The 144,179-nt window shown below is 44.5% G+C and overlaps 1 protein-coding gene across 1 annotated transcript; it reads left to right on the forward strand.

The window, feature by feature from the left end:
* Positions 1-43,881: 43,881 nt before the first annotated feature.
* MB21D2 (Mab-21 domain containing 2) lies at positions 43,882-103,710 on the forward strand. Its single transcript, XM_059822851.1, has 2 exons — positions 43,882-44,092; positions 102,435-103,710. Exons 1-2 carry the CDS (start codon positions 43,882-43,884, stop codon positions 103,697-103,699), a joined length of 1,476 nt encoding a protein of 491 aa, XP_059678834.1. The 3' UTR covers positions 103,700-103,710.
* Positions 103,711-144,179: the final 40,469 nt, after the last annotated feature.

Genomic DNA, 144,179 nt, shown 5'->3' on the forward strand with positions numbered 1-144,179 from the left:
CTTCTGCAAACAATTTAGGGATTCCTCATGAATCTGATACTGCTCTGAATGATTCTGACAAGAAAATGTGAGTCTATCTTGCAAAGAAAGCAACCCTCTGGTAAATCTGTCCATCCAGATGATGCACTGTCTTTGACCCCTCCTCACCCACAGCAAATATGTGGCACTGCAGCACCATGAACACTCCTGTCAATAGAACTTGGCATGCTCTCCAGCCATGCTGTGTGACCTTTTCTGTCATTTTGTCAATCCTGTTTAATGCCAGCTCAGGTGGTCTGTGAAAGAACTGGAGTACTGATGATGGCTTTTCAGCAAGGGACAAATGTTAATAACCTTTTTTACATATGGGAAGGATGACAAGGAAATGATTTGCCATTTGATTCCAGTGGGATGTGACAGTATCCTGCATTCCTGACAGTCAAACTGATCACCTTGCATGCCCACTATTTCTTTTCTCCATCTGCATGCTTTGTGTCTCTGAAAGGCACCTGGGAGACACTGCCATTTGTATAAAAATATTGGTCTGAACTGCACAGCAACCTGAGGAAGAAGAACAGCAGTTCTTAAATTCTAATACAATGAAGCTAAAATTCTTTCCAAGGAAGGGCATTGCCCCATCTGCAGCCAGCATTAGAAATTCTCCTCACCTGCTGCCTGTTGACAAGGCATGCTGGGGCTACTCATGGGAACTAATTGCCTTTAGGTGGCACAAACGGATTTCCCACATAAAATCTGCAGAAGATGCCAATAGTAGGGCTTGTCAATGAACAATGTGACATGCAACATCCTCAAAAGGACAGCGATAATACTGCATACAACTTCATTTCTGGCTGATGGTCAGAAAGGGGCTCTTAAAGAGACTATTAATATTTGCAGGATGAAGTTACATTTCCCAGGAGACAGCATCAGCCTGATACCCCTGCAAAGGGTCAGCACAATGAAGACACAACCAAAAAAACATTGACCTGAGCAAGAAAAATCAAACAGTAAAAGAACCAAACTCAGCAGTTCATCCATTCTAGTGAGTGCTGTCTAGTGCAACTTTTGCTGCCGTAATTCTAGCATACGTAATTGTCCTTAAGTATCTAAATCTGGTTACTCCGTTTTCTTGAATCCAGCTGTTCTCTGATGAATAGCAATTGCACTTCACTGTGTTGCTAATGCTCAGTCTGGGGTGTTGTAATCAGTAGAAAGCCAGGGAGCTTAGCAAGCTTAAAGAATGGGGAAAATTACACAAAACCTCTTTCTCCTAAGCCATAGGTTTGGGGCTAGTTGAGCATCATAGTGACACTACAGGAGACTGCTGCACTGCTGTCTAGCACAAAGCAGAGAGGTCACTGGCTGGTATGAAATGCTGATGTCTTGTTGGGATGCACTTGCAGCACATGTATATCCCAGAGGTTATCCTGTCTGAGGCTATACCTAGAAGAAATTTTAATTGGATTAACTAAATGGCTGTTCTTAAATGGCAGAATTCTGTGCAGATTGTCTTAATTTGGAATGCATCAGGTTCAGTAAATTTGCACATAAAAACTAAACCTCTTTATCTGATTTTCAGACAATATGAATGTATCTCATTGGGCTTTGCACAGATTTAACTGCATTGGGTTTTTGCATCTATTTTAGTTAAATTGATACAATTTGCATGAGTAGAAGGATCCCTCTGTTGTTTTTATTCAGGTAATAATTAAGTTCTTCCTCTGTCCTGACAAATGACTGAGTCAGCTTTTGCAGCATGTAATGCCTCTGTCACTGTTTCTGGAACTCCCATTGCCCTCTGGGCTCCACTCTGCCTTTACTGACGTTGCGTGTGAAAAGGCACTGCCAGATCTCTGGTTCCTTCCAAAATCTGTCTATGCTGGACTCTTGTTGGAGCTACTACCAAGTCACTGCTCTGGTAAACCTTCTCTAAGGCGTTATGAAACAAACAATCAGCACCCATAAATCCATAATCAGATAAATTTAGATTATACAGAAGTGCAACTAATCCCACCTTTGCTCTGTTGAGTAATATGCTTTGATAGGCTGAGGAGAAAGTACACAAAAAAAATTCCGTTGCTAGAAAATAAATAGATGTTTCTTTGATGAGTAAAGTGTACTTGTGTTCTGCTGAGCACAAGCTGAGGTTGTTTTTCTAACCGCTAGCTCTCCAAACTGAAGCTTAGATTTGAAATTCAAGCTGTCTTTTTCCTGGTCTGAGAGCTGTAATGATTTTGAAAACAGTGTGCAGGTGCCAGATTAAAATTTCTTTCTCTTTTTTATGCTTTGAACAGTGCAGAGGTAACAGAAATAGAAAGATAGCAGCTTTTTGGTCAGTATTCTCAGCTGTCAATTGCCTATGGACAAAATTCCTGCGTGCAAATAGTACTCATACTGTGACCTAAAAGAAATGCATTTTCAAGGTAATGTTCATGAGTTTATTAAGTGCTTACAAAGGTGTACTATATGGATAATGTATTACTAAAATTGTAACTATTAAGGCCTTTCTTATCTTGGAGTTGAAATACACTCACAACGTGTTTCATTTCCAGCATACCAAGGTAACGAACATAACATTCCTCCTGATTAATGCAATAAAGATTTTTTGCTGGCATTCCAATGGATATTTGAATAAAGAAAAGACTGTCATAGGTAAAACTACTTTATTCTTAATTTTGGGGTGCTAGACTTGCAGTCATGAGATTAGTCAACCAGTTCATAAAAGCCCAGAAATTTTTCCAAGTCTGTCTATTAATAACAGATGAGATATAAAAGACAGCTTTGAATATGTATTTCGGGAGCAGATCTCTGGCAGGACGAAACTGCAGATATTTATCTCTTTAACTGCCTTCTTTTTGTAGGGTTGTTTTTTTTATTCAGTGATAATCTAATGACCTGCTTCTGGCTCACTGGAGTTCAGCAATTTCATATCTGCACCTTGATGTATTTTACATTTATTGTCTTGGATCTACGATACACAACAAACCTGTGGTGTGCAAAGACCAGTAGTTTCTTTCAGAAGCAGTGTGGTGCTTTCTATTTCCGTCAATTGATTTGTAAAACCAAGCTACCTACAGACATAAAGGATTTAGACTACTGCAAAAGTCTGATTCTGCTCTTGCACTGTTTCAATTCCAATATTCTACTGTAAAAGTTGGTGGTGCTGGTCATAGTTCATTCTAGTGTCAATGAAAGGGAGTCCTGGCTCATTCTCTATAACATAACTGGTATTACAGGCGTAGCTGTGTCTAAAATTAGAAATCTCAGACATGGCTTATTGAATACTGAAGTTTGTTTGAGTTTTCAGCTCACCATTGTGTGCTCCTTTGACGCTGACGAAGCCTGCATTGTCTCTCTCATCCTCAGCCCTCTGACATTAGCAAGCCTTTTCACTTACTTGAACCTCATTTTAAACAGCTGTTTGTGCCTGGTTGATTTTTTCTACAGATCCCAAGTGAATTAGTGCAGTTCTTTGCCTTCCAACCTGATTCCTCATCCTGCAAACCTCTTACCTCTTCCTGGTCATTCAGGAAGGGTGACTTCTCCCAGGTAAGGATGCTTCCTCTCAAGGTATAGTTCTAAGGTATGGTCACTTCTTACAGCAAGAGAGCCCTCTGGATATCCAATGGCTCCTGCAATTAAGCTATTAAACCTTGTTATTACAGTTGCTTCACAAAAATTCCTAGTACAATTCCCTTTTTATGTAAATACATAGAGATGTACAATTATAAATTACCTAAAAATGGAGAAACTTGTCAACATCTATTCATATGGCCTTTTCTGATCTAAATCCTACACTTCACGTGACTACTGGAGCAATGTACTGCTCCTGTTACCTAGATCACAGACACCTACCTGCCCAGTCTACAGGAAAACCCACTGAAAAGTGACTGAGTTGAGCTAAAAAAAGTCTCAGTCTGGCAGCTTCTGCCGCTTTTACAAGCAGAGAGAGACAGAAAAGTTAACCTGTCACTCTGTCTGTCCCCAGATCACAAAGTAAACCCACTCTGGACCCTAACAAGGTATGAAGCTTGTGAAATGCATTGCTATTTGTACTTTGTTCTAAAGCTCTATCTTTGAAATGAACTAAATTGAAATGGAGATCACTTGTGTCATTGAGGGGTTCAGAGTGAGTCATCAGCATTCTGCTGTTTGCTTTGGAGTGAACTGTATTTATAAAAGAGTGCTTGAGTTTTGAGCTATGCAGGAAAACAAGGCTTATGTCTCAGGAGGTAAAGAGGGTTCCTTATCAGCAAAGCATTTTGGACTCTAGATAATATCTGGGCCTGTTTGCCTACTTATATATACAAAAAAATTTGTGTGAACAAAGTTTAGGAAATACAGCGGACCACAGAAGGTGATATTTTTTTTTTTACTGTATGACTGTGATTTCCTTTTCCAGAAACCAAAGTCAGTTGGATAGCATTTTTTACCAGATTGAGTCCACTCAGAGTGTGATGTTCTAGAAATCATATTTGTATTTTGATCAGGCTAAAATCCTTCAGTTTGGGTTTTGCTCATTAGAATTCAAACTTGATACATTTCAGACCTCCAAGCTTCCCTGTTTGCCACTGAATCTTAAAATCATGGATAATCAAGCACATACAAATAAAAGATGAAGACTACCAACTACCATGCTGCTATAAAGTGAAATGTTGATTATCAAACAGAACACACGCATATAAATTGCTTTTATGATCTAAATTAAGAAATGATCTTTCAACCTTTAAATATGACATAATCTGTTCAGAAAGAGTGCCCACAGCTGTGGATACAGACCCAAGAGGAAAGCCTCTGGATATGTTGTTTTAGAGTTTAGTAGGTAGAAGGGGGTGGCAACGTAGACTCTCACTGCTGAAAGAAAGAGCCTGAGTGGAGGATGTGATCTGGGAAATGAACACCAAACCTAGGAAGCAAATAGTTCTCGGAAACAGGGATGCCAAAACCGTTGCCAGCCAAGTCACTGATTTATTAGACATCCAGTTCTTGCTGAGCATCACTGATTTGTGTTATACTAATAAGAGTAAGGAGATTAGTGGCTATTAACATGATTCAGAAAGATAAAATATATTGCCGTTATACTAAAATCATGTATGACCCCAGAAATCTAGAAGCTTCTACAGAAATAAGCAACCTTTGCATACTTAACAATGCAGAACTGGACAACGCTTTCACTAGACCCCTGCAGTGATGCCTCATTGAGAACAGATATATCTGCCACATACAGTCTTCCTTCTTCCCTCTTTTCTTGTGCACAGGGAAATTGAACAATAATACTATAGTTTCCAAAGTAGATCAATAATATCAGGGTATTCTACCCTTATTTCAGGATAGTATGCCCACATGTGTAATTGTATGAGTAAAACTATAGCAATGTTTTGATTCATCTGGAATTACATCAGCCAAAATTCTGCAGCTGGACAGGCCCATGGCAATGCATACACATTGCAGAATCATACAATAATTAAAGGAGGAAAGGAACTCTGAAAGTCACCTGTTTCACACCTTGCTTAAAGCCTAAGTAACTTCAAAATTATATTAAGTTGGTCTGGGCATTGTCCAGTCACTATGGAAATACCATGACCTGCCTAGGTCCCTCTCTGATTTCTGTGTTTGTCTTCCTTCACTGTGAAGACTTTTTAATATAATTAGTAACATTTATCCATCATGGAACAAGCTTCTCTTCGCACCTGCATTCAGGAATGCACACAGAAGTGCCTGTAAATGTGCTCTAACCAGGAAGAACACAATACAGAGCAGACAGACCTTTCTTTGATAGCCAAACCGGACAAGAAAGAACATACGCTATGTACTATCCAGGTAAAGCATATCTATGCCATGAGCAGGACTTAAAACTGTAAGTGTTGAAAATTCATGTTAGGCTTCAGAAATAATCTTGCGATGGCTTAATAACCACAAAGCTCACATCTCTGTTTTTTAATTCACTGCCCTAAGAGCTCCAAGCCTCCAGGTCACCATCAGGTTATGTTTTCAGGTTTTCAAGGAAGTGGAATGCTTCTCTCCCTTGTTTGTTTTGAAGCAAAACACCATCTGTGAGTCAAAAATATCACTTAACTCCACAAGTTTAAGTTTACGAAAACAGTTTCTTAAGACTAGGATCAAAATGGGAGAATTAGCAATGATAGAGAAACGTCTGAGTAAAACTGGGAAAAAGAAGCAGAGGCAATTCCTTTCACACTGTTAATGTTGTAAGTAGAGGGCTTCCAAGAGAGGCAAACCCGTAAATCTTCCCTGTAGTTTTGAATAAACCTTTTAGAGATGGAGTGTGTGACACCCCAAGTCCTGAAAAATTCTCTTTCATGTAGGCCTGCTATACAAGGAGTAAAGAGGAGGATAATCTGTGAGAAAAGCTTTATTAAAAAAACCCTAAATAAAATTAAGTATACTAATCAGTTAAGATTTTACTATTGAAAATAGCTTTTGTTTTATCCCACAGTTCTTCTATTGCCTTGTGTTAACATATAAATCCAGAAGAGGAATAAAATGAAGAAAATAATACAATAATATACTTAGAAAAACCTTCGAAGCAATCATAGGCTGTAAAGCACTGCTCTAGGCTCTCTTTGCATGCACACAGCTAGGAACAGGTTTCCAGGCTGCTGTGTTCAAAGGACCAGGTGCAATAAATTACTCGAGTTGCATTCACTCTGAAGCCACATGGGTTTGCTCCTTATTTCTGAAAATTTTTCCACAGGCTTAGGTTTCAGAGCTGCTGGTTTGTTCCCATTTCCCAGGTGGAACAGTATGAGATGACAGCACTTGCCAGAGGTCACAGAATGAAAAGGAAACCCGGCCTTTCCTTTATCTCAAACACCTGTTCTGCAGAGTGAACTCTTTTATCTTGGTCTCCCACATCCCACATGAGTCAGCCTGTCTTTCTGGCCCAGGGGGTATTTATTTTTTCACAGAAAATGAGCAGGTCCAAAGAAGAAATGTGAGTGAAATTACCTGGTTAGCTCAGGGACTAGAGCACTCACCTGATTTGTAAAACACCAAAGTTTCACCAAAGTGAAGCAGTGGCAGTGATGGAGGCTACGGGTACACAAGCAGATGAGCAACCCTCAGGACATGAAGGTAGTCAAATTGCATTTTGTCGGCCATCTAGGAAAGAAAAAACTGCGCATTGGGAAGTGCAGTGAAGGGTGAGGCTTCTCCCTGGAAGGCAAGTAGCTGAGACACTGCCAAGCTTCCCCTAGCTTTTGCAAATGTGAAAGTGCTTTTGGTCAGATGATGGTATATCACTTTTGGGAGTTGCCATGGTAAACCCCTGGGACAGCTGGCCTTGTTAAGGACACTCCCCTGTGCCTGTCAGTGGGCTGAGATGTGTGCCAGAGATGTGTCACAGAAGCTGGTGGTGAGTAGGGAGTTAAGTTTTGGTAGTTAAAACCTGAACTAAAAAGCAAGACAATCTGTGTTGAGCATAACCGCAGGACACTGACTGCACGAAGAGTTCTTGCTGGCTCTGATCAGCCTCACCTGGGGCCTCCACCCGCAAACCCTGCCCATGGGCCCAGCAAGCCCCACTTCAGCCCAGCCTGGGGCAGCTCTCTGGCCTTGCCACAGCCCTGCCCTTGCCTTGCCGGGCTGTGGGCCCTGTGGGCTGATGTCCTGGCTTGCCCCCAGAGCCGCAGCCATCCCAGGCTGTGTCTGACCCTGGTTCCCCTCACCGGGCCTCATCCTGACCCCCACATGTAGGCTCATGCCTCAGCCTGGGGGTCAGGAACCGCCCTGGGCTGGTCAGAGCCAGTTCCAGCTGGCTCAGGAGCTGGTGCGTGAGGGGCCCGTGCTGCAGCCAGTCAGGGGCTGGTGGTGTGGTGTCCCCGCTGACAGGGAAGAGGAAGAGACTGGTACGTGGATGGAAGCCGCAGCGGGCAGCACCCCGATGTCTCACACTGCCTGTCTCCTCACAGGAGGAGATTCTCCAGGTTGAGATTGTTTTACCTGTCACACAGTCCCCTATGCTGTCAGGGCATCGTGCAGTAATGCCATACCAATTTCTCATTTGTGCTGGAGTTGCTCTTTAGTCTTGTTTCTGATTTTGATCTGCGGGGAAGTCAGCTGTTGAGCAAGCACCATGGCAGTGATTTCTTCCTTAAGTCCAAACTCCATCTTCACCACACCTGGTGCTTAAAGGAGGGAGTTTTGATATGCACCGTGACAGCACGGCCTGGCATGTCGCTGGCTGGAGTCCAGCGTCTGCTCCTGTTGGTGGACCTGCTGAATTCGCTCTTCATCACAAGCCGCTTTGTCTTGACGTTTGTGCAAAGTTGTCAATTGCTTTGACATCTGCAGCTAAAACGAGTAAAACGAGAAAAGAATTATCATTTCAGTTATCCGTCTAGATTTTAATGTCAGTATTAGATTTGGGTAGGCGTGAAAAGCAAGGGTAGTTTTCAAAGGTTAAGCCAAACAGCCAGCTTTCATGACCTTTCCCTTTTGATTAATTTCCTGAGATTGGATAAGATCACATCCAACCCTTTGCCTTTCAGACCCAGTTCAATGAGACATTTAAGAACACCTGGCAGCCCTGCTTTTTGCCCTATAGACCTCAGTGAGCCTAGCCAAGGCCTCAAGTGCTTTTGAGCTTTCTTGGACATTTTGCAGACTCCAGCCCTGGGATGCTATGAAACTGAGGATAAACCTCCTTAATGTTTGGCAAACATTTTTTGTTTCCGCACTCCTGCATACCTTCAGGCACAGTCCTCTCTTCTTTTCCCTCCAAACTTCAGGGCTGAATTTCACAAATAACTTTCTCTCTTTAATAGACTGAAGCAAAATCCACGGAGTCAAACACCCTGCATCATAACTATGGATGGTAATGGAGGAAAGACAATAATTTCTCTAGTCTACTTGTTTGATGCCATTCCTGCTCATTTTTGTTCATCTCTGCTATGTCCGGAGACCACCAGACACTGACGAGTCTGCCTAAAACGAAACAAGGGTAAGACCATGGGGAGAGGGCGTCCATTAGGTCCAGTCTGCACTAATGCCTGGATAATCTCAGCACTGCAGATGACGGCCACTGTTGAACTGTCCCATGGTCCTTTAATTAAAGGCTTGCTGATGCCTTAGGCTGTAGAAGAGATGTCTAAGGATGCCTCCAAAGAGATGCCCTGACATCTAATATTTCTTTGCATGATCATTCACACGCCGTGAATACCTGAATAAACATTGGAAGTAGAGATACTTTTACATGGTCCCTGCCTGGCAGTCAGTAGAGTTTGAAGCTAATGCAATCCTCTAGCAAAGCCGCAGTCTATGCGCTATACAAAATGTTTTTGTGAGAACAAGTTTTAATTTTTGAGGAGTTCCTTTTCCAGCTCTACTATTTGCTAAACCCCGAAGAGAGCTATGAACAAGGGATTGTCACAGTCTGGGTGTGTTTCCCTACAGAATCTGGGTGTGTAGCTTAGGCTCAGTTCTTGGGCGTGTGCTGTTTAATATTCTGACCAATGATGTGGAAGACACCATAAAATCATGACTGGTGAGGTGTGCAGGTAACACAGATTTATGGATATATTAGATGAGGAAGCCTATAGAACAGTGATACAGAGATCTGTAGTGCTTGTAATATGCACACACATTCACTTAAGGCAAATATACAGTTGTACTTCTGTTACCAAAATACAGGCTATACTTAAAGGAAGGTGACAGGGCAAAAGAAGTTTTCCAAAAGACTGGGTGTTCACAGCATACAATGAGCAGAATTCAATATCATAAACAGAAGGCCTGATCTGATTTGGGGGGAATGCCGAGTCAGCTATGGGAGCTATGGTCAGCTAAGCATTTTTACTCATTTGGAGTATGTTATTTTAGTCTGGAGTCAAAGGTCCAGAAACCTGCTGAAAATACCAATTGATAATGGAAGAGAGCGGGTAGAAGAAGCTTAGAATATTGAAAAACATTACATTGTTAGATAAATAATATGTGAAGATGCACTTAAATGTCATAATGTCTACAGAGAATGAGGCCAAAGTGAAGGAAGTAGAAAAGGTAGTTTTAAATTCTGTCACTGTGAAACTACTGAGTCTTGGATTGTATAAATTGTATAAAGTTGTGAGGTTTCTTTGGTTTGTTTGTTTTTTTTTTTTAACACAGTTCTGCATGTGGTGGAACAATTTGCTTGTGTGTCATAATTTCCTCTCTTGTTAGAGCATGCTAAAAAGAGAAGTACTTCCTCAGGTTTGTAATGATACCTTAAAGTTACCAGTGAGGTGGGGCTGCCTCATGGCATTACCAGTGGCTTTTGTTAGTTCGTCACACTTTGGCTATTTCAGTACTTACAGATGATCTATTCACTCTGCCATTGCTTTTGCTGCTCTGCCTTTGCTTTTGCTGCTGCTTTCTAGGAGCAAAGCACAGAAGAGCACAGCACTTTCTTCCACCTTCTGTGTGCCTGAGCCCTCCTGCCCTTCCTTCACTCTGCCCCAGGCTGCTCCTTCCTGTCATCTTACCGGTTCCAGACTCCTCTCCCAGAATCTGTCCTCACTTCTTGGACTTCTACCCCCACATGCATTCTTCTTGCTCTCCCCCCAGGATCTGTCTACCTCACCTGGTTCTGTCTTTGCAGTTTCTCCACAATCATCTTTCCAAATCCTGCTGCTCGCAACTTGGTTTCCTTTCCTACTGCCACACTGGTCTCTGTTCCAATATGCCTTTCACGTGGCTCTATGTCCAGATCTGAACTGGACGCTGTCATTCTCCCTACCTGTCTGTGCCCAGTGGTATTGGGGCAGCAGCTTGACAGTAAAGAGGAAGCAGGATGACAGATCTGGTTCCTCACATTTTACCTGTTTAATCCCTAGCAACACTTTGGTGCTGGGTAAACGAGGCTTTGCTCACATACAGTTGGTCTGGAGCTTGCTGCATGCACTTAATGCAGCCAGAGTAGGAAACTCAGTTACAGAGATCTGGCCAAACTGTATTCTGGCCAGAAGTCTGATTCTTCGTGAAGTTGGACAGATATGGTGTCAAAAAGCATGGTTTTGATAAATGCATTTCCCCCAAGCAAATGATAAGCCCCTTTTTTTAAAGGGAGAGAGTACTAACTTCTAATGAGGAAGAGGTCACTAGAATTTTAAAATACAAACCAAATAGAATTTTTGTCTCATTTTGGGGGAGTTTCTCTTAAATGACCAGTGTTCTGGTTGAAGTGCACCAGGAAAACCAAACCTGAGGCTCATAATCATATGGAAAAAGTTGCTCCAAACTGTTCGGTTTGGCTATATCTTTAGTAACTGAAGACAGCAGCAGAGTTCTACTTTTAATTGCTCAAATTCTCAAAAGTAAGTAGTTATTCTGACTGCCTCCACTTCAAGACATTCAAGTGGTGAGCTCCTGATGGCCTCTGAAAACCAAGCTTCTTCAGGGCAGTTTTAATCTTGGTAGGAGAAGTAAAGTGTCCTGATCACCTGACACTTTAAAATGGAAGGCTTTCAATTTCTATCAGTTATCTGTCGGTCTTTTACGCAGCCTTTAACTATAAACTACAAAAGGGTGCCTTTTAAATGTTTCTCCATGCATAAAAATAGTTCAACTCTTCTCAGTTAGCTAACATAATCTGTGGTACTTTGAAGGCACTGAAAGATCCAAACTATTGTAACAGAAGTCTCAGCTCTGGAAGCTGTTCATAATTTCATTTTTTTGTAATGACTCCCGTGAGTCAAGGCAACTTCCACTATGGGATGAATCAGTGGTAGACTGAAAATATCTGCATTGCGCTGCATTGTGTAGACATGTCCTGAGTTATGTTCTTTAATTGCCTCAGATTGCAGCTGTAGAAAATACAAATATGAAAGGAATCCTCCACAGTAGCATGACTATCTTAAATGGTGACCTTTGACATTGCATGACTGAGAGCACAGTGTACATGAAAGCTTAGGAGTTGTCTGTTCTCAGGTTAATGTAGCAGAGTAGGGGCTGAACAGGGGTCCTGTAGTCATTCAAATTTGAAAGTGATGGATGGTGCAGTTTAAGTACCTTAAATATTTTTCAACATTTCCAAGTAGGTCAAGGTAGGGTCCTTAGCATGGGAGCATCCCAAATCACTAGCCCTTCCTGAAACCTGTGGGTAAAAACCTAGTCTCAATATGGAAGAGACATACTCTGAGGTACATGTGGATGAAAGATGGTGTAGAAAATATTTTTAGGAAAATGAAAGGAATCTGTAAAAGACCATCTAGGAAATTCCCACAAATTCCTGAAAGGGTTTTAAACTTCAAGGAAAATTAACTTTTTATCTGAAGTTGTTTCTTTGTCTCTTTATATTAAGATCCTTTGAGTGTCTTATGTGTTGATGATGCTGAAAAATGAAATCTATTTACCTAATATTATTGCAATGATTGCTAAAGAAGCATCACAGTTTTATCGCCCAGCTCTTCCCAGCAGGTAACTTTAATCTCCCTCAGACTAAAACAAGTTGATGGTGAAATGATTGCAACTAGGTATTCCCCTCTTGTCAACTCTTCAACTTTGAAATATGTGCCCCTTTACTGGAGGCCAACTTGAAAGTTTACCTTCGGTTAGATACCGGACAGAAGAACCAGGGTTAAATCCTGGTTCTTACAGCCTATTCACATAGTGATGGGTGGATGTTCTAGTGTACATCCAGATGTTCACTTGGCCACGCTGACCCTGATGCAAAGAAATTCAAAGAAACTGAGGGTGAAGAGCCAGACTGGCTTTGTAATCACCAGTCTTATTCTGGAAGCAATCTGGCCATACTCACAGAGCATAGATCTGGTAAGTCAGGATGAGAGGTGTGCTAGATCAACGCAATGTTGTAGGGTGCTGCCCTTGCCTATTCAAATGGTGATTCTTAGCAACACCAAGCATTATCAGCTCATTCAGGGCCCTGCACGGCAGTGCACAGTTTGGAGGTACACCTGCTCCATTGTCTGTCTATAGCATAGAGACAAAAATCCTTTCTTTCTCTCATCTTCATCTGTTAGGACTGCAAGGTCTTTCAGGCACTGCCCATCTGTCAAAGTACTTTTGTGCTACACCTTTTCCTGACGTAAAGCCTGATCTCAGCAGAGACACACAGTCTGTGGGTGGCAATAAAGCCTTGTCTGACAAATGCAATTTTGCTGCAGCCTGTCATGACTCAATAAAATGCACTGGTTTCCAGTTTGCTAGTGGTTTACTCACTGATTTTGACCCAAGATACCTTTGGGACCTGACCCATTCTGCCTTACAGAGCCCCTCTCTGCCAATGTGTCATCACAGTAGAGATAAGCAGAGTGTCTCCACTAGGCCTCCCCTTTGGGAAACGAAAAGAATTACTGAGAGCCCTGCCTTTGAGCATCAAATCTTCCCTCATTCCAACAGGACTGTCTAGATTGGCAGGACAATGAACTTGAATTATATTTTGGGTGAGGCTTCTGTCCGAGGGTGGGGAAGAGCACAGGTCATTAGGTGTGAAGAGCTTATTTTTGCAGCCAAATGGATGTTAATATATAAGTTGCGTTCATCTTGTTCCATGAACATGAAAATGTTCAACCCACAAGACAACTCAATAAACAAAGTTTCACTGCCTATCAAGAAATGATGCCAACAGGGAAGGAGGAAATGACAAAACTCATCACCTAAAGATGAGGAAGGTACTCAGTACTTGCAGCTGAAGGTGTTGCCAGCTTTCACAAATTCCTCTCTGCCCTGGAGATAACCCAAACCAGAGAGCAGGAATGCACAGCACAAAGAGCAGCTCTTTCCTAAAGGAAGCAATGCCAGATGAGGCAGGGAGGAACTGTTTGCTACAGTGGGGCAGAGAGCTGCAGCTCTGGTATGGGTGTATTTCCAATCTGACAGCAGTATGTGTGGTGGGGTAGCTCTTGGCCACCTATCTCTTTGCTGTAAGGATTTCTCATGGATTTCCTGTGAGGCAACTTCTGAGAGAATTCTGCTATCTATTCAGAAACTACAAACCTTGCCATATGGCTGCTATACAATAAATCAAGGCACATATCAATGTTATTTCTGTTGTCTGATGCTCACCACCCCACAGCAGTTTTGCTTTTGCTTCATCCACGACATAACAAAACTATCTAAAACCCTTACATCTTTGGGCTTCATTAAGTTGGTCTCTGTTCAGACAGACTGGACAGAAGATGCATGTTAAACAAATTAGAAGGAATGTCTGAGTGCACCCAGCTGAAACAGATTTGTTTTCCAAGTATAAAAGAGGTTTTTTATCACTCCTGGCACATACATTTCAAGTATTATATTGCAGGAACTCTTATTCTAAGGCTTCTTTGTAGCAGTAGTTGAAGGATTAAAGGCTGCTTGTTAGAATATATTTTTCTCACAAAGAAAGTTGTAATCATAAGAAAGTGCTGGCTGTATAAGCCTTTGGCAGAGGATGCACATGTGTAGTCAGGAAATCTTCTATCTCTTGGATTCCAAGTGGGAGACGTCAGCTCTCTCAAATAATCTCTGTTCTATAGCCTTCCAATTAATGTCTCTTACGTGACAATGAGATAGCAAAAGCAAGCCATTATTTAAATATGGCATGTGACCATCCCAACCTCAACTGGGCCTGCTGATGCTGCAGTACAGATGTATGGTGGTGGATAGCTTCCTCTGTATCCCTGTGGAGGATAAAAGGCCAGAGGGATTAATTCACCACAGCAGAGAAATGGGGATGCACTGAACCAGCGATCTCCTCTGCATCAGTAGGTGAAGTCTCATAGTAACAATGATGTGAAAGAGATTCATGAACTCAGCCCACTCCCAACTAGGCTGTGGTCTCCCCACATCCCCTGACTGACCCAGTGGGAATCTCTCTTAAAAATGCTGTCGGAGGGACGGTAAAAGAAACAAGTCCAAACTGTTGGCAGTCTGTAGCAGGCTAGCATGTTTTCCAACAGCTCAAACCTACATGAATGCTCAGGGACCATTTGTGGGGGACCATTCACCAGATAGATATAGCCATCATTTCTGTTAGCTTCAGACTGCAACAAAGGACATTCATTAAGCCTGAAAAGCCTGTTGCTATTTCTCCTTCTGACTGCAGTTTTAGACAAAAGATGTTTCCTTTCCACTGGAGCTCATTTAGCTCCATTGCTTTTAATGTTCTAGTGCAGACTTGTTTGCCTTCGCTATTTATGATTTTAATTTAAGAAGGACTAGTGAAGTCTTTCCCCGGGGACTCGCAGTAGCAATCAAATGGCTGATCTTGCTCAGTTGCACCGGGAGGTGGCGGTGTGTAATCCCTGCTAACCGGCCTGGGACTATCCGGATGGCAACCAGCAGGGGCTATGGGACTGCTATGAGAAATAGCCAGCCCTGGAGTTCATATCCTCTGAAAGGCCACTCCCAGAACAACAACAACAACAACAACAGCAACAATAAACCCACGAACAATCTTTTTGGATTTTAACATATCTCCATACTTTCTGGTCCATAGGATGCAGAGGGCAACAGTGGTGGAGTCACCATCACTGGAGGTGTTCAAGGAACGTGTGGACGTGGCATTGCGGGACATGGTTTAGTTGGCATGGTGGTGTTGGGTTAGTGGTTGGACTTATGATCTTACAGGTCTTTTCCAACCTTAGTGATTCTGTGATTCTGTGTGAATATTTTTCTCCTTCAGACAGAAACCTTTGCTGTGTCTCTGGATGTTGCTACTTATCAGCCAGTAGCTCTTTTATCAGTTAGTGCCCTTGCTGGCAGTGGTGCTGGTGGTATTTGTTAGGCAGGTTTTTGGGTTGGTGTCTCCCCAGAGCGCTGCATGTTTCCATCTAGACTAAGACCCTACATGTAGGGATTACTTCTGCCTTCACACATTTCCAGATTTGTGATCCTACTGGTCTGATCAGTTCTTAGTTCCTCCACACATTTCCAGATTCATTATTTTACGTGTCTGATCAGTTCTTAGTACCATAGTCCCATAGTAAAATAACACCTGCTTTGTCTGAAGTGTTATCATTACTTTTTCCTGCCACGTTTCAGCATTTAAGTTGTAAAAGGAACTTGCCTTTGATGTGGCTTGTGATCATTTGGGACCTATTTGCAAATGCCAGGGTCAGACTAACGGCTGGAGATAAGGTGAAGAGACTCAGTGGGGCAGGCTTTCTGCTTCTTGCGCTCCTTCAGTGGCCCTTGCCTCTAAGATTTCACAGTTAGGTTGTTATGTTAAGAACTTTCAAGCTTTACAAACTTGTAAATCACAATTGTGTTTATTTAGAAGCATAGAGTTATTACTAAGCTACTATATAGCTTCATCTTTGCACCTGCAATAAGGGAGAGTGACATTTCTACCAGCTATAAAGTTAGTCTATTCAACCACAGCTAAATTTAATTTTTAATAAAAAATGAAAATGCACAAAAAATGAAGGACCCTTTATTAGAGAAAAACACATCTATGGTGAGTGATCAAAAGGTATTTTACTGCCTTTTTCTAAATCACAGGCTCCAGGATATAGCTTCCAGTACACCACCTTGGGATGCACACGGGCTACTCTCGTGCATTCACAAGAAATAAACAGAGCACAGAAAATCTGAATGCATGTCAGACATAGCAGAGCAGATTGAATGGTGTCTCAGTCAAGACTTGTGGTTTGTGCAAGGTAGAGTATTTGTAGAATGCTGTCAAGAATTCAGGAGTAGGTTTCAGATACCCACTGCTACAATTCTGGAAGTCTGGGCTTAATTTCCCAAATCCCATTATTTCTCAGCAACAGAAGAAGAAACACAGACCTGGAGGGAGCCCCAAAGTGACCAAATCCAGTCCTTCTGCAATCACAGCAACTAGGCAACCATTGAGATACACAGTCTCTGAGTCTGTCGCTGTTAGGAAACAGAGAAGACAAGGAATCACTCTTTCATCAAAGAGAAACCTCACTCGACCAAGTCTGTCTCCTCCGACTTGGACACCAGCTGGCCTGTTAAGAGAATGCTATGGTTCTTTGTTGCTAATTTTTGCCGTTGGTATGTACTAATGGGGTGGGGGGAGGGAGAAGCAACAGGGAAGGGCTTGTTCCTTGGCAGGGGTAAGGTACACGCTCCCACAAGTATCTTCAGTGTATGGAAGTGCTTATCTTCTGGTGAAAAATACTCCTTTTTTTCATCAAAGTCCACAAGCGAAGTCCAACATTTTGTACTTTGGTAATGGCCAGCTTCCCTTTCTTAAGGGTAAGGGGAGAGCTGATCACAATTTTTCAGAGGAAAGGAAGAACCTTATTCATGGGAAATTCTGAAAGGAATTTCTGCAGGGAAGTGGAGAGAAGTGGTCTTATTCCTCAGTTCTAACAAATCACAGTGAGGTGTTTTCTTCCAGCATTGTATAAGAAATAGGGAAATTCATACCAGGCCTTCAGTAGATTCGTGCCTGTCTGTTCCCAACAGTTTCTACACAGAATCTCCTGTCACAAGGCATAACATCATGCAGTATACATTTATTTCTTCCCAGCAATATCCTACAGGAATTTGAGGTGCAAATGGCTAATGATTCTAGTCACTGCTCTGGGAAATAAGCGTGCTCATCCCAGAAGGGCTTATGCTCATTTTTCTTCCTCATGCTGGAATTTTCTAGAGAAGTAAATGACTTTACATCTCTTACTTGGCATCTGCTTGACAAACTGGAAGAGAGTCTGCTTGTCCTCGTGTGGCTAAGGCAGGAACTGCCACATACCGGACAAGGAACATAGTCTTGCCATGTGGAGGAGAGCACTAGTGCCTCCCAAAGTCATTGGTGCAAATGGCACTGGGAGAGGGCCCAGCACAAACTCCTTCACAGCAGTCCTGGTGCTGGTTGTTACCACAGCAAACACTGCAGGAAGCTGAATGTTGAGCTCCATGGGTGGTGATCTGGCTGTTTAATCAGAAGCCACCCTGAACTTTGAACACTGGTGAGGTAGCCCCGAACAGTAGAAATTAAAGATTGAAAATACATTTGTCAGCATCAGTATAACTAAATAATAGGGAAGAATACAGTTCTACAGGAGATGGCTTTGGCATGCTGCCTCTCTCCTTGCTCCGAACCCCCTGCCAGCAGGCTGGCTGGGTTACTTGAAGTGGGATTTGATTATGGCCTGCCAGCCAGAGCCTCTGCAGCTCTGCTTGACTGCACGAAGTGAGTATGTCAGGACAAGTTCACTGCAAGGGAAACTCCACTGAAGTCAAGAGAGTTGTACTAAGAACAAATCCAGCCCATCATTAGGCTTTTTTTCAGGGTGAATTAAGTGCTGACACAAGCAGACACAGGTTCCCACTGTGGTTGGCAGGAGTCTTGTAAGAGTCTCAGTCCTGCCTATTCTGCGCTGCCCTGCTCTAGGACCAGCCAAATCGTTTGGTGCTTCTTGCCATATGACATTCCTCTGCAGGGGGAGATATCGTTAAGGACAAGTATCACAAGTGGTTATAGCTATGCAGAAAACTTCAGAAATCTAAGAGGAATATATGTCACTGATAAAACACTATTTTCCTGGTACTGCAAACAGTGTGGGAAACTAGTTTTGAGACATCCACATGCAGTTATCACAACCACATTACTGCTGTTACTACCATAGCAGTGCATTTGTCAGTTCTGTTTTGCCGCTGATCATATTACAGAAGCATCCAGCTAATTTATTATGTCATCATCCCAAACTACCTTCTGTGGCAGTCTGGCTAGCAGTCATTGCCTTCCCTTCCCACTGTTCCCACTGTCTCCAACTGGGACAGCTTCTGCAGCCCCATGTTGAGCTATCAGCATGGAGATCAGAACACGTGAAGCTGAACATGTGGGGTAGAGGTTAGTGAAATCTGATTTTAAATAAATAATTAAAAAAAATAGCACAGACACTTCTCTGAACATTGCATCATTTGTGGTAACCATTTATAGAGGAGAAACCTCCAGTTTTCAAAGATACCTGCTACGAAGTTTTCAGGCTGCTGCATTGATCAGATATAGAAATCAGAGGGCCTGGCTGCAAAATAGATGCTCAAAGTACTCCATGAGGCCCTCAGCATTATCCCAGGTTTTTGGAGATTGTCTTCCAGGATTATTTTCTAATATTTTTCCCTGATTTTCTTCTCTTTTGCAAAACACTTGTTGAGGTCAAATGTTCAGAAGAACCAACCTCACTGCAGGATCTCTGTCACCTAAGGTACACCAGCACAACTGCACTGCTTCCACTGAGGCAGCAGAAACCAACTCCAGGAAAATGTCTGGACAGGCGTGGCAGAAATGGAGATACCACTGCAATGGCATTTTTCCAGACTCCAGCAATAAATATGGTATTAGTGTTTTTAGTGGTGGTGGCCATGACATTTTTCCAAAGATTGGTAATGCAAGGGGAGGTTTCTTCTCTTTGTTGACAATAAACCTGAAATATGGGTCACAAAACACACAAAAAAACCCTTCCATTACCTGCTTTACAAAACTTAAGGGACTTCTCATGCAAACACTGACTTGAAGCCATGTCCATGGACTGTACAAGCCTCTTGTTTATAAGCAAGCTCACCCCTTGGCAATAGTATCTTTCAAATACAACTGCTGCAATTATGCAGGGCTGTCACTGCAGTCACACTATGCGACATTTTTTAAAGGGGAGAAATACATGTAAGTATTAATTTGTAAACAGCATTGACATATCAGAGATGGGAAAAATCACTGATGTGTGTGTGTGAATGGCTGAGATTGTACATGCTGATGTGCAGTCTCTGGCATTTGGGATTTCCGAGAGAATGTTGTTGAAAAGGGATCTTATTCAAACTAACTGTTCCTTCAGAGAGCAGGGCAGGAGGGGGTGGGAGAGTTCTCTGAATGCAGGGGAATTCAGATGGTAAGTAACATGTGATGGAGAGACTGCAAGTGGAACCCAGCCAGGTTTTGATTATGCCAGTTCAGATCAACACAAAAGAATCAGTGACCTGCTGGATTTAAATGGTCAGCATTTGTGGCCTGATTCTACCTTTTATTTTAAATCCCATCAATGCTTCTTCTAGGCCACTTTACAAGCCCTTTGCCTGATTGAGGCCATAGGGGGTGAGCCAAGCACGCACTGTGCCTCAGGAGACACAACACAGCTGATGTCAGGGAAATCCTGTCCACTTCTCCCAGTGCAGAATTTGGCCCTGGTTATCCACATCTGTAAGACAATCCTGGGAGGTGGCAGCTTCCACAGTTATACTGATTCATGTGTAAGCATCTCTCTTACCCATCTGCAGCCCTGGTCAGCTGTTATGCTAGGAGACCTGTGGAGGTGGACAGCAGAGCAAATAAACAACAGAAATACATTTACTTATACATGTGAATATACCACACCCAGCAGAGGTGGAGTGCATGCAGCTTCACCTGCAGGGACTGATAGGACAGGCTTGAGAGCCACTGAGACCTGTTCTGCATTGTCACAGACATGTTGTATGACCACAGACAGATTGCTTCGCTTTGCTTTTTTTTGTATTTTTACCCACACATAAAATGGGATGTCTGTGATCCAGTTTCAGGAAATTAGGGCTAGGACCATGCCCTGAGTCACTGAGTACAAGTCCCCGGTAGAGCAGGCAGGATCAGCTTCATACTGACTTTAACTCAACTTCTAGTTCAGACAAGTAAGAAGGCCTTCAGCTTCCAGTAACCTCGCCATCGCTCCATACACTTCTCTTGCCCTGAGCTGTGCATGGATAGGGGATTTGGAGTTTGTGTTATACCCTGGCTTCTCTTTTATTTTATTAACTTACATGAAACTCTTTTCCATGTTTGTACATATGTTGATGTAAGTGAAGAACAAGAAATCTAGTAGGATAAAATAGACATTTAAAAGGACTGTGCATTTAAATAAAGAAAAAACAGCTGGTCTCAGTGCCAGAGAAACAAGACAGACTCAAGAGGTTTAGGCTGAGTTCCTAACTCTGCTGGGTTCTATATAGAGGCTCTGTTTTAACAATTTTCCTCTTACTGTCTGGCCTTGAACAAAACAGCATTTCTGAGGCTGCTTTTATAAAACGAGATAAATGTATTAATTCACCTACTTTACTAAGTCCAGACTAATTAATGCCCAACAAGACCAACGAAACAAGTTAGGTGTAAGTTGTTTTACTAGTTAAGAGGGTTAGAGTAGCATGAATTTACATGCAGATTTCTATATATGCATAAATATACACATATACAGCTTCTGCTCACAGCACAGAAGGGAAGGATGTGGCATATGTGTATTTCCACAAATAAGGATGAAGACATTTTTTTTAAGCTTTCCATAAATAAACTACAACTGGGAGCAAAGAAAAAAGCAGAATTTCATTATACAAGGGATTAATTTTCTAAATCTCTGAGGAGAATAAATGGAGTTGTTCTAGACATGGGAATGAATTTTTTTGCTATTGTACTTGCTATATTAAGTGTAGCTGGATCAATATGATAGGCTGCCTTGTAAATATATGCCGTTCTTGAGCATGCTTTTCTACATTTAGTTATTTTGTGCTGTGTGGTGTTTTGAATGCAAATATATGGCCAGATGTGTAGCTAATGGTGTTTAGTGATTGGTCTAAAAAGCACTAAGAAACTGTCTTTTCTGTATCTGAGTTATGGCTGAGTAGTATAGAAGGATCCCCAGCTTATGAATGTCCTCTAAGTCCAGCAGGTCTCCCAGCAGCCTTGCTGTTCATGAAATCTGTCTTAGTCACAAATCGCAAATCTTGGGCTATGGAATATCAGAATCTCATTATGGGATGTCATCCCACAGCACACATACATTATTCTCAGTGGATTTATGAACAGCGTAGCCAACATTGCCACCCAGACATGACAGATGTACTGGGTTCAGATTTACACCGAAACATGATTTACACTTGTCAGGACAGTGGCAAGAACAGGCTGCAGAGAAGACTAGAAATACTGTTGAGAGAGTTTCTCCTTCATGGTTCCTTAGACACCATAATCCCTGTCCTGAAGCATGGGGAGGAGGAGGGAGCAGATCTCCCTTGCTCTTTCAATTACAGCTGGATGTAGGGAATAATATTCTGCTCAGTATTTCTGTCTGCAGGGCCTGAGCTGTGCCTTCCACCTGTGGGAGCAAAGCGTGTTAGCCCCCACCAGTAAATAAGCCTTGTAATGTCCTTGTCAGCCCAGTCCATGGATCCTAGAGATGTATCTTAGAGGATGAGGGATAATGTGTGTCTGTCCATTGACTTCAATGCAAATGGAGTAAGGATTAAAGATGCACCCTCCGATGGCTCTGTAGCAGCCCTAGAAGCACGTTCATGTCTCCCATTTGATCTACCATTCCTTGCACCCACATCCAGTGAACTTCTGTTCAAAGAGCTCAGGTCATGCATGGAGGGGAGGGAGAGAAAGTTGTACTGGTCTGTGCTGACTGCCTACCCTGAGACAGTTACACCCTCACAAGCATATGCCCTTCTCCAAGGGGGAGGAGGGCAGCAGTATGCAGTTCCCATTACCCGATTGCTACCAGCAGCAAAGCACTTCCAGTGCCATGTAGGGAATGACAGGCCTTTAGGGAAAAGTCCAGAAGCTGAGCTCTGCAAAGGACAAACCCTATGGGTTTCTGCTGCTGTGGGGCTATGGGAGTGGTCTGGAAATTCACTAAACTAGTTGCTATGTTGGGTTGTCAGAGGAGCCAGGTTAGGCAGGAGGCAGAGAGGGGTTTTTTCACCCAGGAGGCCTCAAATTGTACTCTGTGTGAAGTGTGTATCAGTACCACCCTGAACTCCCAGGGGAACCACCCTCAGTGTCTTTTCAGGTGCTTCTTGCATGCCAGGGCAAACACCTCTCGGCCGCACTGTCTGCTCCCTGCTTGAAGGCAGAGATGTTGGCTTTGCAGATGCTTGAAATCCATCCTCCAGCTCAAGATCTGTAGGAGCCTACAACCCAGACCTGAGCTGCACAGGGAGCTATCCTCACAGCATATGTATGTCTGTAGAGTCAGGGTACCCTTTCAGTCGGTTGCCTGATGGAGGCAGGCTATTCAGCATCCCAGTGAATGAGAGGCAAAATGCTAATAACAAAAATGATACCAGTAAGTACAGGTTGGTTTTGTTTAATTCAATAACTGGCCTCCCTAAGAAGGGGAAACATAATTGTCTGGGAATGAAGGTAAATCAAACTGAAACAGGGAAATCGGCTCCACCAGAGCCTATAATAAATGCGAGCAGACCTCCAGGGTTCTGTGAGATGACACAAAAGAGAGAGGAAATGATACACTTAGAACTAGAGCAGTCCAGATATCATATCAGCATAGAGGGGACAGCAGGAAAGGCCGTAGGGGATGTCTGCAGAGCTCTGTCACCCACAGAGCCAGCAGCACTGATGGTACTCAATATCATGGCAGCCTGTAAGACCAGCAGGAACTCACGGTTTCTAGGGCAGAAGGAGGAGACTTTCACTGTTTCTTAATGAAAGAGGCAATCAGAACATACTTGCACATGCATATGGGGCAGGAGTGTGGGATGCTGCTGGGAAGAGAATGTACTCTGCTTTCTGGAGGTAGGAGAAGCAGTGAGGCTGCCTTGAGGGAGTAAGGAAGGAAAGGATCTTGGCTGGGATGTAAGCAGAATTTGGAGAGAGGAGTGCGAGGCTGGAGCTCACCCTGCCATCTTGAATGAGACCTGGTCCCTGAAAAGGGGGTACTCTTCAACCTTTGCCTAAGGTTCAGACTACTACACATCCCTAAAACACAGTAGCCTTTCACATGAGCAGCAGGCCACAGTGAAGCGCTGAAGTGAGCTCTCGATCCAAATTCAAGGCCACCTTGGGTCAATGATCCTCTAGCCCAGCAAAATGGAAGCAAAGCAGAACAGAGCTGGCATATCTCTAACCAGCAACTTACAACCTAATTTCCATTTCTCAGCTATGGGTATTATAAGCCCAAAGCCTTGCTGAGTAAAATGTCTGTGAAAATCAGGGCCTTTCCAATTAGAGAGTTTGTTTATAGCTCAGGTCTGCATGAGTCTAGTGCTTGAATTTCCCATCTGTGAAATTTTAATGGGTGAGCCGTAGAAAGAAGAGAGTTCTGCATGGTTTTACAGTAAAATCATGAATATATGTTTTAAATATGAGATATCCACTGTGCAAAATCACAGTCAAGTACAAGATGAGTAAATGAAAAAGTGAAAAGAAAATGAAAATTAGATGAAAAAAATACCTGCATGAAAGTCAAACTCTGTTGACAGATTACAGTTATGTTCCTGTGGTCACCAGTGCAATTAGTCTGTCTCCTTAGATGGAAGTTAGTAAGCTAGATGATCACTTATCTCTTCATTTCTACTGGGGATACCTTTTTTTTTTTGCAAAGTTTGTGCTAGCACTGATTCATTCTGGGCTTAAAGTATAAAAAAATGGAAATGATTTGAAATGCTGAAGAAAAAATTCATACAGAGGAGAAATTGATAGTGTTGCCTATGCAATGGCAATGTGATGTCCATTTACAAGTTATGCGTATCAAACACTGCCTCTACCTACAACAGAGCAGGTTTGAATTCAATGTATAATTATATTCTTTTTCTAACCCAGGGAAATGGGAAATCGCATGCCCACCTGGGAAATGAGCACCTCTAATGATGAGGCAGCTGCAGAAGCAGCACGCAGACATTGCTATATCTCATTAGGTCAGACTTGTGGGGGAAATTCCCAAAATTAAATCTCTACAGCCTGTGTTGCAGCATGATTGATATGGGTCCTGGTGCAGGGAACAAAGTGGGGCTTTTGTCCAGCCAGTCCCCAGTACTCAACTCCCCATTTGCCGTCTTCTTAGGCCAGCACCCAGGCTGCTGTGCTGGGGGTCTTGTTGCTGTGTGCTTCATGGCTGCATCATCCCACACAGCTTTGAAATTTATCTGGACCTGTTTCTCTTGACAGATGAATAAAATTGCTTCTGAATGCAAAGATAAATAAGATATAGCTGTGAATAACAGCTACCCTTGAGCCCAGTATTTCACCCCATTGCCTAATCAGTTGGAAAGAAAAGCAGAAGCCTTCTTGATGGTTGAGGGACTGAAATATCGATGCTTCTGTGCTGAATTCACGCTTCACCATAGCCTGTCTCTGAGCCTAGGTATTTCTGCTTGCCCAAGATGTACTGACATTTACCTTCTTAGTCTTTGGCTGTCCATGGGACCACCAGCTCTTAAAATTCAGATGATTTAAGTAGGTATCCAATTATGAATTTCCTTTGATTTGGCTTCATAAAAAGGTTCAGGGTTGCCCAGAGGGAGACACTCTGCTTTTGGGTTACCAGCACTTCCACCTGGAGTGAATCAAGAATGGCTTTTCCACTTTCACTCTGCAACTTACCATCTTGCAGACTGCTTTTCAAAATCTCACTGACTAGCAGTCCCTGAGGTCATACGCTACATCATTACCAGAACAAGGGCAAAGATCCAGAGCAGGGGAAGAGTCCTGTGAAAATGCTTGGCCACAAGGCTGTAGGAAATGGCTGCTGCGTTGCTCAAGGCTGTTGGTTAGGGCCCAATTTTCGTCTCCAAGCAACTCCAGTTTCATCTACATCCTGCCTGCAGTGCTTTGCCAGGAACCCCATGTATCCCCTTCTGTTATGCTCTCTCGATCATAACAACACTCTGTTACTTCATCCCGGGTTCTGCCTCATCCATGGCAGAGTGCGGTCAATAAATGGATTTACCTCAAGGTCTTCAGTGGGTGTTAGATCAGCTTCAAAGTGTGCTGGTGGCTCTTCCTAAACAACATGTTTCTTAACTTTGCCAGGCAAGCTTTCCAAGTGTCTCTGCTTAAAGTTAATCTTCTAAACCCTCCTTTCAGCATCTGGCTGAAGTGCCAGAGCCTTCTGAGAGCTTTAGCTGACTGACATTAGTGACACTTCAGCCATGTCTCCAAGATGTCAAAATACACATTTTGTCTGGAGCAGGAAACTGTTGGGCTGAATTTGTTTGCAGCAGGAACAGAGTTTTGCTATGAAGTTTGTTGTCTGTAGTACAAGGAGAGTTTATATTTTATTTATGGGTGATAGACCTGTGAATAAATGCATCATTAGTGCCCATAATCCCAGCACTTACTTCTGCTCTACAATAAAAGTGAAGCATTTCATGACAGTTAGAAATATCGCAAGGCAAATATTGGGCTTTTGAGACTCTGGAAAACTTCCTAGGTCTTTCATTCCATGTGTATGTGTGTGTTTTCACTGTCTGTGGCCAAAGCCTGGCTCTGTTTCTGTAGTTTTCAGTATTTGGCTTTGAGAAGAGATGAGAGTTATCCAGCTTAGTCAAGGGTAATCAGACTCAAATATGGTGAGACTGTAGGACAATGCCTACCATGTCCCTGATGCCTTGAGTCTCACAACAAAAGGTTTAGATAGGTTGAAGGCTCCGCTGAAACCATGCCAATCAGCCTGTGACAGATGATACAAATCTGAGATTTCTATAGGCCTTCCATATGAAGGGAGAAAAATAAAATAAACTTGTGAGCTTTACTTCTTTGAAAGTCTCCTTTCCTGTAACAACAACAGGAATGTGATGCTGGGTGAATGTGGGTGCAGGACTCTCCATCTGTCATGCTGGCCAATATTGCCTTGTTTCTGTGTTTCTTCACAGACTTATGCTTGTGTGAGAGCTCTCTGAGGCAGAGATCCTTCTTTTTTTTTTTTTTTTTGGCATAGCATCTGACACAGTAAGGTTTGAATTCATAACTAGCTCTTGTGTGCTAGCATAAAACATTTCTGACATAAGCACTATTTAAGAACAAATCAGACTTCTAAAACTGCATGTTGCTCTTGCACTAGGCTTCTCTGTGCAGGTGAGCTCCATCCTTTGAGATCTCATTACGGGGCACTATTTCATGCTCTGAAGATGTGGCAAAGGCAAGGATTTAGGGAATTCTCATGCCCTACATCTCACCCCACCTCCCCACTTGATTTTATCAGTGCAATTGTTTCTGAGGCACGTGCTAAGAACCAGAATAGGGAACTGATCTGGCTTTCTGAAGAAGAAAATGGCTAAAGAGTGAAACTGTGTATTCACTGCTGGCCCACTAAGCAAAGTCTCAGACCCTTGTACAAACAAGGGAGTTCATTGCAGCAAGTGAATGGGAACCAGCAGTAGTACTGGGCTGAGAGTGGGAACCAGTACGGTTGCTAAACGCTTGATATGCTGAGACACAGTCTGGAAGTGATGCTCTGAATTCTTGTCTTCCTTCCAGTTTCTCTTTCACCCCATTAAAGTAATAAAACCTCTTACCCATTTATTAAAAGCCAGCCATCTCTGCTCTTAGCAGAGATGTTGGTTAGGAGACAGTAGGATGCACAGTACCTGAATTGGCAGAGGTGCAAATCTGGGTCAACAGGGACTGGTCAGGTCAGGCCAGGCCAGGGGTGTTGCAAGACTCTATTTCTGTGCTACATTTAGCTGCTTTGCTTCACAAGCACTGATCTACTTGCTTTTTCTTTCATCTTATGCAGAGCACAGAGTGCAAGGTGACAGGTGCTCTGATTCCTGTGGGGAGCTGAAGTTGATGACTCCTAGTTTGCTCATCTGTGCAGCAAAGAAATCAGTCAGTTGAGGTAACACGCTGACATGCATTTTGCCCCAAAGCCCCTCCAGCTAGAGCTGTGGGAATGGCTTTTGTCCTGCCACAATGGAGAGGAGAATTCTCATGTATATTTTAAACAGCATGCTGAAAGCAAGGACTGATCTTCCTTGCTAAATCCAGAGAAATTCTATTGAACTCAGTGAAAATTGCCTCTGAAATCTCTTAGAGTAATAACAGGATCAGGTCTTGCAAGCTCCCTGTTATGCCTATAGGGTTAATTGCCATTAGCAAATTAATTTTCATTTGCTTTTGTCTAAATGAGCCATGAGAATCCAGCCATCATTACAAATAAGTGTACTAACACTGGTAGCACTGTCCTTTCCTGTCTATTGCTTCTCTCCTGTCCTGAGTTGATTTGGACACAAGTGAGATCAGTCACTTCCAGAGCGGTTACAGTCAGGGTAAGTGGATGTGGCAGAGAAAGGAAATTGCAGGAGGACCTGACCCAGCAGAGAAGCAGGGAGACATTGCCACGGATCAGTCCAGGAGAGGACTGTGCACATCTGCAAATCTAATGGAAGAAAGGATGTGATTTTATGGCGTCACTTGTAATGCAAGAGACTGTAAATTCATCTGTAATCCAAAGTGGACTAAAAATTTCAGCAGGCTGTTGACAGAGGATGTTTCCACCTGCCTCATGCTCTTACTTCACATATAACTGCAGAACATCTGATGGCTGCTGGGTATGAATAAAATTGGCAGGTGTTCTTGTGTTGTCAGTTGGCTGCCTTATCATTATAGCTACAGTTCTATCCCATCCTTAATTTTGGTAACTGAGCAGGTACAAATTCTTGCATCTGCAAACACACAAAATTGTATTTTAAATTTGGAGGCCTCTTTTGACACTCTGCTTTCACTGGAGAGTGCATAGTTGCTGACTATGTTCCCTGCTGGTGTGGGGGACTCTCAAGTAGACAGATAAACAACTTTGAAACTTCTTTACTCTGGCAGGCTCACACAGACCTGCTTGAGGAAGCCACACTGCAGTGGAATGTCCCAACACAATGTAGGTTGGTTAGAAAAGGCAAGCTGATGTAGTTAGAGAAACCCGCCAGCAAGAAAATGAGATTTAACTTACCCCTGACATCTTCATTGTAGGGGGCTAAATGGGGAGAACTGGTGACAGCTACCCAAATTTTACAGTAAATCATGCTTGTGTTATGGAGATGGACAGACAACTGACTGGCTGACCAACCTTTTGGCTTTAATACACAGTCATCAATGTGAACTCCCCAACATGCTGCGAGGCACAGTTTCTGTTACAGCTTTCCTTCTGGAAATTGAGTAAATATACTTAAACCAAAGCAAACTAAAAAGTCACAGTCCATTAACAACAACTGAGCAGAACTGAGAAAGGAAGAACAGGGCAGCTCAAGGAGTCAGGAGCTAAATTACCTGCAGAGAGCATAGATAGATGGGGATACACAGATCAGACAGTACCGTAGTCACCAGCCACTGTGTATTACAGCCAAAATGTTGGTCAGCCATCTATCTATCCATCTCCATAACACCTCTGCATTATGGATCTGCCCATCACTGCTTGCCTGTTACACACAATGCAGTGGGTGTCAATGGCTCAACAACTTTTGCTTATAATGTACCTGGGCTGGCCTGGCTGAAGGCATGATTTATTGTAGTTTTATCCATAACATTTTGCAAACTGTTCTTGTGTCTCTGTTTTGCTCTTCCGTGAGCAGCAGTTAGAGTCTTTCTTCTGCATACTTAAAGTCTTCATTTTCTTCTCCTCTAGCAGCATGTTGTTTACATGCCCTGATTGGAGTAATCAAAGGAACTTGAGAGATGACCAGTTCATTCAGTTCGATTTACTGCATAAAGGTAGGCTCTTTCTTTAAACCTTGGAGTAACATTATACAGGCTTCCTCAAATCTCCCTGTTCCCACAAAATGAAGAAGCCAGTTTTGCCCAGCTCAAGACACTGTTTGAAGTCAGATTGTAGCTGTCTATGCATCAGTGGAAAACGTAAACATCTGCACTGAATTGCTATCACACTGGGCTCACAGCCACAGTCTAGTTTCATCCACCTGCTTCATCTACTTCAGTTCAGAGCTCTGTGGATGAGGAACTCCTTTTATTTCCTGCATACATAGGGTCTAGCTACCATACATTAATCTAATACAAACCATAAAAACACAGTACAATTTGCAGCTAAGTTGCTGAGGTATCTAAACATTTTTCAGTGGATTTCCTGATGTTGAAGCTGATGTTTTAGCAGAGCTTTCTTTACAGCTGTATAAAAGCATCTCTGCACTACGACAAAGACAGTTCTAAGTCTGAGACAGTTTCCTTGCCATTCCCTTGTTTCAGGGTACAACCACTTGAAAAGTACATGGTGGAAGGAGGGAATATGTTGGTGACATCTGGTCACACAACATAATGCCCACATTTAGGATGTGCCATTGTGCACATCTAGTTCATAATGGAGATAGGCAAGTAAGCCTATCACGTTTAATCAAACATGCATGCGTACTATTGTTTTAGTCACAAGTGGGCCAAGATGAAACCATGGGGACCTTCCAAGGTCCTTTGTAAGCAATAGCATTCCTCCTTGGAAAATAGATTGGGAAGCAGTCCTGTGGACATCTTTCCTCATCAATTTCTCAGGTGAAAGGAGGCAATTTCTTGGCTCTGGGATGCCTTCTGGAATATATCAGCCAGCCATTGCTATGTAGTTACTCCTGATGCACTTTCAGGACTCCTCTCCCACTTTGGATTTTCTCTAAGCTGCATATAGAGAAACAATGCAGGAGAATGAATGAATGCTGTAGGAAGGTCCCATGGGTCCTGAAATTTATGAAATTCAGGCTGGTGAGTGGGCTGGGATGCTGACCTGGATCAGGATTGAAATTGTGGCACTTTTAGCTACATCTCTCGGAGCTAGCAGCTGGGACTGACAGACTAAATTATTTGCTATTTCTCAGGCAACAGCTCCCATCCTCCAGTGTGCATTCTCCTGTACCAGAGAGTTTTGTGGTGTTCTGTATCCATTTATTCATGTTTATTTTCTGTCATTTGGTCTGTGTGCAGAACACAGACAGCACAGTGGACCTGTTTCTCATGGCCTTCTCCTACTCTGACCATGTATGCCAAAACAAGTCTTTGGAAATACCTCCTTCATTGGCACCTCCACCCCTCCCCATATGCAACATAAATACCTACCTGGGCTTCTCAGCTCTAGAGCAGAGCACAAAGGGGAAAAGGGCACAAAGACGTATTGTTAGATACCTCATTCCTCCCCGCACTGCTGGCCTTAATACCTGCTAAAGCAACAGAGAACCAGACTATGAGAGGGACAAAACCACACTGGAGAGGAGGCATGTACAACCATATGCAGGCAAGGCACGTGGACAAGGTATTAGGCTTGGTGTCTTGCATGAACGGGATAGGAAATTTCCTTTTTAGTTTGCAACTTCTCTCCTACCCTTACTGCTAGCATTGCCTGCTGCCTTATTGTGTTTCACTGGTGAACAGAGTTATCCCTTCCCCTCCAAACCGCATCGTATGACTTGAGCTGCCACTGAAGGAGAACAAACACGGGCCGACCCACTGCAGATCTGCATGGGGTCTGTGCCAGGCAGTGGAAGGCTTTCCCGTGCTAATGCCCCATGTCATCATCTGAGGACTTCATCTAACAAGGGATTCTTTATGTTCTAGTGCCAGGAAGTAATGTGGAAAGGCACAATTAAAACAAATACTTCTCTGAGATATGTTGTGTAAGCCAACCTGGAAAGGACAACACTGTAATCTTTTTGATGTTATTGTAACATATTGCACATAAGGAATAACAAATGTCAACTTCAAATTAACTGTGATGAGACACACACTGAAAGCTAAGTGGAGGGAATGAGGAGAGACCAGAGATAAAACAGGCTGCTCTCCAGATATTATTCTGAAAATTAAAGTGAGTGGATGGAAGATACACATCACAAAAATAATCTATTATGCTCAGTGTACTAGAGCAGAACTTTCACCCTTTTAAACTCTCATTAAAATGCAGCCATTTTTGTTTCAAAGGATTAATATGTTGGCTCTAAAGAGAGAAGAAAAATGTCATTCATGGTGTGCTTGGAATTAGATATTGTTAATTGAAAATAACCCTAGGCACTTACACAGTGCTTTTCAGCTCAAAATCTTGAAACTAGGATTTTTTTGTAGATGAAATTCATTCATGTAAAGGGGCTGCTGAAAGACTTGTGTGCAGCAAAAATCTCACCAAGAAGTACTGTGGGAGCTCGTGTATGTTTACACTGTGCACTAAGGCAAACATCACCTTTGGGAAGAAGGCTTTCGAAAATGTTGGGACTCACTGTCACATAGGAACAAAATACCTGTCTGTAAAAATAGCAGGAAATGATTTATGATGGTTTGGCTACAGCTGAACGGATATTTGTATAGCTAACTAAAACAAGCCCCCTAGAAACTCTGGAAGAAACACCCTGGTGTAGTCTGACTTCTGTCAGTCTGAACTTGGAAAAATATTAATTGTGAAATGAGGAATTTGTAGCCATACACAAACTCCTAATCAAAATGAACATAGAGAAGAAATTACCACTGGTGGTGTTTGTTGGCCACAGTGGACTTTCTGATGCCTTGAATCCTCTAGTTTACCAGGGCGGTTCAGAGCACCATAAAGTCCACTGTGGTCAACAACCACAGCAAGGTTCCCCAAAGGACTTCCACAAGAGCTCAAAGGTAGGCAGACTGTAAAGGGACTTGATGAATTAGGGTCAGCAGCACTCAACTCACCTGCACAGCAAACAACGTTTCTGCTTGGCAAGTGGGGAAACAGGCACACACAGTGTCGTGGCTTGCCTAAGGTCACAGAACAATTTAGTCTGGAGTAAAAAACTCTTGAGTCATGTCCTTTCTCCCATCCTCCCACTGTCAAATGAAAAAGAAGCACCATTCATGAGTTATGGTAATTTCATAAAGCATCAGGCAAAAGCCATTAAAATTAATAAAAGCAAAACCAGCTAATTCAGAGAGTGCTATGTTCTTCTTTGGTCTCTGGAGTATTACAATGACATTCTGTAGTGGTGCTGTGAGGATTTACAGTTTACTTGCTTGTACAGTACTGGCATTGACATGATGGAGTGAAGATTTAGCTTTGTAAGCCATTTTTTTCTGAACTCATTGTGACCTACTTTAAGTTTGCTGCTAAATGGCCGGGATTTAGAGTGGCTGGGACAATGATGTAATCAAAGTCACATTTTGGTACATGCAGGCAAAATAGGTCATTGGTATCAAAGCTAGGCCAGGAAATTTTGCAATGTGCCACCAGATGAAATAAATCACTCTGGAATAAAGATGAAGAGGGCACCACGCTCTGAGAGGAAGGATCTGTTTGAAGTGGAGAGAGCAGGACGACATTTTTCATGTGGCTAATTGATGCAGTAATTCCAGCAGGAAGTCTTGTTACTGATGAGTGTATCCAACACCTCTGAAACTCCCCTGGGAAGCAGAGGTGATGAACATCTTTGATAAGCCATTTTCTGCTGGCTTCCATTCTTCGCCAAGGCAAGGGATGGCTTCTCACAACCCTCCTAGCCCCTAATAACCTTCTTGTACCATCAGCTGGGGTCTGCCATCTACAGCTCCTGGAAATAGGAACAGCTTCCTTTCACATTGTGTCTGAGAGGCAGATAAAGTGATAGGGAAAGATACAGATACAAGAATCAGTGAAGACAAATCCAAAGACAAATCCAATATTCTGTACCCAGCTTTGGCTCTGGCTTCTCCAAGGAAGAGCTAGCTAGAAGAAGCTGCATGTAAAAGGCCAGTGATATTAAAACACTTGGCTCTGAAGAGATATGGGAATGAGAAATTCCACACTAGAAGCTGTTACTGTTGTCATTTTACTGTGGGCAGTTCGCTGTCAGCCTCAAAGAGTCGTGGAGGAAAAGGGTGGAGTGAAGGAGGCTGGAAGAAAAACCATTAGGATGGTCAGAGAGGGCACTACCTGGAATGGGCTTATGATAGGGCTATGGACAAATCTCTTATACCAGAAACCCAGGGAAGTCAGTGAAAAAGCTCTTACTGGTGTCAGCAAGGTCAGGATTTTACAGAGACCTGACCCTCAGCTTTATGTGTCCAAAGTATAGGTCACAGCCTCACAAATGTAGTTTCAACAAAGCATGGCACAGGAGTGATTTTTGCCTTTAAGCTCTTCAATATGTTCACCATGGCTTTTATGACTCATTCTTTTCCCACATGTGTGACCTCTTCTCAAGGCTCTGCAGTGAGTTCCCTGCAGAGGTCATTAGTGCCTCTCCTGGGGCAGCAAACATGGAGACAAAGGGCAAAGAAACACTTGGGTTTTACAGGAGCTCAACACAACATTCTAGAAACATTGTCTCTGCTTCCTGGACAAGATATAGGTAGGCACAGAGCTGAGTTGGTCCTCTGATGGCTTTCCAAGCACGTGATGGGAAAAACACTAGCAGTGTTTCAATTAGCACTCTGCAGCTCTCCAGACATACCACAGTTCTCAGAGCTCTGAGTTCACTGCAACGCTGAGCCTCCATGTGTTAATGGAGTGGGATCTGCTGCTGTGTGCAATGCCTCCACAAAGCACGCATTCCCTGCCAGTCCAGAGGGAAGAAGCAGCAAAATCACTGAAATAATTGTTTGGCTCCAGCAGAAGGTGGACTTTGGTGTCCTGTTATAAAAATCACAAAAAGGGAGCCTAATCCTTGGCCCTCACTGTCTCCCAAAATTTACCTAATTTCCCACAGAAATGAAGGAAAATTTTGTCTGAATAAATGTCCAGAATTTACTGGCTTTACTTTGCTTAAGTAACCAAGGAGAATTTAAACTGATCATTTCTTTTCCTGTGGAAAAATCCCATGAACTGTAATAGAGGAGACCCTGAAAGGCTTTTATCTTAATTACTGCAGAAAATTACAGAGAATTAGATCCTTTGTAATGGTTTTCTGAATCATCCTTTGGGATTTGATTGCAGGAATATAATTCGTTATTGAATTGTATAGACTAGTGGAAAAACAATGCCTATAGAAAAGTGTTCACTATCTATTAATGTCTATAGGGCTTCCCTAGAAAAGGTTTCTAAAAGCCTTTTATTTACAAATACTTCCAGGGGGTTCTGTTATGCTGTAAACCTCTGTTTATAACACACACTTATTAGCGTAAGAAAAGCAAAAATAGACAGCAGAGACCAGTGATCTGGTTTCTGGGGAAAAGGACAGCATGAAATCACAGGAGATCATCCTCATAACCCCATGAAAATGCATCACATGGCCAAGAAAGGCAGAAAAAAGCTAAGATTTTGATCGTGCATAGAGTTACTGCTGGCAGACCCTTGTTCCCGTCTAAACTCTGCAGCTCTAGGGAGGTGCAAAGAGCTTTAGTTTGGATTACAGCTTCATAGACTAACACTGTAAATTTGTAATGGAGTTTGATCATACCCTGGAAGCTTGCATGCAGGAAACCATGACTGCATGTGTAATGCAGCAATAACTGATCAGTTCCTTGTTTACTTTCTTTAGCTGAGCAGCCTGGTCTTTCAACTGCAGTTACAGATCCCTCCTGAGCAGACTGTGCTGTACACAGCCTGTTTCTTTCTCCCCTAGTACTTGTCATGCTAACAGAATAGGACTCCCCGAACCCTGCTCTGCACCCTCACTCCCACCTCACAGACATCAATACTGTCACATAATTATAAGGAGAACTGGGTCTTAGTTGTGCAGTCATTTGCTACAGATCCAGCCTCACAGTTAACATCCTTAAGCTTCTGAGGAATTCTTGCATTCAGAGCATGGTGGGGTGCTGTCATGTACTTCGTGTATTTAGGGGTGATGTTAAGCTCCCCTTCCAAAGTGCCTGGTCAATAGGCTTTAAGTAATGGCCACGCAACATCTGCTTTGGGACTTTTCCATTTCTGATGGGCATTTCTGTTCCTTTTTCTGCTTATGCTAACTCCTTTTGCTCTGTTGCTATAGAACCTTGAAGGAAAATACCTTGCTGAGTGTAGTTGTATGCTTTTCAACAGATTTGTTATTCCACTACCTGATGGGGGACATGCTGAACAGTGCCTGACACTAACGCTCTCTACCAGAGTTCCCCTGAGTTTAAGCAGTACAGCTGAGGCTGCCAGATGCAACTGTTTGCAGAGCTGAGAACAACAGAAGTCATAGCAAATGTCTAGGCATCTCTCCTCATTCACCTCTTGCAAGTTCACAGCAGAGAAAATGGAAGCAAGATGACAGCAGCGACGTCAGGATTTGCCTGTGTCTGCAAAAGAGCTGAGGAGGGAAAAGGAAGCACAGTGACTTTATGTGACTTTCTTCCCAAGTGACAACAGAACAGGAGTCACAGAGGGATTCTAGCATCAAAGGCTATTGTAGTTTTTTTTGAGAAAAATTGAATTAGGAAAACATTACAAAGGTCATTCTGTGGCAGCTATCCCAACATTGCATATGCATGCATTGAAACTCCACATGACAAAAGGTGTTTGATAATCTCAGACTAAAGGATATTTTTCATTTCCCAGGGACCCATTTATATTTCAGGTATTTGTATGCCAACTGCTAGCACAGAACACTTAACAGTAAATACAGATCATTCCAGCAAGCAGAAAACAGCATGCTCAATACTGGAAGTATAAAATAAATTATTTTAGTTATTAGATTTATAAGTTGAATGAAAGCTAGAAAAACACATTCATGTATGTTGCAGTTCTGTCCAAGTCCTGGCTCACTAATATCTTTCTTTTGAGAAAAGCACAATTCCCTTGATTTTCTATAACTTTCCTTCCCCCCTCCTGCATCCTGTTTTTCATTATTTTTCATTTGCAATTGTCTGTCTTGGCAGACAAACAAATCCTGTGTTCAGGACACAAACTCCTACTCCTTACTATAGACCACTAAGATATTTTATCTGACATATTTGCAGTCTGTCACAAGATTTACAGGAGATTTTTTTCATTATAGATTGTTGCTGCCTTTTGTTTATCCACCTCAGGTCTTCCCTTCCTCAGATATGAACCTATCTACCGCCAGAGCTGTGCTGAATGCTGCTTCTCAGCAAGACAAAAACCAAGCTCTTAAAAATCTGTCTTCAGTGGCCAGGGACATCCCTTTTGCTATCAGATGCGGAAAGGGTTTTAGTGAAGTAGGGCAGTTAAATAAAGTACAGAGCTCAGGCTTCCTGGATTTCATTTTATGTTAATGTATTTTTATATAAAGACACTCAGAAAGCTCTTAGATCTTCGTGCTCATAAAAGGGAAATTGATATAGAAGTCAGTGGTTTGACAATCAGTTACAGATTGGGATATTCTAACAGGAAGCACAATGTGGGGAAAGGCAGAGGAAAGGGACTATTGGCTTTCAACGCATTACCAAGGGACTGTGTTTTTTCTCTTTGTGTGGATGCTGCTACAGGGAATTGTAGCATTTCCTGCAATCCTCCTTTTTCCCACTGCTTTACGACAACTTGTAAGTGCTTTCTTCAGGGACACATGAAAGAGTCTGGGGGCTAGAGCCTTTCTTGTTTTCAAACTTGGAAAAATATCCATCTTTTACAGCTACAACCACTACCCAACGGTCTGGAGAACTGAGTCATCTGTGAACTCAATGTGAGATTTGAAATAACAAATTATGCTGGGATTGGTACATTATGAGGCTCCAAAGCAGTAGCAGGTATGTCTAAATCACAAGGACAGTTGCTATTTAACAGAGTCTACATGAAAAGCGTCATGTTGAAACCTTCTTAGGACCTGCAGAATGCAATGTGGGGGTTAAACCTGCTGGTAGCCACCTTGTGAGCAGAGGGTTGCCACAGGAGAAATAGGGTAATTCGTTCTTCTCACCCTAAGTCTATACATCACTGCAGGCACAGACCTGCTGGTAACTTTTATAAGCTCCTGGGTAGGAGGAGAGCTGCTGAGTGAGGTCTCTGAATTCACAGTGAAACGAAACAGAAGTGCTAATGACCAGTTTTTCATTATGTTTATATCTGGTTTCTGATACAATAGGGCCCTGATTGTCATTTTTGGCTTTTGATATTACTGTAATACAAGTAATTAGCTACAAATGAACAACAGCAATGAGTGTAGTCAAGCCATACAGAATACATGTAGACGTGTAAAGGAGCGTGTCTTGCTGTTTGTATTCTTCAATCTGCCTCACCAAAATTTATTTATTATATATGGAACCAAACCCAAACACCAAAGCTGTATCCTCTCCATGTAGGGGGAATTTGCACGTAGATCAGGGATTTCATGTTCTGGCCATATCCCTGTACCAGAGCATTAGCTCCAGTGCAGCACTGCAACACTCAACACTGCTCAGATCTGAATCCAAATTTTACTACTTGAGATAATCCCAATTTAAAAATAAAACTAATGACAGAAAATTGACATAAGCCTGGGAAATGAGCAGCAGAAATATTTCCAAACGTTGCTTATAGAGGCCCTGAGCCAACCCACTTACAGATTGTGAAGTTTATTAGATCAACTTCAAAGGTGTCTGTATACAATCTAGTTGTGCTTAACAACAACAAGATAAACAGATCACCAGTATATTTTCACAAAAAAAAAAAAAAATGACACTGAGGTAAGAATAGTAAATGATCTGGCTGGGGTCTTTCAATAGTTAGTGTCTGAAGCTGGTTGAGAATCCCGAGTCTCCTTCTTAGACCTTTACTTCAAAAAGCCTTGCTGGATATAGGAGCTAGATGTATTTCCAGCTTGGGATATGCACTAAGCATCTGCTATTCTTTTAGAAAACGTTTTAAGCATCCTGAGTATGGGTTCTTTGAGGCTGGCTACAACAGATGCAATGCCATTGTTTCAAAAGATTTTAATGAGCACAGCTCCACTGCCATGTGGACAGCTCGATGCTGTGTTCTGCTGACAGGATGTAGGAGATCCCAGCTCTTCACAGGGGGAGGATTTTTTTTGTTTTAATCTGGAGGAAAAGTTTAAGTCTGTCAAGGAGGCAATATACGCCTTTTTAAAACTGTCTCAAGATTGTGGTGTGTGCTGGGTGCTATTGATCTGTCATAATCCTTTGCATACAGAAATTGTGCCCGTAAATCAGCCAGATTTTTATTTACAGACACTAACTTAGTCTCCGGTGACTGAAGAGGAAACAAGGGCAAGCAGAGCTTCTCATGGTCTCTGGGAAACATCGGGGACACACTAGGTGTTTGGAGAGGGACAGGCATGCTGCTTTGGCTGGCAAATTTCGCAGCTGGTACTACACGTGTCCCCATGTGGAGACAGCTCCAGGTGGTGAAATTAATGGGGTCCATGGGCCAGAATGGGACTGGCTTTCCTCTATAAATGGGGGAAGCCAAGGGGGAGCCCTGGGTACAGAGCAGGAGCCCAGTTCCTTGCCAGCTCCAGATCTCCAGAGTCTGGGAGTGCTCTGGTGGCGCTGTGTGACTTTATGTTCTCTACAGTTCCTTCAAGTCTTGCCCCTTTAAAGCACACAACTTGAATAGCAGAGCGAGGGAGAGATCATGAGTCTAAACTTAATCTGAAAGACTCTCTTTGCCCTGAGTCTGCACTAAACTCGGTCTTTGTTGATCCCAGCCTTCTGGAGCCTGAAGACTGCTACCTGTAACTGCTGTTTTGAAGACATTTTTGGGGTGTGTGAAATAGAGGCAAAGTTTCTGGCACCAGAATGAGGGAAAGTCCTGATGCTGAGAAGTACAGGGAGTGCTCTGGTGAGGTCATGGCATGCTGTGATATTCCAATCCTGTCCAGGAGTCCCAAAATGCCTCGCTCCAGAACCAGACTAGGGACTGCTAGTGGAGGGAAAGACCTGAAGAACAGCGAAGCAGCTGAGGTACGTAAGGATATCACCAGGGCAGCCTAATGAAAGTGAGCTCCTGATAAGTGTGAAACTAGGTTTGGTGCTAGTCTGGGCTCCTTCCTCCTGGGACTGTCACAGATCTGGGAATTAAGGCCATACAGAGAGAAAGTGTGTAGGGAGGAGAAAAGGGAAAGGAGGGAAATCTCAGCCAGGGTTTAGCTATCAGTGGGAAGAGCAGAGTTGGGTGCAGAACCAGTGAAAGAGAGGGAGGGGGATGGCACAGTGGGATCCTTGGTCTGCTGCTGAGTGACTCCCTCCCTGCGCACGGCTCACTTCCCTGCTCTGTGTCACTCTTCTTATCTGTTCTATAGGCCAGGACCAGGTTTCTGCAACACAAGGCACAAAGGACACTTGAACAGCTTAGAAGGTACTGCAATTATATGGAGCAGAAATTGCAGCCACCAGACTGGAAAAATAGAACACTTCCAGTCAGTAATTTTGTTCCTGGTGAAGCCCCTTGCCACATGAAGCTTTGAGCTACAGCTGCTTCAGTGCTAAGTACAGAAAGGGAAGATGTTTCTTGAGCCTACTTTTAGCCTCAGAAAATCTGGGTACAATTTCTATGAAATGAGGGATGAATCTAGCTCATTCTGCATCATACTCTAATTACCAGCTGCAGTTGAAATATCCTAAGATGATGTATCTGAGGCTCCATCTTGTTTCTGGATCCTGTTCCAATTAATTCCCCTACTAGTCTGGAGCACCTAAATGAGATGCACTGAGCGTCAGACCCTGGGTTGCCTGGTCGTTCTCCCTTGGTATCCCGGGCCAATTGCTCTTCATAGCTACTGCACAACTGTTTTGCCAGTCTTAGGATGGTGGTTTTAATACTCACTTACTATCCAGCAGTTTTTTTGAGACAGCCTATTCAAGTGTGAAAAGCATTTTGAGGTCTCAGGTCATGCTACAGAAGTGAGAACAGTTATTTCTTCTCTTTCGCTTCATTTGTCTGTGGTGTGTTCTATTTCTAAATGCTGGAAGTGGTGCTGAGCAGAAAAGAGGGTATCTATTCTGCAGGAGAAAAAAGAAGAGGAAGTCTGTTTTGCAGGAGAAAAAGAGGAAGATGCTTTGAAGGAAAGGGAAAACACGTGGGAGAAAGGAAGAGCGCATGTGAGAAGGAGGGCATAGATTCCAGTGCAGGCGAGAAACAGTTTAGTAGTCAGGGTGTTCAACCCCTACCCCGAATGAGGTGAATGTCCTCATTGGTAAGCCTTGGGCCCAGTATGGCAGAGGCCACAGATTCCTCCTAGGCCCCAAATAATGCTCACAGGAGGAGCTCTGAGGATGCTACAGTGTTTCCACAGAGTTCCATTTCAGAAAGAAAAAAGATTTGGTAGAAAAACTCCTGGCCAACTGTACTTGCAATCTCATTCTCATTTATTTGCTCAAGTAATCCCCAGTGCTTGATTTACGTAAGACTCGAATTAACTGTGTATTTATTCAGAGATCTGAAATTGCACTGATGTGATGAGGTAAAATTGCAAGCTGATGCAGTTTCAAGCGTATTAACGAGCATATGACAGTGCAGCAGATCCCACTTGCCACTGAGGAACCAAAGCTCATTCAAAGTTTTCCAGAAAAGGTGGTAAAAAGGTTCCTTATTTTGCAAGTACAACTGCTTTTCGTGAAGGAGAATTTCTTCTAGTGCTGAGGTGGGGCAGAGAGGTACGGTACCTGTCAGAGACTCTTGAAGAAAATTAAAACTGCTTGCTCAATGTTGCTCTTGGTGAAGTGTTGGTTTGAGCTCAGACGCTATGCAAAGCACATTCTTTGGTTCTGAGCAATTTCTGAATAATGCATGGTACCAGAAATAAAACGAATGCCAGATGAGCAAGAAGCATGGAGCAGATAAAACCCTGATCTAAAGGAAACTTTCTGCAAATATGAAGGTGACTATAACTTCAAGCAGAGGTGCCATTAAAAAAGGCAATTGAACTGCAATCTCCATTGCTTCTGCCATTAGCTGTTTCTGAAGCACTTTATGTTTCCAATAGGTGTTTAGTGAATTCAGGCAATCAAAGCTAGCTATGAAGCTGTTACTGAATGAGATTTAAACATTTTAAATGAAGAGGGGGAAAAATGATAATGTAAGTCTGTGATTGATGTGGGTGGAGAGTCAGTGTGACTATTTGGAGACCCACTGAAAGACAGAATCTGAGACAAAATGCTCATGAAGAAACTACTGGAAGTCTCAGTATTGAAATAGGATTCAGCAAATAAGATACGGTTAGGAAAGAAAGCTACCCAGTTCATGAAGCCTATGGAGAACATCAGCTTGAAAAAGATGAGGCAAGAGGGTTGGGGATGGAAAGTGTAGCTGATATCAAAAGGTCCAGCTACTTCGCAAAGTGGTGCCAGTGATGCACACGTCACAGCTACTAGCAGTTTGCATCACATGAAAGTGAAACAAGGATATCCACACAGCTAGAAACACATGGGACTCACAGATGTTCAGGGATGGACAGGGCAAAACAGAAGGTCTTGAAGTGGTTTGGGGTTCAGGAGCTACTGTGACTTCTGTGGGAGCAGTGTTATCACAAGAGGGAGCTGTCCGCCTGTTTGAGATTGTCACCCCAGACAAAAACACACTGCAGAGAAATAGCAACGGAGCTCTGAAACCCTGAGAGGGGCGGGAGGCAAGAGGTCCCGAGTGCTCGGACAGGCAGTGACCAGAGCAGGCTAGCATGGGAGGGCATGGGCTGAGCCGGCTTAGCAGAACTAATCCTGCAGGGCAGGGCAGGCCACCAACACTGAACACCGCTAATTGCTCTTCTGCAAGTCAGATCCTGCACTATGCTAATGCTATCAGTTAATTGTTTTTATTTGTAGGCTTTGCTGGGGAGGGAGATGAAGAAAAGGTGCTTGGTCAAAGTCAAACATGGTGCCAGTCAGAGGTTCATGTCACAATGCAGCTGATCGCCAAGGCTCAGACGGTGAATGAAGTCGATGTGTGTCAGAGTCGGCTGTGAGCAGTATCTGAGCACAATGGGGCCTGTGTACCCAGCAGAGGGCATGTGCACGCACACACACGCACTCCTACCTTTACCTTTGGGACATCATTTCTTGGATAATGAGCATATCAGTGCCCTCAGAAGCTGATAGGACAAAGCCAGAGGCATCACCCGTTCTCCTCTGAATAGGCTGTGGTTTCTCTTACAGGGTCCAAATCTACCTTTGATTGTCATTCTTGTTTCAGATAAGGTCCCACTGCAAGGTGCTGAACTCCTATTTCTGCTCAAGATGAGTGGTCCAGAGGAACCAAGCCACATGCCTGAGCTCAGGTCTAAACACTAGCATCCGTGTTTACTATGCATCAGGGAAAACAGCCTGTAACCTCTTCACACTGAGCTTAGTTTCACCTTCCTGTTTTTATTCTGAATGCCTCATGCCTAGTTTTGTAGACACATTTTACCATAGTCTGGGACTGAGCTGAAAGCTTTGTTTCCTGACAAGAATCTTGAGGGGATAATACATATCCGAGCAGTTTGCATCAGTGCCATAGCATCTGAAATGCTCTGTAGAAGGCTAACGCAATATATTTGTACGCTCCCTGGGCAGGAAGACAGACAGTTCTTCCAGTGGATGCACTAAGGTAAATAAGGGATCGTGCTATATATATTCAATGATGGGACAAGACACAGAAGATCAGGATAAAGGGAGAAAACCACTCCAGGTTGAAAAGTTAGAAGGCATTAAAAATACATACAGAAGAAAAGCATGTAGTTTTGATGATGGGGGAATGGATGGAGATCAGAGGTCTGGGCTCCTTGCCACCGGCTGCTTGACCTCAGGCAAGTCTTCTGAGATCCCATTTCTACCCTTTGTCTATGTAGCTCCCAGGAGCTTCTAGGCAAGGTTGGTCTCAAGTGCAGCAGTGAGGATACTTTATCTCGGTCATTGCTTCTAAGACATACAATAAAATTACTTCATTCATATATGTATATATAAAAACAATCTTCAGGATGCCTTATGGAGCAAAAAAGGAATAAACACAGAATGCCTCGGGAACATGTGGGAGGAGCAGAGTTCACAGCCGGTTATTAATCCACTTGCAGGACAAGGCTTTTGCTGAAGTTTAAAATTAAATATAAATTTAAAAAACCCCAGGATTTTTATCCCGAGCCAGAGATCTGGCTCCAGCCTCAGCACCCGCCCGCCGTGACGCCGGCAGAGGAGCAAGCCCCCCCGCGGCCCCCGGCCCCGGCAGCAGGCGGCCCCCGCTCCGCTCCGCTCCGCTCCGGCCCGGCCCCCCCAGCGGCGGCGGGCGGGCGGCTCCGCGGTGCCGCGGGCGGGCGGGCGCGGCGCGGGCGGGGGCTCAGCCAGCGCGGCCGCTTGTTGATCGCGGCGCCCGGCGCCGCTCCGCGCCTCCCGGGCCCCGCTCCGCGCCGCGCCGCGCAGGCAGCCCCCGCGCCCGGGCTTGCCGCTGCGCTGCGGCGCCGCTTGCATTCTTCCATTGCAACATCGCTAACCCCTCCTTTTTTTTTCCCTCTCTCTCCCTTTCTTTCCTTTTTTTTTTTTTTTTTTTTTGCATGAAGATGGCGGCGCCTCTCGCCAGCAAGGCAGGGTCCGCCGGCACCAACAGCAAGCCTCCCTTCCCGGAGCTGGATTTCCGATCGGGAGCCAGGGTGGAGGAATTGAATAAACTCATCCAGGAATTCACCAAACACGACCAGAGGGAGTACGACGACCAGCGAGCCCTGGAGATCCACACGGCGAAGGACTTCATCTTCTCCATGCTGGGTAGGGCAGGGACCGTGCGGGGCGGGGGCAGCGGCGATGCCGGCCGGGGACCCCGGGGCAGGGCTCCCTCCCGACGGTGCGGCACCGGCGGACCCTTTCCCCGCGCAGCGGGCGCGCTGGGCTGGGGGGTTCCCAGCCGCAGGGCGGGTCTCACACCCATGAAACTATTTTTTTCCTGTCCTATCCACCTAGCCTTTAGCAGCGATGTATTTGTAAGCAGAGAGGAAACGCTGGGTCGCAGAGCTGGCCGGTGCCCGAGAAACACACCGAGCCAGCAGGGCTGGAGGCGAGGCGAGGCGAGCCCAACCCTTTATTCTTTTGCCCCCCAGCTATCAAGGCTGTAGGAAACACAGATAATTTTTTCTGAACCGCTTATTTTGATTATTAGACCGGCTGGTGCTTGTACAGGAGCATCCTCTGAACTGCGTTTCTTGCTTAGATTGCAAAACTTGCTGCGAGTGGAGCAAGTCAGATTGTGGCGGGGGAGTCCTCATCTGCGTGAAACTTTGAATCACGGGCAGGGATCTTTAAACCAGGGTGAAACATGTGTTGGCTCTTGCAGAAATCACCTGGGCTCTGGCATGACTAAGGCTTCTTAAGATTAAAAGTGGAATGACTAACAACTCTGATTCTCTATATAGTCAGTTTCTGATAAATATTTACCTCGTTTTGACTAAGAAATCACTCACACAAATGAGAGCCTGCAGGATACGAAAGGATGCTCTTTAACATGCAGGTTGGACCTTGAAATCAGTCATTCAAGTTTGAATCAATATCTCAAACATTTTTGTATGTAAAATAAGAACATGGGTAAACAGCAGGTGTGGCCAGTGAGTGGTTCTTTGTGGCTCAGAGGTGCACATAGACCCTTGAAGCGTATTTAGCACAAACCAAGTGTATGGTCTACATGTACACTGTGAATAACCTACATCACTTTCCTCATTCAGAACACAGAGCTATCCTATTGCTATAATAATTATCTTCTGTATCGGGGGGTAATCACTATAATAGAGCACTTCCTCTATAGCCATGAACATACCTATACTCACTAAATGAGAATCTACCTGTCCAGCTGGTTATCTTGTAAGGTACCTGGATAAGTATAATTACCTGCTGTGGGATTTGCAGAATTCTCTGTGTGTATTGCTTTTTCACCAAGGGCTGGACAGGATATAGCAGACTAAATTTAGCCTGAGAACAAGGACAACAAGTTGAAAAGTCAGTAGCATGTATATTTATAGTTGCTGTTATAAATATTTTTCCCTTCCTGTTTAAAAAAATGATGTGGTGAAGCCATGGTTGCATCAAAGCCTGTAGGATTTTTATTATTGAAAACCTGATCCTGTAGAAGTCACCCATTATTATGACCTGATACATTTTTCAATCAGGGCTTTAAATAACTGGCCGAGGAAGCAGGGCTGGGTGGGATGAAGCAAAGAAGAGTGGAGAGAAAACAGCCAGAGCAGCAGTTCTGGGTGTGTGGCTAGCAAGTAGAGAAAGCTTTATGTGATCCTGGTTAAGCATTACTAGTCTTTGCAGGGGACAAGGACCACACCATTTCTTCCTGCCTCATGCGGGAGAAGGCAATAGAAGAAAGACAGAAGAACAGGCTGGAGCATGCCTTGTATTTCTCTAAATGCACCCTAATGCCTTGCTGTTCATGAAAACAGGGAGCCTTAGGCTGTTTAGAAATAACGTAGATTATTGTGGCTGTCTTTCTTAATATAATGTCTGGGAGATGAGTGTTCTTCAGTTTTAAATGTACAGACTAAAAATGTGGTTTGAACAAAAGCTGTATTTCTGTTTAAGTTATGCCTGGCAATTTTCAATGAGATTTGTTTCTGAATAACAAAAGAGACTTGAGGACCAAGCCCAGGACAGAAATGGAGATGGGGTATCTGATTTGGCTACATTAGACCCAGAAGTTGTGTTTGTGGATCAGACTCTGCTTAGCCAGAGAGGCTCTTAAATCTAAAAGGATTTAACTTATTAATAAATAGCTCTTTCCCCTGTGCCTGATCCCTCCCATACATACTGCTCTTATCTCGTCGCATGATGATAGGAAAATTAAACGTAGCTTTCCTGATTTAATTACATTGGTGTGTAATTGGTGGATGAATGATAGGCAAGGAGACTTTGTGCAGATTCTCAGATGTTTGTACTCTGCGTGGCTTGCCCTCTAGGTCAGATCTTTGCTTTCTAGTTATATTAACTCTTTTTCATCTGTGTTGTCTTGTGCTGGCTATTAGCCACTGAACTCTGGGAGTTCTCAAGAGTTGTGCTATGATAAAATTAGGGAGAGGTACTGCTTGTCATGCCTTTGTCCAAAATCTTGTGCCCCAAGCATTAGAATAGGACTGCAAATGACCTGCCTATCTGGTGGGGGAAGTAAGTATTTTCTGCATGTGGGCAATTCCTAGGCATCCCATTCATAGTCACCAAGACCATATGGTCTTGCTACCACCCTACACTGAAACAACAGGTCTCTTTTGGTGCCTTTGCTGGGTGACTTCCTGTACTCACACTGAGCTTGCTCTGATCATTACTTCTCTCTGACACAGGTATAACTGAGCCTCAAAGGAGGGGAAGGCTGTATTAATCAAGAAAAATAGCGCAGAAAAGACAAGTCTTGTGTTCTGGGCAGTGGGCTGGCTGGGAGTGACTGAGAGACCAAGTCTCTGCCTGCCAGTTGTGAAGAGCTAATTACTCACTCTCCCTGTGACTCAGTTTTGGGGTTTTTTGTGCTTAAAGAGTGATAAAGGAGTATTTTTATGGAGTGATGGTATTACAGTCAATGATATTTTGATTTTTAAAGCACTTGCTGCTATTGTGATGAGAGGTGCATAGCACTCATATTACAAACCCTTTTAGGGGTACCTGGCCTAGAGAGTATTGTTCCTGCAGTGCAAGTACTTCCAGGAAACTTCTTTAATAAGCACTACCTGTCTCTTTCAGTTCAGCACCTAAATAAAAAAGTGGTTTAATGCACAGATGTGCGAGGCTTAAAAAAACCCATATATTACGCTCTTGGGAACTAGAACATTGCATATTAAAGAGCCCCTTGAAATTTCTAGTGCTATTGCTGCCTCAAACCAGATCATGTTATTAGGGATACTGACTCTTGTGTTTTACTTCTTAACAAGGGGAGAAGAGAAGAAAAGAGCACGGAGGTATGAATAAATACAGACGATTCAGAGCTATTTCTTCCACTCCAGCCACATGCTGGCGTTCAGTCATCTAGAACAGTTTGCAAGCTCTTCAGATTGGTATTTTGTTTCCCTTTCCTATTGTGAGACCTTTTTTTCTCTGTAGAGTCAGAAGAGGGATGCTGAGGACATTTCATGCCATTCTCTTTCCTCTCATTGCCCTCTCCCCCACAAATCACGGGAAGGACTGGTTTAAATTGGTGCTCAGGTGGCCTTTTTTTTTAAGGCCTCTCGTGTATCTTTCTGTCACTTCAGTGGTTGCACCTCACTTCTGCAGGAGAGAATTGGAGCTGCCCACCAGGACAGGACACACTTTGAGGATTTGCAGCCAGCTGCAACTTAGAGCTGTTGACAAGACCTCTGGAGAGCTTGTATCAGCACCTCAGGAGAGGTGGTGAGCCTGTTCTGAGAGCATTTCCCTTTTCTCTGCTGTTGGCCCGGTGCTGAGCTGGGCGTGCTAACAAGTGTTTGTGATAGAGGCGAGTCTTGTACTGGAAGCAGAGCTGGCATCAGCAAAAGATTTCTGCTGCCAATACCAACTTCCCAAACGGAGTGAGTTACCTGCTGGGCCCCTGCATCTGTAGCAGTGCTTCTAGCTGTTTCTTGAACTGATGGGCCCCTAAAATATGTGCAGTGGAGGTGCAGATTGCTGTGCTGAGAACACAGGTGTCCTGACAACAGCTTGCTTTTATTGGCATCTTCTACAAGAGAAGGATTTTGCGGTCCTCCCCTGTACCTGAGGCCTGTATAGCAGAACAACATTGGTAGTGTGACTCTGTTGAGTGGATTTGTGTGGCATTTTTTCTCCCTTTCCCTACCTGTCATTACTTGGTGATGAAACCTTCTATTGTAGACTAGATTTCAGGCATTGTTGGAAGTGTTACCTGTTTGTCTAGGATACATCACGGAAATTCTGTGGTTTCTGTTATGGTGTTGAGCTGATGAAATAGCAACAGGATTGGAGTGATCTCTCTAGGGTTAAGTCTTTTGTGTGTGTGCGCCTTTTCTCAAGAGAGGCCAATCATGATAGGAGCACACTGTACTCTGAGGCCTATGTTAATAAAGGCTCCCTGCTGGCATTCCCTGTGCTGCTGAATGCATAATGCACAGCTGTTAGAAACAACCTTACTGTATTGCAGATCTCATTTCTGGCTTCTGTTGGGTCTCCTCTCCCTGCAGGCCACATGTTTCTGCATTTGAGGTTGTGGGGGTTTTGTGGTGTTTTTCTTTGAAGGGACAGGGTACTATGCTGGTAAAGTAACCCTAGCAAGGCATTGGTAGCTTCTATTTGGTTGTAGCTACCAGAAGTCAACCAATTTCATCTAACTGGGGATTCTTTCTGTGTAACTAGTTAAAAAGGATGGGTAGCCTCCTCTGTCTCCTTGTTCAAAGCGATTGCTGCTCCATGTGTGCAGTGAAAATAGCTTGAAAATCTTTCTCTCAATTGGTTTTAAGATGCTGGTACTTTACTTGCTCAACTACTGTTTTGAAACATTACACTGTGATGCAAAGTATTTAGTGTAATAGCTAGGAACATGTCCTAAGGGCACAAATTCTTATGGCAGGCTTGTCAGACTGCCCACTGCCTGTTCCTTCAGTCTATGGAAATATTTGTAAAAGATTTGGGTGAATACTTGCCAAGCCCAATTACGCAATTATGTTTTAAGGGCAATTTTATAATTATAGTGGAGGATGGTAACCAGGATACGTGAGTTGTTGGGTTTTTGACTTTTCCTTTTTTCTTCTACATGACTTTGCATGAATGCTAAAACGTTCGGAGCAATTCTAGTCAGAAACCAGTTGTTCAACTTTCTTTTAGGCAGCTGGCTATTTTTATAGGTGAAGCTAAATTAAAGGCAAACCAACATTGCTCGGGAAGGCTGGAGGACATGTTTTATTATAGCTTTTGTAATTTATAAGATGGATGTGTACTCAGAGACCCAGAGCAGCCCATGGGCAGAGTCCAGTCTAGAGGAGACTCAGGATGTAATAGTCCTGCCTGGACTTCTCACAGGGAATCTCCAAGCTGTGCAAGTTTTTTGTATAGTTGGGATTGTCTTCCTTAATTTTTATTTGACAAATACCAGGTTCCTGCTGGCTTTAACCATCTCCTGTACAGCTAAAATTTTGCATCTTTTCTTGGGCCTTGACATGTACACTCTTGCCCCTGTGCATGTCCTGGTCCTTTTGCTGCAAAGATGGTTTTCCCAGGCACATCTCTGAAACCCTTCCCTGTCTTCCCTTCTCTGTCCAGGTCAGACCCCAGCTGTTTGTACTCTGCAAGATCGGTTAGGTGAGAAAGTGACAGGAAGAAATATGGTTAAGGCCAAGCAAGAGATTAGCTCTCACCTCCAGTCAAGGGGGCTTCAGTTGCTAGGGCTGCTTCAGCATGACGCTGTGAACAGTGATTGAGAGGACAACTGCACCTCCAGGCATGTCTGTGTGAGACCCTATGGTGACAGCTGCAGGTAGAGGCTCTGGCATAGACCTCTCAACTCTCTTTGTGTCTAAGAAAAATGACCTGCCGTTGAGTCCGTTACCTATGGCTGGGTGATGCTAGTGTGTGAAACTAACTTGAGAAGCAAGAGTTATAGCTCATTTTCTATGAAAAGAGAGGCTTAAGAATTGAATGCATTATGTGGGGTGACATACCTCCTGAGCCAGGTTTTTCTTTAGCAACTTACAGTTGGGATGGGTTAAGTTTCATATCCTAGAAGAAAACCATTAATTCTCTCATCGGTAGCTTTCCCTGCTATCCTCTGAACAAGGAGATAAAATTCCCTGAGAGTAACAGTCCATTCATCTGCACAACATACTGTATTACATTTAGACTTTCTTTAATTTGCCTGTCTTTGGGGTATGAAACAAGCAGTAGAGTAGATAGAGTTCTGGGGAAGCAAAGAAGAGTATCTGCCCTGCTTTTTTCCTTGGAAAAGCAGAAGACCTATCATGGAGCTAAAGCAGAAGACAGCTTTGGATGTTGTACTTGCAGAACTTTCCCTTACTGAGAAAAGAGGAGTGTGCCTGCATGGGAACAAGGGTGAGAACTGAAAAATGACCTTTAGGTGGATGTCTCAAGGTATTTGCCCAAGTCTTGTTCTGATCACTAGTAGTGCGATGTGAGTTCTGAAGACTGAACTGTAGCTTTATTGGAACTTGCAACCGTAATTCCTAGGTTCCCCATCCTAACTATGGATTTTATATCCAGTGAAGGTTTATGACTTCTGTTAGCACAAACCTGTCTTACAAATATATGAGGGTTGGCTTCTTTTTTTGCTAATGCAACTGGAAGGCAGCTTATGAGACATTCAAAATAAATCTTTCAGCAGCAGCTGATGTTCCAATTGACAGATGCTGCTATGGATTTTGCTCCCTTTATTAAAGAGACCTCCACTGATTGCTTTCATTTCTACCATTCTGTTGCATTCCTTTTTACTGCAAATAGCAATTGTCCTGGACTGAGTGGATTAATCTATGCCGTAGTACTTCAGCCAACCTGACAGGTCCCTGAATCATGTACTTTGCATTAGATAAACTTCCTGCAGTTCTTTCAAAGCACCATTTCAGTGACTTTCTGGTTGTAAGGGAATCAACATGTGCTGTAGCATTCAGTTTGAGGAAGGTAGATTCCCTTCTCCCCAACATATTTGACTTTTGAGCTTTTAATAAACAGTTGACGCTAAGGAAGTTGCAACAATCCTGTTAATGCATTATATTTCATCTGTCAGACAGTATGATTTTAATCTAATTTAAAACATTTAATTAGAAGATTGTTAATGCATTTTATTATGAGCATGCTGGTGTCAAAAGTACAATTTGCATACCACTGAGTGGGGGTGATTAATTACTTTAAGGTTCATAATATCCATGTCTTCGAAACAGCAGTGGTAGCTACTTACACCCACTCATGTTTAGGGCTGTGGGCAGAAGTTTGCCCAGCACTGTGTGGCTTCAGCTTGTAGAACAGGAGGTGGGTGGCATCCATTTCACCCTAAGAAAATCACTCTGTAGGTAAAACACTGAGTCAGGACACCCTAGACCTATGTTCCATTCTGAGCTGCCCCCAAATTTGCATAGAGCTGTACATATTTCTGAATATAATGACATGTAGTGGGATCTTGGTACTACCAGAAGCCTTCCTCATCTCCTGTGCTTCAGCAATCTGTGAAAGGTGGGGTGGTACCAGAACAGTGGAACATTGTGGTGTTGCTGTTCTTCATGATAGGATGGTTTAACCATGCAACCTTCTGAGACTGAAGCTGGAAAAGGAAGTCTGCTTTTGAGAGTCTAGCCTCAGAAAGTATTTAAATAGTGAAGGCAAAGAGTTGCTCTGTCATTGGGTGTTGATCTAGTGGTGTCGAGATTAAGTACAGTTCAGCCTCTGAGAGAGAGATTACAACCTGACCCAGTTAGGCAGTTCTAGCAAGTAATCTTATTTTATACTGAAGGGATCCCAAAGCAAAACTGAGACAAATTAGTTTAAAGAATGCATCCTGGCCACAGTCTGCATGCTGATGTAATTCGGCAGAGTCAGGCAATGCCAGGCGGTAGAAGGCAGCACTTTGGGACAGGAAACAAGGGAAAAATACAAGACATGGCCAAAGCTAGAAATCCTGCTGCGATAGCCATAAGGAATTGGCAGGGAATTTTTTTTTTTTTTTTTTTTTGTCCAATGACACCTTTCTAAGGTCATGATTTAGCTGACAAATAGAGGTTTATGTGTGGGATGTTGTTGGTCTGCTTAGATCTTCTCTATTGTGGCTTGCAGTCAGATCATGCGGAATTTCTTCCACCCACTGACGAGTGAGAGTTCATAAAAGATTTGGTCCAGACCTGCTGAGCTGCTAGGGCACGCTTGTAGTTGAATCTAGAAATAACAAAGTCGATTCTTGCTTTACTGCATAGTCTGTTAGGCCATGTGCTGCTTCTGTTCTAAAATGTCTTATCTCAAGTCTCCTGTTCATGTTGTAGGATCTTTTGACACAGCAGCACACCTCTCTCAAGGATGGATGTTTTCATTCAGTGATGCATTATGACCTCATTTAGAAAATCAGGTGCGGAGGTTGTGAGGAAGGAGCTGTATTAAACAGCTATCAAAAGTGCTAAGACAAACACTGCGATTAGCTTCTGTGCTTTTCCCTTCAGCACTTCTACTCTTCACGTTTTAATGGATCTCTTGAAGAGCTGATGATGCTTTGGGTGACTCCTCTTGGAAATGAATCCTGTGCTAATAGCTCTGGCTGGGCCTGATCCACAGGCAGATGCTTGGAGATATTTCGTGTTTGTTTTGTACCTCACTAATTAATGTATAACTTAGTGGTAGAACAGCAGGAAAGCTGCGTTTGCTGACACTTCATGATATAATGATTTAATCCTTTGTGACACGTTCCTGCTGAGTGTCAAAACTGATAACTCTAATCTCTGTCCCTAGCTCAGTGCGACAGGAACCTGTTCTAGAGGGCATTTTGCAGGAGCTTGCAAGCTCTTTTAGGTACTTTGTGACCAATTCGTGTAAACTTTTTTTGTATGTTGCCACTCTTGAATGTGATTGTACAGCATTGCCTGCTGCACTGAGGAATCTGGAGTTGAGCGCAAACAAAGGAGCTAACTGACTGCATTCAAATGAAATAAGGCTTGTCCTGGGAGGAGGGGGGAAATACCCTAATCTCCTTCTAAATACACTTCTTCCTTGCCAGCATTAAGAGCAGTGTGGTTATATTGATTCAGCAGTGCCTAAAACCACTGCTCTTTGTTATATATGATTCTGAAGCCTGGGTATGGATGCAGATCTGTACAGAGGGATCTGTACAGCTACTGTTCAGTGGTTATTCCTTGTGGTACAACCAGCAGAGCATGCTTCTGTTCCAGCATGGACAGTGAATTGCTGTTTATTTTAAACTTTTGGTTGAATGGTATTCATAAAACAATTTGCAGCTCTGCATATAGAGGAGGGAATGTCACTGTAACAACACGTCAGGGGCTCTGTCGCCTTCTGTCTCTGAAATTTGCCTCTTGAAAGTTGCATGCATTGTGCTGAATGGTGGATCAGGTATTGATATTGGCCCCTTGATACTAGCCCCTCAAAGCTTGAGTTGCTGAAATGTCTGTATTTCATAGACAGTAGGGCAGCCATGTGCCAAGCAAACAGTAACTTGAGGAAAATAAGAGGAGTGCAAGTCTCTCTGTAAGTGCAGCATGTCTCTGAACAAGCTGCACCTTCTGAATTAAATGCCTGGGTTTTTTTCAATGTGCAAGCTGTAATGCACATCTAAGTGCAGTATTGAGAAAAAGGAGCTATTACAATTTGACTGAGCATCTGTCAGAGGCTTGTTTTATGTGCTAAGTTGTCTGTAAAAGCTTGACCCTGTACCTCCAGTTTTTTCCAACATCTTGTGAATTTTGTGAATGTGCAAAGCATGCAGTTGAGGCAGCAATGTTATACTGAAAATAACTACTTTGACACAGGCTTGTAAGGTCAAAGAATGACTATGTCTGTGCAGTTATTTTAATTATCTTGGGGAGGGATTCATATGTTCTATGTAAGCACTTAGCAAAACTGTTTGCACGTTATCAGACCTGCAGAGTTAAGTTACAAGTCTGGAAAATCAAAGTTTAAAAAAAGTTATTTTGATCTTAAACCTAAATTCTGGTTCTGGAAACATAAGGCACTCCTGAGTTACTTTAAAAACTAGATAATCCCGCTGACTTCCTTCACCCAAACTGCAGACAGGAGGTTTAGAATCATCTTTTTATCTAAGCTGCTTCTTAAAAATGCAAGTAAAGAATTGATGTCTAAAAATTTGCTCTTATGCTGAGACCAGTCTTGTAAGACATCACTTGTGTGTATGAATCACTCTATTGTGCTAGTGTATGTCACTGAGTTCTCAACTTTTTTAAACTAACCCTTTCTTTACCTTGAAATGTGTATGTGCCTTTATTTTATTCTATTTTCTGTCTTACTTTGCCCCAAACAAATAATTTAGGTGGAAAATATTTGCTGTTCAAGGGCAGTGATGACAGTGCTTTGGAGTGTAGGAGAGTGCTGTTGAGAAGTGATATAACCTAGGTTTGCAGGTGGAGGTCTCGTCACCTCCTGGCAAAGCCGTTCCACTGTGACAGGCTTCACTGAGCCAAGGCCAGCCCTGCTCTGTAAGGGTTGTAGGAGTCCTATGGAAGAGATTTCTGTCTGAGGGAGACAGGAGTGAGGGAGACAAATGAACAAAATCCTCAGACCCACAGCATGTCGATAGACCTCCTGTTGTTCTTAATTCACGTCTGTAAATGGCACTAGTTTCCGCTGTTGTGCACCAAGACAATAATAAATAACAATCCTTAGCGTTTATATACCACTTCACAATTTTCAGTGTTCAACACACATTAACTAATTCAGCTGAGATGCAAATATTCTGTGAGCAAAGCTACTCTTCTTGCTGCCCAGGGGAACCTTTCATTACAGCTGGGACAAGGCTTTTCTTTTTCCCCTTAACTGGAGCTGTTGGCAGGAATGTTCTATACAGGGACAGTGTCTTTCTTCCTGAAGTTTTTAAGCCTTTGCACGTACCTCTGTTTGCACAGGAATTGGACTACTCCCAAGTCATATGTGGTACTATTAAGAAAATTATGCAAGATACTTGCCTGTACATTCTGTGCTGCAAATAGGCAGACCCACAGTTAACAGATTTGTGGTTTCAGAAGCTATTGAGTTAGCAAAGATGTTGATGCATTAAGTGCATCTTTAGTGCTTGCATAAGGCCTTGGGGGAGCACCATTTCCAGTGGACTTCAAGGCTCAGGAGGGGAATAAACATCTGTCAGCTCTAACTATGCTGGATCATCAGACCATGTGCTGAAGAGAATTGAGGATGCTTGGTGGGTGGCTTTGGTCCATGTTTCACTAGATCCAGCACCAGCTAGAGCACCAATCTCTTTTGGGGCGTGAGAAAGCACAACAGAAGGCCTATTGCCAGGTAAGAGATGTGTTTTGAGGGTGATTAAAGACACTATGTCCTATTGTTCACAATCCTGAATCCCAAACATGGAGTAATACATGCATTGGCATGAATCTAATTTGTCTGGCCTTTCACTCACTTTCTGCCTTGGCATTTTGTGTATGTGCATAGAGCTGGTGAGGGGGAGTTTGATGCATCTCTGTCTGTATGTTTGAGCTGGGCAGGATTGGTTCTACTTTTTATCTGTGAGAATAGCATCTCTTTTTGGCATTCCATTAGGGTGACTAGAAGATAAGCATCTTTTTTAATCAGACCACATAATAACCTGGGTTTAGTGGTTTACCTTGGAAATAACTAGTTGATAGTTTTTGTAAACTGATGCCTGCTGCTGTGGAACTGCCCGCACGCTTTGTCGTTATAACCCTCTTTCTAATCCGAGAGGTTTAGTTGTAACTAGGTCGTGGCACTTCTGGTTGCCTCTTTGTCTAACCCTTTGGTAACTTTCTTTTTTAGAAGTGATGCCTGCAGATTTGACCTGAAACTGATTCTGAAAGAGCAGTGTAGATTATAATTTTCATATAAGTGGTTGTATGAACAGGAACACCATTAGCCTCTTAGTGAGCTAATTACACAGGGAGATAGCAGTGCATTTTGAGATCAAAACTCTCATCTTGCTACAGCTTTCCCTTTATCTAGCAGTGCATGGGAGAAGAACAGCATGTTTCTTGCAGGTGATGATTTCTCTTTCAGTGGCTTTGATATCCTCATTTTCTGTTTGACGTTAATGTGCAGATTGCTAGGTGGCGTCACTCAAAGTGACTGACTGAGCTGCTGCTGCATGTGAAGATGTCTCCAAGACAACTAATTTCCTGGTCAAACAGCACATCGGCTTCTGCCACAAGACATTTTAAGGGAGTTGGTCACCTGAAGGAGCAAGATATTTTAACAGTTTATTATTAGCACTGTAGCTGCCAAATACAGATCAGAGTCTAAGGCTGAAAATGTTCCTATTAAACACTGCAAATGAATAGCTTAAAAAAAAGGATTGTGTGATTTGACTAGCAAACTGATTTGTTAGAGGACTTCTACCAAATAATAGAAATTTAATCCGTACCTTCACTGTTCATTTTCTCCAATTGCTATACGTGTTCCTATGCTGGAAGCATAGGGAATTTAGGGACCTTCTTTCACTCTTATATTTTGTTGTTTTATGTCCAAACTTCCCTGCTACATTTCAACTCCGCTTTTTTAGTGTTAGTGTGCCATATTTTTTCTAAAATATACCGAAAAATCAAATGTTTGTTTCCATTTCTCGTCTGCTCTAAAATTCAGAAAGGTTTAGTGACTCCTTACTGTTCTGAAGTTAGGATAAAATTAGCTTGAAGCATTGGATTTTTTCCCGTTTCATCCCCTCCTGCCAGTCCCCTTTGTCTCCAGAGGAGCCGTGTTATTGGACAGGTGTAGAGCACTTACAAGTATTTCTTCTGTATTTCCAATTATTTACTTCTCTTTATAAAATACTCCTAGGCCCATCCTGTTTCAAGGGACTCTGTTCAAACCAAAATCAAAAATACCCACATTTTTTCCTGCCTTCCTTGCAAGGCTTGGCTGTACTGCCTAGCTGAACAAACTCCACCTTTGTCTTCGCTTTGGAATAACAAACAAGCAGGCTTGTTGATTCCTGCAGCATTAACACTACCCTCCTCCCTCACGCTGATGTAGTAGTGGTTATGAGGGGGATAGGGTGGAAGCCACTTGCTGCTACTTTCATGAGACATCCCAGGAGGCTGCTGCAGTGTGGAACTCCTGCACTCCGGCCCCAGAGACCTTACAGCACTTACTCAGGCTGTAAGGACTGGAGGAATGCAAGCAAAAACCGCTTTGTGCAATAGTGGGTGGAGAGAGCATACTGAGGGTGCTACTCTGAGAACACTTCAGGATTGGCAAATGAAAGCCCAGGAGAGACAAGGAGCCTATCCATGCCCTGACCTCCATCCCATGGCACATCAGAACCTGAACTCTCAGCTAATAACCCCTGAGCCACTAAGCCGCCTTCTCTGAGTATGCCTGCATGTGCTGGGGAATTTTAGGAATGTGGACTTCAGCACGGTGTGGGGTTGCTGCTGCTCACCCTCTGTTCAACCAAGAGCTTTAGAAGCTGAGTGGGGTTGGTATTGCCGTGATAAAGCCCCATTGTGGTTGTTTGCAGCATTCTTTATCTAAAGGTTTATTTTCCTGGGTAAGGTTCCATTAGAACAGCAGGAGCCAACATCAAAGAGCTGGAGCGAGGACTCTTCCTTTCCCTGGCACAGTACAGCTTCACCCCTCTCCCTTCACCATCCCTTCTCCCAATCCCTTTGTTTTTAAGGCATTAAAACTTCAATCAGTGGGATATGGAAGAGGCTGTAGTTAGTGGTGTATTGCCCCAAATTACAGAGGCAATTGATCTACGGAGGTAAGAGGAGAAAGTCTGTGGGAGGATGGAGCTGGTATCACTGATGCAAACCTCTCTCTTTTGATGTCCACTCCATGCTAAAGCAATGCCATTTTTAGCCTCCAGCTACTTGAATTGTTCCTGTTGGAGGATGTGGGAGGTCTGCTGGTGACCCGTATGGGACAAAGATAGGAACTAAGCTGATTGTACAGGCCCCACCACCTGCTTGGCTTTGTCCACAGCTCTGTGTTATGTGTGTCTTTGCTGTGTGTCTTTGCTGTGTGTGTGTCTTGCACATCAAGGCAGACTGAGTCTGTGGTTTTGTTTTCCAGCAGGTATGGTAGCAAGAGGTGAAGGAATGCCTTCCTTAGTCAGTACCTGTCTCTGCTTCTGGTGGATAGTAAAAGGTCCTTCTATTTGCTTTGAAAACCTGCTGACAAAGGAAGGCAAAGCAATTTGTGTCCTCAGCATAGCAGAACAGCCATGTACATCTCTGAAAGATCCCGAAAGTGCATCTTGGAGTCCCATTCGAACTCTGTCAGCATGGAGTTCCTATACAAGCAGGCATTAATTGCCCCACATTTGATAACTAGGCAGCAAATCAAGCTATGTGAGATGCTAAGTGCAGTATAAGAAGCAACCTGGACCCAAATGAGAACCCAGTGTGATTCTGAAGGAAAATGTAAGGTTGTTTTTAGGGTTGTTGCTATTCTGTTCTGCACCAAAGAGGAAAATGCTCTGTTTTACACGGTGTTTCAGTATTGTTCTGCCTTGTTCCTCGTTTCTTGGGCCCATCTATTTTAACTGGCAAATATTGGTTGCTTGAGTACCTCCTTTCCTGACCCTGTCTTCTCATCTAGGTGCTGGCCAAAGCTGTGGTTTGAGACAATCCAGGGCTTGTGTTCTCTACAAAATACACTTAAAATCGTTCCTGGTCGCCTTGCAGCAAATCTATTTCTGCCCTGATGATGGCCTGGCTTGCAAGCTGAAAATGTCTGGATAGGATTTATTATGCTCTGACCATTAAATTTTAAACTGCTTTTAATGGTAGATGTTAAATCACTGCTGTCCCAGTTCCAAGCTCTGTGCAAAATTTCTGAGTTCTTAGGAAGGCATTTCCCCTGCCAGCAGCCTGTGACAACCTTTGGTTTCTGAGAAGGACAACAAGAGAAAGGGCTGTTCACAGGACAAGCAAGCAGTAGTTTGGTGAGGGACCTGTGTGCTGGCCAACATCCAGTCATATGTCTGGCTCTAGAGAGCAGAGCCAGGCAGACCTGGTACGGCTGTGATGTGAATGAGAGATGTTTGTATTGGTGTCTGGGTGCAGACACTCTGCTGGGATACAGTGATTGAGTGGCTCTGCTCTTGGCTTTGTTCCTCCCCAACTGAAGCATCTTTGAAGCAGCAAAAAACCTGAAATTCAGTGTTTCACCACTGGGCTGCTTACAGTAAGCTATTTTATTTTTGTACATGTCTAATAAATACTGAACTGTTCACTGTTGTCACTCAGTGTGGCTTTGTCCCTTGCTGCTGGGAGCCTCTGTGTAGATTTCCCTTGAGACTGTTGAAATATAACCATAAAGTCCTGTGACTCAGTGTACAATGCAGGCAGCTTCCTTGAGTATGACATGAGATGCGCACTCTTCTAGCTGAGGCTGTTGTCTGTCACCTTTGCCTGGAGAGCACTAAAAGCACTAAAACAGAATCTAATGTTTCTCAAACCACTTAATAGTCTTAAAGCCCTTTTCAGCTACTTGCAAAGACAGCTGTGGCAGGTGGGCAGGAGATGACTTCCTTGCCAAGGAGAGGGAGATGCCTTGTTCTCTGTTGCATGTGTTTGCAGGGGAAGCAGAGAGCCACCCAGGGCTTCCCACTCTCAGGCCTGTGCATTTCACAGTGCTCCGTCTTTCTTGCAGTAGTCTAGCACAGCTCTTCCCTTTTCATCAACAGGAGTACTATTTAGTGTTTTTTGCTTTCTTTATCCCAAAGTTGGGCATTGTACAAAATCATCACCCAACACTAGGTTGGTGGGAAATGTTTGAGATCAGCATATCAAAAAGGCTGCAAAATTTTACTGTATGCTGCAGCAGAGTTTTCCAGAGCTTGTGCTTGACCGAAGCAGGATATCCCTGGTCCTCAATACGATGTTTAAAACCACTGTTCATAGCAGTGTTTACAATGATGGCAGCTAGAAGCAAAGCTCTGGACCAGAGTTGTCAGAAGCTTAAAACCGTCTTGTGTTTGTTAATTTTTCTCCTCTGGAAGATCTGTGTTGTTTAACTCTGGGGTTATTTCACTTTGCTTGCAGTGGAAGAGGCAGGCTATCATCAGTAGAGACTGGTGATATTGGAACAGGGGTTTGAGCAAAACCACTTTCAGCAGGAATGCTTTCCCAGAGTGGGTCTGCCTGTCTCAAGATAAATGGAGACTCTGACTTTTTCTCTGCTTATTCTCACACCTGTAAAGTTTGAACAGACCATTTTAACAGCGCTGCCGTATGGCTTCTTCCCATATTAGAAAGGAAGGTGCTGAATATGGACATCCCAGTGTGCGTGCGTCTGTCTGTCTGGACCTGTCCCATCAATTAACCAGGAGCTGACGTCATATATGAAGGTCAGCTGTTTTATAACCTAATATTACCATTTTTTTTTCCTCTGGGTTTATTATCTCCCTCCAACCTGCAGCTCGGCACCATCTGGTGCAGGCACACAAGGGAGAAAGATTAGAGGAAAGTAAAGCAGCTTTGTTCGCTTCCCCCATTGCTTCTGACGTACAGAGGAGTTGTCAGTCTCTTACAGTATTGAATTTTAAGTGGTGGGAAGGGGTGGATCCTGTTAGCTGTCTAAGGGAGGGAGAAAAAGTCTGTGCTTACCAGCGATCTGTCAGGAAGTGTCTCATGATTCCTAAGGGACTTACTGTGGCCACAAAGTGCACTTTGCTGCATTTTATTTTATATTTAAGCAGTCTTGGTTTTTTATGACCTGTTTTTCCCAGCATCCATATTTTCCTTACTTGTGAATTGTCAGAAGCACTCCTAAATGAGGTACACACACAGTGCTGACCCAGACTACAGTCTGCTTTGGTAATGAAGTGCTCTGAACACCTGAAGTGCATTTAAAGCTGACAGAGCCACCAGACTGACACACCACAAGCATGTTCTGCTACAGAGGGAAAGCTTCATCTTCCCTGGTGGCATCTGTCTGCACAGACCAAGGAGATGCATATTTACTTGTCCAGCCTATAGTGAAAATGCGCCAGTTGTTTCCATTTCATAGGCAGGGTTGGGTTTGCACTCAAGCTTCACCCTCTCTCCCATCCTTCCTCCCTCTTTTTCTCCATCCATCTGGAGGTGTGATCACTCTCTGCCCAAACTGCATGATGATTGTTTTCTGTAAAAGCAAAGCTCGTTTCTTTCCAATAATAAAATGATAATAATTCAGGAATGTGGATCTCCTAGGCCAGCAGGATTACTTGCAAACTAATATCTTGTTGTTTTGCTTCAATGTTGCAAATTTTGCAGTGAGCTATTTTGAAACAAAACGTTTCTAGCCATAAATAACTATTGTATTTAGCTATTTGAAGAGGATGGGTAATTGGTGCGCACTGGTTGGATACAAATATACAAGCCGAGTTATGAAAACATTTGGCTAACTGTGATTCACGGTATGTACATGGTGCTGTATCATAAGGCATACAATGTGCATATAGACTTTTTTGTCCACCTTTTCTTTGCTGCTGTGTAGCATGCTTCTAAGCTGTGATTTTGTTAGATCAAGGGTACTTTGTACGAATTCCTAATTCCTTGAGAGAGGGTAAGCTTGGAGGCTTTTGGGGAGATTTATTTTTATTTTTACTTTTTTAAGAAAAAACAAAATTAGTTTTTAGCCCCTCCCATTACATAAAGAATCTTGAACTAACAACAGTAGACATTCAAAAGAGGAAACAAGGAGGGAGTTCAGGGTTTTCCAGTGCTTTAGGTTTAGCTCCAATTTGTAAACAGAAAAGCGTTTGTCTCCTTTCACACATGTTTTGATGCAGTTCTTTCCACTTTAGTCTTTGAGGACAGGATTGGACTTTTTCCTCTTCTAAATCAGTGTAAGGTACAGTGTTTCTTCAATATTTGATTCAGCTTTTCCTGTCCCCAGCATCTTGATTTACACAAAGTTCGTCCTAGGGAAGATCCATAGTTAATGGAGCGATGGTTCCTGCATTTCTTGACAGGTTTTTAGGTTTGTAAAGTGCATTTTTCCAAGTGGTGAGACAAACTGAAGTCTCTGCACATGACAGTGAAGAGTTGACAAGGCAGATGCACACAACAGAGGGCCTGACCAAGTCACCACAATCTTCTTAATGTGAAACTTTGCGGCCTTGAACTGAGCTTGAAAATGGTATTATAGATTCTCATTTGCAGTTTAACTATGAAACCAGTTGTGGTATATCCTGTTAATTGCCTGGAAAGGTGTTTGCTCTTTTTTTTTTTTCCTATTTTGTTTTTAAGACCATTCTTGAAGTAATTTTGATCACTCTGTCCACTGCAGTTTACAGCACATTTTGTTTCCTGTCCAGACTGGCTCAATTTTCTCTATACCTTAGCACTATATAAGTGAAAAATCCCTTTTCTTTGTGCTAGCTTGCCACAAGGGAAGACCAAATCTAGGAGATACTGAAATGGTGGTTGAAGAGGGGGAAGGAAAGCAAATGGAAGGTTTGACTCTTTTTTGCAAGTTTGCTTAGTTGTTTTTGGTGCCCAAGAGAAAAGGAAGGAGTAATTTTTTATTATTATACAGGTCATAATGTAGCTTTTGCAACCTAAAATGCTCCTAGACATATCACTTTTGTACTTCTAGTGCTCTCTCCGAAAAGATCTCACTTCCCATTTCAAGGACAGCATAAGACAGCAGTGCTTGGCTTCGATCATTGTGAAATCCCCTTATCTGCCTATTCTCACTTTATTTTTCTTCTAACTCTTGTCTTCATTGGTATTGAAAGCATGCAGTCAAGGTTGATGAGGACAAAACTTAAGCTGCGGTCAGTCTCTGCTTAACTCTTTGCAGCTTTTCTTTAAGGAGGAGTGTGAGTGAGCAAAGTTATTAAATCTCTCTCTTTTTCTTTTGTTTTTCTTTCTGTCCCAATCCAACAAGGAGTTTTAATCTGCCTTTTGAAAAGCTGAGAGCTCAATCACTCATCTGAAATGGTGTACTGTGCCTGGTGGTACTGAACACTCTGCAAGGAGCTCGGGTTCCTCCATCTCTTAGTCTTTTCTTCTGGAGGTCAGGAGATGCATACAGTTTATGATTACCACAGGTGAGGTTGTACATGCCAGATTTCCAAATGTCAGGCTTCAAAAAAGAGGCAACATGATAGCTGGCTTTGCTACCCAAGATTTCTGCCCCAGAAGAATGTTCTCTTGACAGACATCTTCATGTAACTCCTGTTGCTGCGGCCAGAGAGGCACCTACACTATCTGCTGAGGTCTTGGCAGGGAATGAACCAGCAGTACTGTTTCATATGATACACATCCAGCAAAGCCATCCCACAAGTATCAGGTTAACTGTTGGCAGTAATACTTAAACTAGCACTTCATGTTGAAACAGAGGCTTTTGCTTTATATTGCTAGTAGCTCTAGGAGTTCTTGGTTGGAGACAGAGCCCTATAGTACGTAAGTCTGTGCAAACAATGGAAAACTGTGATCTTTGCTTTGAAGATATCTTTAGGATATAAGTAGCAGAAGCATTTTCAGTAGTCCTCTGCCTTCTGCTACTTTGTTAACTTTCACTTTCACTGGGTTGTTTTAACTATTGGCTGGACTGTTTGCAGTTGCTTGGTTTTTTGATTGCTCCTCTTTGCATCAGCAAAAATCCCTGCTGATAGTCTTTCAGGGTTTGTCTTATTTGTTTCTGGAAGTTCCCCTGTTGAGGAGCTTGGCAGGGATTTGCTCACTGTCTCTAGCAATAATTGAGCTGGTTTAGTGAGTTACGGAGAATAAACTGGATTGATTTCCCTTTTGCAGCCTGGACTAGACAAGCTGATTCCCTTGGTCTGCTGTGCACTCAAGGCCACAAGCCAAGCTGCTATCAATTTTACCTTCTCCTCCTGTGAAACTGCTAAAGAAAAAATGCTTTCCAGATCATGCCTGTGGAACAGATGTGGTTTATATTGCTAGATGATTCAGCTAAAACCGGTGCCAAAACATCTTCCAGAACTCTCAGCTGGCTGTCGGGTTGAGAAAAGGAACAACTTGCTAGAAATGCTGGGCTGGCTCTGCCCTCTGTGTCTGTAATTGCAGCTATGTCAGGTATAGTTCCCTTTGATTTAGCAAAGGTCTGATAGAGTGATGGAATGAGGGATGCACACAGAGGTCTTGTGCCATGAGGCCAGGGAGGCACTGGAGATGCATGTCCAGAACTGGGTGCTGCCAGCCCAGGAGCATGAAAGGAATACAGCATGTCATTGCAATAGGCTTGGTTAATATGTGGAGGTGCTTATACACAGCCTGTGCCCAAATTACATGCTGCTGCTCCCACTCCAAGTGTTCCTTTATTGTCAAATACTGTCAGCATAGAGATCACTGGGGTCTTCTTGGCCAAATATATTTCCTTCCACCTTCTGCTGAGATGGAGGAAATTCTGTTTTCATAAATAGGAATGTGATTAGCTCACCTATTTTTCCCTTTGCAGTCACACTTGGCAGTCTCCCAGAAAGCCACTGGAATAAGCTTTTTTGAGGCTACATGTGTACACAGCCTCATGCCAGAGATGGGACTGGGCAGCTGCCTGGAAGTCTAGCACTGTAAATGCACACTTGTTTGTTTAAAATCTGCTTATATGTAGACTGAGAAGTGCAGAGAATGAACAGAAGTGCTTGATCGAATTCAGTCAATATGTCTTAATAGCATGGCTCTTTGAACTTTACTGCTGATGTTGTAAATCGGAGCACTTTAACCCTAAATCAGGTTAAACTTTTATACAGGGGTGAAGTCCAAGTGAAGTGTGCTGTTGTTGGTGCCTGGGGAATCTAGCCCAAAGAGCAGAAACTGGCTTTTTTGTAACCCATAATAAGGAATTATTAAACTTGACTGATGAACAGCTGAACCAGACATGTTTTTTACTGCACAGAGGGCATTTATGGTGAATACAGAGTAGCAAGTCTTGGCACTGGAGAATGTGGAGTCTGCAGTGTTGTGTCTATGACTGTCAGAAGTCACACTTATGCAAAATGATTGCAGGGTACCAGCTGCCTCCAGCAGCGACAAAATGGGGTGCTAGTAGCCTCACTCATGGATGCATCAAAGGGAAGAAATGTCTACAGGTGGTGGTGGTGGGGATTTTCTTCCTTTCCTGTTCCCAGAAAAACTTAAGCTCTGTCGGAGTCTTCTACTGAAATCTATACAACGTTCTGCCTTAATAAAGAGAACTAACTATAGGAAGAGTTGTGGTTTGTTTCTGCGACTGCTGAGTCAGGAGGGGTGGAGATGAGAAGTGCAGGGTTGTCACTGTGTTCCCATGGGAAAGCTGTTTGCACCTTGTCACAACAGTTCCTCTCAGTATCTGTCCTCTGGGAACTCTCAGGTTCAGCAGCCCTACCTGCCTTCCATTAGAAATCAGGTTATCTCCCTATTGTTGCTTGGTTCTAGACTGTAGTCTATAAACCAGACCTCCCGTGCCAGTAAGCAGAGCAGCCGAAAAAGCAGTCTCTACTCAATGTTCCTGGTACATCTCCTGGTAATTTGGGAGCGGTTAAGTGTGGCATGCTTGAGCTACTACATACTATTGGATGCAACCTTGGTGTTCCATGGGAGATGGTGGTCCTTTAAACAGTGGGTGGTGCTCCCCATGCTCTGTGCTGCTTGGGGAGAGGGCAGTGTTTGCACGGTCTGGCTTGCCTCTTTCTATGTAATTATTAAATAGGGCAATTGGGGTCCCAGCTGTGCCTCTCTGTTTTCTTTTGTGTTTGATCTTGTGTCTTCTGTTCTCTACCCAGCCACTGAAGATTTTCATGTAGCTCGAAGTGCAGCGTCTGGGGCTTTCAAAGCAGGAGGCTTGATGTCCTTTCAGGTTAGTAAGGGCAGGCTCTGTCAGCAAAATCTTGCCAAGATGCGTGTAGTTTTTGCCAGGAAGGCTCTTTCCTACCTTTGCCTGTGTCTGAGCAAAAGGTGGCACCAAGTGGCAAATAGGCTGGGCTCACTGCAGAGTTTCAATGGCAACACTTTGGTAATCATGAATTGCATCTCTTGCACCATTTGGCAATGCTGACAGAAGAGCTTGCAGTAGAGGCTGGGTTAATAGCACTTTTGTGTTGCTCCCAAATTCTCTTTAATGATAGAGTACTTTGTGGTGCCTTGAATTTCATTCAGAACTGCATGCATGCTTTCGTGCTAAACAGTAAAATGCTGCATGTTGCAGACTGAGGCGTGTCTTGGTAGGTTAAAAACCACCCAATAAACACAAACCCAAGCCCAGGTGGATGCAAAGTAAAGTAAAATGTATTTCCCAAACTTTTATTTACCTTTACAACAAAGATTTTAAATGGAAGCGTGGGTGCTAATTGGATAAAGAAGCTGTTTTGTGTATTCAAAGTGTAAAAGTTTTTAGTCATTTGCACTCTGTATAACTTGCTGCAGTATCAGAAGTTTGCAGTTCCCTCCCTAGCTCTGTGACCATTGAATAGTGGAGAGGATATAGTAGGCTAAAAACATAATTTGGAGGAAATTAATTTCTCTCTGCCCCACCTCTTCCTGTGAGCAAAAGGAGGGGGAAGGCACAATAAAGACATCTGTTCCTTTGAACCCACTCACAGACTTGCTGGGTAATAAAACTGGGGAAGAGGAGGAGAACCTATTGCTGCTGTTCAAATGGTTGCTAATCACTGATTGTTGAGTACTGGGAGGGTGGGTTTTTATCATGTTGACCTTCTTAAGGGATATTGAAAAGAAGCTGGCACTGACCTCTGCCAGGATTTAAATCCAGGAGACTCAGAATCCCTTTGTGTCCCTTTCAAAGAGGAGGCCAATCTCCATGGTAGCCACGATCTCTCCTCTGCCTCAGGCTAGGTGCCTCTGCTGTGCTGACCCAGATGCTGCATTCTCCTCCTGGATAAGCCCTTCACTGCCAGTATACAACCACGGTCTGGGCTGCAGCAAACTAAAAAGGAGCCCTGTAGGAAAAGCAAAATTATCTTGTCCCCTGGACCCAAAGCATGCCCACCTTCCATCCACATTTTGCTCTTATTATGTGTAGTGCTTAAAATCTTGTGGCCATAAGCACAGGGCTGTGGGGTCCTCCCCATCCCCCTGCTCCTCCTGCCTAATCTCATTGTGCTGCTTAGTCACAGCGAAGACCACTCTAATGGGTTTAAGTGGCCGTGCTCCTGGCTGAGTGTGTTGTGCTTTATGCTCAGCCTGGGATCGTTGATGTAAGTAAGAGATCAGGTTGCACACATGTACTGCTTCAGAGTTCTCCTGTTGTGTCAGCAGGTGCATGCATGTATATTAGGTTTCCCTCTAAGTATCATATCTGGAAAGAAAAGCTGTCTAGTAACCAGCATGTTAAAAAATGCCAAGGGGGTGATACATTGATCTCAAACTAATAAAAAGTGGCCGACAACCCTTTTATGAGCTCAGCCACAGAATGCAGGGGCAGATGGTCCCTTAAGAGTTTTCCCAGGCCCTTCGAAGTGTCTTAAGACATAAACCAATGCTTGTGGCACCCACTGGCACTGGTAAGGTTGATGGGGGGCATTCTTAAGTTGTGGATTTCGAGTCTCCTGTGTACCCTTCCATGACATTCTCCCTTAGCTAGTGAGGAGCTGTCAGAGAAGTGGCCATCTGGGAGACAGTATAAACGTGTTATGTTTGTTCAGAGTGGGAATGGTTCTGCCTTAACCAAAGGTAACAAGCAGGCAGCTGCTAGAGAGAAGAAAGATGGCTTTGTGCAATGATGTGAAAACTGTGAGCCAGGAGCCTGCTGGTAGGTATTTGCAGAGCTGACTGGGTTGGACAGGAAAAGTCTCTTAGGGGTGTGATGGACACAGAGCTATCTCTGTATTAGTGAATGGGATGGAAACCAAGGCTGAGCTGAGCAGAGGTATTCAAGATGAGAGAGAAGTTCCATCGTACTGAGTGAAATGGCTGATGTGTTCTTTGTGAATGCATGCCCAGTGATTATGGCTCTTAGCACAGCTGAGAGCTGCAGATACACAGTCCCTGAAAAAATTCTCATACAGCCTTATAGAAAAAGTCAGAAATCTCTCTGGCCTTTCAGTTTCTCTCCCAAGGTGCAAGTTTGATGAACTCACACAGTGGAGGAGAAAAAGGGACTTTGTTATTGTAGGTGGCACTGGAGAGTGATGATGTGATTTAAAGTGATGGGATTCTCCAATTTGTGGCTATAAACCATAGGGACAGGCATATTATATTATAGACATGAGAAAGGAGTACAGGAGCCCCCAAACACCTCCCTAAACTGTAATGGGTGACATAATGTGAAGGGAAGAAACAGCACCACAATATAACAGAACATACAGTGTGGCCTATGAAGTTGAGCAAGCTAGCAGGGCTAAGCTGCTGCAGTGGCCTGGAAGAAGAATGTGAGAGCCAAACAGAAGAGAGGCAAGTGAGGCTGGTAAAGCAATAGGCAAGAGGAGAGACTGGTACTGAATTAGTCTTATGAGCTAAACAGGAGTTTGTTCCAGAATTAATCACTTGAAATATTAAGCAATGGAGACTGCTAAGATGTTAAACACAGTGTCCCTAGTAGGCACAATTGTCCCACACGTCAGGGACCCTCTGAGTGCAGGACTGAAAAAAAAATCACCAGAAAGAACCCTATGTTTCTCCACCCAATGTTTTTATCCCCCTTCTCTCTCTTATGGTATGGAGCGTCTTGAGGTGCTGGGAAGAGCCTTTGGAGACAGGTTCACCCTTTAGCAAGAGGAGTAGGAGGAAAAACCCGGCACTCGTGCATCGCTAAGCTCCAGAGGAGGCAACAAGTGCCTCTAAACAACAGAAGACTGCTTGATGCCAGCACAAAAGAGTGTAATACATGCAAGAGCTCATCAAGGGAGAGGAACACAAAGCCAAGGATGTAATTGATGGGAGCAGCCCTCAAAAATGGCATGTGTGCACTAGTCAGTGGGTGAACTGAGCAGCTGAGTGGGAGAATGATGCTGCAAGGACACCTCGTGAGGTCGGGGATGGAGCTGCTCTGTCATTAAATACGTGATAGTACCACAAGATGATCTGATTATGCAGATGGCTACTCTAGCAGTATGTTTACTTAGTTTCAGTGCAAAGCTATAAGCAGAGACAAGCAGGAAGGAAGGAAATGAAGGTCAAAGTAAGTTCCTTTATAATAAATGCATTAAGGTGGTTAAAGGGGAATGGCAGATCTCTCAGTAATAGGTTGCAGCACATTCCCTAAGCTGGGTTAGTTTTAGTTTTAACAGGGATAGAAAATAGAGCAGAGCAAAGAACACAGGCTAGATAAAAAGGGATACCCTGTCTACCCAATGAGTAGGAATTCAGGCCGATAGTCTTTAATGGGGTGTCTGGGAAAGGTGTGATCATATGCGATAACATCAGGAGCTCTCCTCGTCCTTGAAACACATCACTTATCTGGAGTAAATGTGAACACTAAAATACAAAACTTAGGCAATCTTACTCCTCTGTCAGGGCACTAGATGGGAGCAGACCTTACGTATTACGTATGTAGAGGAGGTTGCCTAGCAGAGGTTATAATACTGCCCAATCACCTTCATGGAAAAGAGGTTTTTGCTCTGCAAGGTAGCTTGAATAAATTATTTGATTTCTTTCACTAAAGCAGCTTTTCTGGTAACACAAACATTGTGCAACCTGATTGTACAGCATACTATATTCTATCCTGGAGGCAGAGGAAGAGCCACCATGGATTTGGTTAGCAGATCATGTGGGGGTCTTCTAAGTTGACAGGAACACGAGGAGTACAACCTGTACTGAGACTTTGTCTTGGAACAAGCCAGGCTTATTTCTTTTCTCTATCAATCCCTAGCCAGTACTGAGTCGGTAGTTAAGATTTGTATGCAACACTAGTAGGTATGGAGTCCACTGTGTTCTGGGACTTAGAGGACACTTGAAAGGAAAGGCTGGAAAACAGAACCTGTGAAGTATTGTTCTTCTCTGTCCTTTTCTTGAATTGCTAGCCTTGGGCCTGAAATGTCCTGGATAGAAAAATTGCTTCTAATAACCCACAATGCTGTTGGCTTTACGGAAAAAAAATCTGTATGCAACACCGCTCTCTCTTCACCCTGGCTTTCAAGGCAGAGTTTGGTGCAGAACCCTGTGGTGCTGCTAGGAAGAGCAAACAAAGGGTTGCAATAGTGTCCTGGAAGCCACTGCATGGCCCTGCTGTAGCCCAGCAGGCTGAAGGCAGGGATCTGAAACCATTCATTAAGGCTCGGTGTGCTCTCAGGTGTGAGTTTTGCTCTTCACACTAGCCAGTGTGTGCTGGGCAGAGGGACATCTCAGCACCCTGCTTGCTATTTGGCTAGCTCTGTGCACAGGATGGATTATTTCTAATTTGAGAGTTGCATTGAGTCACGAGTTGTTTCTGGAATTGCTTCCCTTTGCTTGGCCTGAGCTGTTCAAGGAAAGTGCTACCGCACAGGTAGGCTCTGTCAGGAGCCAGGGGAATGAACCCTGAGAAATGGACCTTAAATCTATGATTCTGCTTCAACAAAGAAGAAAAAAAATGTGCTATGAATGTCCTAACTAGGGTGCAGATTATTGCCTACAGATGTCTCTCTAGGTGGGAGCAGAGTCCACCCTTGGTAGTTTGTAACCATATTCCCAGTGAGACCCGTGTCAGATGTTTCCTCAGGAACGTGAGTAGCTGCTGTCCTCCACAAAGCATAGGGTCCCAGCCACTGCATAGGGAACCACAGAGCTATTGTGCCCTGCTTTGGTCTTGCATCCTCTCCTGAAGCAACCACATAGCTGGTTCTAGAGGCAGGGTGGTGGACTCATAGGCAGTTGCTTCTGCTCTGAGGTATTCATAGCTGTAATCTGACTGATGCATAACTATCTGCAGGGTGGGATGGACAGAGAAAGTTATTGTTTGCTAACAAATCCCCATACCTTCCCTTTTGTCCTGACAGCATGCTTTTTTTACAGCTCTTCTTGCTAATCTCCCATATATCAGCTTTAATTTAGCAGTGCACAAACCAGACTGACTAAGTTTGTCAGTTCTTTCCCCTGTAGCAGGATTTATTAGTCAGCAGTGCTAGAAGGGATGTGTGTGTCCTGGTGCCTTCCTCTCTTTGCCCCATTTTCTGTAATGCAATGGGATTTGTCTAGACTGATAATACTGATATCACTTACAGAAGTGCTCTGCTGAGACCTGTCATTGGTTGGTAGAAAAGTGATTTTTTTTGATCATCAGGCCTGGGCCGGAATATAATCTCTCTCTTCCTTCTAAAGCAACCATAGAGCAGCCCAAACTGTTGAGATAATGCTCTAGGAAAGAAGCAGCTTAAAATAATGAACTCCTGACCCATGGCATTTGCTATGTGTTTTAAGAGGAGTCTCCTCTTTGTGCTAACCTCCTTTTTCCCCTGATGGGAATGGCAGTGAGTGGGGTGGAAAAGGTGACTGTGATATGAATTCTGGCTGCCTTCCATGCTGCAAAAGAATTACAGGCACCAATAAACTTACCAGGTGGCCACTGAAATGCAAGCATTTCCCATGACCCATAGTTACAGCATGGAGCTTGTTGCCCCATGACACATAAAGGCCAAAATACAAATGGGTTTAAAAGGAGTTGCGCAAATTCGTAGAGGATTTGTCTGTCAGTGGCTATTTAGCAATTACAAGTCCGCATGCAGAAACCTCTAAGCCACACACTGCTGGAAGCCGGGGAAGGTGTATCAGAGGAGGTATTGCTGTAGGCTTACTCCACCTTTTTACACTTTCCCCTGAAGTTTCTAACTCCTGGTCACTGTCAGACAGTCTGTGATAGATGAACTGACCTGGGATTGTTTTTGTACTCTTGTTGAACACTGACTGTTGCTTTGTCACGATCTCTCTCCCACCCCTGTCATTTTCGCCTTTTACGCAGGCACTTGTCACGCAGGCATCCCAGTCGGAGCCTGCTTGCGTGAGGCATCTTCCTAATGAGTGCTGGAGCTCAGAAGTTCCCTTTTCACACAAGTAGGGCAGCTGCTCCAGTGTGGGTGAGAGAGGAAAGGCAGACGCAAGTATCATGAGCAACGAGGGTGTTTAAAAATAAATGGCACAGCAGTTCAGTTGTGCAGACAGATCAGCTGTTTTGCTTTTTTCACCTGTATGAGCTTCTCTGATGTGCTTGCCATTGTATTTTGCAGCTTGATACCTTCTCATTCCTCCTTGATTTGCTGAGCCCTTGTCCCTGGCACTTTGACTTCAAGCATCTCAAAGTGTGTTAAAGAGATAAATGTTAAAGAGATAAATGCATCAGTTTTCTGGCATCTTATACCACCCTCAATCATAGCAGTGGAATATAAAGTATATTATCCAACCCCCTTTTCAAACCCTCTATTTCAAGGGGCCTGGATATGAAACTTAAGAGTTTTGCTACTGGGAAGGTGATGTTGCTTAGTGTTTAACTAGTGTCTGGATTGGTGGCTTGTACACCACAGGTCCTTCTCTCTGGGACCAGCTAGGGATGTGCTCTGTAGCAGACTGTGGGACACAGGCTTTCTTAAGGATTTTCATCTAAAACGTGTAATTCACAAAGCTTGTCTTGCTGGAAAAAACGATATGACCGCTTGGTCATATCGTTTGTTCCAGCAAGACAAGCTTTGTGAATAGCTCTTACTTACTTTGTGGGCCTGATTGGTTGTGTGGTTTTGTACCTTCCCCTCCGCCACCCGCTATCCCCTCTACTAATTGCTTTTCATCCAGTTTATCTGATATTTCTTAGTAGACAGGGATATCGTCAGCCATTCATTAGATGCTTTGGATCTCTGTTGAAATGGCTTCTTCCTAGAGGGGGTTCAGGCTTTGGTGTCCATCCTGCAAAACTTCAGGGTGGAGAGAGACTCCCCATGTTGGAAGTGCTGGTCTGTGACCTGTTATCTGCTGCACTTGGACACCTTTTGGCCTGGACTGCTAGGCAAAGGCATCCTGACAATGCTCAGTGCCGGCTTTTTTCCTCCTACCACAAACTCTTCATGCAGCACACTAATGTCGCTGGCTTTCCATTCCAATTTTCTTTCTGATGCATGCACCTCTTTTCTCCAGACCTTGCTGTGCTCCCTATCACCTTATCACCCACCGTGGGGCTTTGGGTGAGAGTTTCAAATGCACACTGGGTCAGCCTTTTCCTCTCCAACAGCAGGTGAGACAGAGACAGATGGCTGGGTTGAATTTTCAGGTCATACTTACGTGTTAGATTACCCTACTGAGTTTCTGTGACTTTAGGGAGCCTTTGAGCTCAGAGATAATACAATGCTAGTCTATGAGCTACAAAAATCTGCAACTTAAAGCTCTTTCATTAAGAGGAACTGTTGCATTCCTTTAGGACTACTTGTATGGTTCATCTAAACTCCCTTCTCAAGACATCCCATTAAAATGTGACTCTGTTCTCAAAAGCTGCAGCATAGCCTTTCTAGCATATGCAAAAGAGGTGCTAGCTTTATTCCCTACCTAGTCATGTTCATTTATTTATTCACATTTATTTATTATTTGCAATGCCCAGCTATGTAACCTCATTGCTGACCCCAATCTGTAATCAGTTCTTCCCGTCTAGTAGGAAAGAAAATAAGCACATACTGCAGTTTGTGTTACAAATTGCTAGCGTGCTTGTGTATCTCAGCATTGACTGTGTAGCTGTTCTGTGCCTTCATGTCTCATGAAAGCTCGCAGAGTTATTGTTTCATAGGATCCAATCCAGTTCCCACTTAATGGAAAAAATCTTACTGGTTCCAGTGGTATATAGATCATATGGATCAGTCTTCTAATGCGATGAAGGAATGTAGCTTTATTCTTCTGTGAATTTTAGCATGACTGTATGCTGAATGCCATAATGACTGCTGCAATATTAGCCTGCATATTTTCCATCAGGGTGTGAAATCATCTTGATGTTTGGAACTGCTCAGATATTTTTCTAAACCATTGCTTATCTCTGCATGGGAGCACTGTGCTGTAATAGCTTTAGGACGATTGAATATTGTATACTACTGGACTGTGAGTTCCCCCTTAATCCAGGGGATTCCTACAGTCTTTTTGAAAACTAGTGCAGGGAAAGGGGAGGAGGATGTGAGAAAGATTTTAAAAGGAATTTGTAATGAACCTTTGCAGACAAACAGTTAGGTATTACAGGTCTGTTACTGTGGTCTTCTGTATAAACTGACTGATATCTTACTTTGAAGCCATGCTGTAGATTTCCATCGTGTTTTTAATCTTTGTAGCATTATTGAAGCATATCTAAACACTACCAAGAAGTTTTCAGTGATTTATAGATATGTGGGGTCTCTGACAATGTTTAAATATAACATTTAAGTATTTTTGCAAGGTTTTATGGAGTGCTGCATATACACAGGGATTTAGAAAGGAGTTTAAAAATAATTTTTCTGTGTTAGTAACACTTCCTATATTGAGACACAAAGTAGAATCCTATATGCTGGGTTTTCTTTCTTTATGCTGTTGGGTTTAACTTGCTGCACTGGATTCATCCTGAAGAGTTCATCAGAAACTGGCTACTTTCTCTGCTTCTGCATTGAGCTTGTTGCTTTCATGCAGTACCAAAATAGTGTCTGCAGATACTAACGTCACATTTTCTGTAAAGAACAATCTTTTTAATAAAACCAAGACCATGCAACTTCCCCTTCACTTTCCTCTGGATATAGCTTTTCTTTTTCTGTTTGTAAAAGGTGGTTAACTTTTAACCTCATTTAGTTTTCGTTGGAACTGACAGCTCCCACTACTGGTGTGCCGTTTCTCTGAAATAACTTTGCAAATCATTTCCTTTACATGGCAGAGTGGACGCATGTCCCTTCAGGGTGGTGGAGGGCACAAGCTACAGTATGCTGGCTGCATTGTTTTGGTTCCAGTTACAGTGGGATTTTTGTTGTAGTGTTGCATTTCTGCAGACCACTTGTCAACCGTCTTGTATCCTTTTGCATGGCAGTGGGAGAGCCAAATGCCACCGAGTCAGAGGGTTAAACAGATTGTGAGGATCAGCTGCAATGGCTGAAAGGGGCAGCTGAAGTCCTTGGCTAAAAATTTGGCACCCTGAAGTCTTAGTGACCTTGTGCAGCACTACAACAATTGTTTTTCAGAAGGGGACCTACCTTTTTCCTGTGGTGAAATAGAGATCCTTTCATGGGCTCATCCCAGTATGCTGATAGCATCAGGACAACAAGTTGTGTCAATAGCGTCTTCTCAGGCCTTGCTGGCAGATGATAGCAGACCTTCCTTATGCAATTCATGCTTTTCTGGCTTTCATTGCTCTGAGAGACCCATCTACCCAGCAATGGCAATGAGCTGTAGTGCCCTGCCATCCATCCTGTGTGTGGACGTGGAAATAGCAGCTTCCAGGCCACCGATGGTGACAGCTTGGGGAGAATTGTCTTGGCACGAGTGCAGAAGTGCTTCACTCGCATTTGGTGCCAGATGTCTGCTTATTTTTGGCTACTAGAGTAATGCTGGCTCTGGGATGGGTGTGGAAAAAGGGATTTGGGCAGTTAAAAGCAGGATGGGGAAGACGAGTCAGGCCTGGCTGCTTCTCAGTGCCTTACAGGATCTTCTTACAGCAGAAGCCTTAAGGGGCTGGGTGTCCTGCAGCAAGACCCATGGGCAGCCCTGTGATCTGTCCCCAGTCTCACTCCTAACTACTCCTCTGTTTTAACATCCATGTGAAATATGTGGGGGTCTGGCCTCACACGTGCTTGACACAAACAGAGCCAGAAACGTGCCTCTGAGCATGGGAAACATGCTCTTTCTGGGAAGTCTGGCCAGGAGCACAACTGGAGCAAGTCAGATATGGATCACAGGGTCAGGATAACGATTAGTCCTACCCTTCCCCCTAGTTGTAATTAGTTGTGGTGATGTCACCCTCTGTTCTGACTTCTCGCTGGCATTAATTACAGAGCTGCAAATTTCCTGCCTTTCCCTTTTAATCACTCTCTGGGAAACTCAGATGTTACACCCTCCTTTTAATATCTGCCAGAAAACTTCCTCATCACATGCTGCAGGGCCTAACTTCTGGCTTGTAGCACCGCCTGGAAATAGGCTTGATCGGAGTGCTTGCTCAGGTGCCTTTCTGAATGTGAACACGTCCAGGTCAGGAATGGTCCCTCTGCTTCTCTTGAGCTTGTGTCCTTCAATCCCATTTTATTTTGGATTCAGTCCTGAGGAACAAGAGATGTTTAAAACCCACAGTGATGTTAACCCTCCCTTTAAGGGAAGTCTGTCCCCTCTAGGAAATGCAATTTCTCCAGCTAAGCTGAGCTATAACCTTAATACTAGTAACTGAGGAATTGGTGTAGAAACCGCTAGATGAGCCTGTTTCTGTTGGATATATCCTCTCGGCTGATGGGAGAGGGTTCGGGAAGTCTGAACTGGAGCAGTTCTGCATAGCTTGAGTGTCCTGGGATCTGTCCCAGTCCTGCGAGGACCCTACAACCCTTTTACTTGCACTGCACCACTGAAGGGCTGTGCCTGTGCAGCTTAAACCTTGCTTCAGGGGCTGTGGCTTGAACCCAACCAGTAGTGGCTTGTAGGGCATCTCTGTCACCCATGGACCCTCATGAGCTCTATGCAGCCTCTAATCCTTGGGGTCAAATGGGAAGGGTAGGTGAGTAATGCTAGAGGGACGTGAGGAGATAACAGTGATTGCACTAAGAGTTGCCAGGGGAGAGAAGGACTCGAGCTGTGGAGGGCGGGTGAGATCCCAGGGGCCAGGGATGTCAGCATGAGCTGGCTGGATTTATAACCAGTTCAGAGTGGGCGGTCCTGGTTAAGTGCTGAGGCTCCAGATCTGATCCGTCAATGCCTGAGCCTGGCTGGTGCTGAGAGAAGGAAAGGAGCCTGTCTCCTCTGTTGGGGTGCTCCTCTTAGCATGTGGGTATGCAGGGCTGCCTGTATCCCCGAGCAGGCTTCCCTAGGCAGCTTCTGTACTATAAATAGAAGCTGACGCGGGATGTGAGGAACCAAGGAGCTGTACTAATACTCCTCCATTTAGAGAAGATCATAACAATATGGTTCAGATCCTGTTCTGAGGAAGCTAAATCCAAAGCATCTGTAGTGGCATTTGAAGGGTTTATTTTGGTATTGCTGGATGATGTTTGCCCCTGATCTTCATACTTGTTTTGCAGCCATTTATTTTCCTGGATGACTTCTCAGCCTTGTGCATTTTGCTCTGTACAGACCTCAGCAAGGTGGCCTCATGGCTCCTTCAGTCAAGCATCTCCCAGTCAATCCTCCTTTTGTTTTGGGTGTCTCTCCCCTTTCAAGTGGGGTGCGTCTATCACAATGGATCCGTCAGTAACATGAGGGGGAACATATCCCATAATCAGGAACGTTCTGTCTAGAGAGAAGTGTTTATTATACACAACTTGTTAGGGACTGTCAATCAACCAGGCTTCCTTTGTTACTCCATAATGCATCATTAATGACGGCTGCTGCTGTGCATTTAATTTCATTGCACACAAGGGCCTTGTCTCTGTCTCCCCATCCCTTTCCCCTTCTTTATAATCACCAGCATGGAAGAAATTAATAAATTGATCCAGGGAAGCAGAGCTACAGGCTTGCTATAGGCTATGTTCTCTGTCCTTGCTCTCACTGAGTTGTACCGTACTCTCGGAGAAATCTCTTGGATGTCAATAGAGCTATTTTGGGATTACTACTTGCACCACATCCCGAGGAAAGGGATTGGTATCTGCCCACACGCATACATGAGCATGGATAACTGGCCATGTAAAGAAAGGCCAGACGTATCTCATGAAAGTGATCTGTTGAGTGCTGGGGATGCATACGCTGCATCCTTTCCAGGTCTTAATTTCTGCCCCCGCCCCTCTGGATTGTTGAGCCCTGAGAACATGCTGATGCTTTGCTGATTGTCATTTCACTCATTCTGCCCAATTCAATTAACTTAGAAGAAGAAGAATATTCAACTTCTCCAGGGCTTGTGAAAGGTGGCTAGGAGAAACAAGCTTACTGAGGGCTATAAATTCACTAAGAAAGTCAGTGCCTCCCCTGGAATTTTTTAGGAAACCACAAATAGTAAAAAAACCCCAACCCTAAAAATCCCCAGTTAAGACTGATAAGAGAAAAAGCTAGTTGTAGTGTGTTTTGTTTGTTAAATAAACTTAACTATGTGGTTTGGGATTGGCCTGTTGGAAGCCCTGAAGCTGATTTTCCCCTACTGTTAAAGTTTGCAGCCTTCATCTGCAGCTGAATTTCAGCATGCCAGCAATGGCTAGGATAATTCTGCCTTCTGGCTGGAGTCTGCTAATTGGTTTTGGTTGGTCTCCCTGTCACATTTCTTTCTGTTTGAGGATCTCTAGGGCTTTTTTAGAGCAGAGGGCCAAGCCCTGGTGTGAGCTATGGATACCAAGCTCTCTCTCTCTCTGTTTTTGTTGCACTTTCCAGTAGAAATTACTTGGATTGCCTGGGTCCTTTCCTGCTCTGTGGAAAATCCAATCCTGTTGTGTGGTCCTGAACAGCTGCCGGGTGCCTATCTCAACACCAAATCTTGCATAAGTCCGTATGTGGTGCTGCCTGTTCATATTACATGTTGCTTAGGTGCACAAGACACTGACATGTTTGTTCACGTGGAAACAATAGTTTGTGTGGTCATTCTGGCATGAAAGCAAGGAGCAGCTTGTGTTGAGGGTAAGACACCCTCACAAATATTTCTGCTCCATTCTCCTGGGTTTTTCCAAAGGAGGTCCCATCCTTGATCTGATACCTGTTTCACAGAAAGACCTGTAGCTACTTCCCATCAATCCTGAGGACCCTGCATAGCAGTTGGAGGAGAAGGGTATTTGGTCAACTTCAGATAGACTTCTTTAATTCTCTCTCCCCACATCCTTGGCTCCAGGCCATACTCTTTTGGGATTTCCCCCTGGCACACAGCTTTGGCAGAGTGCTCCAGGCTGGGTTCCAGCTTGTTTGCCTTTGTCCCGTGTGTGTTGGGGCAGCCAAGCCTGGCTGTGGGTTTCCGGTATTGCTGGATGGGATCCCACTCCTGTCCATCTGCATGGGCGTGACCTCTCCCTTGTGTAAAAGCAAGAGAAGAGGAAGCTATGCATGTGTCCTCCACTGGTTTACAAGGGGGAAAAGCTTGCCTCTACTGCTCATGGCCAACAGTTTGGCCTTTCAGTCAAGAGAGCGTCCTTTTTCTGGAAGGCAAAGGCCAGGAGTGGAGCTGTTTTAAACACTGTTCAAAAACCTTTGATCATTTTCCGTCTGAAGGGAATAACTCAAAAAACTGCTTTGCCTCAATTTTCCATTGTAAAGGAAAAATAACAAGATTTGACGTTTCTTTTCTGGAACAGAGCACTTGAGTTTTTTTAAAATGTTTTGCGTATTTTCTATTTGCTGTTCCTGTACCCAGTGATCTGAAATACTTTTAGATTCTTCCTCTTGTGAATAATTTCAGAGGTTTTATGGCCTTTGTTTCAACTCAAAAGGAAGTAAAATTTCTGAATGTTTAAATCCTGGTCATAATGGATTTCTGTCTTCTGTACTGCTCTGTGGATTTGTTTGATATTTAACAAACACAGAATTTAGCACAGAGCAGGACAAATTTCACCTTTTATTTCCAATTTTTTTCTAAGACCCACTATTTCACTGGAGTCACGTTCTGGAATTGCTTTCTGCACTCTAAGGTTACTTTCTCCCTCCACTCAGCCCTAATTCTGGGCCCTCCAGTGGCCCACCAATGGAGCAAATGGTCTTTTGGTGCTGGGCTGTGAACTCATTTTCCCAGGATAAGCACATGCCACTTGGGTTAAGGAAGTCAGCATGCATTCACCATGGTGCTGAGGCATAAAGTGGTTCTCAGTGTGATAACTTGTAGAGTTTATACGATTTAGCAGAGATCCTAAATGCACATTACTGGGAGGAAACTGTGAAGATGTAGTGATCAGTCTTTCCTAAAATAAATTGTTGGCTTAAAATTTTACTGTACTCTTTGGTTTGACCCTGTAGTCTGAATTCAGCCCTTGGATTTCAATAAATGTATCCAGGAAAAAGGATTTACCAATTTACCTGCTAATACTTTCTTCTCTTTTAGTGGAAGGTTCTTCAGAGAAGACCTTGCCATGTGATAAACTGGTGTTGAATTTCATCTACAAGACAAGCTATGTGAGAAGCTTAACTGTCTAGGTCTTTGTGATGGTAGGGGACTGAGCAAAAAGTTGGTATGAGAATGAAACTCAACTTCACATTCTGAGTTCTTTGCTGAATTTTGTTCCTTTACATCCAGTGAATTTTCAGGCTTGCTTTATCTTGAGGATGGAGCTATAAACCTTGGTACTTCCCTCCTCATTCATGGCTAGTGTAGAGCAAATAATTAATTATGGAGTCTTAAATCACTGCTTGAAGCTGTAACATCAGATCATCATTCCCTTTAAATGTCTCTGACACAGGCTCACTATCTCTGATTTTCGTGCCTCACCAGTTGCTATTTTTACGTGTTTTGTATGGAAGAGGCTGCACCAAATAAAACTATGTGTTGTAGTAAGTGCTTGCGGACTTTAAAATGGCTCCCACTATATTATGTGCCTTATAACCTGAATTCCCAGCTCAGCTTTTTCCCCATGCCAGGAAATGTCTCCTACCTTTGAAACTCCTCTCAAGAGATGAAAGATTAGCTTTATGCTGTCAGGAGCTGTCATTTCAGGCAATTAGAAATAGATCACCTGATGCCTGATAGTTTTGCCAATATCTTGCTTCCCTGCAACTGCTTCATTTGCGGCTGGTTTTGAAGATTACATGCAGGGTAACTCCTCCTCATTACCCACATGCACTCTTTGTTTCTGGCTGCTGTTTTCTAGCTGCTTTTTCACTGTTGGTGAAGTTTTTGGTAGCTAGTAATGCCGCTGTTAGGTAGATTTATTAGTAGTGTAAGAGGGGTGAAAGTTGCAAATTTCTTCCTCCTAGTTAACCCAGTGTCTGAAGAAGAAAACAGAGAAAATAGAAGTTGGTATTGCTGAAGGCAGAGGCAAATTAAAAAGCAGCTTTTATTGCTCTACAGATCTGTCCTTTACTAGGACTGGGAGAAAACATGCAGCAGGAGCTAGAGAATTGCATCGATACAGTGAAAGTCTTTGCATACCCTTCGCCTACATCTTTCATTAGTAAGTGCCTGCCAACCCTCTGCTGAGCACCGATCCCGACCCACCTGTCTGGTCTTGTGCTTTCTCCATATAGGTGCTTCTGCTTTTGTCTATTTCTAGAGTAAATATTGCCACCTGAAATATGCAGTTCCCAGAGGGGAGACAGTCTATGTTAGTGAAAGGCTAGGATCTGTTTCTTTGCATTTTAGGTTTAATTTGGATTGTAAAATCAGTGTGGGATAGTGAGGGGGAGGCTGAGCCACAGCACTAGGATCAGCACAGCCCTCTTTGGTGACCTCTGCATTGCCTCCAAAGCATCCTGTATGTATGTGAAATTATGAACTCTGGGGCTTGGTTATACTGCCAACTCCATTTTGGCTTTCTCCTCTGTCTCTGAGCCTGTATTTTAACTGAAGTAGAGCTAGCAGGCAATTAACCTGAGTGCTCTACCTTGGAGGTGTGCTACCCTAGATAATAACATAGTTTCTACCAAACTGTTGTTTGAAAGAGAACCCCTTGACAACTAAGTTTCTTGGCAGGGATCTGTTATCACTGGATGGAAGCTAAACAGAGAGCCTGGAAAGTAACTAAATGCCAGGAGCTGGCCTGTCTGCTATGTCAGACATCTTCAATGGCAAAGGCAGAGGAGGGTCTGCCCGCATCCAGAAATAGCAAGGCAGTGAGGCTCTTGGCTCCCTCTATGCACGTAGATGGAGGGGAAGGAAAAATGAGTGGTCTCAGGGAGCACTGTTTTCAAAACTTTGTTTTGTCACAGGCTCTGAGCCCCTGGGGGAGCCTTTTGTGAATGAGTCTGAAGGGTGGAAGACTCTGGGCTCTGGGGCTGAGTGACTGTGCCCCTGATGCATCAGCTGAGTGCTGAAAAAGGCCAGGACTTGGGCAGATGGAGTAAAGGAGATTGGAGATGGGGGAGCCTGGCCTTGTGCCAGCCTGTGGAGTGGGGTGGGCAGATCACAGAGAGGAGCTGGAGGGGGGTCAGAGGAGGATAATCCTCAAGCGGCAATGAAGGCTGCAGCTGTTGGTGTTAGAGCATGACATTGCAGAGGTTTGCTGCTGCTGTGCTGTGGGTATCAGCAGAAGTCTGCCAGCCCTGAGAGCCGGGTGAAGTGGGGTGCTGACAGGCTTGTCCTCTTTCTTTGGTCAGTGTCCCCCGGGATGTTCTGGGACATTCGGCTGATGGTGGAGGAGCCTGGAGGTATGCAGAGCCCTGGACAGAGCCTTGTCCGGTGTGGAATGGCATTGTAAGATCTATGACAGTAGCTGGAAGGGAAGGCAACGTGCTGCTGCAGCTGGCATTTGGATACACTGGCATGTGTGGCCTTAGAATAACTGCTTGCATTTTTGTCCCCCTTTGCACCAAGTCACAGCCATCTGCCCTGTCTGAATGCTGCTTCCCAGATGCCCCAGTGGGGCAAGCGGGGCACTCTGGTGGGAATGATTGACTCACGCTGAGCAGGGAAGCAAGCAAGGAGCCCAGCAGTAGAGCTAGTGAGCAAGTGAGGGCTCTCCAGGTCCCTGGAAGCCACTTGTTACTGTCCCTGGCAGAGGCACCCAAATTGTGCTGCACTGCACAGGCAGGCAGTGGTCCCTGTAATAGAGCCTTTTGCTCCTGCTCTTTGTGGCATTTCTAACTCCTCCAATATAAGTGTACGTTGCTGCTGTTTTGCTTTGAGACTGCAGAGAGTTTGGCTGGGTGGAAAATGTGTGAAGGGATATTAGAAAATCCAGTGGAGTTCCTGCTGTGAAAGTGGGCACCTAGAAAATCACAGCGAGGCGGGGACCATTAGGTGCTGGTAAAAGATGCACTGCATCCTTGCCCTCCAGAGAAGGGAGTTCTCTGCCCTGGGAAGGGTATGCCCTGCCCTCGCCATCCCTAGGGCTGCAGATATATCCCATTTTGGAGTATTTTCCCAGGGCACCACTGTCCCAGGGAACAATACATGGGATCCTTCTATCTCTTTCCTAGCAGTGCCACCTCTCTACCTCCCTATATGAGGCCCAGTGGGTTTTACTTTGCCATTGTTTTACCCTGTAAATTTATGGAGAGAGTTGACGCCAGCCGTCCAAGGGGAACCTCAGAGGGAAGAGCAGTAAGCTAGTTTGCTAAACCTGAGGCACTCAGAAGCTATGAGTTGGACTCTAAAAATAAAACTCTTGGTGTATTTTTATTTCTGTTCTGTTTTCTTCAGCTTTTTAAGACTTTCTGAGCCTCATCTCCTTCAGGGTATTTTTGGTTATTTGCAGCTGTGATGGATAGGAATTGCTCATTTTTTTTCCTAAATTTAAGCCGAGATTTTTGCCCTGTCTTAGGACTCCAGAAACTGGGGTCTTCAGCAAAAAGACAGATGCAGTAGACAAGTAAGAATTGGCAATATGGCCAAATGCTGAGTATCAAAAACATATCAAGCACTTCCAGCACATCTTTGCTTAGTGCCAGGACCTGAACGCAATATAAACACTTGTCTATGGCTCAGGATTTAGAGGCTTTGGGAGGCACAGATCTGTAGGTGTCTGTTAGGTTGTTACGTGGAGGTGATGGATGAGAATGGATCTTCTGTGTCATAGCCAAAAACGGTTTGTAACAAAACATAACAGTCATTACTGTCCAGCTGGCAGGGGCTGTTGATAGCTACTGTCTCAAAAGTGTGGACAGGTCTCTCTTTTCCTCTCTCTATTCACTGAGAAGTTTGAGATCTGGCTCAAACTCTGCAAGCAAGAGCTGTCTAAGACCAGCCCCCGCCCTGCTTGTTCTCATTCCGCATCTTGGGATGCGCTGGAGCAGGCAGATCAAATAGTTATGAAGGGTGTGAATAAGCCCTGGGAAAGAGCAAGCAGGCAGCTTGTTTTATGTTTGCTTCCCTGTGTTTGTGTGAGTCACGGAGCTGGCGGTGGTCCTGCTTTCACCTTGTAGAGAGCAGAAGTAAGTGTGTAAGAAAGAGCCCTACTCGACTTTGCTGAAAATAGCTGAAAGCCAGGCTCTTAAGATACTTACAAGAGATTGCAACTCCTCTATCTATTGATTCTTTTTCTTCCCCCTTCAACTTAACAGCTTTTAAAAGACAGTAAAACAGGGGAAGAGCACGCACGCAGCCTGCAGTCTGTGGCTGGCTGTCCCAGCCCTCACCCAGATGGCGTGTGTGTGTGTGACCTTGCAGGGTGTGCACAAGTGACCGTAGGACAGTCAGTGGGATGGTGTGTTGAGACAGACATTTGCAGCAACAGAGAAGAGGTAAAAAATGTCTTCCCCTACTACTGTAGAGGCTGCTGGCATGCGATGCCACTGTCACAGCAGCAGAGGAGCGGGCTCTCCACCATCACACACCAACTCTGCCCTAAGCAGTCAGAGACCAAGGTGGTTTACACCTGAGCTGGTGCAAGTCTCAAGCAGTGGCATGCCCTTGCTATTCTCCAGTGCAGGGGGCAAAATACCAGTTGAGTGCCTTGCAATGGTGCCAGCTCATAATTGCATTTTTTTTCCTGTTTTTAATCAAGAGTGATGTTAAATTTTATACTGTCATTAAAGGTCCAGCTTCTGGAGCTAGTAGATGATGCTGTGAGAATCCCAGCTTTGTTTCTGAGCAGGGGAAGGAAGTCTAGAAAGGCAGTCTGGCAGCTTGTAGCCTGGGGGCAGAGGTAGCAACGAACCCTGTCTTCCTTCCATGTTTTCATGAGCCGAGTCCATGCATGAACTCCTGTTACAGGTTTTGAACACAATGGTTGGCAGAGCAGTCTCTGATCTAGCTGGTGTGTTGGAAAAAGCAAGAAAAGTTGCAACTCTTCCCCTTCGACTTGCGAGAGATACAGGGCTTGTGTGATGGCCACATATTCAGGTCAGCTCAGCTAAGCAGAAGGGGAAGTAAGTGAGAGAGGCTGCTGTCACTTAAGCCATTGGTGTGGGGAATGCAGGTGCGGTTTGGGGGCTCACTAAACCAGGGCTGTTTACATGCTGAACATCTCAAGCAGGCAAGAGAGGCAACCATCTCCCAGCATTCGTCCTTCATGCAATCAAGCGATTGCTCTTTAGCAACACAGGCTCCCCTGAAGCCCAATTCCTGCATTTCTTCTCTGCCTTAAGCAGTCTTTGCTTCACTTGTTTCCACATTTGTTTCTTCTGTTACACACGCTCTGGTCTCAGGCCTCTGAGCTGAAATACTCTGGGCATGTCTCTGAATTGCAGAGTCTCTGGCTCCTCTCTGCTGTGTGCCCAGCTCATCTTACCCTCTTGGTAGAGTAAGCAACAAAGTCAGGGACCTAGTGAGTGTTGCAGTTCACTGCTTAAAACCCATGTGTGTCCTCTGAACTGCCACAATTTAGCTTTAAACCCAGACCACTCTTCACTGGATTCAACAATTGTTCCTTGGGGAACCTGCAAGCTTTGTGGCCATGTGAGGGCTCTGTTGGCCACATTCACTTCTTCTGGCTCCCCTGCTATTTTGCAGATGTGTGCCTGTCCTCAGGACCTTTTTCATCCCTGCTACCCTGACTTCCCCAAAGGAGAGGATTTCCTCCTGTGGTCTGTAAACTACCTCTCCATCCAGTCCCCTTGCAACAAGTGAACTGCCCCTCATGCTGTCTGACGGCCGGGGCTGGGTAGACCTGCCCTGCACACCACCCCTTTCCTTTTAACTGGGGTGAAATGGGAAAATGGGTATGGAGATTCAGGGTTATCCATCCACCTTCCTGTTTCCCAGACTCCTGACTGAGGATGGGTTGGGGGGGAACAATAACATGACATGACACCCTGCATCCTGCCCTGGAGCACCAGTGAACCTATGCCGTACAGAGTGCTGTCCAGGGGTTATGTTCCAATACCTGGAAACCAGTTCTGGAGCTTGAAATGGGCTCGCTGGTGCGTTTCTTCTGGATATGTTTGTCTGGAGCCAGCAAGAGAGGTATCCCAGCAGTATCTCCCCATGAGAACCTCTGAGTGGTGGTGTTGCCAGGGTCACAATTGTTGTAGGGTACATCTGCTGATAAGAAATACGTGTTTGTGTCATCCATTAAGGTTTCTGCTGGCTTACACCTAAGGTGTGAGTGTGACAATAGCTATTTAAATGCAGCTTCAGAAGTGTTTGTAGGAGATACCCAGCATCCCCTGAGAGCTGATTGCTGTTGCTTGGCACAGTGCTATGGTGTGTGTGGCGGCAGCGTTACTAACACATTGCTTGTGGTAACTAGTTTGCTATTTCTGTAAACTCAAAGGATACTTGGTTTTGTTCCTTTGATGCTTCCTCATCCCAGACGTGTTATGCATTGCCAGATGTTCACAACTGTCTGTGTTAGAGCACACACATCTAAGGCTGCATTAAATGCACCCACTAACCACTCTGGACTTGTTCCTTCGCTTGCCCATAACTCAGCTGACACACAGACATTTTGATGGATCTCGGTACTACCGGTGGAGTCATGCTGTAACCTCCTACCTATTCTACAGTACATTCCTCACAGCAGAAGGTCTGTATCTTGAATCTCTGAGGAGTCACACTGACAAAATAGAAATAAAATTTCTTTGAGTGAGAAGCTAGTTTTGGCTTCCAAATGTCTCTGCTATTTAGGTCCATTTTAAATTTATTTAGTTCAGAAAATTTATACACTGGATTAAAACATGCAAGTGCCACCTTACAAGAACACTGGTGTTTTTTTCTTTTTTTTAATGGTTTCTTCCCCTCCCCCATCTCTGGGTAGACTCTCCATTTATTGCCCTGAAACAGCTCCAAAATCCCAGTCCTGCTCTTCAAATATATAGCATGGATGTATATGCATTCCTACATGACCCCCTTTGCATTTAATTTGGAATGCTCCTAGATTACTTTTTTGTATTCACTCTGTTCTGAGGATGAAAATAAATAACGGAAACTGATTAGTTAGGCATTGATTTCACCTTCACCTTTAGTCCGAATCACTGGAGGGGTCTGTCCTTAAACCGAAATACCTGCTTCCATTGAACATAGGAACTGCTCTTCTGCCTGTGTGCAGGTGTGTGCTTGCTATGAGTTTGCTTGCTTTTCAATGAAGAAATAGAAAATCTAAATTTCGAACTAAATTTACCTGCAATTATTCATTCAGAGCACTGCTCTTTTTATAACTTATTAAAATGCATTAGCAATAAATTCTTCACAGTGCTTCTACAAACAGCAATTGTTCTGCTTTGAAGCCATGGTGCACACTGCCTGCTCAGTTATGCTGCTATGTAAAGTGGCATAAATAGTCAAAGAAAAATGACACAAAAGGAGCCCTGTGCAAATGGCTTGGGCAAAATGCTGGCCTTTCCCTTCAGTCGTCACATGCCGGAAATCTGGCATTAAATAGGATTTGTAGACAGGTTTGGTGTCTATCTTCTGTCTTATCCCCTCTTAAACTTGCATCTCGCTCCCACCCTGTACCTTGTATACTATTGGAGGACTTCTGACATACGCTAGGTCAAAATTATGTACCAAATCTGGTTTGGTAGAAGATAGCCTACTACTAGAGGTCTCTTTCCTCTCCTAGCAATAATTCTGTCAGAGCTGGCTTCCTCTCCACTGTAAACCCTAGCAGGTGGCGGGGAAAGATGTTTGTATGCCTACATGTGTCTTCTTCCCTTGCCCATACTGCAGTGTGAAAACTCTATCACCTTTTGTTTTGAACGGTTCTTTTTCTCTCTGCTCACAAATCCCACAGGCCTGCTGAGCTCTGCAGCCCAGACACACTGATGCGTTCGTGCCATCTGCTGACAGAAGAGATGATTGCATGTACCAGTTTTGCTGAAGTTTTTCACTCCTGTGGGGATCTCATAGACACAAGGACAATGAACATGCCCATAGCAAGGGGGAATGTTTCCTGTCTTCTTGTTAAGGTGGCTGGGTAACTGGTAGTAAAGTTTGAAATAAGATTTGAAGCTCAATATTATGATCTAAAGAACCAGCAGTAAAGTAGCATGTCCTAGGCTCGGGAAAGCAAAGAGATGTTTTAGTAGCATCATGATTTCATAAGCCATCTTCCTGGGAAGGCATAAAATGGTGCTTCTTCCTCAAACCCAAAGTTCTGTGGAATATTTCTTGCTTAATTTCTAAGTACTCAGAAAATAATTGGGGCAGGGAGTTGTGGTTTAGCAACTAATTCTACTTTACAAGGTCCTCCTAGTGGTGCCCCTGTCTATAGGCAGAGAATGCCAATGATGTGTCTGGGCACAAGCAAATGTTGCCTCTTTGGGAACTGGCATACTTTTGGCCTCCTCTGGGCTATGCCTGTGCACGAGGGCTGGCTGATGTCTGAGCTTAGCTTGGAAATGCCCCAAACCCCATTCAGCATAACACCTTCCATCCCTGGGGGGAAAGCAAATCTGAGAGGTCTTTTTGCCAGGTGGCAACATTCCTTCTGGTGCGTTGTTTTGTGAGCCAGGGAGAGCAGAGCAGCATGTATTTGGGTAGAAGAGCTCACTGGGGCCTCAGGTCTGGGCCCAGCCAGTCATACAAGGTAGGTCTACATGGGCACAAGCAGAACAACCCCAGCCAGAAAGGCAGTACAACTCAGTATATGACTTGTGTTTTGTTGCTTCAGCTACGAATCAGTATTTCTCTGCCTCTGCCAGCCCCTTCCCCCAGTGCAGCCAGGAACAAATGAGTAGGATTGTGCTCAGATGCCTTCTGAGCATGAGCTGTACATCAGCTTTGTCTGACTTCAAGGAATGAACATCCTTGTTAAAGGGACAGCTCACACCCTCATATTCCCACTTCTACCTTGTGCAATTAATTCTATACACTGTGTTAGCAAATGTAGGAGGTCTGTAGTCTCCTTTGTTTGTCCATTAATCACAGGGTGGGGGACCAGCTGTCAGTGGGAAACTGGTGAGGACAGTGTTAGTTGTTGCTTGAGTCAGGACTGTATTCAAACAATATCCATTCCTGTTGTGCTGGGAAGTGTTTTCATGCAAGGGATAGCAAGCCCTGCAGGAGCTGAGCATCCACCAGGAAATTTTACAAAGTGTTTTCAAAGCAACATCTATAAAATGTAGGTGAGATTTCTAATTACTGAATTCATTTGAAGGGTCTGCATTCCCCATGCACCTGCCTCTTCTAAGCCTAACTTCTTTATCAGCACTTGTGAACAAAGCTTTTTAGCATTTTTCATTATTACTACAGATATATTAGGGAATTTGTAGGATTAAAATTCAAGATTACGCACTGACAATAAAGAAAGTAGTTTAATTTTTGAGAGACACTTTAAATGCAACAGACCTGCTAGGACAAAATCTACCAGTATACTGTGGTTTTCCTTAGGGCTTATTACTGGAGTGATGTGAGGTTTTCTATTAAATAAAGCAGAGTGTAAACAGAGCATTTCTAGTTCTCACATTTTCAGGGAAAAGTTAAGTGAACTAACTGAACTTACTACGTTATTGGGTTTGAATTTTCAAAAATAGCTGCCTATCCTCTGTCCTCCTTGCAAAAATGCTTGAAGAAAATGAAACTTGAAGATATTGCTATAATTTCATGCCCTGTCCCTTACTTCATGGATGTTTGGGTTGGGCACACTGCCTCCTAAAACTTGGGGGCATTGGTGAATGGGATCCTGCTCCCCTGAGCTTTTCAGAGTCACCAGGGTGGAGCAGCCCTCATAGGAGATGAGACTTGAAGAATGAGCTTTGATTGTCATCAGCTTTCCATTACAAGATGACCTTGAGATCCTACTCCATGAAGTCTTTTGCATAAGTTTCTGACAGTTCTCTGGACCCAAGTCTTGCTTATGTCCATATTCCACTAGAATTTTAGATGAGAAAGGACTTTAGGACTAGGCTATTGGAGAGAATGGCTTCCTGGAACATACTTTGTGAATTTTATGTTTGATCAGCAACAATTTTGCTTTCTCTTCTCTCCTTCATCTCACAATGTAACTATCATCCTGATGAGCCGAGAGATCACCAGGCCTGCTGTAAATAAATGTGTGTGTGAGGTTCTGTTTCATGCCACGTAAGCACAAAAAGGCTTTGTGACAGATGTAGGGCTGGTCTCCTGGAATTTCTCCTGAGTGAGCAGAGCAGGCAAAGTGGGATGAGAGTCCTGTGCAAAGGGCCATGAGTGCTTCGTGCCTGAACTGTTACTAGCATTTCAAACCCTGATCCTGGTAACAGAGAACTGCTCCAAAAATACAGCCCTCATCTCACTGCAAATGCTTACAGAGCATCAGCTAGCTGTGAGCACTGCCAACCCCTGGCTTAGAGCTCCACCAGCTCCTCCTTCCCACCAGCCAATTCACGCTTTACACGGGAAGGCAGGCAGTTGCAATACCTGGATCTTGCAGGGCCCCCTGGCTACGTGACTTCTTACTGTTGCTTTCTTAAGATCACAGTGCATTTCACCTTTGGAGTCCATTGCCAGTGTGACAGTGGCATTTTACTGTGTGCCTTCAGGCAAGGTGGCCCAGGTTCTACTCTGCTGTAGCAGTGGTTGCTTTTCCCTTTATCTTTTGCTCTAATTGTTCTAGCTCCTGTGCTTCCTGGCCACTGCCTGTGCTGCAGGGATAAGAGATCCTTGACAGCTGCTGGGGCCGTGGGCTTGGTGCTCCACGGAGATCGAATCCGCACAGTGCTTCCCGCTACGCTCTTTAACAGATGACAGTGCTCAGCTGCACATAAATGACTTGAAAATCTGAGAATTTAGGGACCGACAGTCCCTGTTAGAAACTTCTGCTGGCTTTTCTGCGCTGTCAAATATGACCTCTACAAGATGAAGCTGGGGCAGGAGGGTAGGAGCAATGGGACATGGGCAGGCAGATTTGGAGGGCTTAGGTTTTCCTCTGCCTGTCTCCCACGGAAAGGGAGGAGGAATGCCCTTGAAATTTCTGCCAAGTGTTTCCACTTACCTCAGGGGAGCTGGTCTGTTTTCTGGTAGCCGAAAATCTGGCCTATAACTTCTTCCCCTAGCAATGTGGACAAAGGGGAATTCTGCATGAATGTCAAAGCCAACCAGCACTTTTCATACAGCTGATGCTGTACATGGGGCCTTAACAAATATATTTCATATAAGTGACTTGATCTGGCTCCACATTGCTTTAGCAATGTTCTCAGTGGTGGGTGGGAAATGGGTTAGTACTGCAGGAAAGCTTGCTCTTAGCTTTGTGATCTCAGACACAGTTGTATTGTTTAAGCCTTTTTGATTTCAGCACTTTCTGGCCAAGGATCTGCATTCCCTGCCTCATCTTTCTAGTCCAATCCATGCTCATCTGCAAGGACAGAGAAAAATGATGTTGTGTTTCTGGCATTGGATATCTCAGCTGTATTTGGCTTATCTGTCTTGGCTTCCCCCAGTGTTTGGATATAGGATCTGTCAAAGGGGCCAGGCCAGGGCTGTATGGATGGAGTCCAATGAATTCTGGGGGCTGGAGGGAGGATTTGTTTCATGTCATCTTCTCCACCAGATCCCTCAGAAAGGCTTCTGAAGACACCTGCTTTCCTTCTGCACTCAGAGAATGGATTTCCCCTGTGTTCAGCACTCTTTTGGGGCTTGGCTGGTTTCCTGGAATCATCCTTCATTCCCCCTTTTTCTGACCTGTCCCATGGTATAAAGGTAAACAGATCTAGTCATTGGTAGATGAAGGGAATGAAAGTGATTGAAGGGGTTGCCATTCTGATCATGTCATTGACCCCAGGAGCCAAGCTTGATGGCTTTTAAGGGAAAATCAAGAACATTACATTGAATTACAGCTGTGGTTATCCATCAACTATCTGATGGCTTTTTGTTGCCATGTATACTCCACATATAAGTTTTAGCTTTGCTGGATGATTTAGTGGATAATTTTTGAGTCAGGGAAATATCTCCTGCTGCTCTGCAGTGAGGGAGAGCTGTCAGTACAGAATAGGCAGGCACTGGGGATTGGCAGTGTTGGTTCAGGCCCAATTCATAAGGAACGGTGCTGTGATTTGCTCTGGCTGTGCCTTGTCTTTGTAGAAAACAACTCTGCTACAGGAACAGAAAACAAGCTGATGGTTAAGCAGCTGGGGAGAGAATTTCCAGCCTGTTGGTTAATTGTAAGCAGGAGGCTTGACAGAACAACTCAAAGTACATTTACAATGGAGACTTTTGTGTTATTTACAGGATGCGTGGGTGTGGTGGCATTCCTCTGGGCATAGCCCTCTGGCTGGCACCTGAACATAAAGTGGTGTAGCAACTTAGCCCTTTCAGGACAGGCAAACAGATACTAGACAGTAACTAAGCACAGAAAACCATCCCAGAGGAGTCCAAAGTGCTTCTGCAAACTTGGAGTCGAGTTGTGCCTGACATGTACATGTGCCCCTCTGGCTGACTTGGAGCAAGAGGAGAATGTTTTCCCAGGTCTGGAAGGGAACGGCTTTGCTCATCGCTGGAGAACTGCCACTTGTCTTCTGCAAGACGCACCTGGTGCTGACTAGTCAGATTGGGATGAGAGCTCAAGGGAGGATGGGGACTTTTTTCTCCTGTGCAACCTACAAAACCTTCCCCTGTCCTATTTCCACTGTTCTTTTCCAGTGTCATCAATGCCCTTTGTAAAGTGGTGAGATTGGTGTTGGCTTCTTCGGGGACAATATCCTGAAGGTGAAATTAAATTTTGGGGAGGAGGACTCCATTATATTGCGCAAACCAGCAGTGGAGTGGGGCTAATTTAGCAAGCAGGGCTACTGAGGTATTTCCAAGAGGACTGTGAAGACATCCACACAGAAGTCAGCTTTTCATGCAACATGCAGTGTTGACCACCTCATTTCACCTAGGGTGTAGCAATACTAGGGCCCACACAAGTGCTGAGAATGACAATTGGGTATACGAAGTTTAAATAAGTTGTTCTTTTCAATGTGGAAGAAAGATGACTGACTAAGCCATGTAAAATCTTGAGTTAGGTGGGTTTCTTCATTTCCTAGCAAGGCAGCAAAAGGAAATAATTTTTAACACAACATGTACTTTGTGAAACACGGTGCTGCAAGGCAGTGACTATGCCAAAAATAGAAATTATTTAGAAAGCAATGAGAGACATTCCCAGCAGATAAGTCTGTCAGTGCTGTTAAAGACAAAGCTGCAAATACTGCCTCCAGTTTGGGAAATCCCAAAGCCAGAGACTGCTTGGAGGTTGCAGAGGGGAAGTTACGCTGTACTTTCCTTGCTCTTATGCTCTTCCCCTGAAAGCAGTCAGCAGCAGTTGCCTCAGACAGGATGCTAGGATAGATGGACATGTTATGTACCTCACTGAGGTTGTTACGCTCTTGTAAAGAGCACAGTAACGGTGAAGGGACTAGGAAAACAAGGGCAGAACAGCCTCTCCTGCAAGGAGCTGCATGTTTGCACTCAAGAAGCTTGACCTGGTTTGTGCCCACTGTTGTTACCTTGTAAGCAGATCCAAGAGAGCTGTCCTGGTCGGTCTCCCTCAATATAACATCTTGCTGAATACTTAGCAGTGCTCCGTAAGGGTGTGAGCAGAAATGGCCTATCTAGACCCTGTGTAGCCCTTGCCAAATGTGTACTCTCAGCCCCAGAGGGTGGAACTGATAAAGCAATCTGTCCCCTGGCAGATTTTCTTTCTGGGATTGCGGTTCCAGAATAAATGGCATCTTGTGCCATTTCCAAAGGGAATTCTATGTGTTATGCACACTTAAAAATGCGGACACCGTATGGACACAGTGTACCGTGTTAAGCAGGGTGTAGCAGCAACCTGTTCTTATAAGCACACTTGCTGCCCCTTCTTCCTCCTGTTCTGCTTGTCAGCTGCTCTCAGACCTCATCACACGTATTCTTCAGACCCCAAAGCACTTCCTTGACTTGCACTTCATATTCTTTGTAGGCTTTCAGCTTTCAGACACTTATCTTAGTTTGGCTAATATGACTCTGGAGTAAGTTGACTGGATAAGCAGACTGGCAGGCTGGAAACCTGACATCAGTTTGGAGGGTGACTCTGAAACTCTTCACTGTCCGAAGCAGAGTTGCATAGCGATATAGGGCCTCCCTCTGGAAGAGCTGGTTCCAGCTCTGGAAGCAGTCTAGGCCTGATATTCTGGTCTCTGAGACCTGAGTATTTTAGCCAAGCAGGTCACTGCAGTAACACCACTGCTGGTTTTGGTGCCAGGGTGGGTTTGGGTGTTTGTGATAGCTCTGCCTTTTGCTGTACAGGCACACCCATTGAATCTAGACTTTTTCTTTCTTTTTTCTTTTTTCCTCCTTGCACCATGAAATACCCCTCTGCATTGGCATACAGGATTTCAGCTAGCTGGGTGCCTTCCACCAGGGCACATGGGAACTGGAAAAAAACTGGGACACTACTTTTAAGATAGTTTTTAAAAAAGACCTTGGAGAAAGAAACTGATTTCTTTTATAAGAGGGTGCTGGGTCCCTGCAGTGTGTTCTGTCACCGTGTCACAAGATTTCTAAAAGGAGCAGAATCAGTACGACAGTGGTGTATCAGTCTGCAAAGAGCAGCTTCCTTCGCTCGCCTCCCATATTTGACTAAACTGGTATCACACGGTTCAGTCTCCCCACTCCCCTCCCACCCCCTGCCTGCTTCCACCAACAGTCATCTCAAAATGTGCTTTGTAACTAAAGACTCTCTTAAAGAGCTGACTCTTTCAGTTCTTCTGTGTAACAAAAACTTGTGCTGCTCATAAATAGATTTGCAATTACCAAGAGAAACAGAAGAATCAGTGCAACCCAGCTGCATCAGAGCCAGCCTCCCATCCTGTCTTAAAGAAGCCCCTGAAATTCAACACATGTCACTCAGGCATAGCTGGGGAGACCTCTGCGGGGATCTTTCTTTTCAACAACATTCCTGTTCTGCAGGATCTGCTGTTTGCAGCAGAATTGTCAAGGAACTGCAGAGTGCCTGTCTAGTGTCTTTACAAAAAATGACAAAAGCTTTTTGTTTTTTGACTAGCCTGGGATTTTATGTATTTCTTTTAGCAGCCAAGGGTAAGAATTGCCTGGCCAAAGCAGAGGATCCTTAGATTTATCATGAGCTTACAAACTGGTTCTCTGCTAATAACATCTGGTGTGTGGTTAGGGCCATCTGAGCAATTCCAAGCACTTTCTGAGCATCCAGGAGGTCAAACTTCCTTAGCATTTGGGGCTTACAGGAGGGTAATGATTTTATACAGAAGAAAAAAAGGCATGCTGAAGGTTATGCATCAAACTGGTTAGAACTGGGAGGAACATTCAAGAGCCCTGACTATGCTGGGTCCTGTGGAAGGATTAAGCAGTAGAAAGGAGGCAGGCAGTAGTATATGTGGGTGATCCCTAGCCTTCCCTATAGAAGAGATCACCTATACAAGGAAGATCCCTTCTATATGTCTTCTCCCTAGGCTGCCAGGGGGTGTAAGGGGGGCATACACCCAGCATGGTGTTTTTTGACTGCCCTGGTGAGATGAATGGGCATAATCCCTGCCTTCGACAGCAGGTATGTCGGCTCACTGCAAACCTGGATGAGCTCAGCTTGTCTTCGGTCCTGAGCTCAGGCTCTGCATCCCCTCAAAAGTGCGGTTAGTTTCCCAGTGACACATTTCTGCATATCCCAGAAAACATGCCTGGAGCTGGGGCATGCAGTGCCACAGGGCAAACTTCTCTACAAGGGCTTTGTGCTGCTTCTTGCTGGAAGTGCTGAACCAATGAAGGCAAAATCAGATCTGTTGAATCAAAAGCAATTCCCAGCATTTCTGGTCTCGTCAGAAACATGATTGCTTCCTGGAAACCCTCTGGAGAGCTTCCCTGCATGGGAGTTCACTTGCCCCAGGGCCTCGGGTGGGTCTATGGAGGAATTTAAATGTACAGCCCTAGTGAAGTCAGTGGGGACTTTCTGATTTCTTTTATGAGGGGTATGTCCAGGTATGTAGGGTATTTCTTCCCTAGTGCTGGGGGTGAAATAGCAGCAGCATGATGCTCACTTTCTTTCAATATTATTACTAAAAAATGTTGCTTAAGACAATAGTCAGGTCTGTGCAAGACCGGCTGCAAGTAACAGGAGACTTCTGCTAGAGCACAAGCTAATGGTTTGCACAGGGCACACTTTAAACGCAAGGTCAGCCAATGATCAGTGCCAGAACACCACATCATTGCTATTGATTGAGGAAATGAGCATCCAAACCTCTTGTTTTGTGGAGATTAAGTTACCTGCAAAGTAAGAAGGAACAGGGGGAAGAAGATATCCATGAGAATGCCAGCTCAGGTGTTGGATTTCTGTAGAGCAAATCTCAGTTTTAATTCTGTAGGCTTTCTCCTGGTGTGTGAGGGAGAGAGAGGATCTGGGAGAAGGACACTTCTAATTTTGTTCAGTTCTCCTTTCCCTCCCTTCTGTCCATGTGCGCATGTTGAACAGTGTAAAGCACCAAGTGTTCCAGTTCTTCTGATCCTTCATAAACAGCAGTCTGTACCTAGGCTGAACCCACGCTGCTTTGGGTCTTTGAGCAGGGTTGGAGAGGGTACTCTGGCACCTTCTGAACTCCATTGTGGGGCTGAAGGGCAGGTACCAGGCATGTTTACTCTGTGCTGCAGCTATTTTTAACAGCTGATGTTACACAGACTTGTGCTTCTTCTCAAATCAGATTAGATGGCAAAGTCAAGAGGTGAGCAGAGAAGCTTGGTAATGAGGAGCAGCAGGATCTTTTCCTTCTGGAGAGAAGGGGCAAGCTCCTGGCTGTGTACTCCACAGATAAGCTTGTGTGGATTGTTTACAGGTGTCTGGGGATCATCATGCCTCTAAAGGTCTTCATCAGCCTGGTCATGGTATCTTTACGGTTTAGTAGCCTCTCATTTGCCTCCTGTGCTGATGATGTATAGAATACATTTGTGATCTTAAGAAGTTGAAAATGATCTGTGAGGGACCACATCAGCTTTCTGAGCCAGCTTGCAAACCCTTCCTGGCACAGAAAGTCTGCAAGGACAGCGATGTTACAGTAACTCATGGTCACAGCAGCTTACAGGGAACCTTGCAGGCTGTGCAGGAGGAGTGGCTGATGCAGGGGTCAAGGAGGAAAATCAAGGCTGTGCACTGTGTGGAGTGTCTCCTTCCGAGCAGGCTGATGTGGAATGTGAGCAAGGTGTTTGCTACTGCAGATGTTGGGGTCTAAGTTGGAGAACAGGAGCAGTGCAGAGCTAGTGCCTGGGTCTGGCTTGGCTCCCAGAAGAACTCCTGTGATATGCTTATGCTCCATGCGTAGTTCTGCAAATCCTCCTTTGTGAAGCCTTTCTGAGCACCCCACTGCTCTTTTGACCTCACTTTAGTTTCCATGCAGCAGAAGCGTCCCTTAATTCAATGACTGCCCTGAACATCACCCCATTCAGTTTGATGAGACCAGGTTAGACTAACAGAACGGCATCTTTCTTTGCTTACATTTCCTTTTGGTGGCAATGGTTGTGTATCTAAGGCGTCAGGAAGGAAGGCTTCAAGAAGGAACCCAAAATTAGGAAATGCATATGTTAGAAATAAGTTTTTGTGTGATTTTTTCTTGTTGTCGGTTTCTTCAAAGACAAATCTATGTGTTCCTCCTTATTTACAGAAAGCTGGTCATGAAATAGCAGCAGATCCCAGCACACACTGCAATGGTCATGAAATCAGTTCATCTGAAATTCTGTAATGGATGGAGAGCATCTTTGCATTGCTTTTTTTTTAATGGGAAGAATAGTCTTTGTGTCATGTGCATCAGAGTCCCAGTTCATTCAAGGATGTATCCCAAATGTAGGTGTTATGTAAAAGTAAAATCTCTTTCCTCTCTTTATTCTCCTTCTATCACAGTGCTTGGAGTAGAAATAAATCCTATTTTCCTGCCACTGAAGGAACATCAATGGAATGAAATTGTCTGTAGAACTCATTTGCTCACCTGTGTTACTCTGAACTGACTGTTTAGTAAACTAACCAGCAAGTTTGGCCTACAGCTGCTGCTCCTAATTCTCACATTCCCTGCTTTTCTCATGCTTGTAAGCATACTTACCTGTTATGATGTCAAGTTTTATAGCTTGGGAAGGTCTTAAACTAGTTACACAGGTAGGAAACCAGAACTGCTTTAAGGTGCTTTAGGCAGAAGCAGTAACTGAACACCAACCTCTTACTTAGCAAAATAGCGGCTTTGCCAAACCACCTTTTCAAAAGAAGGTGTCATACAAGATATGACTGCAAATTATGTGTTTTACCTGGTAGCAGCAAGACACTTCTTAAATATCAGTGAACCTACTTTGATGCCATGAGAGCTGGTCCTTCAGCTAAAATATTTTTTGTGTTTGACCCTACAAGTTCTGGGTTCGGTCTTTACAGACAACTCCACAGGGCTTCTACAAATTTCACAAGGTTATCTGTAACCTCTGTTCCCTCCTCCCCCCAGGTGGTCCTGGTACTGAGATGGAAAGAAGAGAACTCAAACGGCCCACTGGTGCTATTATCTTAAGTACTTGGGTCAAGTACCAATCTTGATATTTTTCTTCGTTGTATTTGCACTTACATGCTTGCTGATCTGGAGTGCCTGCTTCTGTTGTAGTTACACGTGGTTCTCTCAGCTTGCATTTGGGCTGTGGAAACTTGGGATGCAAGCTTTGTGCCAGGGTCGGGTATGCTTTACAATGTTGGCTAATGGGATTCCTTGAAATCCCTTCACATTCCAAATAGATTTGTGAATAAGAGGGACAGTTTGAACACATTGCAAACCCCTAAAGCCTTTGTGAATCCTGTATTTGGTCATCTCAACTATTTATAGAACACTCTATGCCTATTCTAAATATATTTTCCTCAAGGGGACCTCATCTCAACCCCCTGCTCCACAGCTTAAATTGGATCAGCAATGCTGCTATGATCTGTTACCAAAAATTCCTTCTCTAGGTCTGTGGCAGAGCTGCAGATGTTGCTGATCAAGGCCTTGAAGGGGAAATTCTGTGCCAGGCAGAGCTCAAGAGTTTGGATTTAAACTCTGCAGCCAGCCAGGTAGAGAGGTATTCATGGTATATTGGATCATTTCCTGTAGCCGTTGCCTGATTATTTTTTCATATTCCTCCCCTGCTGGTAGGTCTAGAGTTCTGGAGGGGGAAAAACAAGTGACTTATTGACAGTGTATGGCACCTTTCACTTTCAGGAAGTCTTCAGCCTTGCAAAATAGGCTTAATGGTGAGCACACAAAACTTTTTCTTTCTAGAGGAAGTGTAAAGAGTGTTCTGTGTGCAGAAAGCATTTCCTATTGCAAGGATTCTTGAAATTGGTGTTCTCTTTTTCTTTCTCTGCTATAGGGGAGAGAAGTGTCTCTTCTGTGGGAGTACCTACATGACAGTGCTTGGAGAGCTGTGTCTCTGACTCTACGGGATGATTCTTCCTGATATGTTTCCTACCCACCAGGAGCAGAAGCCTCCTCTTTGCTAAGTGGCATTTTGTAACCCATCTGGCAGTAGAGCAGGCTGTGCAGGCTTTGTCCAGTGCAAGCTTTGCTTTGTGTTAGTGAAAGCAGGAGTGCTGTAAGATGGCATAGAGCTAACATTGCAGGAGTGGCTCCTGCTCTTGTCTGGCTTTGGAGGTTGTTCACTGTTATTTTCCAGGCAGATGAACATGAGGCATTTAGAAAGCAGGGCTTGAGTCCCACTTGCTGTTGATTGAATGGGGTCAGACTGTCAACTCTATTGCTCCCACATAAGGACAGAGGATCTGTTCAGGCCAAGGAGAGCAACTCATCCCATAGTAAATTCCGTAGTGGAGAATCTCTAACTTTTAGAAAAATCATATGATTTTCTTTTTCAGTCAAAGGTTCTGGCTGTACCATAGGATAGACGTTTTGGTGCAAAGGACACACTGCAGAACTTCATAGGACATTTTTTGTCCTTCAAGTTTAAAAATATTTAGAAAAATACATCCTTTATTGAATTCTATAGGTTTGAACAGTTTCTTTTGTAGGATAGTTACATTCTGTCTGCCTCTCGCAGGAACATCTGCAGATCTGCATGACAAATGCTACTGATCACAGTCGTGAGTGGAAAATTTTGGGTCAGTGTAGAGGCAGGGTGAGCCATCAGGACCCTGCATATCCTGAGTAGCTGTGCTGCCCCACAGTAAGGGTTGGTACTGACTTGTATGCTCAGAAAAAAGGAAATGCTCCCTGTCCCTATGATGTGATTGATCCAGACTCTACTTCATGGGTCTTGGACTCAACTTCCAACTGGGGCATAAAGGACCAAGGCTGCTTGCAGTGGTTCAAGGACAGGATTTGGAAGCAGTGTGTCAGTAGCGTCTCCAGAAGTCATGTCAATTTAGGTACCTGTTAGAAATCCCCTTCTTTTGGGTACAACGAAGGAGTGACTGCCGCTTACTTGGCCTCAGGGATAGAGAAGCCTGTGCAAGGCTTTGCCACTGCATAGATCAAGGTAACAGCTCACTGTGTATCTAAGCCTCAGAAAATGTTTTTGAGGTTGACAGAAGCTTTTCTTGGTTATTACCCTTTAAGGATGAATTGGGCAGCATGTGGCAAGGTCGCAGAATGGGATTAGCTCAGGAATTAGCAGGAAGAGTTTCTTAGCACTCCTTCAGAGCTATTTCCTTCTCTTGTAGCTTCCGGAGCTGCATGAAATGGAAAGGGTTATGTCCTTGCCTGCCTGGCAGGAAAATCATCCCAGCTCAGTGCAGCAAAATGGGCTGGGTCCATGCTCTTGGAAGCAATAAAACAGGTAAAGTGTATTTAACAAGGAATTTCACATGGGGGATTGCACAGTTACCCTGAATATTGCCCCAAGATGCATTCCCCTTCACACACAGGCCTCTTCCTACAGTTTCCTTGGCTCTTCCAAGGAATCAGTGTCAGCATAGCTTTAGATTTTGCTCTGGTCGTGGCTTACCTGTATGCATGCAGATAGTGTTTCCTCGCCCCTGTCCTAGCATGCAGGAAAGGACAGGTGAGTCGCTCCAAAAGCACTGCAGTGCCACTCAGGCTAGTGCAGCACTCAGCACCTTGGGGTGCTGCTGCTGCTGCACTCTGCTAGGGAGACACGCTCAGTTCAGGGAGTATCTGTGATCTCATGGGGATGCATTAACTCAGGAAAGGCACTGCAGTACCTGGGGCTATGCCAGAATGGGTGCTCAGACTCTGGTGCTGATCATTTGTGTTAGCATTTCAGTAAAGAAACACTCCTGATGTATCTGTCTGTGGTTCCTGGGCTGACAGTGTGATTGGCAGGTCTCTAGCTCACCTCATCATGCCTCTGGCTAGTTATCCCACTGACATCTCTCTAGGACTGGCTTCCTCATAATGGAAGGTCTCCATTTGACCACTCTTGATATAAACAAACTATAGTGCCTTTCAAAAGGTAGACTAAGTAGTGCATGCCAACAAAAACTAGTACATTTGTGCTTGTAAGAAATAATGATATATCCCTTTTCCAGTGCTTATAAGAGATTCAGCTTCTCCATTTAGAGTCACTGGCCTTAGTTCCCTCATGGTCTGGGTGTGTTGTCTGAACTGAGGCTGGGAAGCGATCAAGAGCATTTAAGCGCAAGATGAACACCAGGAGTGAAACAGCCCAGATAGCAGAAGGAGACTACAGAGCAGTCAAAGTGCAGAGCTCAATTTTAAGCCTAATTTGAACATTGAATGAGGTGCTAATATCTCAGCTACTGTGTGGTGTCTCTTCTCAGTCTGCTGTTCGCTTTCTGTGAACAGAATATAGTGGTATATATAGAATACACAGTGAAAAACGCTTTGCGCAACTGGTGCGGGCAGTGCAGGGTGAAGGGAGGTGTCTGGTTTTGGTGATGAAAACAGAAATCTGTCTTCATGTCTGTGCTCTGGGGAGCTGATCAGATATTTTATGGCATGATACTGTCATTATAGCTTGAAGAACCAATTTTAGAGCTGGCTTCTGTAATTGCCTAATAGTTTAACCTGTCTCTATTCCCCCATAAGAGGAGGACATAATGCCTTTGTTCATGTTGCCTTGTTCACCAGTAAATGTAAAGCAAATTGTAAAATTAGACCTGCTTGAACTAACATTTGTAGCTATTCATTCATTCACGCACAAACCAGTCCCCTGATGCCGGTCCAGCTTTTTTCTTATACCAGAGAGAAAATAAGAACAGTGAGTCAATTAATATTCTCTTTTCTTTTTGAAGCGTCAGGGAAGCATTTGGATACCATGGAAATGAGTGACAATATGGTGAAAAACTGGTTATAGAAGGTGTTTAAGAAGTTAAATTTAGTCCTGGAAGTAGCTTTGCTGAGTTTTACCAGAGGCTTCTGCTTTTTTCTATTGCTCCCAGTATATTTAGGATGGACTTCACCCATTCCGGGGAGTGCAGGAAAGGCCCTGCCCTGAGTCAGGTGGGACTAAAGGTTGGCTGAGCGCTGGGCCTGATGTGAGTTTGCGTTACAAGAACAGTGATGGATACCTCTGGTTGCTTTTTTTCCTGCTGGGCATAGGATGGGTTTTAATCCTGGTTAAATCCTGTATCCCAGATCTGTTTGCCTTCTCTTGAAAGGACTTCTTTTTCTCTGTTTTGCAGGCATGGTTCAGAAACTTGACCAGAAGCTGCCTGTAGCCAACGAGTACCTGCTGCTTTCAGGCGGTGTGCGGGAAGGTGTGGTGGACATTGATCTTGATGAACTGAATGTTTATGCACGAGGCACAGACTATGACATGGACTTCACCCTGCTTGTGCCCGCACTGAAGCTGCATGACCGCAACCAACCAGTCACGCTGGACATGCGCCACTCGGCTTTGTGCCACTCCTGGCTGAGCCTGCGTCTGTTTGATGAAGGAACTATCACCAAATGGAAGGACTGCTGCACGATCGTGGACCATATCAATGGAGCTACCAATTATTTCTTCTCTCCGACAAAAGTTGCAGACTGGTTCTATGACTCCATTAGCATTGTCCTCTCTGAGATCCAGAAAAAGCCTCAGCGAGGGATGCCAAAGGTGGAGAAGGTAGAAAAGAATGGGACTATCATATCCATCATTTTGGGAGTAGGCAGCAGCCGCATGCTGTACGACATTGTCCCTGTGGTGTCCTTCAAAGGTTGGCCAGCTGTGGCCCAGAGCTGGCTGATGGAGAACCACTTCTGGGATGGGAAGATCACAGAGGAGGAAGTCATAAGTGGGTTTTACTTAGTGCCTGCATGTTCCTACAAGGGGAAGAAGGACAATGAATGGAGGCTGTCATTTGCCAGAAGTGAAGTGCAGCTGAAAAAGTGCATCTCCAGCAGCCTCATGCAAGCCTATCAGGCCTGCAAAGCTATCATCATCAAGTTGCTGTCCCGCCCCAAAGCCATTAGTCCCTATCACTTGCGGAGCATGATGCTGTGGGCTTGCGACAGGCTACCAGCCAACTACTTGGCCCAGGAGGATTACGCAGCCCATTTCCTCCTGGGTCTCATTGATGATCTCCAGCACTGCTTGGTCAACAAGATGTGCCCTAACTATTTCATCCCCCAGTGCAACATGCTGGAGCATCTTTCTGAAGAAACCGTCATGCTGCATGCGCGGAAGCTGTCCTCAGTCCGCTCAGACCCTGCCGAACACCTTCGAACTGCCATTGAACATGTCAAAGCAGCCAACCGGCTAACACTAGAGCTCCAACGGCGGGGCAGCACCACCAGCATCCCCTCTCCGCAGTCAGATGGAGGGGACACCAACCAGCCTGATGACCGATTAGCCAAAAAGTTGCAACAGCTAGTGACTGAGAACCCCGGGAAGTCCATCTCCGTCTTCATTAACCCAGATGATGTCACAAGGCCTCACTTCAGAATTGATGATAAATTTTTCTGAGCTTTCATCAATGTTTCTTGCGATTTTTTTCTTTTGTTTTGTTTTTAAAAACTCTTGCAGTGTGCAGGGTTTTTTGTTTGGTTTTCCCTGATGACTTAGTCTCTTGTTTTTTACATATCCAGCGTAGATTGGATTTGTTGAGAACAATCTGAATAAATTATAATTCCTGGTTCTGCAGGACGGTGCAGATTTTGAAACAGTATATTACTATTTCATATGCTGCTTTGATTTTTTTCACCCACCCAGCCCCATTTTCTGTGAGTAGTTTCTAAAGAAGAATGTGCACCGTAAACACATATGCCACAATGTAATGTAGATTTTTTTCAGGCTTCTATAATTTATGTACATTGTTGGGCCTGGGGAAGGGAGAAGTCACCTTCCGCTGCTTCGGAAATTCATTTATTTTTCCATGAGCTTCTATCACCCTATCACCCTAAAGGAATGAGGAGAGATTCTGGGTTGGAAAGCACTACTGGTAATTTGACAAGGCCAAATCTACTGGGCTGAAGCCCAGTTCATCTGATCTTCACACTTCTCACACTAGGGAGAAAGTTGACTTCAAATATGATGATGCAGCTTTTGGGGGAAAGAGTTGTTTCTGTTTTGATCTACTTTTTGAATGTAATTGTTCCTAATTGGACCTTGTACAGTTCAGAGGGTTGTTTCTGCTGCTTTTCCATGCAGAATAAGGTTATGGAATGTTAGTTTTAGTGTGTGTAATTATTCAAAGCCTTATTTAAATTCTATTAAAGAACATACCATTATAAATGTTAATTGCACTAATGAAATCTCTGCCATTACCTCAGTCCCACTGTTTGTGTTTCTTTCATGAATTAGCATCTGTTATTAGGTCTCAGTATTGCAGATTGCTTGAGGCCCCTTGGGTCTCATGGTTTCAGGTGATTTCTTGATTGTCTTTTGTAAAAGGCTCTTCCTTGTTAGCCCTGCTATGTGTGAGAAGTCAGATTTTTGCATTGGCATATTTCTTCGGATGCGTATTGTGTGTTGCAGTGCATATTGCATTAATATGTATTGCATGTTGTTGAAACAGGTTTACCATTAGATAAGGATGTAATGCTAAAGCAGTGGTATGTGCAAAGTGAATCAGCCAGACCTCGAGCAAAGGAGCTACCTTGCTTCTGTAATGCATGTATTAGGCCTGATCCTTTACGGCAGTTACCATTCCCTTGACTCCTGTGGACTTTCTGACTTACCCTGGGACATACGAGATCTTACTTTGGTCTCATGTTTGCAGAAGTTGTGTTTGTATGTAAACTTGTGGTGCAACAGTAGCCTTGAAAAACACATACGCTTTCCTTTTGTGTGTAGGATAAGATGTATGGTAACAAGGGTTAGTCTGAGCCAAAAATAATTCCAAGAGTTCAAGGATAGAGTGACTTTTTGTGGCTGGCTGGCCAGTGACTGATATTTAGGCCTTAAATCAGCAATTTGGGCTTACTGATTATCCCAGAGAAGCTGTTCTGATCCAAACTTGATGCATGTTTTAAAATGTGATTATTAGAGCAGGTTGAAGTATCTTTTAAACATTTGACAGACAAATGAGGCACATATCTAGTAAATTCTAACAGATAAAAATTGTGTATGAAAATCGTGTCATTTTTTTAGCCCAGCCTTTCTGGTAAAGAAACCGGGCTGGTAGAGCAACACACCAGCAGCTTTGGAAACTGCTTTATTAGATGGCAGGGAGGTTTCCATACCTGATCTAGTGCCCAAGTCATGTCTTAAAACAAAACTTTGGCTCCTCCATCTCTTGGGTATATTTGAAAACTTCATTGCTGTATTCATTTGAATACTACATTGCTGTAGCCAGGATGTTCACATTTACCTGAATTTACTGGTACACACCTACATGAGCCTGAAGAAGCTCTCAGAAGTTGCTGGCTAGATGGAGTGGATGAGGATTTAACTTTAAAGCACAATTGGCTAGTGATCGTGAGCCCTGGTGCAGCTGTGGTTATGGTCCGGGGAAGGACATGTATTGACTTTAGTGGAAGCAGAGCTGGATCCCAGCAGTGTGGCTATTGCCAAAGATGAGTCTCCATTTAAACCTGTGTAACCTGCCAGGGGAGGAAGGAGAACCGACTGGGAATCCTCTCCAGAAGTGCTTGGAAAATGCAGGTTCGTTGAAATGGTCTTTTCCCCAGTTTCCGGGACTTCAGTCTGTTGGAAAAAGAGTCTCGGCTCCAGAATGAAGTTTCCCATCACGACATGAGAGAGATCTGCTCAGCACAAAGCAGCAGTAGCCTGGCAGGCAGAGTACTTCCCTGGGAGTCCCAGTGTCCGTGCCGCTGCTCCTGAGTTATGCAGAAACACAGCCTTCCTCACGCCAGTTCAACGTCCTGGTGACCAGCAGTTTGGCTAGCCCATGTCAAGCTCTGGTGTGTGCTCCTTTTTTTGGTTTTAATTAAAAAACATTTTGAAAAGTATCCATCTTTTTCTTCCTGCATTATGAGGAAAATGTGTGTGTGTGTGTGTGTTGGGTTTTTCTGTGGGGGAGAGGAGGCTTGGCTTTTTACTGGACTGGAAAGCAGTTTCCCAGGTAGGTCTGAGAGAATGTTATATCCTCTGCCTGGACCATCTGTCTTCCAGGGAGGCAGAATCCTAATATCCAGTAGGTTTTGAATCTCAGTCTAGTATTTGCTCCTTTCCACATACTATAGCTCAACTTAATGAAGCAGGTTGCCAGCTCGGAGAGGTGATGTGTGCTTTGTATATCAGAGAACACTGAAGGCTCTATTTTCTTCCTCCTCAATTGTCTCCTCTTGCCTTTGAGTATATGCTGGGACAGAGTTGCAAAATGCAAAGGTCTCTCTGTGGGATTTCAAAGTAGTGAGTGGGTTTAGATACCAACGACCTATTTCTCACTACCCCCTGCAAGTTTCAAGGAGACCACAGTGCTTTTCCTATTGGGGAGTTCTTGAAAGTCCTTCACACAAGCATTTTAGAGCACCCAACCCAATGGGGTTCAAGACTTGGCCAATCTGACAAACACTGGAATAAGAGGGGATTTGCTTTAAATGAGCAACGTAGTCATCGTCCCTGCTGACATCAAGAGGCGACAAGTCAGTGCTGTGAGTCCGTGTCTCAATGGGAGCTTCAGTTCTGCACCCACTGCTATGTGGGATAAGATTTTTCTTTGCTTCTGCCCATTAGCTACCCTCCTGCTGGCTTCTCCCTGTTGGCGGGTGATGTTGCAAAAGGACTGGGACAATTAGTGGGGCGCTGGCTGCATGTGTAAGAATGTAGGAGGTCTCCTTTATGTGTCTGCGTATTACAGCCTCCTACACTGTTAAAAGGGAGGGGAGTCCCAGCCAAGAGGGTCTGGCCTTGAGGCATCAGAAAGGTGGGGAGGAAGAAAAAGTGCCCTTCAGAGGCTCCACTTCCATTTCTCAGTATGAGCCTCCTTGGGCATCCTGGCTGTGGTCCTACTCTTGGGACAAGCGCTTGCCTTTGCTCTTTCCATAGGACTTCTGGCCAGTAGCACAACGGGAGTAGCAGCTAATTTGACTGGTCACTTCTGGGATACCCTGAAGAACCTGTCACTTCTTCAGGGGGACACCTGAGCTGCTGCAGAGCTGACAAAACCACCAGCCAGTGGGGGGTTATTCTCTGTGCTATGTTGGGGGGAGTACTCAGAGCGGAAGGGAACAACAGCCCAAGAGCTTTGTGAAAGCCTGCAGTCTCTGCTCCTTCAAGCATGTTATGTGAAGCCTCAGTCACTTCTGTCTGGCTGTGATAAATCGGTTTTGTCACGTTTTCCAGTACTGTAGCCTGGAGAAATGTTGGTGCTCTAACCAAGAGAAAAATACAACTGAGCATCAGAGTCACTCTTTGCAGGAGATTCAGCAAAATACCAGCAGGAGTTTAACCATCCACTGCCCAAAATAGAAGCCAGTCCCCAAAAGCCGTTGAAAGAGGTGTTTTGTAACACTCTGTCTTTTCTGTTGTCCTTCTGTCAGTGTAAGAAATAGCTCTAATTTTGATCTAAATTCTTGGACTTTCCCTGATTGCCTTGTTCCAATGGAGAGCAGCCTTGTTTTGGCAGCTATGGTGGTTCTGGGCTTGGCAGGGAGCTCTGAGCTCTGTGCCCTTTCACTTCTTGGTCTCCTCGTGGAGGGTATAGGATGCTGTGAGACAGGCTTGTGTCTGCTATAAATTGACAGGTTAGTGACTGAAGCAGGCACTGGAAGGCAGCAGTCACTCTTGACGTAAGATGCGCCTTCAGCTCAACTTCTGTTGGCCAGTGTTGTGTGCCATATGAAATGATCTCCAAAGTCTGTCTGTGGGCACTGCTCTAAAACAAGGCTTCACACAAGATGCTGTCCTGGTGCCAAGCATCCACCAGTAGCTAGCGGTCTCCATTCAGTTGTTTAAATTTTCTGGTAGATCTGGGGATACAGGGAAAAATGACTACTTAAAAGCCTTAGAAGGCCTGAAGGTCGCATTGCTCTGCTCTCCAGAGGCTGTGACTGGTGCTCAGACTGGGCTCCACTCAGCTGCGGCCTCTGAAAACATTTCTATAAAGAAGGTTTATTTAGGTGTCTGGCCAATCTGCTTGCTGTATAGTGATGAATGCATATGGCAGCTGGGTAATGGGAGCAAAAGCATCCAGGAGGGAGTGGCTGGGGCTGAAAGGTCACAGGACCGGGCCCCAATCCCATTAAAGTCCATTGGAACTTGAAAATGTGTTTGAAACTAAGTGTGTGCGCTTTCCTGGATCAAGCTGATGGTGATCAGACCAAAAGTAAGCAGACATCTGTCATATTTTAATAACCCATGCATAATATAAGCAACCATGCATAATGCAAGTGAATGTGGCAGAGGGAAAGGGGAAGATACACTTTGCTAATGATTATTTCTCGAATTTTTTTTTTTTAAGGTGTCCATAGTTGGTGTCTAGAATTGCTTAAAAACATCCATCTGTCCCTTTTCGCAGGTTCAGTGCTGGATACGTTTCGCCACTTTGTTTTGTATTAAAGCAAGTGTGTTCGAAAGGTCACTGGGCAGCTGAGTGCAATAATGTTCAGATTCTCCTGGCATTGCTTGGTCATTAGAAATATTCAGCATGCAAATAGCTTGTTCAACTTCAGCAAGTACATCATCTCCCTCCTGCCAGCCTTGCTTGGGGTGAGCTAATGGACTTTTAACATTATACAGCTTAGAGAGTGACTGTCTCTAATAGCTCCTGATTAAGCTCTCCAGAAAGGCAAATAACCATCACGGGGCAAAGGCTAAACAAGGGGAGGGGGGCAAAAAAGCACAGGTATTAAAAAGTTGCTGGCCGAGGGACTCTCGCTGATATGTTTTGTGTTTAGGGAAATTTAGCATTGTATTTAGCACATTTTGGCTTTTAAGAACTGTCTGTCAAATGGATCCCAATTTATTTCCTCTGAATACATTTCGAATAGTGATAAAATAGCCCTCCATCCCTTCTCCTCCCCCTTTGCCCATTTATGATCTATTATTTTAGGGCTGCTTCTGAGGAACTATTGTGTTTTCCTGTTATCACTGTCCCCGGCTCAGCACTGTGCTGCCAAGCTGAATGTAGGCTTTTGGGGGTTATTTTTATCTTACTGACCTTCTGTGGTAGAGGAACACGCTCTCATTCAGTCTCCAGACAGCCTGATTTGCGAGGCAGAGATGGGGGTGCATACAGGGGGCATCAGGCTGCCTTTAAACTGACTCGGTCCTGTCCCTCCCTCTCAGTTTTTGTGTGTTTAGGAATACCAATGTGGAAGACATGACTGAGGTCTTGCTAGGCACAGAGAAGACATGATCGTGATTCTGAAGTCAAGCAAGCTCTAGTGCACAGTGGAAGTTGAGCCCAAACAGCCACTTTTCTCCCTGATTCTCTCAGCCCCTCTGACCCCTTTGTTTTAGCTTTCTTTTTGGGCAGTGGAGAGGAGAGAGATGAACTGCTTTTGTCCACTTCGGTGGGTACAAATCACAGCTTTGGCTTAGGACGTTAGACACTTCAATCAGTAATGGCTCTGTCTCCAGGGCTCCCTATTGGTTTACGCCCTATGATGACATTGGCAGGACAGGGAGAGGGTTTTATGATCTGTTCAAGGAATTCACAGCAGAACTGCGTGGTGAAAGGAATGGCCTTTTTTCATGAATCATAGAATCATAGAATCGTTTAGGTTGGAAAAGACCTTTAAGATCATTGAGTCCAACCAGTAACCTAACACTACCAAGTCCACCACTAAACCACGTCCCGAAGCACGAAGTCTACACTCTTTTAAATACCTCTACACATCTTTTAAATACCTCCAGGGATGGTGACTCACCCTGGGCAGCCTGTTCCAGTGCTTGATAACCCTTTCAGTGAAGAAATTTTTCCTAATATCCAGTCATGGGGGCTAGCAACTTCGTGTTCTTCTCCTGCCTCCTGTGTGCCAAGGCTCACACACACAGTGGGTTAATAGCCACTTCTAAGGGCTTCAGCTGATCAGAGAAGAAAGGCGAAGGTGCTTCTGTGAAAACCAGCCAGCTCCCCTTCCTGGCCTTGGGCATCCCTTGCAAGGCAAAGCTGCTCCTATCTGAAGCCAGTGCTCTCGGAGGAGACTTTGGCTGGTTGTGTTTGCAGGGTACAGGCTGGCTCTGCCTCCACAGATGACAGCAGGCCAGGGGACAGCTTCCCACAAATGCCACATCAAAAGATAACTCCACTTGGCTGATCTGAAACAGCACAGAGGAGAAAACCCGTCCTGCAGGGAGGCCACTGCAGAGTCTACCCTTTCCCACCAGCAGCGTGACTTGCTTAGTGACCAGGAGAAGGCATGATCAGTGCTACCATAAAGGCACCCTTGTGTCTAGGAGCTCCTGAGTGTCACGCAGCAGGCACTATCCCTGAGAGGTGCTGGGGCTCTTCTGCCTCCTGCTCCGACATGGAAGGGAGACCAGGACTGTTTTAGGACCCCCCCAGCCAGGACGGCAGAGGGGGAGCTGGAGTGGTTGAGGACGCACTCTGCCCTTGCTCTGACCCCTAGTCTCTGCAACACCACCATAGCTGCAGCAACTGGTTGCAGCTTCTGTGACAAGATACCATTTGTGGAGCTTTCAGGAAGAGAGGCTGGATCTTACCCGGCAAAGACAGCTCTCCAGGGTAAGCCTGCAACCAGCCCACCAATTCCTGTGCCTCCCTACTCACTGAGGGAAGTGCTTAGTGCATGCGAGGCCCTTCATTGCGCCTTACATCTTCTTTGCAGCCATGTAAACTAAGGCAGAAGAGTTGGGGCAGTGAGGAACAAGGACCAGTGAAGGGCATGTTTTCCCTCTACCTCCCATGGTGTCCACTGCATGCACATTCAACTGTGATTGTCCTGTGAGGACCCTCCAAATCTTCCTCAACTATTAATTATTGATACAGGGCTCAGAGAAGCCACTTCAGTCATGGAGTTCAGCCACCACTAGTCAAAAATGCCTATGGTGGCGGTTTTGATGTTTAGGCTCGAGAGAGCGTCTGGTCTACCCTCAGCCCCACACTACTTAATGTGCTGTAGCAGACAAAGGGGCTGTAGCAACAAAAAAACCAAAGCTGCTACCTTCATTCAGCTTCCTTCAGAGGTTCCCTCTATTTGCCAAGAGTTCTGGCTAGTCTTGGTTGATGTACACAGTGCTATATTCATTACATTATTGTGTTAACCACTGGTGACAAAACTGAGATTGGCAAGTGGTGTCTTTAATTTCTGGACTGTGATGAGTACATATAGATGTTATCTTGCTGGATACTTGAACTGGCTGCACTAACATCATCTCTGCTACTAATGAAAATGGAGGGCACGATGGTGGGAAGTTGCTACAGAAAGCCTCCAGAAAAAGCACAAGCCCAACGATTAAACGGAACTCTAGAAACTGAATCCAACCGTCCTGAATCCCACCAGTCCATTGTGACAAAGGACTGATAAATCCTCCAAGGCATATGTTACCAGATTAGTAATCCAAAGCTAGTTCCTCACTTGTTCTTTCCCCAAGGCATGGCTCTATTAAACATCAAAACCCCCTGAAGGTAGAATGTGAAACCCAGCCCACCAGGAGGCATGGAAAGAAGCGTTGCTCAACTGGTTCCTCCACTCTATTTCTCCACTGCACCCAGCCTGCCCCAGGCCCCTCTCCAAAACATCTTTAAATAAACTCTCCAGAGGTGTTCTGCTACACAGTAAGGAACTAAAATGAAATAAAATGCTGCTGAAAGGAGCTGGATAAATGCCTTGTCATATTTTGTTATAATCACCTAGAGCAACCTCATTGTCTGTGTCATCTGTCTCTCCGGCTTACTCGTGGAGCAGCAAGCATCATGGTGACTGTGCAAAAAAAGAAGAGAAATGCAAGTTCATGTGAGTTGGAGTAAATAATTCAGAGGCACTGGCTTGTTCTGATACACAGTGCTACCCAGGGCTGCCAGGGCACACCAGTCCAGCACGCACAGAAATCATGCTCTCCCAAGTAAAAGCAAGCTACGGAGAAAACTGAGTGAAACCTCCAATCTGTTAACTTTCCATCTCATTGAGCTGGTGGAAACTCAACAGTGTGACTGTGTGGAGGGCTACAGTGAGGCTGCAGGGCATGAGAGCAGTGTAAGTACACTCAGGCTGGTCGGCTCTTCAGCTGGTACTGCTGTACCTGCACACCAGCACTTGTGGTTGCATTGCTATACACCGTTGTGCAACTGACTGAATGCAGTCAGTGCTTGAGTCTGAAAGTCATTTCTGTGTAACACCTCAAGAAAGAAAAGGCGGGGGAGGGGGGGGGAGAAGACCACGTCAAAAGCAGTGCATCATGCACAGCCCTTCCACAGAGCAGAGCCGAGAGTGAGAAGGAACTTCATGTGATCAGTATGTTGTGGTAGACTTGGATTTCCCACCCAGTTGCCAATTCACAAGGAACCTTACTATGTTGTGCTCTGCCTGGAAGGGGCTTTGTTCTAGCTATACAGCTCTGATAACTTTGGAAAGATGCAGTCTTGGAGGCAAATGCAAACCCCCACCACCCCATCTCAATACTGGGCATCAGGGACAGCGGCGGTTTGTGCATGGCTGCATATGTCAGATACTTCAGCTTTTGTCTTCCAGTTTCTTGTTATAATAGTGTCTCAGAAGTTCTCCTGAACAGTGAACATCTCCAGGAGATGTTTCCCACCTTGATACTTCTAAAAACACAAGGAAGACAGTACAGTGCAACAGTGCAAGGACGAGGCATGTTAAGTAATTCCAATACAATGTGCCAGGGGATCTTCATGACATTTTCAGACCAGAGTCCTGCCTGGTTTGCCTTTCCTGCCCCTCTGTGCCTTCATACCTGTGCATGCACAGGAGAGATCTCAGATGTGGCCTGGAGGTGTTGGGGACAGCTACAGCTCACCCTTCCTGACCGATCAGCTCTGGGTTCAGCCCAGCAGAGCAGTCAGTAGGTCTGGGTGATCGCATCTCTTTGGAGTCCAGCTGTCCCAGTGGCCAAATCCTGTTAACTGCTCACCTCTTATTTCACGCATTAATAACTTCGGCTGTGCAGCTGCATATGCCTTGAAGAACTAAACATATCTTTGCACAAAGCTGGGGGGTTATGAATTACTGTGGTTTATGACTGGGGGTGGGATTTATTTATCACAAAGAACTGAGTTAATTTGACTATTTGTGCAACCAGATCTGAGGTCTGAGGGACCAGCAAGGTATTTAGACATCTGAGTCATGCCCCTCATGCAGCACAGGTGCTTGCTGGCACAGACCTGGTCCCTCAGTTGCTTGTTTAGTGGCATGATGCCATCATTGTATAATAACTCGCCCCAGCAGCTGGTTGGGTCCACATGTAACCGCATGTACTCCTCTGATCTGACTGCAAAAAGGTCCTTCAGTTCCAAATGCCATTTCTCTTTCAATAGTTATCACTCTCTCACTGAGGACTTCCCTCAACAAGTGCATCAGCAAGGCACTCTATGAACCCAAAGGGCTCTGACCGGCTGTAATACAGCCAAGGGCCATCACCAACTGGGAGGAGGCGGGGTGCATCTTGCCTCCCCTTCCCAGCCTGTGCTTGGCTTGGAAATAAAACCCAGGTCTTTAATGGCAACATCCAGCAAGCCAAACTGATGCGCCTGCGCAGCACATCCCTGCACAGGACCAGCCCAGCACTTGCAGGCAAGGCAGCGCTGCACACAAGCTGATTTGCTCATTCCTTTAGTGGCACCAATTAGACCACATGCAGCTCCTGTTTCTGGGAAGAGCTCTTTTAGAGCCAGCTCAGGTATCTCTCAATCGCACAGCATTCACCAGTTTGGAGATATCCATTCTGCTTAGAAAGATAAATGATGTCTCACAGCAGTATTGCAGCCTCCCAGTTCTTACTGGAAATAACCTTCCAGTGTTTGCCTGTGGCCTTGTCCCTTCACACGTCTGACAAGATAAAACATGACTTTGAGGGTCAAGGTGATGATGGGGAAGATATCTGCTATTCTCAATTTTATACGCAGTACTTCAGCAAATGTCCACATTTGCCATCCTGAGTTCAAAAGACAAAGGGAGGGGGCATGAGGATAGAATAGCAACACAAAATTCGTGAATGTGTTTGTAAAATAATCTCTTGTATGCATAACTCACTTTTAGTACCTGATTTTCAGTCTAGTCACAGAGAGATTATGTTGATTTGCACTTCTGCAGCCATTGAAATTCCTTTGCATTCAGTTAGAGACAGGAATTTCTGTTAAATATATATGGTATTTCTCCAGGTTCATTTGAAGAGAGTGATAATATATCATTGCTCCCAGTGGGGACATAGCTGCCTCCTAGCTTATGTCCGCTGACATGCATTAGAGCTGGGCTTGAATGGCAGCAATCAATAGTGGGAAATGCAGCGGCTGAAACTGCTGAGTGCAGTTCTAACATTCCTTATGCAAACGTTAACACTCACCAGAGAGCACACCCGCTCAAATGAGCAAAGAAACAAGATTGACTGCTCTACTTGCTAAATTATTCCAAATATTTTCTGTTGGCTTTTTGTGGTTTGCGTATCTTAAGAAAAAAAAACAACAGTTGCTGAAACTGGAGAAGGTAGCACCAGCCAAAATTAAGAAAAGAACACCTCTCTTTTTGGAACAAGTGTGGGTTGCCCACACACTTGAGGGCAGGTGGGCTATCCTGGGCTATCTCCAAGCACGTCAAGACACAGCTAGCTGGGTTCTGCCACCCGCATCTGCTTAGAGCCTACTGACCCCTATCCTGACGCAGACCAAAGCGAGCACACGTGTCCCTGACTCGGCTCACAGGCAGAACTAGTGCATGGGTGTTACACCCTTCTGCGTGGCTCCTGGGCATCCCCATGCTCCATCCAACAGTGTCATTCACTAACCAGCTGCTCAGTCTGAAGCTGGACCCGATTGCCCAAGTAGCTGAGCACCGGCTGCTCACACCAGATTAACAGGAGCTGCGTGTACTCGTGATTGCCAGTGGCTGGACCTGGAATTTGCTCATGCTGAAAGCCAATTCATTTGTGAACACACAGCTGATACGTGGAGGGAGACCACTGTTATGACAGGCAGGCCCTGAGGGTCTGGGGTCACTTTCTTACTCCATCTGCAAGCTGGAGTAATTGCAGTGATAACTGAGCTTCATAGCAGTACTGACCTCCTTCCCTTTCTGTAATATACAGAAAAGTGGGATAGGAGAAGGAGAAAAATTAAATTAGTTTTCTTATTTCTTTCTGCACGGTGACCCTGACCTTCATGGCACACCTGGCCATCGCTGTGTCTGGGAGTGTTTACACGTACCAGCTGCCCCCAGCACGGGTAATTCCCGGCTCAGGGCTGGGTATAGCAGCAGCCCAGGTGAGGGGGATGTGCGTTAGCAGCCATTTGGCAGAGCAAGGTTATAAAGGAGGAAAGGGGGGACCCGAGAAAGGTTGCACTGTTGGGTCTCTGCTCTGAGGGGAGTTTGGATGGGGACTGCAGTCAGAGGAAGGTCAGCGATCGACTGAGAAGTAAGTGAGCTTTTATGTGGGACTAGTATGAATCTATGCATAAAGTAAGAAGCCGTTCTGCATCCTGGGTCTGGCCCCCTGAGGAGCTTTGGGCAGGCCCTGTGGTCAGGAGGGGGCTAGACCCTGAGCTGTGAAATGGTGGAAAAGATGATCCCTCTTTTCAGGGGATGTGTGCACTCACCTTTCTCACCTTTCCATGTCACCTTATCATCTGGAGATGACAGCAAAGCTGCAAGTAAACTTGTGAGCTGAGTAAGATGAAAGGCCAGGTTTTGCCTGCATATGCCAGGAGCTGGGGTGCCTAGCGAGCCTGAGGCAATGTTATGGGCATTTGAAACAGCAAGTGTCCTGCTGCTTGCTCTTTCCCTAGGAGAGGATCAAGGTAACAAAACAAGAAGTTGTTAGTGTGACTGCCTTGTGGATGTGCTATCTGGGGGATTTTGGTTTGGGAAGAGCTGAGCAGGAGAGATCTGCTTGATCTTGAGGGCAAGGAGCCTTGGAAATGATGCTGGGCTTAAGTTGTCTGAAGCTGTTGGTTCCTTGTGTAGTGTAACACTGCCTCAGCCAGCAGCTCCTGCAGACATTCATCTGTGGGGAGATGTGTGGTCAGACTGTAAAGAAAGGAGATAGCCTGGCACATGCTCACCTTTGTTTACTACTATCACTAGTAAGCTGGACACCAGCAAGTATTTATCAGTGGTTGTAAACCCTTGTGAGATGTCATGGAGGGAAGGTGAAATGTTTCCATGACTTATGTGATAAATTGCTAGGAAGGGTGCGTTCTATTACACTGTGAGTTGAGGGCGCGTAAGCCTGCTAAGCCTTGTTGTCCATGTCCATCTATCTGTCCTACGGGGTGCTCACCTGAATGCAGTTTGGGTGCAGGTTTGTGTGAAGAGCCCTGTTTTTGCTGTCTTTGGGTGCATCAGGCTGCAGCACTGTTAGCCTTGCAGGGGTGCCTGCTGTGAAGCCAGGAGGTTGCCCCAGCTGAGAAGACAGCTGAGCTCTCCTGATCAAGCAAATTCAGTAGTTTGGTTAGATCCTTACCCGAGGAGTGTGTTGTCTGCATGTTGACTTTGGATTATCCCTGCCTGAAATGCTTGCAGTAGTGACTTCACTGACCCAAACTGTATGAGAGTCATTAGCAGAGCACAGGTGTACTTTTTTAATGCTAATGCATGTGTCCCAGGCTGTGTTCTCAAAGTCCTTGTTGCCTCCACAAAGTTTCCAGCTTGTTAAAAGCAGAAACTGTGCAACAACATGCTCTCCAGTGTAATGTCACCAGTGAGTGTTTACCCAGTGCAGCCTGATTTTAGTTTATTGTGTTTTAAAGGTAATAATTCCTCACTGTGCTACACCACCTCATTTCTCTACCTTACTAAACCAAGAAAGATAGCCTGGAAAAGGAATGTCCTGCTCTTGAGAAGCAGTATTGTTCAGACCACAATTTCTGTATCGTTGTTACAGCTCTGCTTGCCTATGAGCATAGCGAAGGGGTGTGATTATACTATCCACCTCTGCTGACCCTAGACATGGAGATGAGAGCAGTTGCTGCCTGATTTCTTAGGGAAGCCACCATGTGAGCTGTCTTGAGGGTGTGGACCCAAGGGAGAGCTTCCCTATGTGTATATGACTTGTTAAAAATGCAAACAAGACCCCAGAGAAGTAAATCCATCAAGTGCTGGAGAGGCTGGTTCTGTTGGTCCTGGAGTAAGAATTTCAGGCAGGTCTCAAAGCCGCAGGTGGTTGGTGCATTGTCATTGCTCTCTGCATAGTCTGATTAGCACATCAGTTGCAAAAGGCAGAAGTCAGAGTTCTCAACTTCAGAGTTTTACTGGTAAAGCATGAAAAGAAGAGCTGCCACCTTCTTTCTCCTGTACCCTCCCTCCTATGAGGCTCTAGTAGCTGACTCTAGACAGTTTTTGGTGAATTCTTAGTCTTCCTTATGGATATTTCTCTTACCTACCGGTTTCTGTCACAGGTGGTAGAATGGGAGTTTCTCTTTTCTGGATTCCAACCTCTGGATGAACCTGAAAAGCTAATGGGAAGGGTGTTTCTTTATCTGCTTTTGTTTTACCTGATGTGTATAAATGCATGATGAACAGTCTCACCATAAATGCGCTCACTTGTTGGTGTGTGACTCCAGCCAGCTGCTGTTCCTGTCTCCCATTCCTGATGCTTAGTGAGTGAGGGCTGTTGATTTCCATGTGGAGATGGGCTAAATCAGCAGCGATGCTCTGGATCTTGTAGATTTTCATAATTGCTGAAGGATTTGGTTATCCTGGGTAACAAGCCATCTCTGGTGGGAGATAAGATTGTTTCATGCAGCCATTTATATTCTTGAAATGATAGTGCCATTTTACCTTTGAGTTTTTTAACAATGCAGAAAGGTAGTGTTGCATGACCTTGCTTTTGGCAGTGAGTATGAACTGATGGCAGCCAGCAATATTTTCATCTTTTCTCAGCTCAACTTCTTCCTTCCCAGTCCTCTTCTCTGTTTGCCCCTGTGATTGGAGACAAGCTGGACCCGCATAGTTATGCAGCATCAGAAATGTAATCTAGACATCTCTTCTGTGAATTGCATTTCTAACGTGCCCTTCAAACAGAAGTCAGATGCCTACAGTCTATTTTCTGTGAGCTGCTTGGAAAAAATTTGAGCTGCAACTATTGATAGATACATGTTTGAGGGACACCTGGAGATGTCTGATATTCTCACAAAAACTGCACAATACTTCACTGAAAAGCAGCTTTATTCAAGGACAGCTTTATCCTCTTCCTAAAAGGAGATCAAACTCTTCATGGGAGGGCAGGCAGGGGCCACTAGGGACTTTGATAAGGTGATGAAAGCCGCTAAGTGATTCATTTTTTCAGTAGAACAGGAGTTCAGGCTGTGCAGGTCTGCAGAAGAGATTTTAAAATACCCTCTCATGCTGTCTGGAAACAATGGAAGAGTTGGTGAAAGATCAGGTGCATTTTCTGTCTTTGTGCCTTACCCAGGCCATTTTTTTGCTGAACAAAACCCTGCTTGCTATGTGATGCAGCAGCTCGCCAAGGTTCAGATTCCCAAAGCTGGATCTTCTTTTCAGAGCATCACTGAGCTCCTACCTTCTGTTCCAGAATGATGAACTTGTAGGAACGTGGGGAAGAAAGTCTCAGCTGAGGGGAAGTGAGAGTGGGGGGTGAGCAATTATATGCAGGTGATAGACAAGAAATGTTGACAAATCTTTTGCTGAGATATTGAAGTCCTCCAAATGCAAGATAATCCTTACTTCCAGATCTTGTCCCTGTCCTCAGTATCTCCCTCCTGGGAGGGCTCATGGCTGCCTACAAGCACATGCGTTGTTTGGCAAGGCTAAGGCCAAGGAAGTGGAAAGCTTGGAGGGAGGGTCAAGGGAGGTATCCAGACCAAAAAGAGCTATTTGGATAATGCCATTGCTTTGAGTCAGATGAAGCTGTACCTACCTGCTCCTGAGAGATGGGTTGAGATCTTGAAGCTTTATTAAAAAAACCAAAAGTATAGATTCTGGAGCCTCTAAATACACAATGAGATGCTCAGATAAGTGATTGCTCTGAAATCCTGATTGTGCTGGATCTGGGGGCTCTCAGAACCACAGCAGCTAAGCAAATTATTGCATTTGACTGAAAGTGTGAGTATGGCCTTCCACTCTGCACAAGTCTCTTGAATGTTTGAATCCTTTAAGTGGTGGAAATGAGATGTAATGCTCTGGAATGCCCTGGCTGGGTGGTCAGTGAAATCCTCTGTTGTGGGGCCCAGTAATGCTGGGTTATCCAGATTAGACACTGCATCTGATTATCTTGCTGATAATCCTACCCTCAGTAATTTAATCAGGATGGGGATTGCAAGGCCAGGATCAGGCAGAAATAATGGGCGATTGCCCCCTTGCACATCTGTAGTACTTGGAACTCCTTGTTTGTGGCAATATCTGTAATGCATTTAAATATATCTACATTTGTGGTAGTGCTGTGTTGCCACTGGCATTGCAATTGGAGTCTCCTGTTCCTCACTGTTTGTAGGTGAGAAGTCAGTTATTTAGTGGCTTGGGGTGATGCAGATTCCTGCATTTGCTTTCTTTGAATTCTCACGAAGTGTGTGTGTGAGGGAACTGATATGTGATGCCAATTTAAATAAATTGGGATGGCAGAGAGAATGATCCAGTCCAGTAAGAAGAACAGATGGCGTTAACCTGCCTGTTGGATAAGAGGCAGGACTCCTTGCCTACTGCTATGGGAGAGCTGGGTGAAGTGATCTGTGTCCTGACCCCATCTCTGGCAAAAGCTCCCCCAGTGTGGGTTGGGAATGAAGCTGTTTGGACATGTGTTTGTAGAAGTGCCTAAAGGGGAGGCTGTTGTTCATGTTATCTAATTTGGCCCAAAAGGCAGTGATTTAGACTGCTTGACACCTGGAGCACCAAGTCCTACAGAAAAACTGGTACCCAATGTATCCAGCTTCCCCAAACCTGAAATGAATTAAGACCTTATTGTGACACCCACCTAAACATGTGCATGTGGGAATAAGAACTGCTAAAGGGAATATGAAAAGGCAACTTTCTCTGTGTACTCTATGAACCCGACCCTAGTAGCTAAGCAAAGTCTTAATCAAGGGTGGTTGGTAGTGCCTTAGGATTTGGAACGCATGCTGCAAGATACAGGCTAGAGAATAATGGCTGCACTTGGAGCAGCTCCATGTGTAGCTGAGTGTCACTATTTATGTTGGGCTTTAACACGCTGTGTATATGTGATCTATTGGAAAGGCATTTGAGAAATAGTATATGCTTGGAGGTGCAAAATATGTATCCTGTACAGACCTGCAACTTTGGAAGGGCTGTTAAAATAAGCCTAGAGTGTAAACACTAACTTTCGGGAAGTGCTCATGCTGTGTACAGCGCAGGGGATGGGGGAGAAACCGAGCTCGACATTTCTTGTTCCAGCCAGGAGAGGGCAGAGGGTCATACACAGCCGCCTGTGGCCTCGGGAGGCTGCTGGTACTTAATGATGGCATTCAATGGTCGCTGCCAAAGGGCTGAGCACTTACAGCTGAGGTACTGTTTCCTCTCCTGGGTCGTGACACTGGAGGAAGCATGGGGCAGCTGTGTCTGGGGAAGGAGGCTTATCCTAGTGCAGGGATGAGAAGAAGCTGAAAGCAGGGGAAGGAGGAATGAAAAAACCAGCATGGGTGCTGCAGGAAGGGGAGGAATAGCAGGTGGCAATGGCAAGCCTGGATGCTGGGCAGGGAGATGAGAGCTTTCCTCACGTGGCAAACGTGGTTCGTGTCTGTGTGCAGATGCCAGAGTTGCAATGCTTTGTGCATGTAGGAGGGCTGCAATTGGGGAATGGGGGAGATGGCTTAGCTGGAGCTCATGGACTGGAGGGCTGCCTTGGGAAGGAGTCTGCACGCGCTGGTCCAGGCTGTTTCAGTTCAACAGGACTCCTACCTGGTGCTGTCCCCTTAGGGGTGGCACCCTGAGCATTGTACGGAGGATGTAATTGTTGCTCAGATATTCATGACATGGGAATCTTCAGGATCAAGCAGTAAGTGTTTCCAGCAAATGCTTTTATTTTGTAGCTGTTTGCCAGTTGGTGCTTTCTTGGTGCTGGCAGGAAAACATCTTCTCACTGGAAAACAACCCCATTGCTTTTCCCACTTGCTGTTGCTACTGGCTTTTTTTTGCTGCTGCCAGTTGGCTGCACATCCCATCACTTGGTGTTTCTGCTGCTCTCAGCCTTGACATTGCATCTTCTTGTTTCCTTGCTGTCTGTCCTTTTGCTACAGCTGATCCCCCATCATCCTGAACATCTTGCCTTCTCATCCCACTGTGATGTGAAGCTTGTTGATTCCTGGTCTGTGTATATTCCAGACTTGGCTTCCTCTGCTCCTGTTACTTGGAGGGTCTCAAACCCTATTGCCATGCTGACTGTGCTAATCTTTTCCAGTTTTGCCACCTTGCTGATAATAGTTTTCCTTCTCTAGCTTTCTTGCTGGCATGGGATTCAGTTACAACTGGCTTCCTGCCACCTTGAGTCAGTCCAAACCTTCCTCCTCTGCCTTCATTTCTTTTTCTGACCAAAATATCCTCTTCTAAGTTTAAAAACAAATGCAAGATTATGTGCTTTCCTTTTTTGTCCTTGTCTCTTGGATATAAGCACAGGCACCTTCCCCTATCTCCCAGACTCCCTGTATCTATTCCTATCCATGCTGTTATTCTTCTCCTCCTTCAGTCCACCCTCTCTTCTGGCAGCTCTTCCTTACAAACAAACTTGCTATTCAAGGCCCCACATGCTTCTCTAAATGCAGCCCATCTCTGCACCTTGACTTACAAAGTGCCTTCACCAGTCAACCCTTCTTTCCTCTCATGTCCTTGCTCTTACCACCTGGGATGTTCCTCCTCTCTTCTTCCCTTCCCTCCCTAGGCTGTCGTCCACAAAGTCCCTTGGAGGATGCTGTTCTTCCCTTCAGCCTCTTCCAATCTAAATTTGTGCAAGTGTCCCATATCACTCTGTCCTTGGGCTCTCTCTCCTCCCTTTACATCTTATTTGACTGATCTCATCCAAGCAGTAAATTGCCTTTGTAGATGCCTTGTCACCTCTTCTCAGTCTGAGAACAAGAGGAGACAGGTCTATCCTGAAGATTTCTGTGCAGATCCAGGTATTTGCTTCAATCAGTCTAGAGCAGAGCTCTTAGTTTCCCTTTACCTCCAGTCCTTTCCTGCTTTTCAAGTGACAATGGACATTGCCATCGGGCCCTTATCCAAAGCAAGTGACATGCAGGTTATGTCACTGGATTCTCAGGTCGCAGCTATTTATTTTAATGCTTACTACTGTGTAAGGTTTCCTCTCCCACATCACACAAACCATCCCTGGCAACTTTTCCATTATTGACACAATTTTTCCCTCCCTTGATGGGAGTCATCTCAAGTTCTTCCTGTCTATGCTAAATGTTGCTTCCAGGGTGGTCCTTTCCCTAGCTCAGGAAAATATCTCTTAGAGTGGTTGGCTTTGCAGAAACACCAACTAATGCAGCAAATACTGCAAAACTGCCCAAGGGGCTGTTTTCTTCTTCCCACCATTTGTTATCTGCACAGCTGTTCTGCTGACAAGAGAGGAATGTCCTCTTAGCACTGTTTGCTAAAACTGCTGCTTGGGTCTGGGATTTCAGTTTTGAAAGATAACCACTTTGACTAAGAAACAGAAATACCCTTTTGCCTCATCAGTCAGCTAAGAAAAAGGTTCTAGAAATGCAGGGGAGGAAAGACTAATTTTATATGCAGTAGAAAATGAGAACCTGGGAAAGGGTTTTGAAGGGAAAGGGCAATAGTGATCTGTTCTGACTCTCCTGAAGCACATGGAGAATGGCTTTGGGCATGGCTGGAATGGGTAGTGGCAGGACTGTGCTCCTTCACATATCCTCTCAGCTGGCTGCCACGGCCAGCTCTGGTCTGCATGGCAGGCGTGTGCAGCACTGACACAGCTAAAAGCTCTGCTATTCCATGGCTTCTGGGCCACAGCAGGATCTTCAAGGGCAAGGCTGGAAGATGGGCAGAGAAACATGAGTCTTTCTGATCCCGTCTTGGTGGTAAGTTGAGTGCTTTCTGGACTTGGTTCTTGAAAAGACCACTGAAACCCAACCTGGACAGCTCTCCATGATGGGGAAAACCAACCTTTTATACTTAACATGTGCGGGACTCTGTAGAATAAAAGAAGAATCTGCACAGGAACATGTGGTTTTTCCAACTCAGTGCTATGCTTGCTGCAGTCCATTTGAACATCTAATTGGCAGCAGGTTACAAATGCTGCCTGTGATCTCAGTCTTGCTTCATCCTTTGCTGAAAGGTCTGCAACAAGAGCAGAGATGGAGAACTGCTGTGGAGTGAACAGGATTTAAGTAACTTCCTGGCTACACTGAGTGTAACCCCAGATTCTTCCTTGAATCTGCACTGTTTTCTACATTTACATTTAACTGTCACTTGAAAGATGCCACTGCAATGTTTAGAAAATACTATAGGTTGCTATGTCTACTCCACCTATGGCAAGAAGGAGAGCTGTACTCACCAGGAAGAACAGAGCTCCTTCTGAACAGTCATGCTTTGCAAGTCTTGGGTTAAAGGTGTGTGGCTTGTTTGTGCAGATGGATAATGCAGCTGAACTCCCCTGCACCTTTTGGCCATGCTGTGGCCACAGCTGGCAAGGGGAGCAAGCAAGAGCCTCCAAATGGTGTTCATCCTTTCAGGGTCAGGCATGCTGATTTTCTTACTGTTTGGGTTTGTTGCAGCCCAAACTTCTGGGGTGGATTCAATGAGATGCCATCAATCAAGGAAAGCAATGATTGAAGAAATTGCTCTTTAAGTATATATGCAAAGCAAACAAACCAAGCAAGCTTTTCTATAAGCAAAACCCAGCAGAGAAGAGCAGAGGCAGGCAGTATCTTGGCAGGCTTATTAAATAAGCCATTGAAGACTGCTTGTGTCTAGTGTCCAGCAGATTTGGAATAGGGGGCAAGTCAAGCCTATTTCTGGATACTGTGCTGGTTGGAAACCAGGTTTTCCTGAGCTTTAAATTAGAGCCATCATGCATATTCTGGGCCTGACTGGTGCTTTGTTGTTGGTGCCAGGCCCTTCTACCTCTATGGGAAGTGTTGTGCTTGCAGCTCAATCTAGGCTGCCACAAGGGTTAGTATTCTCACCACATAGTTTATATCCCACTTAAAAGATGCTGGAGCAGAAAGTGGCATCATCTCTCTGTACTACAGAGCTGCTGGAAGCTGGTGTGGGTTAAAATGGCTTTAGGGGTCAGGCTTCACCCAGGCAAGGTAAACTTACAATATTCACTTCAGCGATCAAGTTTCTCCTGTGAACATGAAGAGCTGTCTCCTTAGCTTGCAGCCTTTCATGTCAGGTATGAAGGTGCTCTATGGATGCTGTCTGTTCCTGTGGATTTTATTTTTGGGGGAGAACTGAGCCAACTTTTTTCTCAATTTCTCCCAGCAAAATGCATGAGTTGGTATTTCAGGTTAAGCATGTCAATATTTTTTTGCATTTACCACAGCTGCTCAAGTGCTTAAGGTTTGTGTCACTGCCTGATGTGACCATCTAATGGGGAGATAAGTAACTTGACACATAAAGGTTGGTCTTCCCATCTTTGTAGCTGAGAGTAAGTTAGTTCAGTTAGGATTGTCCTCTGCTTTTGTCATTCTTCCTTCTTTAGTCATCTTCTCCTTGTTTTCTATTACATATCTCACTTTTATTTGAATTTCACTTCTGTTCTCAGTATTTTTTCGTTATATCTGCCAAGAGGAACTCAAGCACTGAACTGGTCCAGTCATATGGCTGTCCATGGTGCTAGTATCAAGCAGCACTTATCTGACTCTTGTATTTGGACAAACTCTGAGTTTCAGCTTGAATTATCACAGAAAGATCTGATTCCCTGAGGCAGGGGAAAGCTGCACTATGAATACATTGATGCTAATGGTCTTGGCTCTCCAGGTTTTATTGCATTTGTTATTTTCTAACATTCTGGAAAACAGCATTAAAATGAACAGTGTAAACACAGGCAAGTGGAAAAAGTGTTGGAGCTGAATTAGGAGATGGATTAGAAGGCTCTGTCTGCCCCTTACTTCAGGGACACTGGAGTAGTCTGGCACATGCTTAGGATTTTGATGGCTGTTAGTTGGCATTGAATAGCCACCTTAGTGGGCATCTCACAGGACTGCAGGGTCTGAGGGCAGAGTTCACTGCTCCAGAAATGGCTCTTACATAGTAGGAATAACGGAAAGAAATTGCCTCTAGGGATTTGGACTTTGGCAGGGATCAGTCTGCTGTGATTTCTTGTAATAGCAGATAAAGTATATGAACATTACTCAGCCCTGATGGCTGTAGAGTAGTGATGAGCTAATAGTTTTTTACTGTAGAAAATAGGTGTAGGCAAATAGGATTTTCAGATAAATAGTCCATCCTCAATTGAGCACCTGGCTTTTAGAAGGGCTGAGCTGCCAGCAGGAAGATCCTTCCTTCCTCTGCCCTGTAAAGTTTTTTCCCCTTGTGTAAAGCATTCCGAATGCATTTAACTACCTTTTTTAATCAAGTCAAAAAGGAGCTAGTGCTTAAGTAGCTTATTTTCATATTTTCTCTTTTTTACATTAAAGTCTTAAGCTTTTATAACAGTATAACAACCTGACTTCAGATGCCTTCCTCCCTGTCCCCACCTGGCAGAGGAGGTGACAAAGTTATTTACTGAGCTAAATATCTACAAGTCTGTGGTGGGGCTCAGAGGGTCTGAGAGCTAGCCCTGAAAACACAAAGCATTTATGCTGCTAGGACTGAGAACAGCCTCCAGCTTCCCTAAACTTTGAGGAGCTCAGGATGCTCAGTACCTCACAGAAAACTAAAATTGGGAGTTGAGCTGTTTGAGTTAGATCCAACTACCATTAAAGTCAACATCAAGACTCTTGTTAATGGGTGTATATGGATGTTTGTGAAGAACAGCAGGAGTAAAAAGCTGGTGGTACTCTACTAGCCCAATGCTGGTGCTCAGAAGGACCTTCCTCTGTGTCAATACAAGGATGGTTACCTCCACCCATGGTTTTCTTCCATGGTAATTTTTTACTTAGCTGCAAGTAATTGCAAAACTACTCCCTGTTTTTGTACTTTTGTGACTTTGTTAGTGCTTTTTCCTTTAATATAATACTGGCTGATTAATCTCAACATTTGATCAATAATTTTATGTAATTAAACTGTGCTTGCTCAAAGCTTGTGGCTTGTTTTGGTCTTTATTCTACGCACCAGCTCCTAATGCACTTATGCTCTGTTTCTAGCAACTACTTCAATGATGTAAGGAAGTGACATCAGCTGATGTCATTATTGTTTTTCTTGCTCATAATCAGAAGCCATGTACATCATCCTCAGGGTGATGGGTTACAGCTTGTAGAATGTTCTTTGTATTTTACCCTACCTATATTATTAAACTTCTAGTCTCTGTTTACTCCCCTTTTTCCCCCCCACTGTGTTCTTTCTTTTTTTCAGTAGTGTCAGAGGTCCTTCCTGCTGCTGCTGTGTCATGGCCTACTTTCTTGGAACCTGCTGCTTTGGCTTGTGCTTATCTGAGCACAGCTTATGGCACACGGACATCTGAGCATGGTGTGGTACAGAGCTGTTTTGTTTTCTGTCCTAAAGGAATCTGTTCTGCTGGCTAATGATGGCAGTTAGCTAACGATACCCATCAGTTTTGGGGAATAGATGCTTCAGAGTCCAAAAAAGGACTTCCAGAAGCACTTGGCTGAGTCCTGCTCCCCAGTGCAGCTGGTTTCAAGAGGTGCGCTGGTGTCAAGGTTAGACCCACACTGAACATCAAGGTTAGTAGTTATTCATCCCCCCTGTTCAGAACTCAGTGCAGCTCCTTTTGAATTGAGCTGTTTGTCTTTAAGGACCGTTGCCTTTAAGCTCTAGGCAGGACAAGTGCCTTTCTGTGACTTGCAGCGAGAGCAGCTATGTCTCTGGCCAGGAAGTCTTCTGATCTGGACACTGAAGTTGGCTTCTGGGCAGTTTGGGAACAGGCTGAGACATTGGCACCTAGATTCACACTCCCTGGAAATCAAAGTGAAGAACTGAAGCTGGCTTGTGGCCAGTTTTGTGTCGAGCTTGGTATAGAAGCTAGGTCCTCTGGCCCTTGAATTAGTGCCTCTGTGCCTGGGTTTATTGATGTTTTGGATGGTCATCACCAGAAACTGGTACTGAGCAGATGAAATCCCACCACTGGTGGGATTGCTCCCTCCTGGCACATCCAGCCTCATGCAGAAGTGCCCCATAAGGACATGGCAGCATGTGTGTGGCTACATGCATGACCTTGCAGGCTGGCTGGTGCCTCCACCCTCATGAATGGAGGTTACCTCTAGAGAAGGAGGCACTGTGCCAGGGTAGCAGATGGGCAGGAGCAGCAGCAGCTGGGAGACCATGTATGATCATCACATGGGCTTACTGTCTGCAGCAATGCCAAAATGGCCACTTGGCTTTATCATGTCTGTGCTCAGGGTTGTTCCTAAGCCAGCTGCTTCCAGAGGCGGGGTGCAGAAAGGGGGCAGGCAGCACTGATTGCAGCAGGCAGTGGGCTCTGCCCAGCATCCGCCATCAATGGGGGAAGCATGGGTTCCTCAGGGGCTGGAGACCTAGGTAGTATTTCCATCTCTATCTGGAGTACCATCTGAGGGCAGCCAAGCTGAGCACTTGCTCTCATCTGTCCAGGCTGAGCTCTTCTCTGCCAAGTAGAAGCTTTACCTCCATACACCCTGTCCTCTTCCTGCTGGGGAGAGTGGGTAGCTCTAGGGACTGCTGTTTGCCAAGCGAATTGGTCTGGTGTGGTGGACAGGTCTCTAGCTGTGCATGCTGGCCAAGAGCCCTGCTGATAAAACAATGGTGCAGGCAGCCTTGAAACCCTGTGTTGGCAGCCCCTCGGAAACCACTCAGGTATAACATCAAGGGTGAGTGACTCTGCCTTTCACAAATGGTGATCTCCCTGCCATGACAGGAACCAAGGACACACAGAAGCATTATTAAGAAGAGTGTCTGCATAGGGTACAGGAGACTGGTGCTTCAGAAGCTCTCTTTCCACTTTGGCTCAAAAGGTGTGGCTGGGAAGGAGTCCAGGCTCAGCACATCTGCATCTCCTGAGTGCTGCAATGCTTTGTCTTACTGTGATTTGGAGAACAACTTGATGCATTACTGAGGTGCCATTAACGCGTGTATCTTTATTAATGCTTGTTATGTGCAAAGCCACAGTAGTCACAGATCTGACTTTCCTGAGGGGCTAGAGGAGAAACAGTGATCTAACTCAGCTGATGCAGCTTGCTTGATATTTTAATGCAGGATGCACAGTTGAAATGTAGAGTACAGCACTGGCAATATTATAATCTTTTCTCCTGATAAATAGTTTGAAAGGTGACCTGTGATTGGAAGGGGAGGGAAAATATCCAATGGATTTGTTCCCTTGAATTTTCTGCTTTGCATTGAGGAGAGAAACCTTGAAGGGGCTTCATCTGTATTCTGCACAGGAGGGGCTTTTCTCTTCACCTGGCTTCTTATTTTAAGAACATGGATCTTAAGACCTTGTGATGGTTTCATGAACTGGAAGGGAGATTGGGATGTCCCAGATGTGACCCAGAAAGAGCTGATAAACTGTGGTTGAAAACGAATGTGTGGATTGATGGGTTTGGGTGTTTTGCTTGAGCTCTGTTCCTACCTGCTGTTACCTCAAAAGAAGAAATGCTTCAGGGCTCAAAATCAAAACAAAAATTAACAGAAATGTTTCTTGTGCCTTGGTCCCCAAGGGTGAGCCCTCTGAACTCCTAATTCATGTCATTCTCCATTGAGAGGACCTCCACAAAGAAAACAAACCCTAGAAGAAAGCAACCTACCTTTGCTAATGGAGAGCATGTTATGTCTGTCCCTTTCAGGACATTGGAAAAATATATCTCCTATGTTTGAGAAAATTGGTGTTCATGTATTCCCTTGGCAGTGGGGCTCAGCCTGATGCCTGCAGCTAGGAGCTGTTCCTCAGCTTTTCTTGTGAAGCTGAATTATTGATGGCTGTCAGCTTCCCAGGGAGTGCACAGTTTTGAAAGGAGTCTCTTGGTTCCTTGGTCCAGTGCCTGATAGTACAAATGGTGCCTCAGATTATGATGTTGGTAACTAGCCCGGCTGTACCTTACAAGTTAGGGTGTTTCTTTGCCCTCGCTTCTTTCCGTTGAAAGTTGTTCTTGAACTTGGATGCTAGGAACCTTAATGTCCTCTGAGAGCTTGCCTGGTTTTAATCTGTGGGAGTTGATAACCTGAGTCAAAGAGTTTTAAAAGAACTCGCTGAGGAGTTACTGAGCATTCTGGTGTATATTCTGATTGTGTTTTGGAACATTAGTAAGGACTAATAGGCCTTGAAAGAGCTGTTGTTTCATTGCTTTTTTTCTAAAAAGCACACAGGTTGACCCCAAAAGTGTAGTCTGATCAGTCTGGCATTGATGGTGGGTAAAGACACAGCAATGGGGAAATAGGATCCCACCAGCTGATGAAAGAAGCGGAACAAACAATAGAAATTTAATTTGCTCTTCCATTGAAATCATAAAGTCTAAGTCTGCTTTGTCAGTTCTCTATAGTGCATTTTGACTCAAATTTCACCTACAATACCTGAATAGTGAGTCCTGAAATAAAACTGTTATTCTTCATGATAACGTAGGACTTTAGTAAATGGGTTAGGAGCCAGTTAATGTATGAATTTTACATGGTGGGTCTTCATCCAGCTGGGCTGTTTCTAGTTGATTTTCAGGGGCATGTTCTTGCACTAATATGCCAACTCTAACTTATGTGCCCTGCCACCTTGTGGGGTGGTAGCTGAGATTGGAGCAGGTGTTCAAAACCGCCTGGACCATGTACTAAGGTGGGATCACGTGCACAATGTTCGCTTCCATAACCAAATTCAGGGTTGTGCTTTGGGATGGGGAAGCCTGTAGGCAGTGCCTGCAGGATGGGTTATGGTAGCTTGAATGAGGAGCAGGAGAGCCTGTGTTACCACTGACTGTTTTGCCAGTACTGGGCTGTGGGTGAGAAGGTGAATATAAGCACCAGATGTATAAAGAAACAGTAGGAGAGAGGAATTACTGTTCCTGTATTTAGAAACTTAACATAGTGCTGGAGCTGTCTATCCTCTACCTGTGCAAGTTCCCGCACAGTGGATGCCTTGAGCTGCTTTTTCAGTAACGCAAACCATAAAAGCAAGCACAGAAGTGGGTTTTACCATCCCCATCGTGCAAAAGTTGAAAAATCTGGAAAAACTTAAGAGCTACAGGAATAATTCCAGTGTGAAGAAACTTCTTCAGAGAAGAGATTGAGCTCCTTGAGCTCATCTCTGTAAGGAAGTGACTTATCTTGGTATGAATGTTTTATCAACTTCTCATTAGCAGGGGACTGCTTATTTTATTAAGCAGTCAAAGGGAGAACAAAATCTAGTGGCTGGATGCAAAAGCAGAAAAGCACAAACTAGCCAGGGGATGGATGTTTTATGAATCAGCATAATTAATCTTGAAACAACATGTCCAGAGGAGGCCTGAACCTGAGACTGGGCATCTCCTGAGAGATCATCTCCATGTTGGCAGGTGTTGTGGGCTCAGTCTGGCTTATCCTGTACAGGCAGGCTGGGGTGAGCGGAGTGATCCCTCCGACCTGACCAGTGGTTGAGTGTTGTGGGCTGGGGTTTTGCCTCAGCCCATGGGCAATGCGCACATCACCTGTGGAAATCAGCCGGTCGCATGCAGCAGCTGCGCGGTGTCTTGTGTCGCGCTGCACACATACCATCTCCGTCTACCTGGGAGATGATCTACGTGCCCGGCTCGGGAAGGAGGACTCCAGCAGGACTCCCACAACAAATAAGCGGGTGTTCGCGCCCACGTTGCATAACCCAGCGCTCCCGCCGGCCGGGCGGCGGGGCGCAGCCCCCCGGGGCAGCGGGGCCGGGGGCAGGCCGGCCCCGCCGAGCGGGCGCTCCTCCTCCGCGCCCCGCGGAGCCCGCAGCCGGGGGCCCGGCGGTGCCGCGGTGCGGGCCGCGGAGGCGGGGCGCGGGCGGGGCGCGCATGCGGGCGGCGCCAGGCAGCGCGGCGGGCCGCGGAGCCACTCGCCCCCGCAGCACCGCTCCGCCAGGGACAGCTCCCGCCGGCGCCCAGGTAACGCGCTCCCCCCGCGGCCGCGCTGCGCTCCGCGCCGCTTCCCCCGCGGCGGGGCTGTGGGGGGCTCGGCGGCTCACGCCGTCTCCCCCGCTGCTTGCTTGCTTGCAGCTCCGAGGCTGTGACGGCGCCGTCCCCACCGCGGAGCAGGCAGCGGCGGCCGGCTCTGCCCGCCGGGCTCTCGCGGCTTTCGGCTGAGGAGGGAGCGCGTCTTCCGGCAACTTCCCGGCAACTTCCCGGCGCTCGCAAGGCTCCGCGATGGAAGGGAAAGGTGGGTCGGGGCGCGGGGGGGCGGCGGCGAAAGGCCCGCAGTGGCCGGGCTGGGTGCGCGGCACGGGGCCGGGAGCAGCCGTGCCGCTGTGGAAGGTACATTGCAGCACCGGCGGGGAAGCGGGCTCGGGGCGGCGCTTCCCTTCCCGCTCCGGCGGGGGCTGTTCAGTCAGCTGCGTAGTGGAGTGTGGGCAGGGGTGGTTTTCAAAATGTATTTATTTTCCTTCAGGGCGAGACAGATGTTAGTTGGTCGGTGATTTGTTTTCTTAATGCTAAGGATTTGCATAATATGAGGTCTGTCCCGTGTTTTTTAGTCAGTCAGCGATGGGGAGGTTTTTGAGAGATGAAAAGCATTTCGTAATTAGAATGGTTTTTTAAAAAAAATCTCATTTTTCTTCTGAAAGGAGAAGAATAGGGCTATAGAGCTCTGCCCTCATTACGTTGCATATTTAATACATCAGAACATCCTGATAGATGGGGAGAAATGCAATGTGCATTGTGCTATTGAACTATCAACCCTAGAAAGAGGAAATCATTAAATATTGCCTGCCTAGCTTGTGTGTTTGCATACGAAGATACGTATATCTAATCCAAATATATCCCTTCATGTTGGGCATCTATATTTTGTTTCCATACATAGCTATGTAGTTCTGCATGTTTATCTACCTGTCTACCTCTACAATTGCATCAGACATCACACATTCAACTGGTACGCGAACTCAAAATCTGTAAATGTTAATTGCCAATGGAAGATTTATGATAAGTCAGTCCATGCAGATGAAAGGCTAGTTGCCATTCCCACCTAATCCTAGCTGCCAGCTCCCCTATATAACACAAATCTGGTAGCTGTCTAATTGATAGAGATCAAGGCAGTGGGAGAATATGGACTATATTAATTCAGGGAAAATGATGGTAGACTTGTATAACACAATACTACATACCTTCCAGGGAGCCGAGCAAGCTATATTTAAACCTCAGGTTTATTTTTGTAACTATCTTGTCAATCAGGGCTATAGTTCTCCTGTGTGGGAATATCTGATTATATGCTGATTAAGGAAGGAAGCTATTTCAATCATATGGAGGCAGATTGTCCTATAAAGTATAGTTTCTTGTGGGCAGTGATCAATAGAATTACCAGGGCTTGAGGACAGGCAAATATCTTTTTAAAGAAGTGTATCTGCAAAGGCTTGACTTAATTAAAAGCTCACAGCAGTCATGTTAGCGTTGATTTTTTTTGGCTATCCACACTGTTTTCACGGTTAACCTGAGATGGGACACCTTTACCTTTTTGCGTATCCTATTGGTATGTGTCTTGATGCGAACAAATAGACACTGACTTTAGTATAACACATTATGTGCTTTGTCATGCACTACACAAGCAGGAGAAAGGCTCTCCGTGGAACTTCTGATGGAGCTTATGTAGCTGGAGGAGTTGTGCAGGGGGCAGAAAGGTAATATCCGCAATAAAAGGAAAAGGGTGCAGCTTAGCTGGTGGTGAAAGCAGCACCTGAGAGAGGGTCACCCAGTTCCTATCTTGTGCAAACAGATAGCGACTGTTAGGATGCAGTCGCTGCCTGAGTTGGCAACGAGCAGCTGAACAAGGCAGCCTTTCGGGCCACTTGTACTTGTGTTTATTAGTTGCAAGACAGGCTTGACAGCAGTCCATGTTCCCAGGCTCTTGGCTTTGGTGGAAGGGTTATCAGGAGGTGAGACAACCCCGAGTCACTACTCTGTTATCTTCTGCAAAAAATTTTCATCAGTTTGCTCTGACAAGACATTTTCCTTGATGGGGTAGAGGTGGGGAACAAATACTCTCTGGGTTTCTTCTAACTATGCAGGAAAAAAAGGGCTGTTCAGAGCAAACCAACAGAAATCAAGGTACTAGAATGGGGCAGGTCCAAAGTAGAGATGACCTTAAAGGGAATACACAAGCAACTTTGGCATCTCAATGGGAAGGCAGATGAAGTCTGCTCACGGCAGGGATCCAGTTGTATTGGCACTGAAGTAATTCTTGAAACTCAACGTTGGAGTAGCATGAGAAGGCCTATGGTGCACAGATCTAACAGACTAATTTTGTGTACACGTATGGTGAGGCACAATGCAGGATGTCTCCCCAGAGGAAACGTACGAGCCAGCCCAAACCCTTCACATTTTCAGCTTTTGTGACTAATCCTGGATGGACTTCCAGCTGCATTGCCTTACTAGGGACTTGTTTACATTTTATTTTCATTACTAACCAAGACTCTGCATTGCAAGTCCTGTGTTAAGAGACTGCTGCTTGTACACGGTGTTTCTCTGAAGTCATCCCTTGTTTTTTAAATGCTTCCTCCTGCAGCCCTTCTCCCACCCCTCCAGTCTTCCTTGGTGCAAATCTTAGAATGTTTCAAACTCAGCGTTATGCAGATACTGGGGAAGTGTGTGTGCTATATTAAGCAACATAAAGTCTGCTTAAGAAAACCTACCTTCTGGCTGCTGAATTCATCTGTCCCTAGTGACTGCTGTGGATGTCTCTGCCTAGGATTTGCCATCCCAGGACAGCTTGGTTGTCTGAATGTGGCTGATGCTTTGCAAAGCTGAAGTACTCTGTGTAAAAAAAAAAAAAAAAAAAAAAAAAAAAGACTAAAGGCTCATCTCTGGCACTGCTCAGAGCAGCTGTAACTGATTGCACTGGTTGGAATCATTTGTGAGAATGACAGGAGAAGAACATATCCTAGATATCCTAGTTTTTGAAGTGGGGTGCAGGACTAAGGACTTCACTGTTAGGACTGTTGCAATAAGAGTGCATGCAGGAGGGTCCTGGTGTGGGCTGAGGAGGAGGTGGTGGTGCAGCCTGTGCCTCCTTCCAAAAGTCAAACCTGGCTAGAGACAAACATCTCTACCTCCTCCTGACTCTTAGGAGATAAATAATTGTAGTGTTCTATGTATCTGCAATGTTACCAACACAACTTGGTAGTCTAAAAGTAACATTTGGCCTCATCTAACTTTCAGCTTCTTTGACTTACTCTGTTCTGTACATTCACTGTCTCCAAACCTTTTCCAGCAGTGAGAGGCTTAAAAGTTGAGCTGTTTCCACAGCTCATTAAGGCAATGGGGAAAGGGAGGGCATTGTCGGTGAGGACTCTGTTTTGCATCTGCTACCTGATCCCTGTTCTCTGAATCTCACCACTACAGCAGTTCCCATAGGCTGCAGCAGTAAGCGATACCACTCCAGGCATCCCAGGAGCTGGGCTTTGCCAAAGCTAACAATAGTTAATGTGGAGGTTAAAGAATACTTGGTCATTTGCCAGATTCTTCAGTCACAGTCAGAAAGACGCTTAGCAGGGGAAGGAATGTCAGAGTGATGTTCAGACTTTCTGGATGGAGCAGAGAGGGACTGCAGGCTAGCCTTGCTGCAGAGAGGGATCCCTTCCTCCAAAAGTGCTATAGCCTTTTCTGTAGCCCTGAAGAGACAAGGAAATCCCTTTCTAGCAGTGAAAAAGACACATTACTACTTTTACCTTGTTTGAGGTGGGGGGTGGGGATTTGATGTGTCAGTGTTGCATGGGGGGCAGGGGCATGCTGCCTGCTGGGCCCTTCTGCAAGGTCCCAGCCACTTCTTGGTGTTCTCTGCTCTCCCTGGACATCAGTACTGGGCACTGGTGGCTCTGGTGAGGTTTCACTCTGCCTGGTTGTGGGGCAGGCGGCTGACAGCACAGGATGCATGCTGTTAGCCAGGAAATACAGCAGGACTTGTTCTTGCTGGTTGGTCTACTGGGACAGCAAAGCTAAAGCACATTGTTGGCTACCCCACTGAGATCTGCAGGTGCTCTTCTCAGTCCTCTGAGCTGTGGTCCTGTCCTGTTGGATAATAGAGTCAGGTTGGAGAGACATCCTCTGTGCAGTGGGTCTTCCCTCAGGAACACCATCCTTGTACTCAGAAGGCCGTGTGGTAGAAGCCAGGGGATCTGGCCTTACAGCTCTCTTCTGCTGGAGAGTCCCAAAGCAGTGGGGCTTTGAGGAGGTGTCTGCAGAGGACATCTCTGCAGAGTGACTGTCCCAGGCAGATGCTGCCACAGGTAGTGCTATCTGAGTCATGTTCTCTTTCCAGTCACAAAGCCTGGAAGCAGGTTTTTTGCTTTTGCAGAAAAGCTACAATGCTGCTTTTCATAGACGTGCAATGTTCAGGCCTTTAAATGAGATCCTGTAGAACAGCAGTAAGATCCAGTTTACCTGGGGCACAGAGTTGCCCTTCTTGGGACTGGCAAACAGGTCTGAGTTCTTTGCATCTTGCTTTCTTCTGGATATGTGAATGGGCAGGGTGGTTTGATCCATCTCTCCCCACCGGAGTTGCTCTGAAGCCTCCTTGGCCAGACCCAGAGTTGTGGGCCAGCTCTCTCTACACAGCTGTCTGCATGCTATGCCTGTAAAGGACAGAATCTTCACCTTGAACTCATGATCAAGAGCTGATGAATGTTAGGATTGCAGATGGGCTTTGTGGACAAGGTGAGAGAGGATGGCAAGAGAGGGTGGCAAGTCAGAACATGCAGTTCTGGAGATTGCTGTGCACTGTTCCCACCTCTGTGGCTTTCTTCAATGATCAAAGGAAAGATCTTTGTGATCCCAGCTGTAGTTCATGTCCTGAAGCTGTTTGGGATGCTTATGTCAAAACCTACCTCATCATGCATCTTCCTGACATGTTGTGTACTTGTCAGAGGTGAGTCTGCAGCACATGGTGCTGAACACATATGTTGAAGTAATGCAGATTGCTTTGGTAAAGACTGGGTCACACAAGTCATCTTGGTTACTTCTTTGTAATGGAAACCAAGTAGTGGCACAGTTTTGTTATGAAACTGTTCGCTCTTTTGGGGAACACTTGCATCTCTGTCAAGATGGTCAGAGGCTTCTCTGAGCAGCTCGTTTTCCATAGAGGAAAACGCTGCATGCTCTCTGTCTTTCGCAGTGCTGTGCTGTGTGAGATCCAGGACATGTTACTGAGGCCAACAGTTCTCAAACTGGCTGCTTGAAGTCTTCTGACAGAGAGAAGCATGTTTTGGGGATGTAAATAAATGGCCTGATATCTTTTTAGTATCTTCCCTGTGCCCCAGGCTGTGCATTTCCATATGGGTACCAGCTTTCTGTGTAGTAGGGGGGAACACTTTGGTTGCCTGACCTTAACACCTTATCCCTGAGGCTGGAGTGGGGTGCTGTGAAGATTGCTTTGTTCCTGTGCCTCAGACTCAATCTCCGCTGAAAGATGCAGGAGGGGAGTGTAAGGCACTAAGCTAGCACCGCATGCATGCTTTTCTTTAATGCGTTTCAGAAAGCAAGTGAAATGTCTGTTCCTCTTACATTAGAAATCACAATAAATGCAACACAAATGTGACTGTCCTGAGAGGGCTCAAAGATGGTAAGAACTCAGACCGCTGTGTGGGACTAGCAAATGAGCAAACTGTGGCTACGTGCTGTCACCAAGAAGAGCAGATAACAGTCTAATACCTTTATTAACCATTGGTTGGTAGCTGCTAAAATACTGTGGGCAGGCATCTGCAACTTCTGGATGAGAGGATGACCCCAGCCTATCTGATGCGGGGGGAAGTAGACATGGTACCCCAGAAAGCATCTGTGCTCTAATGGGCCTTGTAATGAGGAGGGGAAAGTAAGTGCCCATGCTAGTATTCCTGCATACTTACAAACCCACCATGTTACTAAAACAAGGGGAAAGAGGACCCTGGTAATAGGCTCAAATGTTATAAAAATGGGAGGAGGACTTAGTCATCTGGCTACTATTAAAATACCCAAGAGGCAGGCAAATTCCTCCACCCCACTTCCACAAGTTACGTGGGAGCTGTGGAAGTTGCATTTAGCCTGAATGAAATGCTAGAGTAATTTAAAATTATTTTTATAATGCCTTAAGTTGTTCTGACATACCATTTATATGTATAGTGGCTGGAAGCATAATCTGTGGATACTTTGAGTAATGACCTGCATCCAGCTGTTTCATCCTTATTTCATTTAGGGTCCAGAAATTTAAAAAATGAAACTTGATTTTTTTAGCAGGTTTTTTCAAAAGGCTTATCTTACCGCAAGACTTTTCTTATCTGCTCTTATCTTTCCCTCTCTATCTACTCAGCTATTCAAATCCTGTCTGAATTGCATTCATTTCTAATGTGCCATAAAACTTGATATGCAGAAGCTAGTTATTTAGGGAGAATTGCAGAAACTATTTTAGTCTGTGTCTTTTGACCTATAAATGAGATAACATGATTAATTTTTACATGCAAAGCTTGGTGTTTATTAGCATGGTAAAAGGCAATTTGACAATGAAAAATATTCCTGATGGGCATAATAATTAATGCTTTCACTCAAAGTATAAAGATTTTAATAATGCTGTTATACTAAAATGATTGAAGAAAGAGTTTACTATTTTCCTGTCAGTGATACAAGGATGTTTCCTTTTTTATAGTTCCTATATCCCTGCTTTTTCGAAGAGTTCTTTATACTCAATAAGAGTACAAATCATCATGCTAATTCATTGAGTTTCTGCTCCCGGGTCCCAGGTTTGGATGAACCTTATGATTTGATACTTATGCAGGGTACACATTGAAAGCTATGGCTTTTTTCTTCAGATTGAATTAAGCTATTTATGGTGTCGTCATGTTTCAGTAGAGATCTTGTGGCTTGAGATGATGGCTGCTCAACAGAGTGCGGGAGCAATACTGCGGTGTGCCTTGAGCCACGCGGCTGAGGGAGGGCTGTGTGTGCATCAGGATGTGTACTTTCAGAAGAAAGGCGTTTTACTTGCTATTTTTAATAGCATGTGCAAAGCAAGAAATCAAGAAAGTAGGGAATAGCATTTCTAATTTGGAAAACTGTTTTTCTTGAGCTGTGCTTCTTCCTCTTGTTTCACCCCTCAGTTGGAAGCTGGTTTAGACTGGCTTTATCTGCCATCAGCCTTCAATAGGTAAGGTTAATTTACTGAATGTAGCTACTTGGAGGATTTATGAAGAAAAGCCAGAAGTGCTGAATGTTTTATTGGTATAATGAGGGAAAGTTGCCTTGCTTCTCAGTCATTGAGAATGTATTATTAATGCAAAAACACTTTCCTTGAATTTAATGTTATCTCCAAAAGAGGCTGACAAGCAAGAAGGCCTCTTCAGGAAGATTGAAGCCTGTCTGGTCACTAAGTCTCTTATGCCATACTTATTCCAACATAAAGTGCTATCACTGATTTTTATTTTTCTCTCCAAATCCAGCCAGCCAAGTGTTATTGGTAGGATGGGCATGCTCAAGTGTTGTGATAGTCCCTACTCAAGCAAATGTTGGACTAGAGACCTTGAGGTCTCTTCCAGCTGACATTGGTCTCTGACACTACCCTACTGAGGAGCTTGAACTCTAAATACGGTTCTGAATTCTGTATCCTGCCTCTTCCTTCTCCCATTCACGTACTATTCTGTACCCCCTTGTCATATCTGAGTCTATCATTACTTGAGGCATTGAAGAGCTGGATCCAGATGTTGTGGCTGGAATTTGGCTGTGATTTATTGCAGGGGATGGGGTGGGAATTGCAGGTGGCTGTGCAGTTTGAAAGATCAAACTTGTATGAAATTCAGCAGTGGAATAAACTTTTGCCTTGAAGGACAGCCCTCGGACCTTCATCCTTTATTGATGTGCAGTCCTGAATGTGTATTTTAGGGGAGAGCTTTAGTGAGTATAAAACTTGTCTGACTTTCAGTTAAGAATATCTTGCAGCAATGGCTTTACAATGGTAAAAAAGACAAACCATGAAAATATTACAGATGTCCAGAATTACTGTTTCATCATAGGGGATATTTTGAGATTCAGCTTAGTTTTCTGGAACTTTGTCTAGGAAAAGATGTACAGTATGAATTCATACTTGAGAATCCTTGCACATGCTGTGCTTGCTATGATGCAAAAGTATCCATTTCACTGCCACTTTATTGTGGTAAACCCCAAATTCAGTCTTATAAATGCTAGCAGCTCCAACATACTGTGAGTGAGAGGGAAACAGCAGTAATGCCAACAAAATAAGGACAGCGCCTCCTAGTATATGGAGGAAAAAAATTACTTGTACTTGGATTTCCTAATTTTGATACTAGCAAGCCATTGCAGCATAACCAGGTTGACAGTAGAATAAGCTTCCTCAGCAAGACCTGCTGTCTCTATTTCCAGCTTGCTTGATCTCTTTGAAGGCTGAGTCTGAGCTTTTGAGATATTTTCTAGCCTTAAATTCATATTCCCTTTTAGTACTGACCAGTACTTCTGGTATTCTGAGATTGTCTGTTAACCAATGCCATACATTATCAAATAATTGCATTGACAAAGTCAGCTGTTAGTTTTTAAACTTTTTATTCCTATCAGTGTGTCCTAGTGGAGAAATTACATACTGCAAATTGTAGCCATTTTGTTGCCATATGAGAAGTGAGGGACAAATCAGTAGAGGAGTTTAAAAATTACTGTCCTGAGTCTCCTCTTCATTCAAGATTTTAAGTAAAGCCTGTGGAGCTACTCTGGATTTGCGCTTGCTGTAGGTAAATGCGTCATTTGGTCAGTAGGCAAAGACCAGGTCTTTAATGCCTTACTTAACTGAAAACACAATGGAAATAATAGTGATTATATGGTGTGAGACCTATTTAAATGCCTTTAGACCTTAATAATTAACTACTTAAGAAGTAGTAAAGGTTTGAAGAAGTCATTTTATATTGGTTTGGGGGAATGTTGAAATAATAAACAGTTGTGGCTTGTTTACTTTTGACTTCCTGCCACTTTGAAGGCAGTTTACTTTATTGGTACAAATTATATAGCTTTGAGGCTTTTGTGTTAGCAACTGCTATTAAAATTGCTGTATAGTATCTTCAAAAGTCTAAATATCCACCCCATCTTAACAATTACTATTAAGTACACTTATAACAAGTGGCTCTGTGCTGAGACATGTCTCTCCCATTACTACTGAACATAGTACCAGGTATCTAGAATTACCTGTCAATTTTATTTGCATGATTCATCTCTTGGTAACATGCGTTTCAGGCTTTCCTACATAAACTGTATTTATAGTGCATTCCCCTCCCAAAAAAATCAACATCCAGGAATAGCAAGCCTTTACTGTGGTGTTTTTTTTTTAAAAAAAAAGCTAAGATTGAATTTTCCACCTCCTTTGATTAGAAGTTTCCTAGAAATAGTGAGGACAAGCCTGACATACTGAAGCAATGCAAGCATGCAGCCATGGGCAGTATACAGAGACAAAGAACAGAATGTGTTTAAAATCTTAATTTATAATAAGAAAATACTGGTTTTAATTAAATTGTCCCTGCTGTGGTACCACCCTAAGCTTGACGACAGCAGAACTGAGCACAGAATTTAGCTTCATGTTCTACTATCTGAAATTGAGAACAAGGTATTGGGGCTGATGCTGAGCTTTGCATGCACAGGGATCTTCTAGTGCAAGCAATGCTCTGTGCTGTGCAAGTCAGTCAAATGGTAGGAATTTTTGGATTGATGGCCTGTTATAGACATACTGCTATACATATGAAAACACAGGTAGTGACTTCTTTATTTAAAGGCTTTCAGGACCTGTGAGTCCAGAACAGTCTTGCTGAATTCTCAGCACCATAAAGCTGGCATCACCACCACTGAAATGAGTTTATGCTCATGTGGAGCATGAGTTCTATTTGGTTATCTCAAAGGCAAGGCTGGTGCTCAGCTACTTTACTGCTCTTTTCTTCCTGAAGTCATCTTTATTACCCAGAAGCTGCACAGCAATTTGGTCATCCAAACCAAACAGGGTCTGTCCTGAATGAAGCTTTCCATCTTATCTTGAAAGTGGCTGTGGTGAGCTGTTGGCTTGGAGAATATTGGGAAGGGCCATGTAGGATGACACGTCCCACTTCTGTCTCTCCCTGTGGCTTCATATCAATTCTGTAGGTTGGACTTGGGCTTGAAGCCCAGCTGGGGCACCCAGGAGGTGTTTAGTGCTTTGCTCTTCTCCCTGGCTCCTCAGATGTGTGAAGGCTTTGTCTCCTGCAGAATACGTCCTTGTGGGCAGTCTTTCTTAATGTCAGGACTTCTGTTCAGCCCTAGGGGTAATAGTTAATGGTCTAGCAAAGGATAATATATGACATTTCTGGGCTGTCCACTGCCTGTCAGGAACACTGGTGTAAGCATCTGCCTCTTCTCCCTCCTGTTTGCAAATGAGCTGCCTAAAGATCAGGTTTTCTATTTTGCAGAAAATCCCATTTCCTGAAGTTTTTGTGCTGAATTGGATTGAACCCAATATTTTTTCTTGCCATTCAGGCCAGTGAAGGGCTTCCTGGACTCTGCACTTAGCAATAGAATAGAATATTTTCAGTTGGAAGGGACCTACTATGATCTTCTAGTACAACTGCCTGACCACTTCAGGGCTGATCAAAAGTTAAAGCATGTTAAGGGCATTGTCCAGATGGGTCCTGCCTTGGATCAATGACAGTTTGTCAACACCTGAGGTATTATGAACAACACAACTGAGATTAGACTCAGTTTTTCACTAAACAATTTCACTGTGTGCTGTTTTTTGTAAGGAGGTATCACAATACTCTTACTGATCTGAGGCACTGTGGATTTCATGTGATACTTTTAAGGCCCTTCCAGGTGGATGTACGTATGGACCATATAGCTTTATCATTGTTTTCAGTTCTTGTGTTATTTCTCTAGTCAACCTTACAGCTCTTCTATTTGTTGAAGTATGGAGGTTAAGTTGATGGGGGAAATCGTTCTTTCCAGCTTTCCATTTTAACTTTCTTTGTAAAAGAGAAACAGTGCTGTTGGCCAGGAAAGGAGAACCGCATAGTCAGGAAAGCATGCATAATTTTATCTTAAAATATACTGTATTTCAATCTTAAGTAACATGTTTTAGTTTGAATTTGTTTTGAAAGTATTTCCTTTTAAAAAAAATACTTAAAGAACAAAAACCAATTTAAGCAGAACAAACAGTAATGCTTAATTTAAAACTCAAATCTATATTTTTTCCATGGATTTTCCCAGGACAGTTCAACAGAACTGATAATGAAGTTTCAAGTGTTACAACTGACTATATCAAGTACTTCTGTGCAGAAGGTGTCAGCTGCAAATGTTTTGCTCATACTTTGCCAAGGGTTACTGGCTCAAAATGCCTTGCCAAGGCCATGTGAAATTGTTTAGATCCACGAATGTGGCTGATCTGGTCTCATCTGGATGGATTATCTTGTAGCTTTACTGAAAAAACATCACTCAAACCAGATTAAGTCGTCTTGGTTTGTGAACCACATGGTTTTCACCCCATGTTCCAGAATAGCCCCAGTTGGCACCACTAGCTATGAACTACGTATATTTATAGTGATGCTGCAGCGTACCAGAAATAATGACCAAGGTGGCTATCGGCCAATGGCTGCTGAATGCCCTGAATCTAATGAACCGAAAAGCTTGTGTAACTTCTTGAGGGAAAAATGCTATCAGATTGCCTCTAACTATGACCCCGGATGATGATAGAGCAATCCAGAAATAGCAAAACATGAGCAGTGAACTCCCTTGATATAAGACAAAACTGGATGGGTCTGGTATTGGATCCTTCCTTTTCACTGAAAGACCTACTGGACTGTTGGTTCTGTTCCTGGAGGGGCTAGTTACAGCTACATGAGGCAATAAATCAGCTCCTGCTCTTCTGGAAAAGAAACCCCTTGGCTCCCAGCTCAGCCCCTGCTGGCAAAAATGTGTGGGGACGGAGAGCCAGAGTTTCACACAGCTGTGCCAGGTCCAAGACACCAGCTTGTAAATCACCTGGGTTCAGCTCCTTATGTACTCTACAGGGGCAGAATGGCTATGGAAACCTCTGGTTAATGGAGTTACTGTGCATGGGGACTCTATGTCAGTATGGCTCTGTACTTTAAATGGGAGGTTGGCTGGTGCCTGGGCAGTACATGTTTATGTCCACCCTCTGGGGTTGAGGTCTGTCTTCATTGCCTTATATAGGAATTGTATTAGGAACCCAATGTGGTTTTAGTGACTTACCCTGCTGATCTGAGACCTTGCTTTTGCAGTTTGGGAGTGGTTTGATCCAGATACTGATGTTGTGTTGTTAGCCAGAGAGCTTAATGGGCTCTGGAAGGAGGTCTTGTTGGTGATAAGGAAGTGGATGATCCTACCTCTGAATTTTCATGTGTGGAAATCACTTTTAAACTGCTGCTGAATGGTACGAAGATTGGTAAGGTAAAATAGCCCTGAAACCAGGGCACTGATGTTTTGTATTCTGCTGCTAATCCAAGAGGTTTTCAGCCATTTTACTACTAAAGCATCTGTTTACCTCTAGCCTAGTGGGGTGCTGTTAGCTTCCCTCTCTTCCTTTTTCTGAAGTTCATAGCTCAGAGGTGCTCTCTGAAACATCTCAGACAAGTTTAACTGGAGAGATGCATCCCATGCCAGCTGCATTCATGATTAGCAAAGTTAAAGTTTACCAGTTTTATTTTTTGGATGATGGATCCTAGTAGTTTTTCAGCACTTCAGCAA

This window comes from Gavia stellata, chromosome 11 (genome assembly GCF_030936135.1).
Source record: "Gavia stellata isolate bGavSte3 chromosome 11, bGavSte3.hap2, whole genome shotgun sequence".
NCBI classification, from domain to species: domain Eukaryota; kingdom Metazoa; phylum Chordata; class Aves; order Gaviiformes; family Gaviidae; genus Gavia; species Gavia stellata.

Coding starts and splice junctions, on each gene's coding strand:
- MB21D2 (XM_059822851.1), top strand. CDS start 43,882: ATGAAGATGGCGGCGCCTCTCGCCAGCAAGGCAGGGTCCGCCGGCACC. Junction 44,093..102,434: donor CTTCATCTTCTCCATGCTGG/GTAGGGCAGGGA, acceptor TCTGTTTTGCAG/GCATGGTTCAGAAACTTGAC.